General features: G+C 48.0%; 5 protein-coding genes, 2 long non-coding RNA genes and 4 pseudogenes across 8 annotated transcripts; all 11 read right to left on the bottom strand.

Moving 5' to 3' along the window:
* Positions 1 to 8,796: 8,796 nt before the first annotated feature.
* LOC114510707 (leukocyte immunoglobulin-like receptor subfamily A member 6) lies at positions 8,797 to 11,206 on the bottom strand. The gene is made up of 6 exons (XM_036012681.1): positions 11,079 to 11,206; positions 10,879 to 10,914; positions 10,444 to 10,719; positions 9,997 to 10,299; positions 9,487 to 9,783; positions 8,797 to 9,230 (listed from the first exon to the last, which is right to left on the bottom strand). Exons 1-6 carry the CDS (start codon positions 11,107 to 11,109, stop codon positions 8,899 to 8,901), a joined length of 1,275 nt encoding a protein of 424 aa, XP_035868574.1. The 5' UTR covers positions 11,110 to 11,206; the 3' UTR covers positions 8,797 to 8,898.
* A 15,646-nt stretch (positions 11,207 to 26,852) lies between these two features.
* On the bottom strand, positions 26,853 to 27,998 carry LOC118496640. Its single transcript, XR_004900164.1, has 3 exons — positions 27,777 to 27,998; positions 27,350 to 27,624; positions 26,853 to 27,204 (listed from the first exon to the last, which is right to left on the bottom strand). It is a non-coding gene; the product is annotated as an uncharacterized LOC118496640 (long non-coding RNA).
* An 8,712-nt stretch (positions 27,999 to 36,710) lies between these two features.
* On the bottom strand, positions 36,711 to 49,021 carry LOC118496650 (annotated as a pseudogene).
* A 5,829-nt stretch (positions 49,022 to 54,850) lies between these two features.
* Positions 54,851 to 59,256, bottom strand: LOC118497628. The gene is made up of 5 exons (XR_004900165.1): positions 59,100 to 59,256; positions 58,427 to 58,477; positions 55,991 to 56,113; positions 55,493 to 55,545; positions 54,851 to 55,380 (listed from the first exon to the last, which is right to left on the bottom strand). It is a non-coding gene; the product is annotated as an uncharacterized LOC118497628 (long non-coding RNA).
* A 706-nt stretch (positions 59,257 to 59,962) lies between these two features.
* On the bottom strand, positions 59,963 to 65,712 carry LOC118497822 (putative killer cell immunoglobulin-like receptor-like protein KIR3DX1). The gene is made up of 5 exons (XM_036013525.1): positions 65,402 to 65,712; positions 65,224 to 65,259; positions 64,154 to 64,432; positions 63,029 to 63,274; positions 59,963 to 59,976 (listed from the first exon to the last, which is right to left on the bottom strand). Exons 1-5 carry the CDS (start codon positions 65,433 to 65,435, stop codon positions 59,963 to 59,965), a joined length of 609 nt encoding a protein of 202 aa, XP_035869418.1. The 5' UTR covers positions 65,436 to 65,712.
* A 5,106-nt stretch (positions 65,713 to 70,818) lies between these two features.
* Positions 70,819 to 88,885, bottom strand: LOC114510706 (leukocyte immunoglobulin-like receptor subfamily A member 3). Its single transcript, XM_036012682.1, is given in 9 exon segments — positions 70,819 to 71,037; positions 71,881 to 72,180; positions 72,435 to 72,731; positions 86,534 to 86,833; positions 87,119 to 87,400; positions 87,626 to 87,931; positions 88,088 to 88,372; positions 88,537 to 88,572; positions 88,765 to 88,885. Coding segments are annotated over 9 exon segments (2,034 nt in total). The 5' UTR covers positions 88,799 to 88,885; the 3' UTR covers positions 70,819 to 70,843.
* Positions 82,313 to 106,551, bottom strand: LOC114510705 (leukocyte immunoglobulin-like receptor subfamily A member 5). 2 transcript variants are annotated; one of them, XM_036012675.1, is made up of 8 exons: positions 106,314 to 106,551; positions 106,155 to 106,190; positions 93,932 to 94,216; positions 93,486 to 93,788; positions 84,827 to 84,949; positions 84,215 to 84,267; positions 83,256 to 83,417; positions 82,313 to 83,176 (listed from the first exon to the last, which is right to left on the bottom strand). In XM_036012675.1, exons 1-8 carry the CDS (start codon positions 106,414 to 106,416, stop codon positions 83,030 to 83,032), a joined length of 1,212 nt encoding a protein of 403 aa, XP_035868568.1. In that variant the 5' UTR covers positions 106,417 to 106,551; the 3' UTR covers positions 82,313 to 83,029. The 2 variants fall into 2 exon arrangements, with proteins under 2 accessions (XP_035868568.1, XP_035868567.1); XM_036012674.1 differs by having other exon boundaries at positions 83,256 to 83,420; positions 106,314 to 106,547.
* A 6,728-nt stretch (positions 106,552 to 113,279) lies between these two features.
* LOC114510703 lies at positions 113,280 to 115,692 on the bottom strand (annotated as a pseudogene).
* A 6,391-nt stretch (positions 115,693 to 122,083) lies between these two features.
* LOC118497821 lies at positions 122,084 to 126,090 on the bottom strand (annotated as a pseudogene).
* Positions 126,091 to 126,578: 488 nt separating this feature from the next.
* On the bottom strand, positions 126,579 to 128,875 carry LOC118497820 (leukocyte immunoglobulin-like receptor subfamily A member 5). The gene is made up of 3 exons (XM_036013524.1): positions 128,546 to 128,875; positions 126,857 to 126,907; positions 126,579 to 126,715 (listed from the first exon to the last, which is right to left on the bottom strand). Exons 1-3 carry the CDS (start codon positions 128,637 to 128,639, stop codon positions 126,579 to 126,581), a joined length of 282 nt encoding a protein of 93 aa, XP_035869417.1. The 5' UTR covers positions 128,640 to 128,875.
* Positions 128,876 to 140,354: 11,479 nt separating this feature from the next.
* The window catches only part of LOC114510702, a 3,876-nt pseudogene continuing 2,825 nt past the window's right edge, over positions 140,355 to 141,405 (bottom strand).

Here is a 141,405-nt window from a genome sequence, read left to right as displayed (position 1 = left end):
TTATTCAACATAGGGCTGGCTACAGCAATCAGACAAGAAGAAAAAGTAAAAGTTATCCAAACTGGAAATGAGGAAGTGAAACTTTCATTATTCCCAGATGGTTGACATTGTACATAGAAAACCCTAGAGACTCCACCAAAAAAACTACTAGATTTAATAAATGAATCCAGCAAAGTCACAGAATAAAGAATTAATATTCAGAATTCAGTGGCACTTTTATACACCAACAATAAACTATAAAAAAAGAAACTAATACAACAATCCTATTTATTATTGCAACAAAGAAATAACAAAGTACCTAAGAATAACCTTAACCAAGGAGGTGTAAGACCTGTAATTGGAAAACTATAAAACACTGAAGAAACAAATGAGGAAGATACAAACAAATGGAAGCATATACCATGTTCATTGATTAGAAGAATTAAGTCATTAAAATGTCCACATTTAAGTGATCTATAGATTCAACACAATTCTCAAAATACCAATGGCCTATTTTATAGATCTAGAACACATATTCCAAAAACACATGGAACCTAAAAAGATCCTGAATAGCCTCAGCAGTCTTGAGAAAGAAGAGCAAAGTTGTAAGTATCACAACACCAGAAACCAAACTATATTACAAAGCCATTGTAGTGAAAACAGCCTGTCATGGCATAAGAACAGGCATATAGATCAATGGAACAGAATGGAGAGCCTAGAAATGAACCCATACCTATATTGTGTAAGGGAGGGAAGAATGTGCACTTGAAGGAAAAACAGTTTCTTTAAAAAATGGTGTTGGGAAAATTGGACAGGTACATGCAAAAAGTAAAACTAGATCACTAGCCTACACCATACACAACAATAGACTAAAACTGAATAAAAGAGGTCAGTGTAAGTTGTGAAACCATAAAATTCCTAGAAAAGTACATAGGCCGTAAAGCCACAGACATCTTGCACAGCAACATGTTTTTGCCGATTCATCTCTCAGGGCAAGGGAGACAAAGAAAAGAAAAGAACAAATGGAACTCCATCAAACTAAAAAGCTTCAGCAGAGCAAAAGTAAACATGGGTAAATGAAAGGGAACTCACTGTATGGGAGAAAATACTCACTAATGATACATCTGGTAAGGGATTATTTTCTAAAATCTATAAAGAAATTGACATTAGAAAGACAAACAATCCAATTAAAAACAGGCAAACAGCACAGCTAGACAGTTTTCCAGAGAGGACATACAGATTGCTCATACACAGATACAAAGTGCTCAACATCACCCCTCATCAGAAAGATGCAAATTAAAAGTACAATGTAGTATCACCTCATACCTGCTAGAAAGGCTGTCTTCAATAAATCAACAAATATTTCTGTTGAGGATGTGACAGAAGGGAACTCTTAACTAAAGTTGGTGGGAATGAAGACTGGCGCAGCCACTGTGGAGATCTATGTGGGGTTTCCTCCAAAAATTAAATATGGAGCTGCCTTTTGACCAAGTGAGCCCACTTCTGGGAATATAGCCCAAGAATCCCAAAACACCCATTGGAAAGAATATTTGCAAGTCTGTGTCCATTGCAGCATTATTTACAATAGCCAAGACCTGGAAACAGCCCAAGTGCCCATCAGTAGACGAGTGGATAAAAAGCTGTGGTGCATTGGCACAATGGAACACCGAATGGCTGGATACAAGAAGGAACCCTTACCCTATGGGACGGCATGGATAAACCTGCAGGTTTTTCTGCTCAGCAAAACAAGCCAGCCAGAGAAGCACAAATACCACACAATTTCACTCTTGTGGAAATTAATGAGCAACAACAACAAACACAAAACAAAACTGACGAATGAAGTAGAACCAGGTTTTCTCAAGATGGCTCTGGAGTAGGGGGATCTTGTGTTCCCCTCCCCCTCACAGAACCAAACTGGAGTTTTTAACAAAATTGGGTAAAAATCACCCTGAACGAGCACCTGAAGAGTGGCTGAAGAGGGGATTTCTAACCAAGGGGCTGTGAAAGAAGCCTGATGGAGAATGACAGGACAGGCGGAGATGGGACAGGGCCCAGCCTGCTTCCAAGGGCAGCAGCTGCGGACTGGACTGTATTTCAGCTCCGGGGTATTCCCCTTGTGAGGTGCAGGGCCTGCGCCCCAGGCCTGGCATTCAGACCACAGCAGTAGAGCCAGGAAGAGACACCCACGTGGCATCAGGTGGTGACAGGGGGTTTTCTGTCTGTCAAGGGGAGGTGTGGTTGCTGGAGGCATTGTTGTTATCCCAGGAGGGGAGGGCGGCGTGCACTGCAGTCGCCTGGGGAGTGTCTGGAACTTGTGGCTCTGGGGAGAGACGTTGGGGCACAGCTGTCAGGGCCCGGGTGCTGAGCCTGTCTCCAGCAGCAGAGAGCTTTTCTGGGCAGAGCAAGCGGGTCCCCTCAGCATCAGCAAGACAGAGGCTACGACCCCACACTTAGGAATTTTCTGGCCCCTGCAGAGGAGTCAGTGATGCAGGCCTCTGCACAGCCTTCTGAAAAGACTCACTCAAGGGTTTACAGGAACACGTATAAAGGACACATGGATAAAAACTAGGGGCGGGTGGAAATGGGAGGGAGGAAGGGAGGGCTGGGTGGGTGGGTTGGGATGAGAGTAAAAGATAGAAAATTGTACTGCAACAACAATTAAAATAAAATAAAATAAAATAAAATAAAATAAAATAAAATAAAAAGACTCACTCACGGCGGCAGGGTGGAGGGTGGGGGTTAGTGACCTGCTGTGGAGAGAGGCCATCCCCCCACTTTCCCGTGGACCTGAGGGCTCTTAGTGAAGTCCCCTAGAGAGACCCTCCTGACTTCTGGCAGACCCAACCTTTGGGCCCTGAAGGCCTCACCTGCCTGAATACTAGGGGCTCTGCGCTGCAGAAGTCAGGGCAGAATCCCGCACAGATACAGTAGCTCTGGGGCGCGGCCACACCCTCCAGCTTCCCTGAACCTTGAAAGGCTCCGTCCTCTCCCCTGTAGCTCCATCCTCTGGATTCCGCCAGGGGCTCTCTCAGTGACGGAGCCCAGCAGGCAGCTGGTGGCCTGAGGGAGGCAGATGGGGGCAGATACCAGAGACACTTGGGAGGGTGCTGGTCTGCACTGGAAATGGCCGGCTTTGGAGAGCAGCGTGGACATTTCCTGCCCCAGCGGGGTCCCGCAAGGGCAGCCAGGAACGGAGATCACTTGTGTCTTCAAGCAGGTTGTGGAGGGCAAAGCAGAGATAGCACGTCTGACACTGTCCCAGCATAGTGTCTGCTAGAGACCGAGAGCCATCAGGCCGAGGGGTCAGTGCGTCAGACTGCGAGGGAGCAAGAGCCCGCAACTTCATCCCAGCACATCCAGTGGGAGACTGCACTAGAGAATTTCCTCTCTTTCTTTAAATTTTTTTTTAATTTTTAGTTTCTTTTTAATGTTTTGCTTCTTTAATTTCAATTTTTAACACCTTCATCTTTTCTGTTTTATCTCTCTTTTTTCTTTGGTTATTCTTTTTAGTTTTTTCCTTGTTTTTCTTTCTGGGTTTTTATTTTTTCTTTTTAATTTTTTAAAGAGGTTTTTTTTTTAAAGATTTTATTTATTTATTTTTAGGGAGGGAAGGGAGGGAGAGAGAGAGAGAGAGAGAGAGAGAGAGAGAGAGAGAGAGAGAGAGAGAGACATCAATGTGCGGTTGCTGGGGTTATGGCCTGCAACCCAGGAATGTACCCTGGGCTGGGAATCGAACCTGGGACACTTTGGTTCCCAGCCCACGCTCAATCCACTGAGCTACGCCAGCCAGGGCTATTTTTCCTTTTTAATTTTTTTAAAAAAATTTACTATTTAAATTTTTAAAGTTTTAATTGTTGTTCAAGTACAGTTTTCTACCTTTTACTCCCATCCCAGCCCACCCCTTTTTAATTCTTTATTTTATTTTTATATACAGGTCTATATATGGTAACAATACATTTGTTACCATATGTAGTTTTTCTTTTCTCTGTTTCCCTTTTTTAAAATTGTGTACATTGTGATCAGAACCCACACAACAGCCAGCATGCAGTAATCGCACCGCCAGCCAGAGGGCTCCCCAAACCCAAACAAGACAGGTTCATAGAGCACCCAGCTCTGAAGGTCAGGGAGACTGAATTACTGAGTCCCACACAGTCACCTCTGACTCATAGAAATCCACTCCAAAAAGACTGGGAGTCCTAGCAGATCTATGTCATGCAAAAAACAAAACAAAACAAAACAAAACAAAACACAAAACACAGAGACAGCCAAAACAGGGAGAAAAAGAAATGCCAGCTCTTGTTGTTTGTTGATATACTGATGGTAGCCATTCCCGCAGGTGTGAGGTGATACTTCATTACAGTTTTAATTTGCATCTCTCTGATTCCTAATATATTGGCATCAAATAATTCTCAGGGTTCTGCTCTGATCTCTTTCAAGCATGTACGAGGTGTCTTGCTGTCTGCCACTCACCTTCAATATAGAACTCTGTGTGTTCTTTCATATGGTCTTGGTCTTTGAAGCTGAGATTTTTTATTGGGATCCTATTACAGCTGTCCCAATTTTTCCCCTTTTGCCCTCTTCTCCCCATCCCAACCCCTGTTCCCACAGTGTGGTTCGTGTTTTCAAAACCGAAGTTTTGACTTTGTCTCTTTCTCTCTGAGTTTGTTTGTCCTCAAGAGTAACTTCTGTCTTCATTATTTCCCTCCTTACACTTTCACTTACGTAAATTTTCTGTTCTTTTACCATTATTTTGAGGAATTAAAACTATCATTTTTAAAAGATTTTTAAATTGTTATTCTATTTCATAAAACTCTCATTTTTATATTATTACTTTTTTTTTTTCTCCAGGGTTTATTTTTTTTTAAGTCGACTTTATTGGGGTGACATTGGTTAATAATGTTACATAGGTTTCAGGGGTTACAATTGTAATTGCATCTTCTGTACATTGAATTGTGTGTTCCCCACCCCAAGTGAAGTCTCCTTCCATCACCATTTATCCCTCCTTTACTCTCTTCTACATACGCCTCAACCCCCTCTCCCTCTTGTAATCACCATGCTGTGATCTCTATCTCTGAGTTGTTTTTCTTTGCTTAATCCCTTTACCTTTTTCACCAGCCCCCATCCCCTCCCCTCTGACAGCTGTCAGTCTGTTTTCTATTTTGCATCCATGAGTCTGTTTCTATTTTGTTAGTTTAATTTGTTCATTAGATTCCACATATAAGCCAAATCATATGGTATTTATCTTTCTGTGACAGATGTGTTTCACCATGGAATACTACTCAGCCATAAAAATGCAGACATGTTTCCCTTGGTTACAGCATGGAAGGACCTGGAGGACACAAATTACTTTTCATTGAATACTGTTATTAAAATGTAATGGACACACAGTATTATATTAGTTGCTGGTGCACTGCGCCGACTTTCTATTTGTGAGTTTCACGATGTGCTTCCCACACTAAGTCCAGCAGCCACGTGTCTTGTGCAAAGTCACCACCCATGATTGACTATGTTCCCCTGTCCATCCACCCCTCCACCGCTCCCCTCCGGCAACCATCATTTCTTCTTCATGTCTACAGTTCTGCTTTTGTTTTGTTTGTTTTGATGATGTTAAACAGTCCACATAGAAATGAAATCTTTCTCTGTCTGAACTGTGTCACTCAGCACAATACCCTCTAGGTCCATCCAGGTTGTCACAAACAGAAGGACTGTATCAATCACTTTTGATGGCAGATTTACACCCCATTCTGCATATGTGCCACATCGTTCAATCCAGTCATCTGTGGTTCTAACGATTCTATGCAATCTCTTTCTAAATTCTTGATATAATAGCTTAGGCCAGTAACTTTTAAAAGCTTTTATTTTCTAACATATTCATGGTTTTTACTTTTCTCATTTCACAGGATTGATGTGTAATATTGACACATGATCATTTAATCTAATGCATTCACTTCTTTTTTGATTCACATATTGAGGTATTCAGAAGTCCATTTGCTTTATTTCCAAAATGTGGGGACACTGGTTATCACTGAGTATAGAATCAGGGTACCCCTACAGGGCCTCAGGAGCTACTGGGGGTCCATATCAGGTCTCCAGTCTGACTGGGTCCACTAGCTGAGAATCCTTGGGGACAGCTCCTGTACCTTCTGGGTTCCCTGCAGACCCCCTCCCTGGAGTATGGGGTCCAGATCCTTCCTGGGCTAGTGGACAGCCAGAGCAGCATACACACTGGGCTCATCAGGGGGCTCCTCTGATGGGGAGGAAGGGGGTATGCTTGTCTCCTGTCTGAGGGCCAAGTGGTTCAGCTGGGTGTAGGTAACATCCTGGGGGGCAGCAGAGGCAGCAGCCTGGAGCAGGGGGACAGTGAGAGGGGTGAAAAGTGGTTGGCACTGGGGAAGCCTGTTCTCCCCGTCTCCACCCATGCCACCCCCCTGCTCTTGCTTTTTCTCCTTCAAAGCACTTGGTTCTCTAGGACACCATCTGCTTGTTTGCAGGTGTCTCCCTCATCCACAGGCAAGCTGGAGGAGGGTGGGGACAGGCTGCTCAGGGCTGCACTGGGGTACCAACATGGAGCTGGTAACCAGTAAGCTCCTGTCACTGCTGCTGCATGAGTGAGTGACGGGACCCTGGGACCTGTGGGTGGTTCACTTATTCATGCTTCCTCCTGAGACCTGGGGTTGCACAATGCAGATAGAGGGCAAGGGGCCAGCATAGGGGACCACCCAAGAGGGAGGAGACATGAGGTCACAAGAAAGTGGGAGGATTGAGGCACAGTAGGCTGACCTGGTGCCCAGAAGGAGAGGTCAGTGTGGACATTGCTGAGAACCAGGGGAGGTAAGGACAGAGAAGTGACCACTGGAGTGAACTGGGGAACAGGAAGGTCCTTGGTGTCCTGGACAGGAGCAGGGGTCTCACCTGAGGGTCCAGCTCCATCTTCTCCCTGGGTTGTGGGTCCTTCATGGCAGCATCTGCTGGAGCAGAACAGGGAGCATCTCCTGTCATGGTCCTTGAAATCTCAGGGCTGCAGACCTGCCTGCTCCCAGATGGGCCACAAACCCAGGGGTGAAGTGAGGGGCCTCATCACCCAGTGTGGATTTCAGTCTCTCTTACCCCTGACTCTACACCCTGTAGGCTATGCTCTCCCCCATCACCTTCTGAAATCCCTGAATCCCCTTCCCTTGGACAGCTGTCCCTTCCTCTCACAGAGGGGCTCTTCCTGAGTGTCCAAAGCTGGATTGGAGGACAGAGAAGTATCAATCCTGGAATCTTAGAATCCCCCTCTCTGTGTGATTCCAGAGGAAAGGAGGAAACATTACCACGTGCTTGTGAATATTTTCATATGTTAGGAGATTGAAAATGATCAAAAATTAACTTACATTTATTTGTAAATCTGTGCTGACATTGAGTGTTTCCTTTCTAGAGTTTCTGATTGGAAATTTTTGAGAAGTCTGTTTCTCAACTGACCTTCCCAACCTTCTCCATCTATTTGTTTTTTTCTGCAACAAGTGCTCTGAGCCCCTCTGTCCTGTGGCCCAGCTCACCTGATGTCCTGCCTTTGTTCTCATGCTGGTGTCGGAGGAGGCAGAGGAGGAGGGAGAGCAGCAGGATGAGGGCCACCCAAACCCCGATCAGTATGTTCCAGTACTATTGGAGACCTAGGGCAGGAGTGATGTTATGAAGGAGCAAACATGCGCTTTTATGAGCACCTACTGTGTGTGAGACATGTGCTGGGGTCTGTCGTTCATTTCCTCAAACTTCACAGCCCTTGTGCACCAGGGATGGCTGACCCACCACCCAGTCCACTGCAGCTCAGAGAGGTTAACCACCTGGTCCAGGTGACCCAGTCTGGCCAGGGCAGGGCTGGGCCTGGACCCTGGGACCTGGCTTCCCTGTGCTGTCCCCTTGCTGCCCCCAGGTGGTCACCATCTCCAAGCCATGGGCTCCTCACCAGTAGGGGGCCTGTCCTGTCTCACCTGGAGCTGAGGGTCCTTCATTAGTACCTGTGCCATAGCACAGCAGGGATGTTGTAGGGGCAGGGAGATGGTGTGAACCCTGATGCCCACTTGGGAAGGTTGGGGTCTTGGGGGACTCTGCCTTCTAAGCTCTGAGAGAGCTTTGTATTACCTAATGTCACCTCAGGCCTGTGAGCAGGAGGGCACCAGGGGACATACATGAACCCAACACTCAGAGAAGAGAAGGGATCACCCAGCCCCACAGTAGGAACAGCAGAGCTGGGACCTGGACTAGGACCCACTGCCTCCCCACACAGACCCTCACTTACCACTCTGTTGGCCTTTCTCTGAATTGTGCAGGGGCCAATCCTCAGAGTCTTCTGGAAATTCAGGGTGGGAGTGAGGGGTAGGGGCTGCCTTCTCCCCACTTGGTTCGGCTGTTCCTCCCACAGCCTGGACCCATCATGTCCCTCTGCCATGCCCGCCCCTCCTGTCACCTGCCAGCCTCAGAGCCCTGGGGACCCTGTGGTTCCAGCATCTCTGCCTGACTCCTAGCCCCTGGGGCACAAGCCCATCCCTGAATGGATGGATGGATGCTCAGAACTTCCCTGGGTTGCTCTGTGCTCCCTCTGAGTAGAGTTCTCAGGGACTCACCAGCTTTGGGGATGGGCCCTGTGGGTGAGGGGCGGAGTCCTCCAGAGTGTCCTGAGAATGAGGACAGAAGTGGGTGAGGGTCGGGACTGACCCTGGGGTCAGCATATAACCCAGACTCTTCTGCTACATCTCCTCTGTGGACTCTAAGACACTCCCTCTGCCTGTCTATCACCTCGTGAATTGAGGTGATAGAGAAGGGTCAGCAGTGGTAGCAGGGTCTCTGAGGGGCAGATCTCTGCTGGGCCACCATCCTTAGAGCCCTCTCCCTCCCCTTTCAGCCCATATTCCTCTGGGGACCAGGACCTGAGCTAACAGCTCAGAAAGTCAGGGTCAGGAGTCCCTTACCTGAGACCAGAAGCTCCAGGGGGGCACTGGGCTGTGACAACAGGTAGGGGCTGCTGTGGTTTGCACTGTAGCACCTGTAGGTACCCCCATGGGCTGAGGTCACAGGACCCATGGAGAACTCTGCCTGGTGCTGCTGAGCTCGGGACTGTGATCTGAGATGCAGGGGTGGATGGGCTGCCCCCTCCTTGGTCAGAAAGAAAGTGTCCCTCGGGCTCTGTGACTGACACAGCAGGGTCACGTTCTCTCCTGAGGTCACTCTGGGGCCTGGCTGCACAGTGAGGAAGGGTCTGTCAGGGAGCCATCCTAGAGAGACGGGGGTGGGTGAGGGGCTGCTGCCAACTAGTTGTGACCTGAGAGTCACCAGATCCCTTTCTAGGACCCTCATTGCTGCCTGTCTCTGTTTTCTCCGAGTCTCCCCTTCCCTTTCCCCTCATCCATTCTCTGTGTCTCTTTCCCTCCCTGTGGATCCCACACCCCTTGTCCTGGCCTGCACCACCCGTGACCCCCAGCAGGGCCTGAGCAGACTCCAGGTCCCTGACTGAACCTGCTGGCTCCTCACCTGCCACCAGGATGTCCAGGGGGTCACTGGGGCCTGACCACTCAGAGGAGAGCCTGTGTCCACCATAGCACCTGTACTGGCCTCCGTGGGAGCTGCTCACAGTACCCAGGGGGAAGTTGGCCTGAGAGAGCCCAGCCTGGGGCTGCAGGACAGTGCTCTGGGGGAGGTCCTGTGCCCCCTCCTTGGACAGAACAAATCTGTCATAGGCGAAGTCAGAGCGACACTGGAGGGTCAGGTTCTGTCCAGAGGCCACAATGCGGCCCTGCTGGGTCAGGAGGGAGGGCTTTCCTGAGCCACCTGCAGGGACCAGACAGGAGTGACAGGGCTGCTCCTCCCATGAACCCTCCTCCTGGTCTAGCCCCCAGGTCCCCCTTTCTCTCTGTGTGTCTCTGACCCAGGAGCCCCTGTGCTCCCCTCATCCCACCTCGCACATGGGGCCCCCCTCCCTGCAAAGACCCCAGTAACCTCTCTGGTGCCTCAATACTTGGATGGGACCAGGATGGGACCTACCTGAGACCAGGAGCTCCAGGGGGTCACTGGGGTGAGACCATTCCTGGGGGTACTTCCTAAAATATCCATAGCATCTGAATGTCCACCTGTGGGTGGGGATCACAGGGCCCACAGGGAACAGGGCCTGGACCTGCCCACTGGGATGTTGCTGTGAGTCCAAAGTCTGGGAGAGCCTGTTTTCTCCTTCCTTAGTCAGAATGAACCTGTCAAACTTCTTCCACGAGCCACACTGGAGGGTCACAGTCCCTCCTGAGGTCACAACAGGGCTGGGCAGGGCTGAGAGGCTGGGTTTGTAGTAGATTCCTAGGAGAGAAGGAGGCAGCATGTTAAATGGGGCTTCCACCTCCCTCATCTCCCCCAAGGCTGAGCGGTGAGGGGGGAACCCCCTGAGAATATCCCCCTTCCTGAGGGCAGAGCCTGAGGCTGGGACCCCTAGTGTCCTCTCACCTGTTGCCACCAGCTCCAGGGTGTCACTGGGCTCTGACCAGCCAGTGGGGCTGAGGTATTTACAATGATATCTTCCTGCAATGATTTGTTCTCTGAAGAACTTGGCTTTGTCCCTGGGTTCCAATGCTTTCTGTGTGTCAAAAGGTGTATTCATATCTTCATTATACAGATGATACTCCTGGGCCTCCCTGGTCCCCTGACACCAGATTGTCACAGATTTCCTTGAAGAGACTATAGAGCCTGGCTCAGCCCATATGGTGGGCTTGAGGACGTTCCCTGGAAGAATCAGACTGTGTTTGAATGGCTTTCCCCACCACTCCTTCCTAACTCAGCCCACGTCTCTCCTGTTATATCCCCTCATCCAAGGACCTCATGCTCCCTCCTGAGCCTCAGGGTGAATTACAAGGTGGGACAGGGACCCAGGGGAGAACTCACCTGCCTGCAGGTGGGTTTTCTGGCCAAGACTCAGCCCTGGAAAAAAGTCCTTGTCAGGGTTGCACTCGGACATCTGAGCTGAGTCCCTTACCTCAGGGCCTCATCTGTTCTAGCTGCCTGAGGCTGGTGTTACCCATAGACAAACCTTTGCACCTTCCCTGTTCCCTCCTGCTGCCCCGTCCCCATGTCCCACAACTGACCAAGGCAGAGAAGAGCAGGGAGGATGGACATGGTGCCGTCTGCTCTGAGTGCTCCCGCTCTGCTGGTGGGCAAGACCCTGGGCCTGGAGGACAGAGATGCACAGGATGTGGTGAGTCAGGGGCTGCAGCCACCCTTCTGGAGTTCCCACCCCTGTGGACTCACAGCAAGGGATGGCCCCGCCCTGGGCCTTGCTCTGGGTCTTTCCACGACGAGGGCCCAGGAAAACATGAGGCACTCAGGGGACTCTCAGCCCAGGTCTGAGGTCTTGTCTCAGTCCCAGGACCCTCTGGCTGGTCTGTGGTCCTGTCAGAGAGGGTGGGACCCAGGCTCTGGTCCTCTGTCCACCCTCCATAGGCTGATGCTAAATAGAACTCGCTACTCATTGTCTCAGCCTCCCACAAACAGCACTTACTTGTTTACTGATCACCTAGTAAAGCCGAGTATTTGTGTCAGAACTAGAAATGCATCCATGATCCAGGAGACTGATTTTCTGTATCTTGAGAACTCTTCTTAGCAGAAAATGAGCTAAGTCTAAAGTGGAAATGCCTTTACTTACAAAGGAGAAATGAGAGAAAATATGAGAACACCTGGGACCATGACTAGACTGTGGTTGAGGGAACAACTGTTTTTGTTTTATCCTCATTGAAGAATATGTTTTGATTTTATAGAGTGAGGAAGGGAGAGACAGACAGAAAGACATTGACGAGAGAAAGAAACATTGATTGCTTGCCTCTGCTACACACCTCGTCTGGGGATTGAACTCACAGCCTTTTGGTGGATGGGATGACACTGCAAGCCAGTAAGTCACCAGGGCCAGGGTTGAGGGAAGAGCTGTTAGATGAGGTGGAACCCTAGGAGGTGGGAGTGAGAATGCTCTTGAGAGGAAAGAATATCATAGGGAAATCTAGAGACAGAGACTGTCTGATAGCAGTAAGGGATGGAGAGGTGGTGGCTGGTCATGGGCTGGCTCTCCATCATAGAAAGACATTGGATTAAGTGTGTGAGGCAGAGGAGTATACAGGAATGAGCTGTTATAGTCACACTGATTTATGAATCTCATATGTGCTGTGTGTTACAAAGTGACTAGGGCAGTGCAATGTGTGTAAATAACACATAATGTGAACAGTAATCCTGTGTGTCCAACAATATTAGATGAAAGGCTTCCATGGATTTTCCACACAATTCAGGCACATATTTTAGCTGTCACAACACAGGTAGAGAAGAGACGTGAGGAGAAGGAATCTCTGTTACCTGTAATCCTGTGTTTTGAGCTGGAAACTTGGGAAGGAATTTGCTAGTTCTATAGAACTCTAAGCTAGCAGATATGGAGGAGAACATAGGAGATGTTCCATAGGGTCCATAGGAGATGGTGTAGTATGTGTCTGTGTGTGCAAGTGTGTATGTCTGTGAGTGTATATATGTGAATGTGTGCATTGAGGATGGGGTGAGTATGTGTGTTTGTGTATGAGTGTGTGTGACAGTGTGTATGTAGTGACTGAGTGTATGTGTGTGAGTGAGTGTTGTAAGAGTGTGTGGGAGTGTGTTTGTGCATTGTGAGTGCACGTGACTGTGTATAGATGTGTGTCAGTGAATGTGATTGTGTGTGTTCATGACTGTGTGTTCACAGGGAACTATACCAGCCTGGTTGAGGGAGGCAGAAGGGAGAGCTGTGGTTGGAAGGTCACATAGAGATGACCATGAGTAACCGTGACTTCAGAAGAAAAGTCTCAATGTACCCTAAACTCAGAGAGGAGAATGGAAGGCTTTTAGGCAGAAATGGACAGATTCCAAAAGAGAATTGTGAAGACTGGTGTGGAGGGTGAACAGAGGAAGAGAGTGAGGACTTAGATCTCAGAACCTAGGCAGGTGTTGGTGTGACTGCTGCCTTGGGGACAAGAAGGGTGACGTGCCTTCTCTGCCTCATTGATTGGAGATCCCAAAGAGCCTTCATTAAGGTGACCTAAGGGGAGGGGCAGTGATGATCCTGGGGTCTGTGCAAGCACTCTGCTCCCACAGGAGAGCTCAGGGCTTCCTCCTGGCCCTGGAACACAGGGGCTGTATCGCACACTGTTTCCACCTGACTCTGTGCCTCTGTGAGACATGGGCTCTTTCTCTCTCCCTCTCCTTGGGGTGAATCATTTGGGTCATTTCTGCCTCCTCTGAGCATCTTTCAAGCTGGGAGTCACTCTCCTTTTCAACTGTGGAGACTCTTGAGGATTCAGAAAAAATCGACATTAAAGGAATACTGTTAGAGGCAGAAAAACACCCACACACTTTAAATATGGGGTGCTGCAATACCACATCCTGAATGCCTGAGGGGTCCTTGAGTAGCCTGCTTCCTCTGTTGCTCTCACTTCCCTCATTCAGAGCCCAGTGAAACCAACCCCACCCCTATAAATGTGGAAGAATTCACCCTACTTGAGATATGGAGGAAAGGAAACCAGATATTCAGATTCAAGTGGAGGCTTTGGAGGTTTGAGAAAATGAAAAGCAGACATGCCTCGTCCAATGGAGCAGAGGGAGGGATCAGACTCAGACCACAGTGCAGAGTCACTCGATCATGACAGAGACCCTCCCAGTGCAGTGGGCAGATCCTGGTCTTTCTGTCATGAGTGCTGGGCCAGCTGGGGGACTCTGTGGAACAGGTGAACTTCACACTTGCTTCACCCCATACACAAAATCACGACAGACTGGAGAGTAAATCAATTACTTTTTCCTTAGCAAAAATATAGAAAATATCATTTTTTCTTTGTGTGATACTTTTTAAAAAGATATTATTTATTTATTTTTAGAGAGGGAAGGGAGGGAGGGGGGGAGAGAGAGAGAGAGACAGACAGACAGACATCAATGTGCGGTTGCTGGGGGTTATGGCCTGCAACCCAGGAATGTACCCTGGCTGGGAATCGAACCTGGGACACTTTGGTTCCCAGCCCGCGTTCGATCCACTGAGCTACACCAGCCAGGGCCGATACTTTTAAAAAATCATTTTTTATTGTTATTCTATTACAGTTGTCCCAATTTTCCTCCTTTGCCTTCTTCTGGCCATCCCACTCCCTGGTCCCATACTCAATCTCCACACTGTTGTCCATGTCCACGGGCCATTCTTACGTGTTCTCTGACTAGTCCTTTCCCTTTTTTACTGCTATTATCCCTCTCCCCTCCCCCTCTGGTCACTGTCAGTCTGTTCCATGTTTCCACGACTGTGGTTCTGTTTTCTTCATTAGTTTATTTTGTTCAATAGGTTCCTCTTATGTTTGAGATCACATGTATTTGTCTTTCGCTGACTGGCTTATTGCTCTTAGCATAATATTCTCCAGTTCCAAGTATGCTGTTACAAACAGTAGGGTTTCCTTCTTTCTTTCTGTTGCACAATGCTCCATTGTGTAAGTGTACCACAGTTTCTGATACAATAATTGACTGGTGGGCATTTATGCTGTTTGCAGCACGTGGCTATTGTAAATAGTCCTGCTATGAAATTAGGGGTGCATAATTTCTTTTGAATTAGTGATTTAGGATTCTTAGAGTATATGCCCATGGGAGAGTGGTGTGGGATGTGGGGGAGGAGGACAAAGGAGGAAAACTGGGTCAAGTGTAAGGGAATAACAATAAAAAATAAAGTTAAAAGCACACACACACATATACAAAGAAAGGTCAGACAAGAGACACATCTCCATGTGCTCCAGATGGGCGGAGCTGTCCATGACCCAGTACTGAATTCTCCACCGCCTTTTGGGGTTCACATACAAAATAGGACAGAATCAGGGGAGATGCAGGTGGCTCATGGTTTTGAGGAAAGCCTTCTAGAACACGTGCACATTCCTGGCCAAGGCTGAACTCTGTCTTGGTCAGCAGGACCTCTGGACAGTGGATGAGCTGTCCTGTCTTGCAGATTCTGTAATGGCTATTGTGAATTTACTTTGCTGTACCAGGTTTGTTCTGTTCTTACATTGGAATAAGGGGTAAAGTCCCAGTGGATATTTTTACAGCAGAGCTTTTGATGGTTTGCTTTTCAGTTGTTAAAGTGAAGCTCAAGAGACAACATTACAGGATGTGGGGGGCAGGGTCCCCACACCACAGCATTGACTGGGCACAAGGTGCCTGTCACACAGGAAGAGGACCAGCTCTTCTCACCCTAAAAATAGCAGGTGCTGAGGGACTGGCCTGAGTCACATTACTCAACACCCTTCATGTCTAAAGTGTCACATTTAATTTTGCTGAACTCTACAATCATAGGAAGATTTTAACTCCTCTTTCTGTTATTGGAAAAGTATAACAATTCTTCAGTTTATAACAATCAATAATACTTGGCAAAGCTAGCATATAAAATAGTTAATAATATAAAACTATTTTAGGAGAAATATGAAATCTCTCTCACTTAACATCTATTAGGCTTTACACCAGATACATATTTTTTTTTACTCCTTGCCAAACATAAAGCAAAGTAAAGAGCTTGGTTCTGAATTTCCAGAAGAGAAGAAAACCTATAAAGTCTGTTTTTTATTGTTTTATTGAAATCATTTTTGCATATGAGTCAAAAGTCAGTTTCTTTCGAAAGAGAGAGAGAGAGAGAGAGAGAGTATTTATTAGTTTGACAAGTTTACCACAAGAAAATACAACTAACTGGGTGATATAAGAGAGCAGAAATTAATTTTATTAGTACCCAGATACTAGACAGATTGATTGACAAATGAAGATTTTATATATGTGTAATATATATAATACCTATATGTATATAGACAGATACATAGACATACTGATGGTAGATAAATGGATACACAGGTAGTTAGATTCACAAACATTTCAACATTTGCTCTGCCTAGCTCCATTATTTGTCCTGCTTTTTAGATAGTTTTTTTAATATATTTTCCAGCTTTACTGACATATACTTGACAAGTAACATTATGTAATTGGTGACAATGTGTTGATTGAATACATTTAAATATTGTAAAATGATACCTTTTTAGCTTTAGTGGGAGTGTGGGGTGGGATGGGAGGAGGAAAGTAAAGGGGGGAAATTAGGACAACTGTAACAGAAGGACAATAAGTAAATAAAAAAGTAAAAATGAGGTATGGGGAAAAAGCCACATAATTGTCACTTTTTTTGTGATGAGAATATGTGAGATACATTCTCTTAGCAACTTCTGGGTATATGATAGTCTTCTTAACTGTACCCACCAGAATGTACATGAGACCCCAGGAAGAGGTAAACTCATAACTGAAAGTCAATGCTGTTTGACTAATTTCTCTCCTTCCCCCCAGTCACCATGGTCACTGCCATTCCACTCTCTGTTTCTACATGTTTGGACACTTTAGATTCTACATATGCATGAGATGACTCAGTCTCATCTGTGTGATTGATCTCACCTAGCATAGTGCCCTCAGGTTCCATCAGTGTTCCTGTGAAGGGCAGGATTTTCTTCCCTCTTGTGGCTGAATCACATTTCATTCTACGGACACCCAGACATTCCCAAATGCCACCCATGAGAGTATTCTGAAAGTGTTTTCTTCTGAGGCAACAATCCTCCAAACTGTCCCTTCAAGCTCTGTTGTGTTGATTCCAAGTGATGGGACTTCTGTGATGATGAGGCTGGTGGCACCTAGGGGGAGAGAGAAAGAATTGGGTCCAGAGATGGTGGAAGGCATCATTTTAGGTTTATTTCCTCCACATGTGTGTCTTATTTTCTGCATTTATTCAGTGATTGAATTTATGTAAAGTCTTCTGAACTGAGCTGTTGAGGGTTCAGTAACATTCATCTGGTAATGTGATGATTAGAAATTAAAAAAATTGTATTAGGTGAAGTTGGAAGAGGGTATGAGATTTTAGATGTGTGGATCCAAAGCATCACGAGGGATGGAACCTCATGTCACAGTGCTGAGAGTGAAGGGAGCCATGACAGGGAGAGAAAATACACAGTCAGTGGTGGAAGAATCTTCAGGCCCAGGGGCTGAAGTAGGCATGGGACATGGAGCTTGGGCACAGATTCTCCTGCCTGCATGTAGGTTTGATGACCAAGACTCAGCCCTGAAGGAGAGTCCTTGTGAGAGATTTGCACCCAGACATCTGAGCCCATTCTGTCCCCTCAGGGCCCCAACCCAGGAACTGTCTGAAGCTGAAGTTCTCCACAAGCAAGGTGGTGTACCCTCCCTATTTCTTCCTGCTGTCCCATACTTCTGTCCCCACAATTGACCAAGGCAGAAAAGAACAGGAAAGATGGCCATCATGCTGTGCACTCTGAGTGCTCTCACTCTACAAGTAGGTGACAACCTAGGCCTGAAGGACAAAGACACACAGGATGTGGTGAGTCAGGGGCTGCTTCCACCCTTCCAAGTTCTCACCCCTGTGGATCCAAAGCAAGGGGAAGCCCCGCCCTGGCCCTGGCCCTGGGTTTTTCCATGATGAGGGCTCAGGTGTACTGATCACCTTCTGGACACACTCAGACCAGATCTGGCATCTCTTCTCATTCTCAGGACCCTCTGCCTGGTCTGTGCTCCTGTCAGAGGGAACAGAACCCAGGTCCTTGTCCTAATTCAACACTCAGCAGTCTGACTCTCAAAAGCACTGACTCCTCATTTTCTCAACCTCCCACCAACAGAATTAACTTTCAGTGTTTGACTCATCCATAAACAAATATTAACTGATCACCTATGACCTGGCAGGTATTTGTTGCAGAAATACAACCATGATCTAGGAGACTGATTCTCTGTATCTTGAGAACTCTTCTTAGCAGAAAATGAGCATTCTAAGGTTAAAATGGAAATGACTTTACTTACAAAGGAGGAATGAGAAAATGTATCAGAAGACCTGGGGCCATGACAAGACTGTACTTGAGGGAACAGCTTTTTTTACCTTCCTTGAATAATGTATTTATTGATTTTATAGACAGAGGATGGGAGAGACAGAGAGACAGACATTAATGAGAGAGATACATTGACTGGCTGCCTCTCATATATCCCTGGACTGGGGATTGAACTCAGAACCTTTTGGTGTTTGGAATAACATTTCAAGTAAGTAAGTAAGTAAGTAAGTAAGTAAGTAAGTAAGTAAGTAAGCAAGCTACAGGGTCAGGGCTGAGGGAAGGGCTGTTTGATGAAGTAAAATGTTAAAAAGTGGAAATCAGAATATTCTTGTGAAGAAAGAATATTGTAGGGAACTCTAGAGACAGACTGATAGCTGTAAAGGAGGGTGAGGTGGTGGCTGGTCATGGGCCGGCTCTCCACCACACAAGGACATTAGATTAAGTGTGTGAGGGAAAGGAATATACAGAAATGAGCTGTTACAGTCACACTGAGTTATGAATGTCATATGTGCCATGCGTTACAGAGGAACTACAGAAGTGCAATATGTGTAAATAATGTGTAATGTGAACAGTAACTGAACTCCAATCCTGTGTGTCCAACAATATTAGATGAAGGAATTACATGGATTCACCACACAATCCATGAATATTTTTAACTGTTGCAACACATGCAGAGAAGAGAAAGGAGGAGAGGAAATCTCAGTGTTACCTCTAATCCTGTGCTTTTAGCTGGGGGCTTGTGAAGAAATTTCCTAGTTCTTAAAACTCTAAGAAAGCAGATATGGAAGAAAACAGTTATGGTCAACAGGAGAGTGTGTGCATGTGTCTGCCTCTGTGTATAAGTGTATATATGTGTGAGTGTATATGAGTCAGTGGATGTTATTGTATGTGTGAGTGTGTGTGTGAGTTTATGGTGTGTATGTGTATTTGTGTATGAATATGGGTGACTGTGTGTATGTGTATGAGTGCATACATGAGTGTGTATGTGTGTTTGTGTATCTGTGTGACTGTGCATGTGTGGGACTGAGTGTATGTGTGTGAGAGTGAATTTTGAAGAGTGTATGTGTGTGTTTGAATGTGTGTATGTGTGTGAATGAGTCTGTAGGTGTGTGTCAGTAAGTGTGATTGTGTGTGTGTATGATTGTGTGTTCACAGGTAACTACACCCATCTGACTGAGAGAAGCAGAAGTGAGAGCTGAGGCTGGAGGGTCACATGCAGATGATAATGAACAATCATCACCACTGTAGAAATTCTAAATTCGCCCTAAAATCACTGAGAAGCATGGGAGGATTTTGAGGAGAAATGGACAGATTCTGGAGAAGAGTTGGAAAGACTGATGTGGAAGGTGAGCAGGAGAGGAGACTGAGGGTGTGGGACTCAGAACCCAGGAAGGTGGTGGATGTGACCACTGCAGGAGGGACATGAAGGGTAACCTTCCCTCTCTGCCTTGTTGAGTGGAGACCCCAAGTAGTCCTCACAACAGTGAGCCATGGGGAGGGACAGAGACCAGTCTGGGGTCTGTGCAAACACTCTGCTCCCACAGGAGAGCTAAGTGTTTCCTCAGGCATGAACTTCATCTCACACAGTTTCCACCTGACTTTGTGTCTCTGTGAGAAGTGAACTCTTTGTCTCTCCCTCTCCTTGGGGTGAATTATTTGAGTCATCTCTCCCTCCTCAGAGCACTTTGATGCTGGGTGTCACCTCCTCTTCAAACTTTGGAGACTATTCAGGATTCAGAAAAGATTATCATTCCTGGGAGCTCTGTTAGAGGCAGAACAACAGCCCCCATACTTTAATGTCAGTTGTGGCAATGCCACATCCTAATGGCTGAAGGATCCTTGAGCAGCCTGCTTCCTCTGCTTTTCTCACTTCCATCATTTGCAGCTCAGTGATACCTGCACCACCCCCACAAGTGTGATCAGAATTCACCCTGCCTTAGATATGAGCACAAGGAAACCAGACATTCAGACTTAGATGTAGACATGAGAAGTTTGAGAAAGTGAAAAGCAGAGATACCTCATCCAATGGAGCTGAAGGAAAGATCAGACTCAGACCACAGTGCAGGGTCAGGTGATCATGACAGAGACCCTCCCAGTGCAGTCAGCAGCTCCTGGTCTTTCCATCACGGGTGCTGGGCCAGCTGGGGAGTCTGTGGAACAAGGTGAGTTTCACACCTGCCTCACTCCATACACAAAATTGCTGCTTAGATGGACAACAGATTGAAGAGTAAATCAATTATTTTTTCTTTAGCAAGAATACCTTTTTTCTTTGTGGGAAGCTGTTTCAAAAATCATTTTTTTATTGTTATTTCAGTACAGTTTTCCCAACTTTCCCCTTTCCCTCCTTTGCCCATCCCATCCCCCACTACCAGAGTTAATGTGTACAGTCTTGTCCATGTGTGTGGGTCATTCATACATGTTCTTTGATGAGTTTCTTCCCCTTTTTCCATTATTATCCCTCTCCCTCCCCCTTCTGTTCACTGTCAGTCTGTTCATTGTTTCTATGCTTGTGGTTCTATTTTCTTTGTTAGCTTATTTTGTTCATTAGGTTCCTCTTATAGGTGAGATCACATGTATTTGTGTCTCACTGACTACCTGATTTCACTTAGCGTCATATTCTCCAGGTCCATCCATGTGTTCTGAAAAGCGGGAGTCCTTTCTCTCTTACTATTGCATAGTGTTCCATTGCACAAATATTCCACAATTATTTTATCCCCTCATGTACTTGTGGGCACATGAGCTATTTCCAGCACTTGGCTATTGTAAACAGTGCTGTTATGAAGATAGGGGTGCATAATTTCTTTTGAACTGGTGAATCAGTATTCTTAGGTGTATTCCCATAGCAGAGGGGGTGGGATGCGTGGAAGAGGGTAAAAGAGGATAATTGAAAAAACTGTAAGGGAATAAAAATAAAAAATAAAGTTAAACACACACACACACACACACACACACACACACACACACACACACACACACAGAAATGTCAGACAAGAGACACATCTCCATGGGCTCCAGATGGGTGGAGCTGTCCATGACCCAGTGCTGAATTCTCCACCACCTCTTGAGATTCACATACAAGTAGGACAGAATCAGGGAAGATGCAGGTAACCCATGGTTTTGAGGAAAGCCTCCTAGATATACGTGCACATTCCTGGTCAAGGCTGGTCTCTGTCTGGGTCAGCAGGACCTCTGGACAGTAGAGGAGCTCTCCTGACTTGTGGATTCTGTGATGGCTAGAGCGAATTTACTTTGCTGTGTCAGGTTTGTTCTGTTCTTACATTGGAATAAGGGGTAAAGTCTCAGTGGACATTTTTATAGAAGAGATTTTGATGGTTTGCTTTTCAGTTGTTAAAGTGAAGCTCAAGAGACAACGTGACAGGGTGTGGTGGACAAGGTCCTCACACCACAGTCTGTACAGGGCACAAGATGCCTGTCACACAGGAAGAGGACTGACTGCTCTTCACCCTAAAAATAGCAGGTTCTGAGGATTTCACTTGAGCCACACCACTCAATACCCCTCATGTCCAAGGTGACACATTTAGTTTTCCTAAACTCTACAATCACATATTGATTTAATATGGCTTGCTACCATTTCAAATCCTCACTAATTTTATAGACTATGACATTCAATATTCTTTAGTCAAGTTAATAAACTAGTTAATAATATAAAACTATTTTCAGAAGAAAGATGAAATTTGTCTCCTAATATTTATTAGTTCTAGTACCACTTGTATATTTTGCACTCTCCTGACAAATTGAAATCAGTTCACTGAACAGTTTGTGCGTTTTTAGAAGATGAGAAAATTTGCAGAACTTGTTTTTGCTGAAATCATTTGTTGTGTATGAGTGAAAACCCAGTTCCTTCTTTCTCTCTGGAGAGAAGTGAGGGAGAGAGGGAGAAAGAGAGAAGGAAAGGGAAGGGAAGGAAAGGGAACTCAGTAAAGTTGTTATAACAACTTACAACTAAATGCATGGCTTCAGAAAACACAAATTTTAAATTGACTCAGTTCTGGAGTCCAGATACGTAATTGACAGATGGAGGTATATAAAGAAATAGGTAGGTAGATAAACAGCTAGAGAGATAAAGGCTGACCTGAAGATACATAGACAGAAAACACAAATTTTAAATTGATTCAGTTCTGGAGGCCAGAGACGTAATTGACAGACGGAGATATATAAAGAAATAGGTAGGTAGATAAACAGCTAGAGAGAGGTAGAGGCTGACCTGAAGATACATAGACACAAAGATAATAGGTAAATGGATACATATGCAGGTGGACGAAAAAACTCTCTAACATTTGCTGTTGCCACATCATGTTACATTTTTCTTTTTGCTTTAGGTAAGCGTTTTTGGAATCAAGAATGCAGACAGTTTTCCAGATTTATCGAGATATCATTGACATATAATATTGTGTAAGTGTAAGGTGTGCAGTAGGTGGATTGGACTCATTTATATGTTGCAGAATGCTACCAACTCAGCTTAGGTAACAATAGTATCAAGAAGTCACATCACTACCACTTACTTTTTGTGGCAAGAACATTTCAGATACACTCTGGTAGCCCCTTTCTAGTATGTGACACAGTCTGGTTAACTGTACTCACCAGGCTGTACGTGAGGCCCCAGGACATGCCAATCTCATAACCGAAAGTCGAGGCTCTTTGAGCAACTTCTCTCCTTTCCCCCTCTTCCCCGTGGTCACCACCATTCCACACTCTGTTTGTACATGATTGGCTCTTGTAGATTCGTCATATATGTGAGATATTTCCATATTGATAATTCCACTGTGTGATCTGGCTGAGTTAACAAAATGGCCTCAAGGTTCATTTATGTTGTCTGAAATGGCAGGATGTTTTCTTCATTTTTAGTTTTGGCATTATTACAGATACCTGTGTTTTCCCCAACCTATGCCTGGTCTTGCCAGCCTCTGTCCCCCCATCCCTCTGGCCCTCAGCACCCTGTTGTCTGTGTCTGTGGTATTGCATGTATGCCTTTGGCTACGACCCTCACCTGACTTCATCCATCCTCCCTCCCCTCTAACAATGTCAGGATGCTCCATGCCTCTGTTTTCATTTTGTTCTTTTTCTCTTGGTTGAATAATATTTCACTTTATATATATTCAGACTTTGGGAAATTCCACACATCATATCATTATTTTAAAAGATTACTTTTTAAGGTGGCACCCCACTATGCTCTTCCTTCAAACACCAAGTGAGGGAAGTTCTGGGGAAATGGGACACGTGGCATCTGATGCAGATGAGAAGGATGGTGGGGTGGGAGAGGGGGGTGGCATCAGTCTGTATTCATCTTCACAGGGTCACATCTAATTTAGCCCATTTTTTTATTGATTGGTTCCAGGTTAACTGCTGTGAACTGAGGAGATTAGGACTCAATAATGTTCATCAGGTCATGTAGTGATTCAAATGAAGAACACTTTATTACAAGAAACTGGAAGACAGCATGGGGTTTTAGATGTGTGGACCCCCACAGGCATGTGGGAGGGACCCTCATTGCACAGGGGTGAGAGAAGTAGGGGGTTTTTACAGAGTCAGCAAAGATAATGGGAGAGAAAACAGACATTTTTTTTTTTTTATTTCAATCATTGTTCAAGTACAGTTTTCTGCCCCCTACTCCCGTTTCAGCCCCTCCACCCAACCCTCCCCCCTTCCCCCCATTACCCCCCACCCTTAGTTTTTGTCCATGTGTCCTCCAAATTTGTTCCTGTAATCCCTACCCATTCCCCCCTGAAATTCCCTCTTCTCTCCCCTCTGGCCACTGTCAGACTATCCCCTATTTCAGTGTCTTTGGTTATATTTTGCTAGTTTTTGTTTTGTTTTGTTTTGTTGTTTAGATTCCTGTTAAAGGTGATATCATGTGGTATTTGTCTTTCACTGCCTGGCTTGTTTCACTTAGCATAATGCTTTCCAGCTCCATCCATGCTGTTGCAAAGGGTATGAGCTCCTTCTTTCTTTCTGCTGTATAGAATTCCATTGTGTAAATGTACCATAGTTTTTTGATCCATTCATTTACTGATGGGCATCTAGGTTGCTTCCAGCACCTAGCTATTGTAAATTGTGCTGCTATGAACATCGGGGTGCAAAGGTTCTTTTGTATTGGTGTTTTAGTGTTCTTAGGATAGAGTCCCAGCAATGGAATTGCTGGGTCAAAAGGCAGATCCATTTTTAGTTTTCTGAGGAAGTTCCAGACTGCTTTCCATAATGGTTGTACCAGTCTGCAGTCCCACCAACAGTGCACTAGGGACCCCGTTTCTTCACATCCTCTCCAACACTTGTTATTTGTTGCTTTGTTTATGATGGCCATTCTGACTGGTGTGAAGTGGTATCTCATTGTGGTTTTAATCTGCATCTCTCTGATGGCTAGCGATATTGAACATCGCTTCATGTGTCTTTGGATAGAAAACAGACATTTAATGGAGGAAGAGTCCTGCACAGAGAGCACTCAGACACTCCCTGCACCCAAACCTTGTTCTCTCCCCTGGACACATCAGCAGACAGTTTCCCCACCTGTGGTCCAGACTTTCCCTTACTACCTCCTGGGTCATCAGAGGGGCTTCACGGCTTCCCCCACTCTCAATGGTGCCCTATCCCTTCTGTGCTCACATCTCAGTTCCATCGTGGGCCCTTCACTCACTGTTCAAAGCCTGAAACAGCAGCACCTTGAACCCGATGAGGGTCAGTCCAGCCACGCCCAACTGGATGAGATTCTCCATTGTGTAGTCTTGGGGGTCTGAGGCTAGGAAATGTGGTTAAAGAGGTGACCAGAAACCAGGGCAGACCAAAGTTACCCCAAATCCTGGATTCCCACCCAGCATGCCTGCCTCCCTCTGTCAGGACCTGACCCTCTGCACCCAGCCCCATAACTGAGGGTTCTCCCACTCCCCACTCCTGGGGTCTGACTTGTTCTGTGATGGGCTGATGGTGTCAGCTGCCCCAGAGGATCATGAAATGAGGGTGTGAATGAGGACTTGGGGAGACACCAGCCTCCCTCCTGGGGTCTGTGCTCCCCAATGCCCCACTTCTCAGATTGTAACTTTTACACAGTCATGTCATGAGCCCAGCCTCTACTCTTCCAGGTTCCTGTCTCCTCCTTGGATCATCTCAGCATCTTGTTGTCTTTGAACCAGCAGAGGTTCACTATGGACCAGGGGTTACTGTGCCCCAGAGCTCAGGATTAGTAATAAATGCTCACAATAAGGAAATGGTTGAGTGGTGTGTTCTGGGTTCTGTCTGAGAGACAGAGCCCAGAAGCTCATTCCCCTACAGCTGAGAGATCCACTAACTCAACAGCTGATGAACCAGGGTCCATGTATTAGGGGTTGGTGTCAGCGGCTCCTCAGTATCCTCCTCCATGGAGCCCCTTAAATTCCTCCATTTATTAATGTTTCAGACTGAAGAGACAGACCCTTGAGCTGAGTGAGCTCAGAGAGGACAGAGTTTGTGTCCCCTCCCCTGAGGCCAGGACTCCAGGTTTTTCCACAGCTATGGGGAGGTATGGTGTGAGCTGTAGCACCTGTAGGTCCTCCCAAGAGCTGAGGTCACAGGGCACATAAGTAATCAGTGGAGGAGAGAATGGGCTGACCCCTTCATGGACAAAGGAAAGTGTCCCTTGGGCTCTGTGACGGACACATCAGGTTCACCTGCTCTCTTAAGGCTACTGTGGGGTTCAGTTGGACCAAGAGAGAGGGTTTGTCATGGAGCCTTCCTAGAGGGAGGGGGGTTGGGCTGAGCTGGGGTTCTGCCTTCCTCAGCTCTGTGAGACCCCTTCTGTCATCTAATGTCACCACAGGCCTGAGAGCAAGCGGTGACCAGGGATGAACCCTGACACCCAGAGAAGGGAAGAGAAGAGAAGAGAAGAGAAGAGAAGAGAAGAGAAGAGAAGAGAAGAGAAAGGAAAGGGACCAGTCCTTTAGCACGAGCAGCTGAGCTGGGACCTGAACCAGGTCTGACTCTAGCCCTTGTTCTCTCCTCTGAGTGAGCATCTGAGCTGAGGGAAAGATCCTGAAACCCCAGGAACTGTCTGCTTATCCCTCCCTGTGCACCGTGCACTGTGCACTGTCATGGCTAAATACGGGACAGTCCCCCTAGTAACACATCCTGGAAGAATTCCCTGAGGTGCCCCTCCTAGGAGGTTGGAGCTAGAGCTGAAAAGAAATCTAAGCTCTGGGCCATGATTCTCCCCTTTTACACTTGGAGACACTGAGGCACAGAGGGGGGAAGGATGCGTCCAAGTCAGAGCCTCCAGAGGAGCCTGAACTAGCACAGGACTCAGCCCCTGTCCCCGTGGACACACCCACCACCTCCCCACTGAGACCCTCATTTATTCCTCTGAGGGTCTGAGTCCGTGGGGGTGAGGGGCAGATCCTCAGAGACTTCTGGAAATTCAGGATGGGGTTGGATTGTGGGGGATACCTTCTTCCCACTTGATTCAGCTGATCCTGCCCCAGCCTTGGACCCACCTTGTCCCTCTGCCATGTCCACCCCACTGTCACCTGCCAGCCTCAGAGTCCTGGGGACCCTGTGGTTCCGGTTTCTCTGCTTGACTCCTAGCCCCTGGGACACAAGCCCATCCCTGAGTGTCTGGGGGACATGAGACCTCCTGTTGGATCCTCAGAACTTCCCTTTGCTGCTCTGTTCCCTCTGAGCAGAGTTCTCAGCAACTCACCAGCTATGGAGATGGGCCCTGTGGGTGGGGATAGAGAGCCTCCAAAGGGTCCTGGGAATGAGGACATAAGGAGGTGAGGGTCTCAGACTGAACTTGGAGTCAGCTTATCATCCAGACTCTTCTCCTATGTCTGCTCTGTGGCCCTCAAGAAACCCCCAGGCCCACCAACCACCGTTCTGACTCAAGTGAGGGGGATGGGTTGGCAGGACTAGGAGAATCTCTGTGGGCAGATCTCTGCTGGGTGATCATCACTCAGAGCCCCTGATTCTCATCCAACTTCAGACATCTCCTGGGGACAGGACCCTGAGCTGACTGCTCAGAGAGGATGGGGTCAGGGGCCCTCACCTGAGACCAGGAGCTCCAGGGGGTCACTGGGGTCAGACCATTCCTGGGGATGATTTCTAAAATATCCATAGCATCTGAATGTCCACTTGTGGCTGAGGGTCACAGGGCCCACAGTGAACAGGGCCTGAACCTGCCCACTGGGGTGTTGCTGTGAGTCCAGGGTCCAGGAGAGCCTGTCTTCTCCTTCCTTAGTCAGAATGAGCCTGTCAAATACCTTCTGTGAGCCACACTGGAGGGTCACGTTCCCTCCTGAGGTCACAACAGGGCTGGGCAGGGCTGAGAGGCTGGGTTTGTTGTATTATCCTAGGAGAGAAGGAGGCAGTGTATTAAATGGGGCTCACACCTCCCTCATCCCTCCCAGGGCTGGGCTGTGAAGGGGAGACCCCATGAGAGCATCCCCCTTCCTGAGGGCAGATCCTGGGACTGGGACCCCTGAGTGTCCTCCCACCTGTCACCACCAGATCCAGGGGTCATTGTGCTCTGAGCTGCCTACAGGGCTGAGATATTTACAATAATATCTCCTTGCAGAGATGTCTTTCATGAAAAACTTGGCCTTGCCCCTGGGCTCCAGTGGTTACTGTGTGTCCAAACATGTATGCATTTCTTCATCATACAGAGAGTACTCCTGGGCCTCCAGGGTCCCCTGACATCAGATGGTCACAGGGGTCCCAGAAGGGATCACAGGTCCTGGCTCAGCCCAGATGGTGGGTCTGGGGAGAATCTCTGGAGAGAAGCAGAGGCTACATTAGAAAGACCTTCCCTGCTCCTTACTCCCCAACTCAGCCCATGTCCCTCCTCTTTCATCCCCTAATTCCAGGACCTCCGAGCCCCAGACATGAAGTAGGAGGAGGGACAGGGAGACTGGGAGGCCTCACCTTTCTGCTCACAGGTTTTCTGGCCCAGACTCAGCCCTGGAAGTGAGTCCCTGTCAGATTTTCACCTGGACATCTGAGCTGATTCCCTTACCTCAGGGCCTCATCTGCTTCAACTGTCTGAGCCTGAGGGTCCCCATGAACAGGCACATGCAGCTGCCCAAGCCCCTGTTGCTGCCCCATCCCCATGCCCACAACTGACCGAGGCAGAGAAAAGCAGGGAGGATGGACATGGTGCCGTCTGCTCTGAGTGCTCCTGCCCTATGGGCAGATAAAACCCTGGGCCTGGAGGACAGAGACACACAGGATGTGGTGAGTCTGGGGCTGCTGCTGCCCTTTCCAGGTTCCCACCCCTGTGGACCCACAGCAAGGGGATGGTCCCGCCCTGGGCCTGGCTCTGGGTTTTTCCATGATGAGGACTCAGGAGGACTCCTCGCCCTTTGGAGGTGCTCAGCTCAGATCTGGGGTCTCTTCTCACTGTTAGGACCCTCTGCCTGGTCTGTGCTCTTGTCAGAGAGGTCAAGACCCAGACTCTGGTCCTCTGTCCACCCTCCATAAGTTGACTGTAAATAGAACTTGCTACTCATTGTCTCAGCCTCCCCAAAACAGCATTTACTTTTCATTTCTGACTTGTCCATAGAGGAATATTTACTAATCAGCTAGTGCAGTCAAATACTTGTGTCAGAGCCAGAAATACATCCATAATCCAGGAGACTGACTTTCTGTATCTTGAGAACTCTTCTTAGCAGAAAAGAGCATTCTAAGTCAAAAGTGGAAATGATTTTACTTAAAAGGAGAAATGAGAGAAAATATGAGAATACCTGGTACCATGACTAGACTGTGGTTCAGGGAATAGCTGTTTTTCTTTTATCTTCATCAAGGAATATGTTTGTTGATTTTATAGAGTGAGGAAGAGAGAGACAGACAGACACAAAGACATTGATGAGAGACAGAGACAGTGATCAGCTGCCTCCCCTACACACCTGGGGTAGGGATGGAACTCACAGCCTTTTGGTGAATGGGATGACACTCCAAGCAAATAAGTCACCAGGGCCAGGGGTGAGGGAAGGGCTATTGAATGAAGTGGAACCCTAGGAGGTGGGAGTGAGAATACTCTTGAGAGGAAAGAATATCATAGGGAAATCTAGAGACAGAGACTGTCTGATAGCAGTAAGGGAGGGCAAGGTGGTGGCTGGTCATGGGAATGCTCTATGCCACACAAGGATGTTGGATTAAGTGTGTGAGGCAGAGGAATATACAGGGATGAGCTGTTACAGTCACACTGATTTATGAATCTCACATGTGCTGTGTGTCACAGAGGAACTAGAACAGTGCAATGTCTGTAAGTAATGTGTAATGTGAACAGTAATTGCAGTCCAATCCAATGTGTCCAACAATATTAGATAAAAGGCTTACATGGATTCACCACACAATTCGTGTATATATTTTAGCTGTCACAACACATGTAGAAAAGGGAAATGAGGAGAAGAAATCTCAGTGTTGCTTCTAATCCTGTGCTTTTAGCTAGGGGCTGGAGAAGGAATTTGCTACTTCTGTAGAACTCTAAGAAAGCAGATACAAAGCAGTACAGATATAGTCAATAGGAGATAGTGTGAGTGTGTCTATGTGTGTATGTCTGTGAGTGTGTTTGTGTGAGTGCATGTCAGTGTGAGTATGTGTGAATATGTTCATTCAGGTTGTGGTGTGTATGTATATGAGTATGTGTATGTGTGACAGTGTATATGTAGTGAATAGGTGTATGTGTGTGAGAGTGAGTGTTGTAAGAGTGTGTGGAGGAGTGTTTGTGTGTTGTGGGTGTGACTGAGTGTGTGTAGGTATGTGTCAGTGAGCATGATTTTGTGTGAGCATGACTGTGTTTACAGGGAACTAAGCAGTCTGGTTGAGGGAGGCAGAAGGGAGAGCTGTGGTTGGAAGGTCACATAGAGATGACCATGAGTAACCGTGACTTCAGAAGAAAGTCTCAATATACCCTAAACTCAGAGAGGAGAATGGAAGGCTTTTAGGCAGAAATGGACAGATTCTGAAAGAGAGTTGGAGAGACTGGTGTGGAGGGTGAGCAGAGGAAGAGAGTGAGGACTTAGAGCTCAGAACCTAGGCAGGTGTTGTGACTGCTGCCTTGGGGATGAGAAAGGTGACTTGCCCTCTCTGCCACATTGACTGCAGACTCCAAAGAGCCCTCATGACAGGGAGCCTGGGGGAGTGGCAGGGATGAGCCTGGGGTCTGTGCAAACACTCTGCTCCCACAGGAGAGCTCAGTGCTTCCTCCTGGCCCTGTAATGCAGGGTCTACTTCTCACTTTTTCCACCTGAGTCTGTGTTCCTGAGAAATGGGTTCTTTCTCTGTCTTTTGCCTTGGGGTGAGTCATTTGAGTAATTTCTTCCTCCTCTGAGCAAATTTGATCTTGGAGATCACTCTCCTCTTCAACTGTGGAGACTCTTGAGGATTCAGAAATGACTGTCATTCATGGAGGTTCTGACAGAAGCCGAAGAACACCCCCACACTTTAAATGTGAAGTGTTGCAATGCCACATCCTGAATGGCTGACAGACCCTTGAGCAGGCTGCTTTCTCTCTTGCTCTCACTTCCCTCATTCAGAACCCAGTGATACTAACCCACCCCCACACATGTGGTCAGAATTCATCATATTTGAGATAGAAAGGGAAGGGAAACAGACATTTAGATTTGGGTGGAGATGTTGGAGGTTTGTGACACTGAAAAGCAGAGGTACCTTGTCCAGTGGAGCAGAGGGAGGTATCAGACTCAGACCACAGTGCAGAGTCAGTCAATCATGACAGAGACTCTTCCAGTGCAGTAGGTGGATCCCGGTCTTTCTGTCACGGGTGCTGGGCCAGCTGGGGGAGTCTGTGGAACAGGGTGAACTTCACACTTGCTTCACTCCATACACAAAATCAATGCTAGATGCATGACAGACTGAAGATTGAGTAAATTACTTCTTCCTTAGCAAAAATATAGAAAATATCTTTTCTTCTTTGTGGAATGCTTTTAAAAATCACATTTTATTGTAATTCTAGTACAGTTTTCCCAATGTGCTCCTTTCCCTCTTTTGCCTATCACATCCCCCACTACCAGAGTGAATGTGTACACTGTTGTCCAAGACTGTGGGTCATTCATACATGTTCTTTATTTAGTCTCTTCCCCTTTTTCCACTATTATCCTTCTCCCTCCCCACTCTGTTCACTGTCTGTTCATTGTTTCCATGCTTGTGGTTCTATTTTCTTCATTAGTTTGTTTTGTTCATTAGATTCCCCTTATAGGTGAGATCACATGTATTTGTCTCTCACTGACGACCCTCTTTCACTTAGCATCATATTCTCTGGTTCCATCCATGCTGTTGTGAAAGGCAGTTCTTTCTCTCTTACTGTTGCATAGTGTTCCATTGCATAAATATTCCACAGTTATTTATCCACTCATGTACTGGTGGGTACGTGGGCCATTTCCAGTTCCTGGCTTTTGTAAATAGTGCTGCAATGAAGAGAGGGGTGCATAATTTCTTTTGAATTGGTGAATCAGGATTCTTAGGTGTATTCCCATGGGAGGGGGAGTAGGATGTGAGGAGGAGGGAAAAGGGGGATAACTGAAAAAACCATGAGGAAATACAAATAAAAAATAAAGTTACACACACACACACACACACACACACACACATGCACGCACGCACGCAAGCACAGACAGAGCCAGGCATGCTGTTGATGGGTGGAGCTGTCCACCACCCAGTGCTGGATGCTGCACCACATCTGGAGATTCATATACAAAATAGGACAGAATCAGGGGAGATGCAGGTGGCCCATGGCTTTGAGGGAAACCTCCTAGATACACGTGCACACTCCTGTTAAGGCTGGATTTTGTCTGGGTCAGCAGGACCTCTGGACAGTATAGGAGCTCTCCTGACTTGGGGGTTCTGTGATGACTTTTGTGAATTTACTTTGCAGTATCAGGTTTGTGCTGTTCTTACATTAGTAAAATGGTAAAGTCTCAGTGGATGTTTTTTATAGTAGAACCTTGGATGATTTTGTTTTTCAGTTGTTAAAGCTGAAGAGACAAAATCACAGGATGTGGTGGTCAGTGTCCCCACACCACAGTGTGTACTGTGCATGGTGCCTGTCACACAGGAAGAGGACTGGCTCTGCTCACCCTAAAAATAGCAGGTGCTGAGGGGCTGACCTGAGCCACATCACTTAACACCCCTCATGTCTAAGTTGTCACATTTAGTTTTCCTAAGCTCTATAATCGTAGAAGGATTTTGACTGAGTGAGCTGTTATTGGAAAGTCATAACTATCATTCAATTTATAACATTCAATGTTCCCTGACAAAGCTAATGCAAAAAATGGTTAATAATATAAAATAATTTTCAGGAGAAATATAAATTTTTCTCATCTAATATTTATTAGGCCTAGTACCACTTGCATATTTTGTAGTGTGCTACAAAAAGAAAGCAGTTATCTGGGCAGTTTACCTCTGCATTTTTAGAAGAGAAGAAAACTTGCAAAGTCTTGTTTTAGCTGAACTCATTTGCTGTGTATGAGTAAAAACCCAGTTCCTTCTTTTTCTATGGAGGGAGGGAGGGAGGGAGGGAGAGAGAGAGAGAGGAGGAGGAGGAAGAAGAAGAAGAAAAAGAAAAAGGAGGAAGTGGAGGAGGAGGAGAAGGGGAGAAGGGGAAGGGGGAGGGGAGGGGGAGGGGGCAGGAGAAGGAGAAAAGGGAAGGGAAGGGGAAGGAAGGAAAGAAAAGGGAACTTGGTAAAGTGTTACAACAAATTACAACTAACTGCATGGATTCAGACAATAGAATTTTTTATTGTTTCAGAACTATAAGCCAGACAGATAATTGAGAGAGGGAGATAGGTAGATGAAAAATCAGTTGGATAGATAAATGAATAAATAGATAAATAGAGAGGTAGTGAGACTGGTGCACAGATGCATAATCACTCAGATAGTCGGTAAATGGATACATAGGTAGACAGATTTTCAAACCTTCCAATGTGTGCTATCATCAGGTCACATTATTTTTTATTTTACTCTAGGTAAGTTTTTATTAAATCAAGAACACAGTGAACTTTCCAGCTTTATTGGGATATCATGGACATACAGCATTCTGCAAGTGTAAGGCATACAGTGGATTGAATGGATGCATTCATATATTGCAGTATACTACCACCTCAGCTTCAGCTAACAATACTGTTCAGAAGTCATGTAACTGCCACTTACTTTTTGTGGTGAGAACATTTCAGATACACTCTGTGTCCAGTATATGACATAGTCTTGTTAACTGTAATCACCAGGGTTGAGACCTCCAGGAAGAGGTAATCTCATAACTGAAAGTCAATGCTCTATGACCAGCTTCTCTCCTTTGCCCCAGTCCTCGTGATCACCACCATTCATTCCGCCCTCTGTTTGTACACGTTTGGATTTTATAGATTCCACATATGTGGAATCCACACAGAATGTGTGGTCATTCTGTATTGGTCTTCCTCTGTGTGATCTGGCTGAGTTAACAAAATGTCCTCAAGATCCATTCATGTTGTCTGAAATGGCAGTTTTTTTTCTTCATTTTTCTTGTTGACACTATTACAGATATCTCTTCATCCCACCCCACCTTTGCCCACCTCCACCAAACCCTCAACCCCCTGTCCCTGTGGCCACCACTGCACCCCTGTCTGTCTGTGGCTCATGCATATGTGTGCTTTGGCTGATCCCTGCACCTACCTTCATCCAGCCTCCTCTTCCCTCCCCTCTGCCTGCTCTCAGTCTGTGCCTTGTGTTCCCAGTTTGTTCTTCATTCCTGTGGTTGAGTAATATTCTGATATATATATATTTAGACTTTGGAAAATTGCACAAATCACATCATTATTAAAAAGGTATAGTTTTAGTTTTTCAGGTGGCACCACACTCGGCTGTCCCTTCAAATACCAAGTGAGGGCAGTTCTGGGGAAATGGCACACGTGGCATCTGATGAAGACACGAAGGATGGTGGGGATGGAGACGGTGGTAGGTATCAGCTGTATTCTTTCAGGTTCATATCTAATGCCCATTTATTGATTGATTGGTTCCAGGTTAAGTCCTGTGAACCAAGGTGAGGAAGACTCAATAATGTCAATCTGGTCACGTAATGATTAGACATGAAGAATAATTTATGAGCCCTGGCTGGTGTAGCTCAGTGGATTGAGTGTGGGCTGTGAACCAAAGGGTCACTGGTTTGATTCCCAGTCAAGACACATGCCTGGTGTTGTGGGTCAGGTCCCCAGTGGGGGTCATGTGAGAGTCAACCACACATTGATGTTTGTCTCCCTCTCTTTCACCATCCCTTCCCTTTTCTATAAATATAAATAAATAAAATATTAAAAATAATATCTTATTTCATAAAAGTGGAAGACAGCATGAAATTTTAGATGTGTGGGCTCAAACAGTCATGTGTGAAGGACCCTCATGGCACAGGGGTGAGAAAACAAGGGGGTCATTACAGAAAGTCAACAAGAATGCAAAGGAAACAGACATTTAATGGAGGAGGAGCCCTGCACAGGGAGCACTCAGACACTCCCTGCACCCAAACCTTGTTCTCTCCCCTGGACACATCAGCAGACAGTTTCCCCACCTGTGGTCCAGACTGTCCTTCCCCACCTCCTGAGTCATCAGATGGCCTCTATGGTTCCCCATACTCTCAACGGTGCCCTATCCCTTCTGTGCTCACATCTCAGTTTCATCGTGGGTCCCTCACTCACTGTTCAAAGCCTGAAACAGCAGCACCTCGAACCCAATGAGGATCAGTCCAGCCATGCCCAACTGGATCAGATTCTCCATTGTGTAGTCTTGGGGGTCCGAGGCTAGGAAATGTGGGTAAAGAGGTGACAGAAGCCAGGGCAGACCAAAGTTACCCTAGGATCCCGTATGTCCACCCAGCATGCCTGCCTCCCTCTGTCAGGACCTGACCCTCTGCACCCAGCCCCATAACTGAGGGGTCTCCCACTCTCCACTCCTGGGGTCTGACTTGTTCTGTGATGGGCTGATGGTGTCGGCTGCCCCTGCAGATCATGAAATGAGGGTGTGAGTGAGGACTTGGGGAGACACCAGCCTCCCTCCTGGGGTCTGTGCTCCCTGATGCCCCACTTCTCAGAGTGTAACTTTCACATGGTGGTGTCATGAGCCCAGACTCCACTCTTTCAGGTCCCTGTCTTCTTATTGGATCATCTCAGCCTCTTGATGTCTTTGAACCTGCACAGATTCACTATGGACCGGAGGTTACTGTGCCCCAGAGCTCAGGATTAGTAATGAATGCTCACAATAAGGAAATGGCTGAGTGGTGTATTCTGGGTTCTGTTGAGAGGCAGACCCCAGAAGGTCTTTCTCCTATAGCTGAGAGATCCACTAAGTCAACAGTTGATGAACCAGAATGCATGGATTAGAGCTTGGTGTGAGGGGCTCCTCAGTATCCTTCTCTATGGAGCCCCTTAAATTCTCCCACTTATTAGTGTTTCAGACTGAAGAGACAGACCCTTGGGCTGAGTGAGCTCAGAGAGGACAGGGTTTGTGTCCCCTCCCCTGAGACCAGGAGCTCCAGGGTTTTCCACAGCTATGGGGAGGTGTGGTGTGAGCTGTAGCACCTGTAGGTCCTCCCAAGAGCTGAGGTCACAGGGCACATAAGTAATCAGTGGAGGAGAGAATGGGCTGACCCCTTCATGGACAAAGGAAAGTGTCCCTTGGTCTCTGTGACTGACACATCAGGGTCACCTTTTCTCTTAAGGCTACTGTGGGGTTCAGTTGGACCAAGAGAGAGGGTTTGTCATGGAGCCTTCTTAGAGGGAGGGGGGTTGGGCTGAGCTGGGGTTCTGCTTTCCTCAGCTCTGTGACCCCTTCTGTCACCTAATGTCACCACAGGCCTGAGAGCAAGAGGTGACCAGGGATGGACCCTGACACTCAGAAAAGAGAAGGGACCACCAGTCCTTCAGCAGGAGCAGCTGAGCTGGGACCTGAACCAGGTCTGACTCTAGCCCTTGTTCCCTCCTCTGAGTGAGCACCTGAAATGAGGGAAAGAGCCTGAAACCCCAGGAACTATCTGCTTATTCCTCCCTGTGCACTGTCACTGTTACTGCTAAAGAGGGGAGAGTCCCCATCATAACACATACTGGCAGGCTTCCCAGTGAGGCCCCACTCCCAAGAGGACAGAGCCAGAATTGAAACAAAGTCTAAGTTCTGAGCCACGATTCTGCCCTTTAACATGCAGAGACATTGAGGCACAGAGAGGGGAAGGGCATGTCCAAGTCAGAGCCTCCACAGGTGCTTGAACTTGCACAGAACTCAGTCCCTGTCTCCCATGGACACACCCACCACCTCCCTGCACAGACTCTCACTTACAGTTTTGAAGTTGTGACTCCATGGGGTTGTGGAACTGATCCTCAGAGACTTCTGGAAATTCACAATGGAGGTGAGGTGTGGGTACTGCCTTCTCCTCACTTGATTCAGCTGATCCTGCCCCAGCCTGGGACCCACCTTGTCCCTTTGCCATGCCCACCCCTCCTATCACCTGCCAGTCTCAGAGCCCTGGGGGCCCTGTAGTTCCAGAATCTCTGCCTGACTCCCAGCCCCTGGGATACAAGCCCAACCCTGAGTGTCTGGGGGCACAGGACCCCTGATGGATGCTCAGAACTTCCCTTTGCTGCTCTGTGTTCCCTCTGAGCAGAGTTCTCAGGGACTCACCAGCTGTGGGGATGGGTCCTGTGGGTAAGGGGAGAGGGACTCAAGAGGGTCCTGGGAATGCGGACAGAAGGGAGGATGGTCTGGGACCAAACCTGGAGGCGGCTTATCACCCAGACTCTCCTCCTTTGTCTGATCTGTGGCCCCCAAGACACGGTCTCTGCCCACCTACCACCTTCCTGTCCCAGCTGAGGGGGAGGGGCAGAAAGGACTGGGAGGGTCTCTGGGGGAAGATCTATGCTGGGTGACTATCACTCAGAGCCCCTCACTCTCATCCAACTTCAGACGTCTTCTGGGGACAGGACCCAGAGCTGACTGTGCTCAGAGAGAATGGGGTCAGGGGCCCTCACCTGAGACCAGGAGCTCCAGGGGGTCACTGGGGTCAGACCATTCCTGGGGATGATTTCTAAAATATCTGTAGCATCTGAATGTCCACTTGTGGCTGAGGGTCACAGGGCCCACAGTGAACAGGGCCTGAACCTGCCCACTGGGGTGTTGCTGTGAGTCCAGGGTCCAGGAGAGCCTGTCTTCTCCTTCCTTAGTCAGAATGAACCTGTCAAATACCTTCTGTGAGCCACACTGGAGGGTCACGTTCCCTCCTGAGGTCACAACAGGGCTAGACAGGGCTGAGAGGCTGGGTTTGCTGTAGTATCCTAAGAGAGAAGGAGGCAGCATGTTAAATGGGGCTCACACCTCTCTCACATCCCTTAGGGCTGGGCTTTGAGGGGGAGACCCCCCTGACAGCATCCCCCTTGCTGAAGGTGGAGCCTGATGCTGGGACCCCTGTGTGTCCTCTCATCTGTTATCACCAGCTCCAGGGGGTCACTGCGTTCTGACCAGCCACTGTGGCTGAGGTATTTACAATAATATCTCCCTGCAGAGATGTCTTTCATGAAAAACGTGGCCTTGTCCCTGGGCTCCAGTGGTTTCTGTGTGTCCAAACGTGTATGCATTTCTTCATCATACAGAGAGTACTCCTGGGCCTCCAGGGTCCCCTGACACCCAATGGTCACAGGGGTCCCAGAGGGGATCACAGGTCCTGGCTCAGCCCAGATGGTGGGTCTGGGGAGGGGCCCTGGAAGGAATCAGAGGCTGTCTTAGAAGGACCTTCCACACTCCTCATTCCCCAGCTCACCCCCTGCCCCCCTTCTTTTATCCCCTCATATCAGGACCTCTGTGCCCCCTCCTCAGCCCAAGACATGAAGGACAAGAGACAGAAGCCAAGGAGGACTCACCTGCCTGCATGTGGGTTTTCTGGCCCAGACTCAGCCCTGGAAGAGAGTCCCTGTCAGAATTGTACCCAGACATCTGAGCTGATTCCTTATACTAGGGTCTCAACCACTTGAGCTCCCTGAGAATGGAGTTTCCCTTGAACAAGCCTGTGCAGCTTCCCTGTCCCATCTTGCCATCCCGTCCCCATGTCCACAACTGACCGAGGCAGAGAAGAGCAGGGAGGATGGACATCATGCCGTCTGCTCTGAGTGTTCCCACTCTGCAGGTGGATGAGCCCTTGGGCCCGGAGTACAGAGACACACAGGATGTGGTGAGTCAGGAGCTGCTGCCCTCCTTCCTCAACCTCACAGTTGTGTGGACCCACAGCAAGGGGTGGCTTGCTCTAAATAAGACAATCACTTATTTTTCTCAGCTTTCCACAAGTAAAATACAGTTTTCATCTTCAACTAGTCAATAAAAAATATTTTCTGATTACCCACTACCAGCCAGGTATTTGTTCCAGAACCAGAAAGACCGCTGTGATCCAGGGGACCCACTTCCTGTATTTTTAAAAATCGGGTTAGCAGAATATGGGCCACTTAAAGCTAGTATTTCAGTTAAATTGTTTGCAAAGGAGAAATAGGTGAAAATATAAGAACAATGGGGGACCATGAGGAGACTGTAGTTGGGGGAATGGGTGTTTGAAGAGGCAGAAACTAAACAGGTGAATTAGAGAACATTCTAGAAAGGAAGAAACATTCCAGAGAACACTAGAGACATAGAGACTGTCCGGAAGGGAGGCAGAGAGGTTGAGGTGGTAGCTGGTCATGTGGGTGCTGTCCATCGTGCATGGATGTTGGGTCACCTCTGTAGGACCAGGGGAGTATGTGAGGAATAGACTCTGATGGACAGATTGTGTTGTCAAAGTCCTATGTGCCCTGTGTCACAAAAGGACTGGAGACATGCAGTATTTGTTAAGAAAAAGAAAATATCAGTATTTGCTGAACTCCAACATTGTGTCTTCAACTATGTTCCATAAATATCTTTCCTGAATATATTACATGATTCTCACATACCCCTTAGCAGTCATGAACACATTTAGAGAAGGAAAATAAAAAGATGGTGGCCCAGTGGTTATTTCTCATTCTGTGACTGTCTCTGAGAGCTTGGGGGTGGTGCCAAGGTCAACATGGCTCTATAAATCCTATATGAAAACAACAGAGACAGGTTGAATGGACCAGTGTGTGTAACTGTGTATCTGTGTGAGTATATATGTGCAAACATGTATGAGTGTATGTGTGTTTATGTTGGTGTGATTGCATATGTGTGAATAGATGCACACACACATTTATGTACATGTGTGTGTATGAGTATATATGTATCTGAGTGTGTGATGGCACATGTGTGAATGTGTATATACACATGAGCATATGCATATATGTGTGCATGCATGTGAGTGTGCACATTAGTGTGTGCATGTGTGCATTTGTGTGAGAGTATACTTGTGAATATGTGTGTGAATATGTCTGTGTATATATGTTTTTGTATGTGTCATTATATGTGTGTATGTGAGAGTGTGAATGTGTGTTCACAGGTAACCACACCTATCTGGGTGAGGGAAGCAGAAGTGAGAGCTGAGGATGGAGAGTCACATGCAGATGATCATGAATAGTTTTCAGATTAGCAAAAAAAGTCAGGATTTACCCTAAAGATAATGAGGACAAGGGAAGAATTTTCAGGAAAAACAGCTTCTGAAATGTGATTTGCAAACACTGATGTAGAAGGTGAACAGAAGAAGAGAGTGAGGATTCAGAGCTCAGAGTCCAGGCAGGTGGTGGATGTGACAACTGCTGTGGGGACATGAAGGGTGACCTTCCCTCTCTGCCTCATTGACTGCAGACCCCAAAGAACCCTCATGACAGAGAGCCAGGGGGAGGTGCAGGGATGAGCCTATGCAAACACTCTGCTCCCACAGGAGAGCTCAGTGCTCCCTCCTGGCCCTGGAATGCAGGGGCTGCATCTCACACTGTTTCCACCTGACTCTGTGTCTCTGTGAGACGTGGGCTCTTTCTCTCTCCCTCTCCTTGGGGTGAATTGTTTGGGTCATTTCTTCCTCCTCAGAGCACCCTTGATCCTGCGGGTCACTCTCCTCTTCAAACTGTGGAGTCTTTTGAAGATTCAGAAAAAACTGACCATCAGGAGAGCTCTGTTTGAGGCAGAAAAAACCCCCCACACTTTAAATGTCAGTTGTTGCAATATCACATCTTGAATGGTTGAAGGACACTGGAGCAGCCTGCTTCCTCTGCTGCTCTCGCTTCTCTCAGTTGTAGCCCAGTGATACCAACCCCACCCCTATGAATGTAGTAGAATTCACTCTAGTTGAGATGTAGGGGAAAGGGAACCGTGCATTCAGATTTGGGTGGAGACATTGGAGGTTTGTGAAACTGAAAATGAGAGACACCTCGTCCAATGGAGCAGAGGGAAAGATCAGACTCAGACCACAGTGTAGGGTCACATGATCATGATAGAAACCCTCACAGTGCAGTGGGAAGATCCTGGTTTTTCTGTCACGGGTGCTGGGCCAGCTGGGGGAGTCTGTGGAACAAGGTGAGTTTCACACCTGCCTCACTCCATACCCAAAATTGATGCTAGCTGCTTGACAGACCGAAGAGTACATCAATTACTTTTTCTTTAGCAAAAATATCTTTTTTTAATTTGTGGGAAGCTTTTTTCTAAAATTGTTTTTTATTGTTATTCTATTACAGTTGTCCCAATTTTCCCCTTTTGCCCTTCTCTGCCCATCCCATGCCTCAGCTTCCACAGTCAGTTCCTATACTGGCCAGGTCTGTGGGTCATTCATGTAGGTTCTTTGTGTAGTTCCTTCCCCTATTTTTGACTATAGACCGTCTTTCTGCTGCCCTCTGGTTGCTGTCAGTCTGTTCCATATTTCCATGACTGTGATTCTATTTTGTTTATTAGTTCATTTTTCGTCGTTAGATTCCTCTTATAGGTGACATCCTATGGTATTTTTCTTTCACCAACAGGACTTACTTCACTTAATATAATATATTCTAGTTCCATACATGGATTTTGCTGTTGCAAAATGTAGGAGTTCCTTTTTTCTTTCTGTTACATAGCATTCCATTGTGTAAGTGTACCATCATTTTTTGATCCACTCATTTACTGATGGGCACTTGGGCTGTTTCCCATACTTGGCTATTGTAAATAACACTGCTATGAACATAGGGGTGCATAATTTCTTTTCAATGGATGATTCTGGATTCTTCTTTAAGTATTTTTATTGATTATGCTATTATAGCTTTCCCAATGTTCCCCCTTTATCTCCCTTCCACTCTGCCACCCCAACCCTGCAGCATTTCTCCCACTTAGTGTATGTCCATGGGTTGTACATATAAGTTCTTTGAACCCTCTGTTTCTGTATCTAAAAAAGATACCATTTTTATCTTTCCCTGTCTATTGTATGCCTACTAATTATGCTTCTTCTTCCCTGTACCTTTCCCCCACATTCCTCCCTTCTCCCTCCCCACTGAACACCCTCTGTGTGATGTCCATTTCTCTGGTTCTGTTCCTGTTCTAGCTGTTTGCTTAGTTTTTGTTTTCTTTGTTTTTCTTTTCTTTTAGGTTCATTTCTTAATAGTTATGAGTTTGTTGTCATTTTATTGTTCATATTTTCAATCTTTTTTTTCTTAGATAAGTCCCTTTAATGTTTCATATAGTAAGGGCTTGGTGATGATGAACTCCTTTAACTTGACCTTATCTGGGAAGCACTTTATCTGCCCTTTCATTCTAAAGTACAGCTTTGCTGGATAGAGCAATCTTGGATTTAGGTCCCTGCCTTTCATGACTTGGAATACTTCTTTCTAGCCCCTTCTTGCCTGCAAGATTTTTTCCAAGAAATCAGCTGATAGTGTTATGGGAGCTCCTTTGTAGGTAACTGTCTCCTTTTCTCTTGCTGCTGTTAGGATTTTCTCTTTGTTTTTAATCTTGGGTAACTTAATGATGATGTACCTTGGTGTGTTCCTCTTTGGGTTCGAATTCTTTGGGGCTCTCTGGGCTTCCTGGAAGTCTATTTGCTCCATCAGATTGGGGAAGTTTCCCTTCATTATTTGTTCAAATAAGTTTTCAATTTCCTGCTGTTGCTTTTCTTCTTCTGACACCCCTATAATTCAGATATTGGAATGTTTCAGGTTGTCCCAGAGAATCCTCAGCCTCTCTTCATTTTTTTTGATTCTTGTTTCTTCATTCTGATCCAGTTGGATGTTTATTTCTTCCTTTTGTTCCAAATTGTTGCTTTGAATCCTGATTCCTTCTTGTCACTGTTGGTTCCCTGAATATTTTGCTTTATTTCATTTTGGGTATCTTTCATTTGTTCTTTCACTTTTTGACCAAGCTCAATCAGTTCTGTGAACATTTTGATTACCAAGGCTTTAAATTCTCCATCAGATAGGTTGGCAATCCCCTCATCACTTAGTTCTAAGGTTTTGCTGTGTTCTTTCATTTGGGCCCTATTTCTTTGTCTTGGCGCACAGGTCTGGTTGTCCTGGTTGATTTTTTCTTTAATTCCTTGGTTGTAGGAAATCCATGTCATTTGATTTTCTGGAGCTTCTGGTTGTTTATTGATTTTAGATTGGTTGTTATCCTCCTTTCGGTTGTACGAGGAAGCAAAGGGTTTCTACCTATGCCTCCATCTTTGCCAGAACTCTGGTTCGGGATTCTTAGGTCTATTCCCAAGGGAGTGGCAGTGGGATGAAGGGAAGAGTGCAAAGGGGGAAATTAGGTCAACTTTAATAGAAGAACAATAAAATATTGAAACACACACATACACACACACAGAAATGTTATAAAAGAGACACAACTGGGCATGCTCTTGTTGGGGGGTGGAGCTGTCCACGACCCAGTGCTGAATTCTCTACCACTTCTAGGGATTCACATACGCATAGGACAGAATCAGGGAAGATGCAGGCGGCTCATGGTTTTGAGGAAAGCCTCCTAGATACACGTCCACATTCCTGTTCAAGGCTGGACTCAGTCTTGGTCAGCATGACCTGTGGACAGTAGATGAGCTCTCCTGACTTGGACATTCTATGATGGCTGGAGTGAATTTACTTTGCAGTAGCAGGTTTGTGCTGTTTTTACATTAGGAAAAGGGGTAAAGTCTTGGGGGACATTTTTATAGTAGAGCTTTTGATGGTTTGTTTTTCAGTTTTTAACGTGAAGCTCAAGAGGCAAAGTGACAGGATGTGGTGGGCAAGGTCCCCACACCACAGTCTGTGCTGTGCAAGGTGCCTGTCACAAAGGAAGAAGACCAGCTTCTTCTCACCCTAAAAATAGCAGGTGCTGAAGGACTGACCTGAGTCACATCTGAAGTGTCAGACATAGCTTTCCTAAACTTTACAATCATAGGAGGATTTTGACTGAGCTTACTGTTACTGGAAAGTCATAACAACTATTCAGTTTCCAACAATCAATATTCCCTGACAAAGCTAATATATAAAACAGTTAATAGTATAAAACTATTTTCAGGAGAAATATGAAATTTGTCTTCCACCTAATACTTATTGGGTCTAGTACCACTTACATATTTGGCACTTTCCTGACAAAGAGAAAGCAGTTTGCTCAATAGTTTGATTCTGCATTTTTAGAAGAAAGAAAACATGCAACGTCTTATTTTTGCTGAAATTGTTTGTTGTGTATGAGTGAAAACCCAGTTCCTCCTTTCTCTATGAAGATGGGGGAAAGAGGGAGAAAGGGAGAAAATAAGAGAAGGGGAAGAAAGGTAAAGGAAGGGAGGGGAGTATGATAAATTTGTTATCACAAATTACAACTAACTGCATGGTTTCAGATAACAGAACAATTTTTATTATTTCAGAACTGGAGTCCAGAGAGGCAATAGACAGATGGAGATATATAAATGAATAGATAGCTGGGTAGATAAATAGAGAGATAAAGAGGTAGAGAGACTGACACACAGATACATAGACACACCGATTGTAAATAAAGGGATTAATAGGTAGATAGATTCACAAACTCTCCAATATTTGCTTTCATGAGAGTTCACTACCTTTTCCTGCTCTAGGTAAGTGTTTCGTACATCAGACTGTGGGAGTGGGGGGAGGGATGGAAGGAGGGGAGCAATGGGGAATGTGGTGGGATAGCTGTAATAGAGTAACAATAATAAAAAATAAAGCAACCCCCCCTCCCTCTAAAATGGTGACAAAATTTTTCAGGTTTATTGGCATGTGACTGACATATATAACATTGTGCAAGTGTAAGGTGTACAGTGGGTTGATTTGATACATTTATATCTAGCAATGTGATACCACATCAGCTTAGGTGACAATAGTATCAGAAAGTCACATCACTGCCATTTATTTTTTGAAGTGAGAATCTTTCAGATACACTCTCATAGCCCCTTTCCAGTATATGACTGTCTTGTTAACTGTTATCACCAGGTGTACATGAGACCCTCAGGAAATGATAATCTCATAACTGAAAGTTGATGCTCTTTGAGTAACATGTGTCCTTCCCCTGCACTCCCTGTGGTCACCACCATTTCACTCTCTGTATGTATGAGTTTGGTTTTTATAGATGCCTCACATACATGAGATCGTTATTGATCTTTCTCTGTGTGATCTGGTGAAGTTAAGAAAATGCCCTCGATTCCATACATGGCCCAACTGGCAGGATTTTTTTCTTCATTTTTTAAAAGTTTGTTTGTTTATTAATAGAGAGAGGGGAAGGGAAGGAGAAAGAGAGGGATAGAAATATCAATGTGTGATTGTCTCTCATGCATCTCTTATTGGAGACCTGACCTGCAACTCAGGCCTGTGCCCTGACTGGGAATCAAATGAGTAACGCTTTGGTTTGCAGCCTGTGCTCAGTCCACTCAACCACACCAGCCAGGGCTTTTATCTTCATTTTTATTTCTAAGACTATTACAGATGTCCATTCCCCCTCCCCTCCTTTGCCCACCTCCTCCCAATCTCCACTTTCCTTCCCTCTGGCTCTCACCACACTGTTGTCTGTGTCTATGAGTCAGGAATATTTGTTCTTTGGCTAATCCCTTCACCTACCTTCATCTGGCCCCCTCTTCCTTCCCCTCTGCCTACTGTCTGTCTGGTCCATAGGTCCACACCTCTGTTTCTATTTTGTTCTTGTTTCTTATGGTAGAATAATATTCCTTTATATGTATATATGCACATGGAAAATTTCACAGATTATATCTTTACAAAATGGTAACTGTTGAAGGTGACGTTCCACTATGCTCTTCCTTCAAACACCAAGTGAGGGCAGTTCTGGGGAAATGGGACACATAGCATCTGATGCAGATGGGAAGGATGGTGGGGTTGGGGGGTGGTATCAGTTTGTATTCATCTTTCCAGGGTGATATCTAATTTTTCCCACTTATGTATTGACTGATTCCAGGTTAACTGAGGAGAGGAAGACTCAATAATGTCCATCTGATCATGTAGTGATTACAAATAAAGAACATTTTATTACATAAAACTGGAAGGGAGCACAAGGTTTTAGGTGTGTGGACACAAACAGCCATGTGGGAAGGACCCTCATGGCACAGGGGTGAGAAAACAAGGGGGGTCATTACAGACAGTCGGCACAGATAAAGAGAGAGAGAACAGACATATAACGGAGGAGGAGTCCTGCACAGGCAGCACTTACACACTTCCTGACCCAAAGCTTCTTCACTGGACACATCAGCAGACAGTTTCCCCACCTGTGGTCCAGACTGTCCTTCACCACCTCCTGGGTCATAAGATGGGCTCCATGCCCCTCCCCCCCCCACCAAATGGTGCCCTGTCTCCTCTGTGTTTTATGTCCTGGCTGCACTGTGGGTATTCCTCTCACTGTCTCAAACCTCCAGGAGCAGCACCCCGAGGACCACCAGGACCAATGCAGCCACACCCATGTGGGTGAGATTCCCCACTGTGTAGTCTTGGGGAAGTGAGGCTGAGAAATGTAGAGAAAGGGATCACAGAGGTCAGAGCAGACCAAAGTCACCCCAGGATCCTGGATGCCCACCCAAGACACCTGCCTCCCTCCCTGTGGCAGGACCTGACCCTCTGCACCCAGCCCCACAACTGAGGATTCTCCTACTCCCCACTCTTGAGGTCTGATTTGTTTTCTGAGGGACTTCCAGCATTGGCTGCCTATGGGAATCGTGAGAGTGTGAATGAGGACTTGGGATACACAGGCCTTTTTCCTGGGTTCTGTGATTTCAGATGCTTCCACCCCTCATATCACAACATTTGCACAGTCCCTTCATGTGCCCTGTCTCTACTCTGCAAGTCCCCTGTCTTTTCCTTGGATTATCTCAGCCTCTTGTGGTCTCTGAACCTACAGAGATTCACTTTGGACCAGAGTTTACTGTGCCCCATAGCTCAGGATTAGTAATAAATGCTCACAATAAGGAGATGGTTCAGTGATGTATTCTTGGTTCTGTCTGAGAGGCACACCCCAGAAGCTCATTCCCCTACAGCTGAGAGATCCACTAAGTCAACAGCTGATGAACCAGGGTCCATGGATAATGGTTTGGTGTCAGGGCCTCCTGAAAATCCTCCTCGGTGGGGCCCCTTAAATTATCCCATGTATTACTGTTTCAGACTCTGAAGAAACATAGCTCTCTGCTGAGTGAGCTCAGAGGACAGGATTCAGGCCACTTCATGTGAGACCAGGGCTCCAGGGTTCCCCACAGCTATGGGAAGGTGTGCTGTGAGTTGTAGCACCTGTAGGTCCCTCCATGGGCTGAGGTCACAGGACTCATGAAGAATTGGGGGAAGAGAGAATGGGCTGACCCCTTCATGGACAAAGGAAAGTGTCCCTTGGGCTCTGTGATTGACACATCAGGGTCATCTTGTCTTCTAAGGCCACTGTGGGGCCTGGCTGGACTGAGAGGCAGGGTCTGTTATGGTGCCTTCCTAGAGGGAGGGGGGTTGGGCTGAGCTGGGGTTCTGCCTTCCTCAGCTCTGTGAGACCCCTTCTGTCATCTAATGTCACACAAGCATGTGAGCAGGAGGAGACCAGGGATGACAGACATGAACCCAACACTCAGAGTAGAAAAGAAACCACCCAACCCAACATTGGGAAAAGCAGAGCCAGAACAAGAACCAGGTCTGACTCCAGCCCTTGTTCCTTCCTCTGAGCTGAGCACCTGAGCTGAGGGATAGACCTGGAGGCCCCAAACCCATGTCTTCCTTATCCCTCCCTGTAGTGCCACTGTCAGTGCTACAGAGGGACAGTCCCCTTAACATCATGTCCTAGGGGGCTTCCCTGTGAGGCCCCCTCCCAGGATGTCAGAACCAGAACTGAAAGGAAGTCTAAGCTCTGGGCCACGAGTCTCTCCTTTTACACTTGGAGACACTGAGGCACAGAGAGGGGAATGGTGTGTCCAAGTCAGAGCCTCCAGAGGTGCCTGAACTTGCACAGGACTCAGTCCCTGTCTCCCTGGATAGATCTACCAACTCCCAACAGTGACCCTAGTTTAATGCTATGAGGGCCTGACTCCATGGTGTGGGGTGAGGGCCCTATCCTCAGAGACTTTTGGAAATTCAGGATAGGGGTGAAGCGTGAAGGCTGTCTTCTTCCAACTTGAGCCTGGTTTCTCCCCCAGTCTGGGTTCCATCATGCCCACTCCTCCTGTCACCTGCCAACCTCACAGCTCTGGGTGCCCTGTGGTTCCAGAATCTCTGCTTGACTCCCAGCCCCTGAGACACAAGCTCATCCATGAGTGTCTGGGGGGCACAAGACACCCTGATGGGTCCTCAGAACTTTCCTGGGCTGCTCTGTGCTCCATCTCAGCAGAGTTTTCAGGGACTCACCAGCTGTGGGGATGGGCCCTGTGGGTGGGGGACTGGAGCCTACAGAGGGTCCTGGGAATGAGGACACAAGGAGTTGAGGGTCTGGGACTAAATCTGGAGTAAGTACATCACCCAGATGCTTGTGCTACACCTGCTCTGTGGCCCCAAAACACTCCCTCTGCCCACATACCACCTTCCTGACCAAGGTCAGGGGAAGGGATGGGCAGGACTGGGAGGGTCTCTGGGGGCATATCTCTGTTGGGCGATCAACACTCAGATCCCCTCACTCTCATCCAACTACAGACATTTCCTGGGGACAGGACCCTGAGCCGACTGTGCTCAGAGAGGATGGGGTCAGGGGCTCTTACTTGAGACCAGGAACTCCAGGGGGTCACTGGGGTGAGACCACATATAAGGATAATTCCAAAAATGTCCATAGCATCTGAATGTCCCTCTGTGGCTGGGGGTCATGAGGCTTACAGGGAACTGGGCCTGGAACTGCCCACTGGGGTCTCATTGTGAGTCCAGGGTCCAGGAGAGCCTGTCTTCTCCTTCCTTAGTCAGAATGAACCTGTCATATCCCAGCCATGAATCACACTGGAGGGTCACATTCCCTTCTGAGGTCATGACGAGGCTGGGCAGGGCTGAGAGGTTGGGTTTGCTGTAGGATCCTAGGAGAGAAGGAGGCAGCATGTTAAATGGGGCTCAGACCTCCCTCACATCCCCTGGGCTGGGCTGTGAGGCAGGGACCCCCTGAGAGCATCCTTCTTCCTGAGGGCAGAGCCTGAGGCTGGGACCCCCGAGTGTCCTCTCACCTGTCACCACCAGCTCCAGGGGGTCACTGCATTCTGACCAGGCAGTGGGGCTGAGGCATTTACAATAATATCTCCCTGGATAGATATGTTTGATAAAGAACATGGCCTTGTTGTCAGGCTTGATTGATTTCTGTCTGTCCAAGGGTATATCCATTTCATCTCTATATAGACAGTACTCCTGGGCCTGCTGGGTCCCCTGATACCAGATGGTCACAGAGCTCCCTGAAGGGACCACAGAACCTGGCTCAGCCCAGACAGTGGGTTTGGGGAGGGCCCCTGGAAAGAATCAGAGACTACATTAGAAAGACATTTCCCCACCCCTCATTCCTCTGCTCAGCCCATGTCACTCCTTGTTTACCCCCTCATCCCAGGACCTCTTGCTCCCTCCTGAGCCCCATGAATGAAGTAGGAGGTGGGGCAGGGATCCTGGAGAGGACTCACCTGCCTGCACGTGGGTTTTCTGGCTTAGACTCAGCCCTGGAAGAGAGTACCTGTCAGATTTGCACCCAAATGTCTGAGCTGATCCCTTTACCTCAGGGCCCTCAACCACTCAAGCTAAGGGTCCCCATGAACAAGCCTATACAGTTGCCCCATCCCCTCCTACTGCCCTGTCACCTTCTTCCCACAACTGACCGAGGCAGAGGAGAGCAGGGAGGATGGACATTGGGCTGTCTGCTCTGAGTGCTCCTGCTCTGCAGGTGGAGGAGACCCTGGGACTGCAGGACAGAGACACACAGGTAGTGGTGAGTCAGGGGTGGCTTCCACCCTTTGGGTTCCCACCCCTGTGGACCCACAGCAAGGGGACAGCCCCATCCTGGGCCTGGTACTGGGTTTTTCCATGATGAGGGCTCAGGAAGACTCCTTGCCCTCTGGAGATGCTCAGTCCAGATCTGGGGTCTCTTCTCACTCCCAGGACCCTCTGCCTGGTCTGTGTTTGAGCTGAGAGGGCAGGACCCAGGCTCTGGCTCTCCATCCATCCTTAACAGGCTGACTGTGAAAGGAACTCACTACTAATTTTTTTCAGCGCATTACAAATGGCATTTACTTTTGGTCTCTGATTGGTCCTCAGACAAGTATTCACCCCATCACCTACGACCTACTGAGTATTTGTGCCAGAAATACATCCATGATCCAGGAGACTAATTATCTGTATCCTGAGAAATCTTATCAGAAAATAGCATTCTTCTGTGAATGTTACAATGAACTTGCTTACAAAAGAGAAATGAGAAGAAATATGAAATCTGAGACCATGACTAAACTGTGGTTGAGGGAACCGCTGTTTTTTCTTATAGATTTTATAGAGCAGAAGGGAGAGACAGACAGACAGACATTAATGATGAGAGAGAAACATTGATCAGCTGTCTCTTGTACATGCCCTGACCAGGGATCTAATTCACAATCTTTTGGTGTATGGGATGCCACCCCAAGCAAGTAAGCTGCCAGGGCCAGGGCTGAGGGAAGGGCTGTTGAATGAGGTGGAACCTTAGGAGGTGGGAGTGAGAATATTCTTGAGAGGAAAGAATATCATAAGGAAATCTAGAGACAAAGGCTGTCTAAGAGCAGTAAGGGAGAATGAGTTGGTGGCTGTTTCTGGGCTGGCTCCCCACCACCTAAGGATGATGGATTAAGTATGCGAGGCAAAGGAATATACAGGGATGAGCTGTTAGAGTCACACTGAGTTATGAATCTCATAGGTGCTGTGTGTCACAGAGGAGCTATAGCAGTGCAATGCGTGTAAGTAATGTGTAATGTGAACAGTAATTGAACTCCAGTCCTGTGTGTCCAACAATATTAGATGAAAGGCTTCCATGGATTCACCACACAATCCATGCATATTTTTAGCTGTCACAAAATATGTAGAGAAGAGAAATGAAGAGAAGAAATCTCAGTGTTGCTTCTAAACCTGTGCTTTTAGCTGGGGGCTGGGGAAGGAATTTGCTAGTTCTACAGAACTCTAAGCAAGCAAAGATGGAGAACAGATGATCCATAGGAGGTGTTGTGAGTGTGTCTCTGTGTGTAAGTGTATATGTGTGTGAGTATACTTGTGTGAATGTGTGTATGTGTGTGTGTGGCTGTGTGTTCACAGAGTAACTGCACCTGTGTGCTTGAGGGAAGCAGCAGTGAGAACTGAGGGTGGAGGGTCACACATGGATGATGATGAACAGCTGTGAGTTCAGAAGAAAGAGTCTAAATTTACCATAAAACGGTGAGGACTGTGGATGGATTTTGAGCAGAAATGGACAGATTCTGAAAAGGAGGTGGAGAGGCTGATAAGGAGGGTGAACTGCAGAAGAGAGTGAGGACTTAGAGCTCAGAATCCAGGCAGGTGGTGGATGTGACCACTTCCATGGGGATGTGAAGGATGACATTCCCTCTCCACCTAATTGACTGCAGACCCCAAGGAGCCCTCATGACAGAGAGCCAGGGGGAGGGACAGGGATGAGCCTGGGGTCTGTGCAAACACTGCTCCTGCAGGAGAGCTCAGTGCTCCCTCCTGGACCTGGAATGCAGGGGCCGCATCTCACACTGTTTCCACCTGACTCTGTGTCTCTGTGAGATGTGGGCTCTTTCTCTCTCCCTCTCCTTGGGGTGAGTCATTTGGGTTATTTCTGCTTGTTCAGAGCACCTTTGGTGCTGGGGTTCACTCTCCTCTTCAACCTCTGGAGAGTCTTAAGTATTCAGACAAGATGATATTCATGAGAGTTTTTATTAGAAGGCAGTAAACACACACACACACACACACACACACACACACACACTTTAAATATCAGGTGCTGCAATACCACATTCTGAATGGCTGAAGGACCCTGGAGCAGCCTGCTTCCTCCTTTGCTCTCACTTCCCTCACCAGTAGGCCAGTGATACCAACCCCACCCCCACAAGTGAGGTCAGAATTCACTGTATTTGAGATATGGGGGGAAGGAAACCAGACATTCAAATTTACATGGAGACACTGGAGGCCTGAGAAACAAAAAGCAGACATACCTCTTCCAGTGAAGGAAGGATTGGACTCAGACTATAGTGCAGGGTCACATGGTCATGACAGAGACCCTAGCAGTAGAGTGGGCAGATTGTAGATGTCTGACCACACGATGCTGGGACAGCTGGGGGAGTCTGGGGAACACGACTGACTTCATACCTGCCTCACTCCATTAACCTTTCTTCTTTACCTCATATTCTTCCATGTTGAGCTGCACTTATATCTAAAAGGTATATATTGCTCATTAACTACTCTGGAAAACTTACTGAAGCTAATGCCTTCCAGTCTGTTTGCAGCCTGCCAGACACCTGCCCAGGGGCCAGATATCCAGGAAGTAAGAGGAATGAAGACACAGTTTTGTGAGGGGCATCCCACCTGTCCAGGCCCAGCCTGTTCTCTAAAGGAATAAAGCTGCAGGGGGGTTCCTGCACTGGAGCCAGGTGGAGGTGGAACCAGGGCACCCCAGTAATATTTTTACCACAGTGTCACTGTGTTTTCAAGGCATTGTATGGGGTCTATTTATGGTCTCCCACCCACTGCAGCCCAGGATGCCAGGATCTGGGTCAGAGAAGGGGGTGACAGTGTCTCACAGCAATGTCCATTTTCCAGGCTTGGTGTCCTAAAGCATCAGCTCAGGGCTTCCCTACCCACATGGCCCCCTGGTCAGAGAGCCATGCTCTCCCATGAGTGTCTGCCTGGTTGTGCTTGGACTCACACCCTGATTCCCCACACACCCATGTTTACAAACACAGACAGAAACCCAGATGGACTCACCTCCACCCCCAAGCCTGTACCCATGTCCAGGAAACAGCAAGTTTGCCTTTTTCCGTGGTATGAACGTTAGAATAACAACAGCGGGGTTTGCGGATAGTTGTGTCTGTGGGCCTTCCTGTGTGAGCGTGCAGAGAGCAAACCATGGTGACCTTATAAGGGACACTGCCATTTTTGAAAATGTCACTCATCATTGACAAGGTGCTGGAGTGCACACTGTCAGAGACAGTAAGTTTCCATAATGGCCTGTGATGATGAAATTACTCAAGTCCCAGAATCGTGTGCACTTTCCTCAAGTTTCATACAATACACGGCCAGGCAGGGCCTGCCACCCAAGCTGGAATGTGTTTCCAGGTCACGGGGTGCTTGGTCCTAAGATCAGGGCTCTGGTCAGCCCCCAAACACAAGCCGTGTTGTTCCTGGACAGGATGCACTTGGTGGGTTTGTTCAAATGCTCTTTTACAACACAGGAAGGGGAAAGAAAAGATGTTAAGTTTACCCACACCTTCCAAAAACAGTTACAGGTCTCAAATGCCTTTTCTAGAAAATAGGCAAATAAACCAACAAAAAAGGGAAATGGGGTCAAAGGAAAGTAGTGTCATGGCTTAGAAGAGATGGGTGGAAGGGTTAGCAAGACTCTGTTTCTGGGCAGCTGGTAATAAATTTGCCCCGGTCAGCGTGTCCAGTCCCCATGGACCATTTTAAAGGGTTTTTGTTCTACAGACTTTTGGGACATCTGGTAACCATGCTTTGGACTGTAACACTCTGGAGGCACCATGGCCATGATGACCTTTGTTCTACTCAGGGTTCCACAGGCCCCCCAGTGGACCCACCACAAGGGTTCACAGCCAGAGCTGTGCCAGGATCACAGCACCCGGGAGAGTTGTCCTGCTCCTGCTTCATGCCTCTTGTGGTCCAGCATGATGGAGCATGGAGAGCCAGCAATTAGAAGTCAGCTTGCTGGGCATGTGAGTGTGGTGGCACAGAGCCTCTGGGGACAAGAGTGACTGAGACCATGAGATAGTGACCCTGGAGTGAAAGTGACATCTACACAGAAATGCTCAAGAAATCTAGGAATGTGTCTTTTGGAGGAATAGCATGTTCTAACTGCAAGAACTGAGTAGTACCTTTATTGTATGTGGTAGTTTGTGGGTTATTTCTGTAAATGCTGATTCAATTAAGAAGTAAAGGAATGAAGGGTAAGAAGGGGAGGTCTACAGAAGCCAATGTTCTCAGGTGCATTGTGTGCTAAGAACAGATGTTTGGTTTTTCTCCATCAGACAGTGGTTACCAAAAAAATGTGAAAGCAGCAGGTGGTAGTCTCAAATTTTGGATAAAACTGTATATGACAGAAATTTTCATGAATTTAAGATGTGATAAGATATTCCAAGAGCCCTAGCTGGTGTGCATTGAGTGCTGGCTGTGAACCAAAGGGTTGCTAGCTCGATTCCCAGTCAGGGCACATGCCTGGGTTGTGGGCCAGGTCCTCAGTAGGGGGCACTCGAGAGGCAACCACACATTGATGTTTCTCGCCTTCTCTTTCTCCCTCCCTTCCCCTCTGTCTAAAAATAAATGAATAAAATCTTTAAAAAAGGCATTCAGGATATTCACATTGGATATTCACCTTGTTGCTCACATTTCACTAGAGATGGTCATCTCATAACAGATGTTAAGTATGACCATTTCCTGGAGGTCTGTTGAATTAGACTGAGACCCTCAAGAATGTGGACTCTTTCTGGGCATCATCCATCTACAACAGCTATCACCCACTGCAAAGATGACAACTCGTGTAGTTGCACTGTGGGACGTGGCATTCCACAGCAATGTGGATGTGCAGCTGCTGAGAACTTGGGTTCAGGCTAGTGTCACTGGGTAACTAAGGTTAGAAATTTATTTAATCTAGGTATTTATCCAAAGAAAACAAAAACACTAACTTGAAAGGACATGTGCAGCATTATTTACTAGAGATGATATATGGAAGCAACCTATGTGCTCATCAATAGATGAATGGGTAAAGAAGAGGTGGTACATATACACGGTGGACTATTACTCAGCCATGAAAAAGAATAAATTCCAGCCATTTGGGATGACACGAATGGATCTATAGGGTAATGTGCTGAGTGAAATAAGTCAGCAAAAGGAAAACCAAACCAAACAAATAAAATGACAAAAAACATATCCATAGAAATAGAAACCAAAGGGATGGATATCAAAAGAGAGTGTTAAGGTAGATGTTAATGGGAAGGGGAATAGAGTCAATAATGTTGACACAAGTCTTCACAGTGAAAGGATTACGAGAATTGGTGACATTATCACATGGCAGTACACAAAAACGTCAAATCACTATATTGTACACCTGAAACTAGATCACCAATATAAATTGTATATCACATGTACTTAAATAAAAATAAATTTAAAAATACAAAAAAATAAAATAAGCCCTGGGTGGTGTGGCTCAGTAAATTGAGTGCTGGCCTGTGAATCAAAGGGTCATTGGTTTCATTCTCAGTCAGAACACATGCCTGGGCTGCAGACCAGGTCCCCAGTGGGGGCATGTGTGAGGGGCAACCACACACTGATGTTTCTCTCCTTCTTCTTCCTCCTTTCCCCCTCTCTAAAAATAAATAAATAAAATCTTAAAAAAATAAAACATGTTAAAATAATTTAATCAACTCTAATTTCAATTGAAGCAGCCATAGATTTCTTGTGTCTACCATCCTGGACACCACAGATGGAATCTACTTCATCTCTGTAGAATTTTATTGAAGAATTAAACAAAGTAACTGGCAAAGTACATACATCAGACTCTGTAGAGTTTGGTTTAGTAGAATTTCAGAAAAAGGTAGGGTGGTAGTGATCAGGTTTACAGTATGTACAGGTGAGTACATAACATTTCTGGGAGTGGGTAGTTTCCACAGTCCTCAACCACTGAGCTATTGTGAAGAGGTTGTGGGATTCAGAAGATGCTCCTTCAAGCCTGAGGCTCCTCTGCTGTCACCCAGAAGTGTCAGGCTGGGTTTGAGAAAGAGGAAGAGTGTTCCTGGGAGGTCTCCTCCCATAAAGAGACCCCGGTCTTTGCTTGGCAACACTGTGTGTGCTCAGAGCTCAGGGCCAGGCCTAGCCTCAGCATGGGCCTGGTTTACTTTGAATTCCATGTAGACACTGGGTTCAGTGGAAACATCCTCAGTACTCAGGGAAGAGGGTGTGAATCCTCTCTGTTGGAGAGTCAGCTGGGCATATATTACACTGTGTGTGTCTTCTGCTGCAGGGTCCTGAGAGGAGACAGGTAAGAACAATGGGCCGAGGCTTGACGGTTGCAGGCAGGATCATGGGATGCGTGGAGGAGCTGAAGATGTGGTCAGAGTTTGGGCAGGGAGAACTCACCTCGCCATTCATCATCTGGTCTTCCTTGGGCTCTGGTTCTCTCAAGGCAGCACCTGTGAGTGGAAGAGTGCATCAGAACTCTTAGGAGGATGATACCTGATGCTAATACCACAGATTAGGACACAAAAGCTGGAAAGAAGGAGAGGTGTGCTTAGCATGTCTACCCCACTATTCCAGAATTGTCCCATCAACACAACCAGATACAGCTTGACTGTCCCCAGGTCCTGTCCTAACCCATCACCCCTACCTTATACACTGTCTTACAGACCATCCTCAAGAGAGTGAAATCCCCATTGCTGTGGTAGAGTTGGGGAGGGGGGAGGGTGATTGTTGATTTAAAGAAAAGAATGGGGATCCCTGGGTCCTTCTGGAAGACATCAAGGATCTCAACAACAAAACCCACAGTTCAACCCACAGGAAGTGAACATACATCTCTGTGCTCCAGTCACACCCCCGACCAGTCTCAGGTGACACTCTACTCTCCTCCTTCAGACTTACGATGTTTGATGGAACACCAGTAACACAGGAAAGCAGTGAGGGAAATGCCAATGAGGAGGAAGGCTAATGAGAGTCCAATGAGAATGTTCAGCTTGCTGGAGTTTTCTTGAGGAGGTGGTGCCTCTGTCAATAAGCATAGGATAGCCCTAACCAATGTGGTTCAGTGGATTGGGCATCATAATGCAAAGTAAAAGGCTACTGGTTCAATTCCTGATCAGGGCACATGCCTGGGTTTTGGTTTTTGTCCCTAGTCAGAATGCTTATGAGAGTCAACTAATCAATGTTTCTCTTTACACTGACATTTGTCTCCTTCTTTTATTCTCCTTCCCCCTTGTCTCTAAAAATACATAAATAAACTCTAAAAAATTACCAAATGGATAATGAGGTGGGGAGGAAGGGTTTTCAGAAATGTGTATAAAGGACATACGGTAATAACCAAAGAAGGGTAGGATCAAGGGTGGGAAGTGGGGATGGCTGAGGTGGGTTTGGGGAGGAGTGATGGGGGGAAAATGGAGACAACTGTAGTTGAACAACTATAAAACAACTACAAACATTTTTTAAATAAAAAATAAGATAAAAAACCAAATGATAGGAACTCCATTTACTCGTTTCTTGTTTGTGCCAACACACACCGGATTCACACTCTCCCTAACCATGACCAATCACTTTCTTTGTGTTCCAACACATAAAAAATCCAAGAGAAGTGATAACAATGCTCCAAAGCAAAGAGGCAGGGTAGATAAGCAGAGATCTGAACACAGGTCTACCAGGCCCTAACATGCTTTTGATTACTGACCCTCGATTGGACACTATTCTTATGCATGAAAGGGATCCCCCTTCACTAGCCATAGCTGACCCTGCTTCCCTTGGGCTCCTCCTCGCCCCACCCCAGCTGCACATTCTGAGACCTGAGGAGGTGGGGCCTGAGGTGGAAGAGAGTCCTGCCTTTATTCCAGGGTTCTCATGTGGAACTTGCTCTGAAGAATCTTGATCACCCTCTCCAAAATAATTAACAGTGGAGTCGGTGGAGGTAATCATGATATGGAGAAGTGAGCCCAAAGGGATCCATCATGTATGGAGCAGCTTCTCTGTGCCTGGGACCTTCTAGGGTCAGGGGACTGTCACATTTATCAGCTCATCTTGTCCTCACTGGCACCATGGAGGGGGGTATTATAAGCCTAACGTTGCAGCTGAGAAAATTTACTCACTACAACTACAACAGCTATCAGTGGTGCCCCCGAATCTGACTCCTCCCTTTTGTCTCTGAAGGATGCTAGGATCCCTGCCCAGCTGTTCCTTTCTCTGACAGCCCAGGTGTGAGCTTCCACCCAGTGCTGCAGAGGGAAATAAATATGACCAACTTGCCCCAGCTGAGAAATACGAGACCTATGTTCTGGAAGGTCTTTCCTGGTGAGTCTACCTCTGAGTCCGTCTGGAATTCTCCTCCTCAAGTCCTTCCCCAGCACCTGCATGCCTAAGCTGATGAGAGTTTGCTCCACCAGAACTGGTCAAGCCTCTCACCACCCTCATGGATTCAACTCACATTTCCCTGAATCAATTCCATTCGTGCTTGCAATTTGTCCCTTCTGAAAAGTATCATGCATGCCATGACACTTTTCTGATATATGCATTTGAATGTCTTCCAGTTTCAGAGAGAAAAGCATCCAAGCTCCTTTATTGCTTATCAACATTTCCCAAACCTGCTCCTAGTTACCCATCTCTACTCCACTTCACTGACTGCACGTCAGGTGCACTGGCCCATTTCTACTCCACCTCTGCACTGGTGGTCTGAACACCACAACCTCATTACCATGTTGGTTTTATGACATTTACTGTTCCATGGGTTGGGGATATCCTTTTGCCAACCTTTCACTGTCATCAGATGGCCTCTGAAGTGTCGCCCTCAGAAGGGTCTTCCCTGCCACTCGCTCTAAATTGTCCACTTCTGCTTTCTCTATCGCATGGCTTAGCTCAATGTATGTAAATGACTGAATTATATGATTGTCATTAATTCACTCATCACAATATTTCTCCTCCCCCACACACCCAAAATATGATCTGTATGAACACACTTTAGCTGTGGAGTACTGAGTTAACAGATTACTAACAGATGGACAGTAAGAATTGAAGGCATTCCCTTAAGTCCTTTTTACCCCTGATCATGCCTATCCCCACTCAACTTTATGGAGAGAGTATGGACATCTCCCCTGAGCATGGGGTCACAGTCATTGTTGCCTCTTGGTCCCAGCTGAGAAGCATGACTGGCTAAGTTCCTTTTCTGATTCCCGTGCTGACCACCATCGCCAATGTTGGTGAACAAATTGGACATTTCACTAGGCCAAGGTCACAGAGCAGGGAGGTAGCAGAGCCAACACTTACACAGGAGCCTTTGCCTTCTGGGGACCATGGACCAAATTTAGTGGCCCCCTTACTCACCTTTTCTTGTACTTGACTCTGTGGGTGAGAGGCACGTACTTGTAGAAGATACTAGGAAAAGGGTCAGAGAAGTGTCACCAGGTGTACTCCTTAGCCCACTAAAGTAGCACCATTTTTTCCTGGAAGGGTGGCTACCTGCCCACTCCTTACTCTGTCCTACCCTGAAAGAAAGATGTGGCCTTCTGGTCCTTCCACCTGAGTACCTTGAGCAAGGACCACCTGAGATGTGACAGTGGGAAGGGGCAAAGTAAGATAAGCCTGGTGACCAGACAGGTGTGGTCAGGAGACATGTCACCTTGGGTGATATATATGTGTGCCCCTCAATGGGGAAATCGCTTGTATGTCAGAAGGTGCTTCTGGGAAACAAATCAGGGTGAGAGGCTGATGCAACCTCTGTGCTCCCCAAATTGCATCCAGCCCCTCCCCCTCCCAGGTCTTCCCTGACCCCTTTCTTCATCTGCCTGGATACATAGGGCCCCACTGTGGGCGTCTGTACGGGAGGTGAAGGAAGGTCTGAAGGGCCCTGCCCTGCACCTGCTCTTTTCCTCCCTGTATTTCTCAGTGATTCTTTTTTTCAGAGTCCCTAAGATGCCTGTCACCAGCAGGGTAACCTTCAGATGTAGCTCTGTGATTGAGTGTCTAGTAAGACAGGAACAGGTACAAGGTTCCTCACCTGTAACAGCAAGGTGCAGTGGGTCACTCGGGTGTGACTATACATGAGAGTGATTGAAAGAGCTGTAGCATCTGTAGGTCCCTCTGTGAGCTGAGGTCACAGGGCCCAGGGGGAAGTCAGCCTGCAACATACCATGAAGACGCTGCCCCCCAGCAAGCCGGCACCCGTGAGCCTCGCCCTCCTTGCATAGGTGGTACAGGTCATTTGGCCTTTCAGTGACAGAACAAGGTCACATTATCCCCTAACATCACTGTGGTGCCCAGCCAGGCTGAGAGAGTTGGCTTGTTCTGCATTCTTAGGAGAAACAGAGACCTTGATCTTAGCCCACAACTTACACTGTCTTTGGGAGAGAAGGAAGAATTCTCTCTTTATGCCCTGCAGTGTCCACTCTGTGTATCTTCTAGCATCTGTCAGCCTCATTTTGACCCCTGCAGTGCTGACTCCTGTGTGTGTGTGTGTCGGACTCTGCTTTTTCCTGAACCTCTGCTGTTTTTTTTTTTTTTTTTTTTTTTTTTGCGTGTACCTCTCTGCTTAATGTCCCTCAAAGCCATGAGACCTGGGATTGTCTTGAACAGCAGAACTGAAAGCACACTTCAGGGACTCTCCAGAACCCAGATTGAACTTAGGTTTTTTCATCTGGAGTGAAGAGATTATTAAGTGAAAAGTGACAGAATCTCCCCAGGATCTGTGATCACATCATTCTGCAGGGACAGGCCAGTGTGGTCCTGCACCCAGGTGTTGGAAGTGACCACGCCTCCCTCTTTGTGCCAAAGGACCTGTTAAGCCACGTGATTGGGCAACTCCTCTGGGACCTAACCTCTAATCGGATCTTTCACAGAGCTGGCTGAAGGGTGTCTGGTGTGTTACTGTGTTGTTGCTGTGAGGAAGGGTGTTGAGGTGTCAGAATAGGAACTCTGTTTCTGAGCTGGGGAAACAGCCCTCATCTCCATGTTCACGGGTCTTCTGGTCCACCTTTTCATTCTCTGTCTGTCTGTTTTTCATTGTTGTCAATGTAAGAAACATCCACACCTGTAGAGAAACTTGTGACTCTATTGGAGACAAACTGATGACAATTGGCAGGAAAGAAAACCTCAACATGTTGAGAAAATTCTCCAAAGAATGTCAGTTTGCACCTTATTTTATACATTACAGTGAAAAGAGGAAGCATAAATGGGTTACATGAAATCCACTGGTGACAGCTTAGAGAGGTGGGAGGAAGTAAAGTGGGAAGCTCTGGGATTACATAAAAAGTAAAATGATAGACACATCTATCACATAGGTGGGTACAGGTAGTTAACAGTCAACAATGAACATAATAACAGTAACAATGAGAGGTTTTGAGGTCCCCCTCTGATGTGGTTCCAGTACTTAGAGGGGTCTGGAAAAAAGAAATTTGATATTCTAGACTTCCAGCCAGAATGGAGGCATAGGTAGACACACTGTGTCTCCTCACACAACCAAAATAAGGACCACAAAAATTTAGAAACAAAAAAAGCCCAGCCAGTATTGACAGAAAATTGAACTGTACAGAAGTCTGACAACTGAGGAGTTAAAATAGACACATTCATCCAGACTGGTAGGAGGGGCGGAGTCAGAGTCAGGTGGCTGGGCAGAGAGGGGTTGCAGCAAGAAAAAGCTGTGGCTGGGGAACACCAGGTGCCCAAGGCAGCAACCAGCAGACCCCGGGTGTCCAAACAGTGGCTGGCAGACGCCAGGCATGAGGTGGCAGCAGGCAGACCCAGTGAGGCAGCAGATTGTGGAGGGTCATGGCTTGCAAGGTGGCTGGCTGGAGGACTCGTGGTCTCACATTCACATGCAAATAAACCAGGTGAATCTGGGGAGTGAGACAGACCGCACAACCCAGGGCTCCAGCATGGGGAAATACAGCCCCAAATCACTGATTGAAAACACCTGTGGGGGTTGAGGTGCTGGGAGAGACTCCGAGCCTCACAGGAGAGTTCGTTGGAGAGACCCACAGGATCTTAGAATGTACACAAAGCCACCCACACAGGAATCAGCACCAGAAGGGCCCAATTGCTTGGGGAAAGTGGCAGAAGGGACTGAAATCTGACAGAGTGGAGCAAGATCCATTGCTCCCTCTCTGACCCTTACCCCACATACAGCATCACAACCCAGCGACGTGGGTTACTCCTCCTGGGTGAACACCTTAGGCTCCACCCCTCACTACATAACAGGCATGTCAAGACAAAAAAAAAAAGTCTCAAACGAAAGAACAGATCAAAGTTTCAGAAAAAATACAGCTAAGCGATGAAGAGATAGCCAACCTATGAGATGCACAGTTCAAAACACTGGTAATCAGAATGCTCACAGATTGGTTGAATTTGGTCGCAAATTAGATGGAAAAAATGTAGGCTATGCTAACTAAAATAAAGGAAAATGTATAGGGAATCAATAGTAATGGGAAGGAAACTGGAACTCAAATCAGCAGTGTGGACCAGAAGGAAGAAAGAAATATCCAATCAGAAAAGAATGAAGAAACAAGAATTCAAAAAAATAAGGAGAGACTTAGGAACCTCTAGGACATCTTTAAACATTCCAACGTCCGAATTATAGGGGTATCAGAAGGAGAAGAGGAAGAGCAACAAGTGGAAAAGTGATTTGAGCAAATAATAAAGGAGAATTTCCCCTTTTTGGCAAAGGAAATAGACTTTCAGGAAGTTCAGGGAGCTCAGGGAGTCCCAAAGAAGTTGGACCCAATGAGGAACACACCAAGGCACATCATAATTACATTAGCCAAGATTAAATGAAGGAGAGAATCCTAGAAGCAGCAAGAGATAAGGAGGCAGTTACCTACAAAGATGTTCCCATCAAGACTACTAGCTGACTTCTCAAAAGAGACCTTGCAGGCCAGAAGGGGCTGGAAAGAAGTATTGCAAGTCATGAAAGGCAAGGACTTACATCCAAGATTGCTCTATCCAGCAAAGCTTTCATTTAGAATGGAAGGGCAGATAAAGTGCTTCTCAGAATAAGGTAAACTTAAAGGAGCTCATCATCACCAAGCCCTTATTTTATAAAATGTTAAAGGGATTTATCTAAGAAAAAGAAGATCAAAAACATGTACAGTAAAATGACAGCAAACTCACAATTATTAACAGCCACACCTGAAACAAAAACAAAAACAAACTAAGCAAACAACTAGAACAGGAACAGAACCACAGAAATGGAGATCACATGGAGGGTTAGCAACAGGGGAGTAGGAGGAGGAGGAGGAGGGAGGGAAAGGTACAGTGAATAAGTAGTATAGATGGTAGGTAGAAAATAGGGGGAGGGCAAGAATAGTATGGGAAATGTAGAAGCTAAAGAACTTGTGACACATGGACATGAACTAAAGGGGGGGATGTGGGTGGGAGAGGGTGTGCAGGGTGGAGGGAAATGAAGGGGGAAAATGGGACAACTGTAACAGCATAATCAATAAAATGTTTAAAAAATAAAAAATAAAAGCAGGAAAAAAATAAATTTGACATTCCAAAGGTATGTTATCAGATGCAAAAAGAAAACAGACAGGCTCAGTTGAAGATTGACCTTTTTTAGGGAAAAACACCAGCCTAGAACATGACTACCACCATGATCTGTTTCTAGTTAGGTTGTTTTTAATTTCAGACCATCCTATGTGGGTTAATGAGGTCCCTGAGTTTGTAAGGTGCCATGCAAATCTTCCCTGAGCTTGTCAAGTTTAATATGTGGTCCCTTTTCTACCTCAGAGTGTCAATTGTGTTCTCTTTGGATTACAACAAGTTCTCCATTTTTCTTCTTTTCCCTTGACACCCTGCCACACAAGCTCCCTTTCCTGAGTTTTTCACTCTGTGTGTGTGTGTCTTTTTACTGTATTAACATTGTACTCAACACCACATCACCCCTTGAGGCTTCCAGAACACAAAGAGAATTAGGGCCAGTGTGGCCACACTCACCTGTGATCACAACCTTCAGGGGGTCACTGGGGACTGACCACTCATAGGGTGAGTGATGGACAGAGCCGTAGCACTTGTAGGTCCCTGAATGTGCAGGTGTCATGGGGCCCATGGAGAAGTGAGCTTGTCCATTCCTGGCATGGAGTTTCTCCACAACCTGCCAGGAATGCCGTGCATCCCCCTTCTTGCACAGGATAAACTGGTCAAATATGAGTTCTGAATGACAGTGCAGGGTCACAGCCTCTTCTGCATGCACAAAAGAGCCTGGCTGGGCTGAGAGGGAGGGTTTTTTGAACACATCTAGGAAGAAAGAGAGTAGGTTCCATGTGTTGCACCCCTCACCCCTTCTCCTGATATTCCAGGAGTGGATTTCTTCCTCCCTCAGCCCAGTGATGTCTCCTTTCCTTCTTAAGTCTTTGTGCTGCATTCCCCCTGAGCATCCTGGTCCATCCTCTGGCTCATGACATTCACAGCCTGGATCTCATGGCCTCCCCTCGATCTGCTTTTCTGTCTCTCTTGACTAAAAGCCCCAACCCCTCAGGGCTGGCTCAAAGCTGCATGGCTGTGTGATCCACTCCCACTCTATTGTGTCCCTGCTCTGTATGTGTGGGGTGGGGGTGACCCTGCAGGATGCATTTCCCGACTCCCTGCACATGTCTCCTAGAGCAAAGGAGATGACAGTCAGGAGACTAGGGAAAAACGTGGAGATGAAGGGGGTATTTCCCAATCCATGCCCTAATCTGTGCCTCTGGAGACTGCTCCCAATGTGACAGGTGATGTTGGCTAATCTGAGGCTCTGGCTGCTCCAAGACAGGGTTTCAACCCCCCGGGAGGGTTTCTGGAGCTAGGATCAGGTGACCTGGCCCCTGCTGGGTCCTCCCTGCCTGCTGCAGGGAGCAGCATTCTGTTCTTGCTAATTCCTGAGTTGACTGTCCTGCTTGTTGGCCCCTCCTCCTTTCCCTGGGCTCCCCATTCCTTATGTTACACACTCTGTCTCTGTGTTCTCAGAGCAGCCTCTCCTTCTAAGGTTCATCCTGACTGGGAATGCAGTGATAACTCTCGGTTCCAAGGGCTTTTGACTCTGACTGCACAGGGTGGTCATGGCCTGGGCTGGACGCCACCTACCTGTGACCACGATCTCCAGGGCATCACTGGGTGCTGACCAACCAGATGTGTGGCTGTGATGTCCAAAACATCTGTAGGATCCTACATGCTCTGTGGTCATAGGGCTCATGGTGAAGGTGTTGATGTGGTCTCTCTGGAGCTCAGGACTGGGGGTCCCATTTCTTTTGATTAGTTTGAATGAGGTAAATGGAGGGTAGAAATGACACTGAAGAGTCACACTCCCTCCAAGGGGAACCACAGGGCTCGGCCAGGCTGACAGGGAGGGCTTGTTGTGCCCACCTGGGAGAGAGGGGTCACTGCCTTAGAGCTCAGAATGGGGAGCTGCCCCTCTTCTTATCCCTCGTGGGGTTTTTCCTCCTTTTCATTCTCCCAAGGCTTCCTCCCAAACTGAGTCTCCTAATGTCCAGGGTGACCTGGTGGGGGACCAGGGACACAGTCCAGCCCCACATGGACCTGCAGTTCTCCCCCTACAAGAATTATTCTTAGTGTTTATAACTGGTTTGAGCAAGGTTAACTCAAAACACAGTTAGAATAAAAGAAATAGACATGGGAGAAAGGAGCAAGTTGTACTTTATGAAAATAAGGTGAAATAGAACCCTGATCTTTTGTGAAGTTCTCCTCCATCAGAGTTGCCCCAAGGGCCAGGACTGTCCCATTCCCTGAGGCAGGTGCAGTGGGAGTCCCTGCAGTTCCTATGGTGAAGGGCAGGTTAGAGAAGGTGTGGGACACCTGGTCCTAGGAGGCCTGTGTGGGGTCAGGCATCTTGTTTCCCTACTTATGGAGATGACAGCCACCTGCCCCAGACCACAGCTTTGGAAATCCACAGACTCCTTCATATGAACACAAACCTGGGCTTCGTAGCCTCAGGGAGAGACTAGGAAGGTTCCCCCAGCAGAAATAAGACCCTAGAATCACACAGGGCTTGTAACTCTCCTTGTGTTCCCAGAAGTCTCACCACTGGCTCTCCAGTGTCATCCATAGCAGCCCCAACTCCTCTCTCCCCATAAAATCCCTGGCTGATGCTCAGAGAGTTTGCTGCACACTGTACTGAGGGGATGGAGAGGACTCACCTGCAAATGTCCAGATCCTCTGGCCCAGACAGAACCCTGGAAGGAAACCACAGAAGAGATGACAGATTCCCAATGGATCCCATGCTTGCATGCACCCCATCCATGGAATTGGTTCTGTGCCACGTGGAAGCCCAGAATTCCTCCATAACCCACCCTTCCCTTCCTTTCCAGGACTCACCAAGACCCAGGAGGCTGAGGAATTTGGGGAACATGCTGCTGCTGCTCTTGAGCAGGAGACAGGAGTTGAGCAAAGCTGACAAAGTCACAGGATGTGGTGGGCAGGGTCCCCACGCCCCAGTTTGTACTGTCCACAAGGTGCCCGTTACTCAGGAAGCTGACCAGTGTCTTCTCACCATGAGGACAGCAGGTGCTGAGGGTCTGACTTGAGCCACATCACAAAACACCCTCAATGTCTAAAGTATCATGTTTCTTTGCCTAGAATCCACAATCATGTGAGGGTGTTACATTCTCTCACTACCCTTTTTACATAGTAGTTACTATTCAACACGGGACATGCCTTATTCCTTTCTCAAGCTAGTAAGTAAATATTAATGTTAAAAAACTCTTTGCAGAAGGAATATCTAATGTGCATCCTGGTTAATATTCTTTGGGGCTCAGACTTGCTACAGATGCTTTACTTCTGTTCCAAAAAGGGACTTAACCAGCCCTGGTTGGTGTGGCTCAGTGGGTTGCATGCTGGGTCTGTGAACCAAATGGTTCCTGGATTGATTCCCAGTCAGGGCACATGCCTGGTTTTGGGCCAGGTCCCTAGCAGGGGGCACATGAAAGGCAACCACACATTGATGTTTCTCTCCCTTTTTCTCCCTCCCTTCCCCTCTGTAAAAAATAAATAAAAAAATATTTTTTAGAAATAGGCATATGACCAGAAACATTCTTTTCCCCAGCTTTTTGAGCAAGAATGACACATGGGAATTGTGTACATCTTGGTGTTTTGATATATATGTACACTTTGAAAAGATCACCACAGTCAAATGACTGACATATCCATCACCTCATACCATTTCCATATTTTTCTGTGTATGTGTTGGGAACCACCCTGCCTGGTTTCATAAGCTGAAAGCCCCCGCCATGGCTAACACTGAGTGAGCAACCTTCCGACCAGAAGCCACTAAGGAGACAAAGCTTATCTCCCTGGCAGGGGCACCGCCGCTACCCCTTTTACTTCACCCTGCCTGGCACCCAATGCATGATTCGTTAGCCAATGATGGGTAAGATTCCTCAAGGGAGGGATGACCTAAGACAGGCACAATCATGGGGAACACCCAGGGAAGAACTTGGGGGGCTACAGCAAAAGCGGCTGATGGACCCTTGCCCCTCAGCCTTGACATAGCCTGAGTCCTCATTCTGTCTGCGAGAAGTCTCTTAATCTCTTGGCTGCCTTATTTCCCCTGCCTGACTTAAGCCTGAAACAATGATAGAGGGGGATGCAGCTCTGTGCTGGAAAGGGTGGGTTCCCTGGGTGATCAGGCCTAAGAAAGAATATATAAAATCCTGTGAAACCTGCTTTGCTAAGAATGCTCTCAATTAAATGATAAAGGTCTGAGTAGGAAATGAGCTTGTTTACCAAAGTTTTGTAGCCCTTTAGCTATCAGACCCTGATTCAGAATAAACCCTTATAGTTCTCTGTGTGTTACCTACTGTTTGATCCTTACTACCTAACAATGATTAATGAGCTTTACCTGTATTCCTGTGCAAAATGAACCTAATAAAAGCCCACTGAGGAAAAGGCACTTGGCCCTTCTCCTTTGAGAGATCAGCCACCTTTTCTCCCCAAGCAGATAATGTCTTGCTAGACCTATTCTCATCCATGGCAGATGGGGAGCTCTGTGGGCAAAGCTCCCCCACATGTGTGGGTTGAGAACACAGCAAATTTCCAGTGTATAGTTCATTATTTTTAACTATGATCAACACTCTGTACATTAGCCTTCTCTAGAACTTACTTATCATACAACAGAAAGTTTACAGGTATCGATCAATATTTTCTTCTTTTCCCAATCCCCAGCCTCTGTTTATCACCACTCTCCCCTAATTCACTTGAGTTCAGATCTCTAAAAAATTCATTCTGCAGATAAGAGAAATCATTCAGGATTTACCTCACTGTGTCTGGCTCATGTCTCTCAGCATAATGTCCTCCTGGTGCATCCGTGTTGTCTCAAATGGCAGCACTTCCTGCTTTTTATGGCTGAAGAGTATTCCATTGTGTATCTATACACCACAGCTGCCTTATCCATCATCCGCTGGTGGACACTTATGTGCTTTGCAAGTGTTCGCTGTTGTGAATAACCCTGCAGCGAACCTGGGAGTGCAGATATCTCTTAGAGATCCTGATTCCATTTCCTTTGAACAGACACTCAGAGTGAAAGTGCTGGTGCCTATGAAAGTTCTATTTTCATTTTTGTGAGGAACTCATTGCCAGCTGCAGGGTCTGTGGGTGGGTTAGTTGTTGAGATACATACATCAATTACTGGGAACCCTCCTTATTTCCTCATTCTGAGCTGTCCGCAGAGGATCCAGCCAGCAGACCCCTCAGCCAGACAGAGGCTGGTCCTTTGGGCAGTAATGGAAAGGCTGTGGGGGTGGAGGCTCCTGCTCTCCCTGCCCCCACAGGAGAAATTGCAAGTGGAGGGCATTTCCCTGTGCAGAGATGGGCCAGCAGGTGGGAGGGCTAATGTGGTAAAATAAAGCTGTTCTTCTCACCCTTTTCAACACAATTGTTCTTGGGTGTTTTTGCTCCACAGGATGCTGGTGCTGGGACTTCACACCTTCACCCCAGAGTGTGAATGTAGTTTTGTCCATGGATGGTGGTTAAATCATGGCTTCTGTGGGTGAGCAGAGCTGGGACTTCTTATCTCACCACCATCTTGCTGACGTTGGTTGTGGTCATTTTCAAGGTCATTCTCCTAATGACTGACCATGGTGAGCATGTTTTCCTGAGCTCATCTTTCTATTTATAGAACTTGTCATCTTTGCAGAATATCTTTTTGGTAGAAATGCCTACTTAAGTACTTCGACCATTTTTATGAATAGGAGTTTTTGGGTTTTGATTGTTGAGTCATACATCTACTTTACATAATATGGACCAGATCATTATTAGATATAATTGGCAAATATTTCCTCCAGTTTTGTATGCTGTTTTTTTCACTTTCTTGATAGTGTTCTTTGATTCACATACATTATTTTTTGAAATAAAATCTAGTTGTTTTTGGCTTATTGTGCTTTTGGTGTCATTTCTAAGAAAACATAAGTAAGCCCACACTCATGAAGGTTTACCCATTTAATCCTAAGTTTTATATTAGCTGTTATACAGGACCATTTGAAGGTCATTTTGGTGTGGAGTGTGTGGTCCATATCCACCTTCATTCTTTTTCATTTTTGTACATTCATTTATCCAACACCATCTGTCAATGACAAAAAGTCTTATTGATGCTGTGTTTGATTTTCAAGGTCAGGAACCCAGTGAGTTTCCATCTGGGAGTGGAATCAAGACAAGCACTCTGTGCACCCAGCAGCCTTCCCCTGAGTCTTCTTCAGTAGGGTCCAGGAAGAGATGAGGAATCCTGAATACTGTTCAGTCTGCAACCAAAACCTGTGTGATCCCAAATGAGTACCTAATAGAGTTGAACCCCATTCTGTGAAGTAACCCATACATCCATATTGGTGACTACAAGCATCCAGACAGTTGGAGCAATATAGGATCAGAAGCTGCTGTGGACATTTAACATGGCCAGTTGCATGTCAGGTGGTGATGCACAGGGTGTCTTCTGAGATTCAGCATCTGCCTCAGGCAGGGACTCCTCATTTGGATGGACTTAGTGCAGCTGGTCAGGCAGGTGCTGATCACGTTTTGAGGCAACCAAATCGCCAAGGTGACACTTCCTCCAACACATCGACAGCCACCTTGTAGGAAGTGCATCACTTAGGTTAGCCCATGGATTTTATCATGTAACTTCAGGACAGCTCACTAAATTATATGAAGATGTAGATACATCACCAAATAGAAAGCAGCATATTTCTATAATGACAACTGGACTTAGGAGTCACCAAATGAAAGTCACAAAGTACATTTGAATGATGTTTCACCACTGAACTACGTTTAACTCCTAACAGATCGCAAGGGATCTATTCCTACTTTTGTTCATTGGATTTCTCTTAGGTGTGCCTACATGAGTGACAAATGGCATCTCTTTCTGAAGGCTGCATAATGGAACAGATCTACCTGACTTCTTTTGAGAATCTTCTTTCATCGACTCACCAGCACGTTTGAAGATTGACACGCACTGTTTGCTGATTGAATTTGTGCTTTTGCACTGCCATGTGGTAGGTCATGGTGAACAAATGCAACCTGTCTTTCTTTCTTACTCATGGGATTTTGTGACGTGTGCTTGCCTTATAATATGAGAGTCACACTGGTCCATGTTGTTGTGAGTGTAACTCATCCATGCATACACAGTTTCTCCAGTATGTGTATGTTATGGTCATAACTCAGTGGCTCCTCCTTTTACCTAGATAATTCCACTGTACTCCCCAAACAGTTAAAGTGATTTTTACCTCCACCACAAGTGTATTTGAATTCTGAGCCTATTTGTTTTCAGATTGCTTTTTTTTTTTACTCTTGTGTGAATATCTGGGATTATGTTGTCACAATTTCACTGACACTGTGCCCCCACAATACAGTAGGGATTATCATCATGTCTACAAGATGATGAAATTTAGGTCAACAGAGAATGTGTTGGGAGATGTGGGGCAGATGACTCTTACTAAGTGGTGATGATGATTCTGCCATCTCCCAACTCTGCACTCAGTGAAGGCACATTGGCATTTTAGCTTGGTCATGAAGGGAGAATTTACACCACAGATATTGGCAAGTGTCACAAGTCAGGACTCTCTAACACATGGTGTTTTCTGAGTAGCACCACTTGCTGTCCCTTCAAGTGATGGCATTTCAGGAAATGGCACAGCTGGCATCTGATGGGGATGAGAAGGACTGTGGGAACAGAGAGGGTGGTGGCATGGGTTTGGATCTCTATTTCCCAGGCTTATATCTGACTTAGTGCATTCAATCAGTTATTGAAACCAGGTTAACCCTGAAGATATATAGATTCAATAATGCTCATCTGGTAATATGATTATAAACAAAGAACATTTTATTACATAACAGTGGAGAAGGGCATGAGGTTTTAGATGTGTGGACTCAAAGAAGCCATGTGGGATGGACCCTCATGTAAGAAAACAAGGGATGTCATTACAGAGAGTCAGCAAAGAAAGAGAGAGAAACAGACATTTAGTGGAGGAAGAGTCCTGCACAGGGAGTACTCAGACACTCCCTGCACCCAAACCTTGTTCTCTCCCCTGGACACATCAGCAGACAGTTTCCCTACCTGTGGTCAGACTGTCCTTCACCACCTCCTGGGTCATCAGATGGGCTCCATGGCTCCCCCTCTCTGAATGGTGTCCTGTTCCCTCTGTGTTCACGTCCTGGCTGCAGACTGGGCACTCCTCTTGCTGTCTCAAGCCTGAAGCAGCAGCTCGACCATCAGGACCAATCCAGCCACACACATGCAGGTGAGGTTCTCCATGGTGTAGTCTTGGAGGTGGGAGTCTACAAAATGGGGAGACAGAAGTCACCATGGTCAGGCAGACCAACGTCTCCCCAGGATCCAGAATGTCCACCCAGGACACCTGCCTCCCTCTGGCAGGACCTGACCCTCTGCACCCAGTGCCAAAACTGAGGATTCTCCTGCCCACTCCTGGGGTCTGACTTGTTCTGTGATGGGCTGATGGTGTGGGCTGCCCCTGGGGATCATGACATGAGGGAGTGAGGGAGGACCTGGGGAGACTCGAGCTTCCCTTCTGGGGTCTGTGCTCCCCAATGCCCCACTCCTCAGACTGTAACTCTTACACAGTCATGTCATGAGCCTGGACTCGACTCTGCCAGGTACCTGTCTTCTCCTTGGATCATGTCAGCCTGCTGGCATCTCTGGATTCAGAACTTGTTCTGAGTCACTTCTGTAGGAGCTGTACCTGAGGGTTAAGGATGAGGGATGAAAATCGTCTCCAACCAGAAATAAGTAAGAGCTGTGTGTTCTGCATTTAGTGGGAGGAACAGAACTCATGGACTTCTTCTTCTAAAGCTGGGAGACCCCACGACCTGAACAACTGGGGACCCAGGGTGCATGGGGGAGGGGCTGGTGTCAGGGGCTCCTGAGTGTCCTGTCTGGAAAAGCCACCTGGATCAATTTATTTATTAAATACTTTATTTATTTATTTACTTATTTATAAGTTATGTTTTTGTTTTTTAAAATTTGAGCCATGCTTGTCAACAGGAGCTAATTTAAAAAAATAATAAAGGTTTTATTTACTTATTTTTTAGAGAGAGGGGAAGGGGTGGAGAAAGAAAGGGAGAGAAACATCAATGTGTGGTTGCCTATTGCACACCCTCTACTGGGGACCTGGCCCACAAGCCAGGCATGTGCCCTGACTGGGAATCAATCTGGCCACCCTTTGGTTTGTAGGCTGGCACTCATTCCACTGAGCCACATCAGCCAGGGACCCTCATTTATTACTGTCTCAGACTCTCCAGAGGCAGTGCCTAGGGCTGAGTGAGCACAGAAATGATGGGGTCAGGGGCCATCTCACCTGAGACCAGAAGCTCCAGGGGGGCACTGGGCTGTGACAACAGGTATGGGCTGCTGTGGTTTGCACTGTAGTACCTGTAGGTGTCCCCATGAGCTGAGGTCACAGGACCCATGGAGAACTCTGCCTGGCGCTGCTGAGCTCAGAACTATGATCTGAGATGCAGGCAGGGATCAGCTGCCCCCTCCTTGGTCAGAAGGAAAGTGTCCCTTAGGCTCTGTGACTGACACAGCGGGGTCATATTCTCTGAGGTCACTGTGGGGCCCCGCTGCACTGAGAGGGAGTGTCTGTCAGGGAGCCATCCTAGAGAGAGGGGGATGGGTGAGGGGCTGCCACCCACCTTGTTCTGACCTGAGAGTCAACAGGCCTCTTTCTGAGAACCCTCCTCTCTGCCTGTCTCTGTTTTCTCTGACTCTCCGCCTCCCCATCCCATCCCCTGGTCCGTCTCTCTCCCTCCCTGGGTACTCCACACTCTTTGTCTTGGTCATCACCACCTGAGACCCCCAGCAGGGCCTGAGCAGGCTCTGGGTCCCTGACTGAACCCACTCACTTCTCACCTGCCGCCAGGATGTCCAGAGGGTCAGTGGGGGCCGACCACTCAGAGGAGAGGCTATGTCCACCATAGCACCTGTACTGGCCCCCATGGGAACCACTCACAGTGCCCAGGAGGAAGTCAGCCTGAGAGAGCCCAGCCTGGGGCTGCAGGACAGAGCTCTGGGGAAGGCGCTGTCCCCCATCCTTGGAGAGAACGAATTTGTCATAGCCGATGTCAGAGCAACACTGGAGTGTCAGGCTCTGTCCAGAGGCCACAATGGGGCCCTGCTGGGTCAGGAGGGAGGGCTTCCCTGAGCCACCTGCAGGGACCAGACAGGAATGACAGGACTGTTCCTCCCATGAACCCTCCTCCTGGCCTGGTCCCCAGGTCCCACTGTCTCTCTCTCTGTGTCTCTGACCCAGGATCCCCTGTGCTCCCCTCACCCTGCTTCTCACATGGGGCTTCCCTCCCTGCAAAGGCCCCAGGAACCTGTCTGGAGTCTCAGTCCTTGTATGGGATAACAATGGAACATACCTGAGACCAGGAGCTCCAGGGAGTCACTGGACCATGACCACTGATGGGGTCTGTTCCTGTAACAGCCATAGCACCTGAATGTCTACCTGTGGCTGGGGGTCACTGGACCCACGGTGAATAGGGCCTGGAACTGCCCACTGGGGTGTTGCTGTGAGTCCAGGGTCCAGGAGAGCCTGTCTTCTCCTTCCTTAGTCAGAATGAACCTCTCAAATCCCTACCATGAGCCACACTGGAGGATCACATTCCCTCCTGAGGTCACAACAGGGCTGGGCAGGGCTCAGAGGCTGGGTTTGTTGTAGATTCCTAGGAGAGAAGGAGGCAGCATGTGAAATAGGGCTCACACCTCCCTCATCTCTCCCAGGGCTGGGCTGTGAGGGGGAGATCCTCTGAGAGCATCCCCCTTCCTAAGGGCAGAGCCTGGGGTTGTGATCCTGAGTGTCCTCTCATCTGTAGCCACCATCTACAGGGGGTCACTGGGCTCTGACCAGCCAGTGGGAGTGTGGTATTTATAGTAATACCTCCCTGAATAGAAACTGTCAATGATGAACTTGGCCTTGTCTCCAGGCTCCAGCGGTTTCTCTCTGTCCCAGGACGTATACATTTCTTGTTTATGTAGACAGTACTTCTGGGCCTCCAGGACTCCCTGACACCAGATGGTCACAGAGAATAGCCAGGGTGTGGGAGGGCCTGGCTCAGCTCAGATGCTGGGTCTCGGGAGGGTCCCTGGAAAGAATCAGAGGCTGCATTAGAAAGACATTTCCCCACTCCCTCATTCTCCAGCTCAGCCCATGTCCCCTCCTCTTTTTCCCAGGTCCTCTCTGCTCCTTCCTAAGCCCCAGATATGAAGTAGGAGGTGGGACAGGGATCCTGAGGAGGACTCACCATTCTGCTCACAGGTTTTCTGGCCCAGACTTAGTCCTGGAAGAAAGTTCCTGTCAGATTTGCACCTGGATGTCAGAGCTAATTCCCTTACCTCAGGGCCTCACCTGCTCCAGCTCCCTGATCCCTGAGGGTCCCCATGTACACATATGTGCAGCTTCCCCAGTCCCTCCTGCTGCCCCATCCCCATGCCCCACAAGTGACCAAGGCAGAGAAGAGCAGGGAAGATGGACATGGTGCCATCTGCTCTGAGTGCTCCTGCCCTGCAGGTGGAGGAGACCCTGGGTCTGGAGGACAGAGATGCACAGAATATGGTGAGTCTGGGGCTGCTGCTGTCCTTCTGGGTTCCCACATCTGTGGACTCACAGCAAGGGGATGGCCCCACCCTGGGCCTTGTCCTGGAATTTTCCATGATGAGGGCTCAGGAGGACTCCTCACCATCTGGAGGTACTCAGCCAGATCTGGGCTCTCTTATTACATCCAGGACCCTCTGCCTGGTCTGTGCTCCTGTCAGAGAGTGCAGGACCCAGGCTCTGGTCTTCTTTCCACCCTCCACAGGCTAATGCTAAATAGAACTCCTTACTCATTGTCTCAGCCTCCCACAAACAGCATTTGCTTATTTACTGATCACCTAGTAAAGCCGAGTGTGTCAGAGCTAGAAATGCATCCATGATCCAGGAGACTGATTTTCTGTATCCTGAGAACTCTTAGCAGAAAATGAGCATTCTGAGTTGAAAGTGGAAATGACTGTACTTTCAAAGGAGAAATGAGAAAAAAATGTGAGAATACCTCAGACCATGACAAGAGTTTGGTTGAGGAACACCTGTTTTTTTTTTTTTTTTTTTTTTAATTCTCATTGAAGCAGTATTTTTTTGATTTTATAGACCAAAGATGGGAGAGCCAGCCAGACAGACATTGGGAAAGAAATCTTAATCAGTCATGTTTCATACACGCTCTGACTGGGGATCAAACTCACAACCTTTTGGAGTATGGGACAACACCCTAAGCAAGCAAGGTGCCAAGACCAAGGCTGAGGGAAGAGCTGTTAGATGAGGTGGAACCCTAGGATGTGGGAGTGAGAATATTCTTGAGAGGAAAGAGTATCATAGGGAAATCTGGAGACAGAGACTGTTTGATAGCAGTAAGGGAGGGTGAGGTGTTGGTTGGTCATGGGCTGCCTCCCCACCACCTGAGAATGTTGAATTAAGTGTGTGAGGCAAAGGCATATACAGGGATGAACTGTTACAGTCACACTGAGTTATGAATCTCATATGTGCCATGTGTTACAAAGTGGCTAGGGCAGTGTAACTGTGCAAATAACACATAATATGAACAATAATTGAACTTGAATCCTGTGTGTCCAAAAATATTAGATGAAATCTTGCATGGATTTACCATACAATTCATGCGTATTTTGTAGATGTCACAACACATGCAGAAAAGAGAAATGAGGAGAAATAATCTCAGTGTTGCTTTTAAAACTGTGCTTTTGGCTGGGGGCTGGGGAAGGAGTTTGCTAGTTCTATAGAACTGTAAGAAAGCAGAGATGGAGGAGAATAAATGGTCCATAGGAGGTGGTGTGAATGTGTCTGTGTAAGTGTATATGTGCATGAGTGTATATATGCGAGTGTGTGTATGTGTGTGTATGACTGTGTGTTCACAGAGTAACTGCACCTGTCTGGCTGAAGGAAGCAGAAATGAGAGCTGAGGATGGAGGGTCACAGGTGGATGATCATGAGCAGCTGTTAGTTCAGAAGAAAGAGTCTACATTTACCCTAAAATAGTGAGAACCATGGAAGAATTTTGAGCAGAAATGGACAGATTCTGAAAGGGTTTGAAAGACTGAGGTAGCAGGTGAACTGCAGAAGAGAGTGAGGGCTTAGAGCTCAGAACCCAGGCAGGAGGTAAATGTGACCGTTGCCGTGGGGACATGAAAGGTGATTTTCCCTCTCTGCCTCATTGACTGCAGACCCCAAGGAGTCCTCATGACAGTGAGCCAGGGGGAGGGGCAGGGATGACTCTGGGGTCTGTGCAAACATTCTGTTCCTACAGGAGAGCTCAGTGCTCCCTCCTTGCCCTGGAACACAAGGGCTGTGTCTGTTTCCACCTGACTCAGTGTTTCTTCTGTAATTGGGCTCTCTCTCTCTCCATCTCCTTGGGGTAAGTTGTTTGGGTCCTTTCTTCCTCCCCAGAGCAACTTTGATGATGGGTGACACTCTCCTATTCAAACTTTGGGCATTGTTGAGGATTCAGGAAAAAATTGTCATTCGTGGGAACTCTGGTAGAGGCAGAACAACACCTCCCCACACCTTAAATGTCAGTTGCTGCAATACCACATCCTGAATGGCTGAAGGACCCTGGAGCAGCCTGCTTCCTCTGCTGCTCTCACTTCTCTCACTCAGAGCCCTGTGATACTAACCCAACCACCACAAATGTGATCAGAATTCACCCTGCCTGTGAGATATGGGGGAGAGGAAACCAGACACACAGATTTGGGTGGAGACGTTGGAGGTTTGAGAAACTGAAAAGCAGAGATACCTCCAATGGAGCAGAAGGAAGGATCAGACTCAGACCACAGTGCAGGGTCACGTGATCATGACAGAGGCCCTCACAGTGCAGTGGGCAGACCCTGGTCTTTCCATCACGGGTGCTGGGCCAGCTAAGGGAGCTGATGAAACAAGGCGAACTTCACACTGACTAAATCACACACAAAATTAGTCCTAGATTCACAACAGACTGAAGAGTAAATCAATCACATTTCTTTTAGTAAAAGATGTAGAAAATCTCTTTTTTTTTCTTCATGGGAAGCTTTTTTAAAATCATTTTTATTGTTATTCTATTACTGTTGTCCCAAGTTTACCCCGTTTCCCCACTCTCCTCATCCCACCACCCTGCGCCCAGTCAGTTGGTACACTGTTGTCCAAGTCTGTGGGTCATTCATACACTCTCTTTGACTAGTTCTTTCCTCTTTTCCCACTATTATTTTTCTTCCCTCTCCCCTCTGGTTACTGTCAGTCTGTTCTATGTTCCCATGCCAGAGATTCTATTTTCTTCATTAGTTGATTTTGCTCATTAGATTCCTCTTATAGGTGAGATCATATGGTTTTGTCTTTCACCAGCTGGCTTATTTTACTCAGCATAATATTCTGCAGGTCCATCCATGCTGTTGTGAAAAGTAGGAGTTCCTTCCTTCCTTCCTCCCTCCCTCCCTCCCTTCCTTCCTTCCTTCCTTCCTTCCTTCCTTCCTTCCTTCCTTCCTTTCTTTCTCTTTCTTTCTTCTGTGTACTATTCTATTGTGTAAACGTTTCACTTACTTAGTCCACCCATTTACTGGTGGGCACTTGGGCTGTTTTCAGCACTTGGCTATTATAAATAGTGCTCCTAGGAACATAGGGGTGCATAATTTCCTCTGAAATGGAGGTTCGGGATTCTTAGGTATATTCTCTTGGGAGCGGGAAGGGCATAGGGGTGGGATGGGTATTGGAGTAGGGGGTGGGATGGGTGGAGGAGGGCCAAGGGGCATAACTTGCTACTACTGTAATAAAACCACGATAAAATATTGACATAAAGAAACAGCAGAAAGGAGGGAGCAAGGTGTGTTTGATGGGTGTGGAGCTGTCCACAAGGCAGTGCTGAATTCTACACCACCTCTTGGGATTCACATTCAAAATAGGACAGAATCAGGGGAGACACAGGTGGCCCATGGTTTTGAGCAAAATTTCCTAGATACATGTGCACATTCCTGGTCAATGCTGGACTCCGTCTTGGTCAGCACAACCTCTGGACAGTAGATGAGCCGTCCTCACTTGGGGATTCTGTGATGACTATTGTGAATTTACTTTATAATATCAGGCTCGTGTTCTTCTTCCATTAGGAAGAGGGGTAAGGTCTCTGTGGACATATAGCAGAACCCTTGATGATTTCTTATTTTGCTGTTAAAGTGAAGCTCAAGGGACAAAATGACAGGATGTGGAGGGCAGCGTGCCCACACCACAGTCTGTACAGGGCACAAGGTGCCTGTCACACAGGAAGAGGACCAGCTCTTCTCACCCTAAAAATAGCAATTGCAGAGGGGCTGACCTGAGTCACATTGCTCCACATTCCACGTTTAAAGTGTTACACTTAGTTTTCCTAAACTCTACAATCACATATTGATTTACATAGCTTGCTACCATTTGAAAGTCATAGCCACTATTCTGTTTATAATATTCAATATTTCTGGGCCAAGCTAACATATGAAATGGTTAATGATATGAAACTATTTTCAGAAGAAATATGACATTTGTCTCTCACTTCATATTTATTAGATCTAGTACCATGTGCATATTTTGTAGTCTGCTACAAAAAACAAAAACAGTTAACCAGACCATTTGATTCTGCATTTTTAGAAGAGAAGAAAACTTGCAAGGTTTTGTTTTAGATGAAGTCATTTGTTGTGTATGAGTGAAAACTGAGTCCCTCCTTTCCCTATGAAGAGAGGGGGGAGGGTGGGAGGAAGGGAGGGGGAGAGACAGAGGGAGGAGAGAGAGAGAGAGAGAGAGAGAGAGAGAGAGAGAGAGAGAGAGAGAGAGAGAGAGAGAGAGAGAGAGAGAGAGACGGAGCTGAAAAGAGAAGAAAAAGGAAAGGAAGGGAAAGAGAAGGAAAGAGAGCTTGGTAAAATTGTTATAATAAATTACAGTTAACTGCATGGCTTCACACGACAGAACTTTTACATTCTTTCAGAACTGGAGGCCAGAGAGATAACTGACAGAAGGAGAAAGATGGATGGATAGATAGGGAGGTAGATGATAGATAAACCGGCAAAGAGATAAAGAGGGAGAGAGACTGACACACAGATACACAGACACACAGACAGTAGATAAAGGAATACACAGGTACAGAGACTCACAAACTCTCCAACACTTGCTGTTGTGAGTGTTCATTGCATTTGGCCTGCTGTAGGTGTTTCCTACATCAGACTGTTGGGAGAGGGGGGAGTCCTGAGAGGAGGAGGGCAAGGGGGAATGTGGTGGGATAGCTGTAAGAGAGTAACAATAAAAAAAAGCAAAAAAGAAGTCTAAAAAATGGAGTCAATTTTATCCAGGTCGATTGGCATATAACTGACTTACAACATTGTGTAGGTGTAAGGTGTGCAGTTGGTTGATTGGATACATTTATATGTTGCATGATGATACCACCTCAGCTTTAGGTAACAATAGAATCAAGAAGTCACGTCACTGCCACTTACTTTTTGTGGTGAAAACATTTCAGATACACTCTTTCCAGTGTATGACACAGTCTGGTTAACTACTCACCAGGCTGTATGTGAGGTCCCAGGACATGCTAATTGCATAATGGAAAGTTGGTGCTCTTTGACCAACTCCTCTCCTTTCCCCCGGCTCCCCGTGGTCACCACCATTCCACCCTCTGTTTCAACACGTTCGGCTGCTATAGATTCCACATACACATGAAATACTGCAGTACTGATCTGTCTCTCAGTGATCTGGCTGGGTTAACACAATGCCCTCAAGATCCATTCATGTCATCTCAAGTGGCAGGATTTTTCTCTTTATTTTTATTGGTGACACTGTTGTAGATGTTTCCATTCCAGTGCTCCACATTTACCCAGCTCCATGGAGTCCCACGCCCCTCTCCTCTGGCCCTCACCACACTGCTGTCTGTGTCTGTGGCTCATGCATGTATGTGCTTTGTCTAATCCCTTCACCTACCTCCGTCGGGCTCCTCCTCCCTCCCCTCTGCCTGCTGTCTGTCTTCTCCAGGTGTTCATGCCTCTTCTCCTATTTTGTTCTTTCTCGTGATCGAATAATATTCCATTATGTATAAGTATATATATGTATATGTATATAATCATTGTGAAAAATGGTTATTTTCAGAGGCAGCCCTCCATGAGGCTGTCCCTTCAAACACCAGGTGAGGGCAGTTCTGGGGAAATGGTGCATGTGGCATCTGATGCAGATGGGAAGGATGGTGGGGTTGGAGAGGGGGTGACATCAGTCTGTACTCATGTTTCCAGGGTCATATCTAATTTAGCCCATTTTTCAATTGATTGATTCCCGGATAACTCCTGTGAACTGAGGAGATGAAGACTCAATAATGTCCATAGGGTCATATAGTGATGACAAATAAAGAACACTTTATTACATAAAAGTGGAAGAGGGCACGTGTGGACCCCAACAAGCGTGTGGGAAAGACCCTCATGCCACAGGGGTGAGAGAAGTAGGGGGTCATTACAGACAGTTGGCAAAGATAAAGAGAGAAACAGACATTTAATGGAGGAGGAGCCTTGCACAGGGAGCACTGAGACACTCCCTGCACCCAAACCTTGTTCACTGCCCTGGACACATCAGCAGACAGTTTCCCCACCTGTGGTCCAGACTGTCCTTCACCACCTCCTGGGTCGTCAGATAGGCTCCATGGCTCCCCCCTCTCTGAATGGTGCCCTGTCCCCTCTGTGTTCCCATCCTGGCTGCAGTGTGGGTCCTCCTTTTGCTGTCTTAAGCCTGAAAGATCAGCACCCCGAGGACCACCAGGACCAATCCAGGCACGCCCATGTGGATGAGATTTTCCATGGTGTAGCATTGGGGGTGTGAGGCTGAGAAATGTGGGCAAAGGTGTCACCATGGTTAGGCAGACCAAAGTCACCCCAGGAGCCAGGATGACCACCCAGGACACCAGCTTCCCTCTCCAGGACATGACCCTCTGCACCTAGCCCTACAACTGAGAGTTTCTCCCACTCTCCACTCCTGGGGTCTGACTTGTTCTGTGATGGGCTGATGGTGTCGGCTGCCCCTGAGGATCATGACATGAGGGTGTGAGTGAGGACTTGGGGAGACATGAGCTTTCCTCCTGGGGTCTGTGCTCCCCGATGCCCCTCTTTTCAGAATGTAACTCACACAGTCATGTCATGAGCCCAGACTCCACTCTGCCAGGTCCCTGTCTCCTCCTTGGATCATCTCAGCCTGCTGGTATCTCTGGATTCAGAACTTGTTCTGAGTCGCTTCTGTAGGAGCTGTACCTAAGAGTTCAGGACGAGGGATGAAAACAGTCTCCACCCAGAAATAAGTAAGAGCTGTGTGTTCTGCGTTTAGTGGGAGGTACAGAACTCATGAGCTTGTTCTCCTACAGCTGAGGGATCCCAGGAACTCAACAGCTGGGGACCCAGGGTGCATGGGCGAGGGGCTGGTGTCAGGGGCTCCTGAGTGTCCTGTCCGTGGAAATGCCCTGGTCCCTTCATTTATTACTGCCTCAGACTCTAGAGGGACCAGGCCCTGGGCTTAGGAGCCCCAGAACTAGCTGCTGGAGGGGGAGCAAGCACAGCCTGACTTTCTCCATCTCTGGAGTTCCCTTAAAAGATACAGCTTGAGTCAGTGGGAGAAAACTGTACTTGAACAATGATTAAAATAAAATAAAAAAAAAGATACAGCTTGAGTGTCTGGGTCTTTGACCCTGGCTCCCCAGGCTGGCATCGTTTGCCCTGATTCATAGTCCATCAACATGACCTCAGTGACCATATTCTCAGAGGACTGACCTGTCACAAGCGCACTTGTCACGTCTTCAAAAAGGTTTGATGGGGAAGAATGTCTGGATGTCCGATCGTTGATGGCAGTTCCCACTGGCTCTTCTGCTGGGTTCTCCTGCTTGGTTGCACCAGCAGGTGCAGGATCAGAAGATGCTGTGGTGGATGCTGGAGGTACAGGTGCGGGGGCAGGTGTGGGAGTGGGACCTGCCCCACAGCTGGGGCTGTGCAGGAGCAAACTGCTCTGGGTGATGGCCACTGAGCAGGGCCTGTGGCTGGGCGGGGCCCCGGGATGGCTGGGCTCCTCTGACCCGAAGAGGAAGGTAGTGGGGGTGGGAGTGTCACTTCTCCCTAGCAGAGTGGCTTCTTCTCCACCCACAAAACCTGGGCAAAGGGCCGGGCTGGCAAAATGCGCAGGCGTTTGGTGTGGCGAGGCTGTGGGAAGGCTCAGTTCCACAGTGACAGTGTTTGTCCCAGGCTCAATTACAGGCAAAACGTTTTCAAGTTTTTACCTTTAAGCATTATTTCCTTTATAAAGCTTTTGAAAGGTGCTTTGATAAATGATACAAAATCCTTTTTATTTCTGAAGAGTTTTTCACTATAAATTCGTGCTGTATTTCAACAAAATTTTTACCTCTGTTGATATTTCTTTTTACATTTTTTTGCTATTAGTTTTAATGTTTGAATTCTACTGATTGATTTTTTAAAAATGTGAAACCAACCTGCATTCCTGAAATCACATACCTGTCTGGTCAGGATGGATGACACAGTTTATGCTTTGGTGCATCTTGGTGATACTCTGTTTAGGACTCTGCACCTGAGTTCACGTGAGAGAGCTTCCTGTGAGTTCCCCTCTTTGTACCTCCCTTGTTTGGTTTCATCATCGATTTATTTCTGGGCTGATAAACTCTGTTGTGGGATGTGTCTTTCTTCTCTGTTGTCAGGAGAAACACGTGTAAGGCTGTTGTGTGTATGTTTGTGTCTGTGTCCATGTGTGTGTATTTCATACATGCATATGTGTTCAGAAGCATTTACCAATGAAGCTTTTCAGACTCCGAGTTCACATTGCAGGAAATTTTTTAATTACAAGTTCCGTATAGTTAATACATATGACAGTGAAGAGTTTCACATTTCACCCATGTACGAGTGAAGTTGTACGGTCCTTGTGCGGTGGGGTCTGACTTACCCCACGTAGCCTGACATACTCATGATGCCTCCGTGTCACTGAACTGACAGGATTTCATCTCTGTGGCCGAGTGACACTCCATCACACAGGTTGCCACACCTTCATCTCAGTATGTGTGGGAGGACACTTAGGTGGTTTCTATGTTAGCCTTTTTCTTCTCTAAGATGTTCATTCATGGTTGTTAATGTTCCATTTTGTAGGTTTAATGTGTAGTATTTACACTATCATTCACTGAAAGCATTCTCTTACTTCCATTTTGGTTCTAAATTCATATGTTGATTCTTGAGAAGTCTGTTGCTTGGATTCCAAAGTGTAGGGATATTAGTTATTTCTAATTGCAGAATCAGGGGACTCCCAGATGGTCCCAGAAAGTGCTGGGGGTCCATGTGAGGTCCCCAGGCTGGCTGGGGCCACTAGCGAGTGTCCTTGGAGACAGCTCCTGTTCCTTCCAGGGTCCCTGAAAGCTCCCTCTCTGGAATGTGGGGTCTGGGTCCTCCATGGGCTAGTGGACAGCCAGAGCAGCATACACACTGGGCTCATCTGGGGGCTCCTCTGACGGGCAGGAAGTGGGTGCCCTTGTCTGCCGTCTGAGGGTCAAGTGAGTCAGCTGGGCATAGGTCACATCCTCGGGGGCAGTAGAGGCAGCAGCCTGGAGCAGGGGGACAGTGAGAGGGGTGAATGATGGTTGGGGCTGGAGAAGCCTGGGGTCTGGGGAGGACAGGCCCCACCTGACTGTCCATCTGTCTGTCCTCTTCTGCTTGCCTATCCTTCATGTCCAGCAATTCCTCTGACAGGAGGGAAGGTGAGGAGGCCATTCCCTGCCTGAGCTTTGATGGTGAGAGGGTCACCTGGGCATAGGTCTCTCCCTGGGGGTCATCATGGGTCCTGTTCTGCTGCAGAGAAACAGTGAGACAGAACCAGCATGTCCTTGACCCCACAGTTGAAACCCTCCAGTCACGAGTCCACACGGTGTCAGAGTGACGACTTAAACTTCAGATCAGATGAGGTCACTCTCCTGGTGGAGTTTGCAGGGACTCTCCGAGCCTTGGAACTCCTGGTGCTTATGGATCTGCTCTTAACCTAACGCTCTGTCTCTCGCTGATTTAGCTCCAGCCACAGGGCCCATCTGGCTGAAGCAACAGGTCCTGCCTCAGGACCTTTGCACCTGCTGTTTTCTCTGTTCTCCCCTCACCACACACTCCCCCCACTGCTCTTGCTTCATTCTCCTTCACAACACTTGGCTTTCCAGGATATCATCTGCCTGTTTGCTGGTATCTCCCTCACCCACAGGGGAGGTGGAGGAGGGTGGGGACAAGCTGCTCAGAGGCCTGCACTATGGCACAGACAAGGAGTCTGTAACCAGTGAACTGTCACTGCTGCTGCATGACTGAGTGATGGGACCCTGGGACCTGCGGGTGATTCAGTCATTCATGCCTCCTCCTGAGATCTGGGGCTGTACAAGGTCAGACAGAGGATGAGGGGCCAGCACAGGGGATCACCCAGGAGGGGTCATGAGGACACAGGAAAGCAAGAGGAATGAGTAACAGCAGAACAACCTGGTGCCCAGAAGGACAGGTCAGTGTGGGTGCTGCTGAGATACAGGGGAGGTGAAGGCAGGGAATGACCATTGGAGTGAACTGGGCAACAGGAAGGTCCTTAGTGTCCTGGACAGGAGCAGGGGTCTCACCTGAGGGTCCAGCTCCATGCCCTCCCCAGGATGAGGGTCCTTCATGGCAGCATCTGGAGAGGAAGAACAGGGTGTCTCCTGGCAGAATCCCTGAGATCTCAGGGCTGCAGACCTGCCTGCTCCCAGATGGGCCACTAAGCCAGGGTGAGGTGAGGGGCCAGGTCACTCTATGGATTTCAGTACTTCTCACCCCTGACTGTACACTTCTCCAGTCTCCCCTTCTCCACCACCTCCTGAACTCCCTGTGACCACCCCTGAGGGCAGCTGTCCCTTCCTCTCACACAGGACTCTTCCTGGGTGTCTGCAGCTGAGCTGGAGGACAGACAGTCTCAGTTCTGGGAGAGTAAGGACCCCTCCTGTTTTATTCAGGAGGAAAGAAGGAAACTTTAACACACACGTGTGAATGTTTCATATCTGAGGAGATTGGAGGCGATGAAAGATTACTTTAAATTAGTACCCAAGTTCTGACATTGAGTGTTTACTTTCTACAATTTCTGATGTGAGATTCTGGAGAAATCTGTTGCTCAGCTGACCTTCCCCATCTGTTTTTCCTGCAGCAGGTGCTCTGAGCCCCTCTTTCCTGTGACCCAGGTCACCCCCTTTCCTGCTTACCCAATGTCCTGCCTTTGCTCTGATGCCGGTGTCGGAGGAAGAGGAAGAGGAGGAGGAAGAGCAGCAGGGCAAGGGCCACTGAGACTCCAGTCAGCACATTCCAGTACCATTGGAGACCTTGGGCTGGAGTGACATCATGAATGAGCCAAAGGTGCCATTTAATGAGCACCTACTGTGTGCTAGACATGTCCTGGGATCTGTTGATTATGTCCTCTAACCTCATGGCCCCCATCCACCAGGGATGGCTGACCCACCACCCAGACCACTGCAGCTCAGAGAGGTTAACACCTGCCCCAGGTCACCCAGCCTGGCCAGGGCAGGGCTGGGATTGTACCCTGGGACCTGGGTTTCCTGTGCTTCCTCATGCTGCCCCCAGGTGGTCACCAGCTCTGAGCTCTGGGTTCCTCACCTGCAGAGGGCCTGTACTGTCTTACCCAAAGATGAGGGTCCTTGTTTTTTGCCTGCCCCCAGGCATAGCAGGACACCATAGGGACAGAAGCATGGGGTGAACCCTGATGCCCCCTTGGGAAGGTTGGCCTGGACTCAGGCCCTGCCTTCTTGAGTTCTGTGAGATTCCTTATGTCACTAATGTCACCACAGGCCTGTGAGCAGGAGGGGACCAGGGATAAACAAACATGAACCCAACACTTGGAGAAGAGAAGGGACCACCCAGCCCCAGAGCAAGAGCAGCAGAGCTGGGACCTGGACCAGGTTTGACTCTAGCCCTTGTTCCCTCTTCTGAGCTGAACACCTGAGCTGAGGGAAAGGATTTCTATGCTCCTGACTCTTGTCCTGGCTGTCCCTCCCTGTACAGTGTCACCATCCCTGCTACAGAGTGGACAGTTCCCATAATATCATGTCCTCAGTGGCTTCCCTGTGAGGCCCCCTCCCAGGAGGTCAGAGCCAGAACTGAAAGGCAATCTAAGCTCTGGGCCACGAGTCTCTTCTTTTACACTTGGAGACACTGAGGCACACAGAGGGGAAGGGTGTTTCCAAGTCAGAGCCTCCAGAGGAGCCTGAACTTGCACAGGACTCAGCCCCTGTCCCCCTGGACACAGCCACTGCCTCCCCACAGAGACCCTCACTTATCCCTCTGAGGGCCTGAGTCCATGGGGGCGAGGGGCAGATCCTCAGAGGCTTCTGGAAATTCAGGATGGAAGTGAAGGTTTGAGGTGGCCTTCTCCTCATTTGAGCTCACCTATCCCTCCCCTGATTGGGACAACTGCATCTCTCTCTTCCATGACCAAACTACATGTCACCTGCCTGCCTCATAGCCCTGGGGCACCCACGATCACCCAGAATCACTGCCTGACCCCCACACCCCACCAGAGGACAGGCATTCCAGAGTGGGTGACCTGGTTCTCTCTGGGAGCAAAGCCTCTGCCTGTCACCATGCTTGTCTTGGCTTCTTGGTCTGTGGGAGAAGGAGGGGGATTGGGATGGGTGCCCCTGGCCTTTCCTCCCTTTGCTGAGCCCAGGGCCTCTCTAGCCTCCCTGGGCCCCTGGGACCTTCCTGGGCCTCAGGGATGAGGGTGATGATGAAGCAGGGGTGGGGTGGCTCTGGCTTTTCTGTCCCTCTGGGAGGTAAGAATCCCCTTGGACTGGCCTTCCTTCGTTAACCCCCTTGCTCCCTATCCTAAATGTTCCCTGGGGGACAGGGTCCTGAACTGACTATGAGGATACAGGGGTGGGGCTGTGGCTCCTCACCTGAGACCAGAAGTTCCAGGGGGTCACTGGGCTGTGACAGCTGGAAGGGGGAGGAGCTGTGTGAGCTGTAGCACCTGTAGGTCTCATAGTGGCCTGAGGTCACAGGGCTGATGGTGAAGTTGGCCTGAGAGGGGGCAGCTGTGTCCTGCAGATGAAGCTGCTGGGGAGGATCCAGAGACCCCTCCCTGTGCAGGTGGAAGGTATCAGCCCTGACCTCAGAGCAACACTGCAGGGTCATGTTCACTCCCCAGGGCACTGAGCGCCCTGGCTGGGCAGAGAGGGAGGGTTTCTTGTATATTCCTGGGGAGAGGAGGGCTGTGATGTGCAGAGTCACTGCTACCCCCATGCACTTGACCCTGAGCTAAGGAACCCTGTCCTTCCCCAGGGACACTGTGACTCCTGTCAGCTTCTCTCTGTCCCTCTGGTGGGCATTTTTTCTTCATGCCCATCCCTCCCTCCCCTAGACATCAGCCCCCCTCAGCCTCTGCTCCATGACCCTCACCTGGACACCATCACCACCATGGTGACCCTGGGTTGAGCCCTGAGCAGACCAGTCAGGACAGGGGGCAGGGCAGGGCTCCTCACCTGCAATCAGGATGTCCAGGGGGGTGCTGGGGGATGACCACACATAGGAGAGGTTGTGTCCACTGTAGCACCTGTACTGGCCCCCATGGGTGAGGTTTACAGGGCCCTGGGGAAAGTCGGGGCTGTGCTGCCCATAGAGACACTGGTGGGGTGTGGTCCCCTGGTCCTTGGTCAGAGCAAATCTGTCAAAGCCAGGCTCTGAGCGACACTGGAGGGTCAGGTTGTCTCCGGGCAGCACCAGGAGCCCTGGCCAGGCTGAGAGGGAGGGCTTCCTGTACATACCTGGGGAGAAGGTCATTGTCACCCAGGGGCCACACACACTGACTGCCCACTAGAGTTGCATTGAGAGTTTTGACTTGTCCCTCCCTAAGTCTCCTGCCTGTGGTTCTGTCCCCAGTAAACCTAGGTCACTGACCCTCACAATCCCAAGGACATTACCAGATAAGGAGTTTAGATCAGTTATTTGGGGCACAGGAAAGAATTGAAGCCAAGTTTGGGCCACCTCACCTGTGACCTCGAGGTGCAGAGGGGCACTGGGCTGTGACCACACATTGGGGTTGTAGCTGAAGGAAACATAACATCTGTAGGTCCCTCTGTGGGAGGTGTTCACAGGACCCACAGGGAAGACAGCCTGCTGCCTTTTAGCATAGTAATTCCATTCCAATTTCCTGTGTTGGGGTGGCTCAGCCCCTCCCTCCTTCAGCAGGTGGAAAGTGTCCCATGTGGACGGTGAGCTGCACAAGAGGGACACGTTCCCTCCTGAGGCCACCACCGGGCCTGGGTCGGCTGAGAGGGAGGGTGTGTTGTACACTCCTGAGGGAGAAGGAGGATCTGAGTTAAAGGGGACCATCATCCCACTTTCCCCAGGTGTGTGCTGTGAGGGGTGCGGCCCCCCTAAAGCCACACTCTGTCCCCTTCATCCTCTGAGGAGGAGCCTGCAGTGGGGAGGGGACCTGGGTTCCCCCTTACCTGTCACAACCAGGAGCAGGGGCTTGCTCCTCTCAGACAGCGTGTCCCCAGTGCTGTATGCACACTGGTATAGCCCTGTGTACTGTGAGCTCATGGACTGAATGAGGAACCTGGTCTTGTTGCTGGAGGCCTCTGGGATGCTTGTGTCCAAGGGCTTAGACCTCTTGTCTTTATACAGACTGTAGCTGTCTGCCTGCAGAGACCCCTGACACCAGATGGTCACAGGGCTCCCCTCTCTGACCCTGGGGCCTGGGTCAGCCCAGATGGAGGGTTTGGGGGGAAGTCCTGGAAAGGAATCAGACCTGCAGTGTCAGGAGGGTCCTTGTCCCCTCTGTTCCCCAGTTGTCACTGTAAGACCCCTCCTACACTGGTCACCATCTGCTCAAGCCCACTGTGTGTCCCCCAGCTGTCCCATCATTGTGCTGAAGCAGGTCTGGGGGAGGACTCACCTTCCTGGACCTGGTCCCATGGGCACCAACACAGCCCTGGAAGAGAGTCCTTGTGAGATTATCCTTCACCTACACACAGAAGCTCCAGGCCTGGTCTGGGCCCCTGCTGAACTGATATCTTCTCTCCTTAGAATTTCTGCCCCCTCTGAGTCTCCTGGGTCCTGGGGCCCTTTGAGGAGGGAACCTGGAAGTGAAGGGGCCTCACCCTTCTCTTTCTCCAGAACTCACCAAGGCCCAGAAGGACAAAGAGGGTCAGGGTCATGATGCGTCTCCCAGTGATGCAGATGAAGTATGAAGACCACAGAGCCCACAGGACAGATGGACACACAGGATGTGACAAGATCCTGACTCCGTGTCACAAGTCACAGTTTCCTCTGCAGCAGCAACCTGCCCTCCTGAGAGGTGGTGGAGGAGACACCAGGATCTGGGAACTTTCAGACCAGATCTGAGTCTCAGCAGACCCCACACATGCTGCCTGCACCTCATGTGATGCCCAAGTCCAGAGGGTGACCCCTGTCCTGGAACATGAGGGCAGAAGTCTCTGGGCAGGACTCAGGAGCTGCTCAGCTCCTGTCGCACTTCTGACTCTGCCTGTTTTACAGCCCACGTAACTGTGGGCAATTCACTTCCTTTTCCTGAGACAATGTAAATGCAAACTTTCTTCCAGGCTTTCTCCATCCCGGAAACCGGCCAATATTTCCCAGCAGGTGCCCAGTCCAGGCACGAAGTTCATTGGGGAAGGTGACCGATCCCTCCCCTGGACACATGCAGTGCTGGTTAGTGACATCAGACAGTACAAATGTGTAGGCAATGGATGATGTGGGGGTCATTTTGGTAAGTTTCAGGGAAGGAGAAGAATGGAGCACAGAGACTGCATACAGGTGGACACCATGGAATGTGGGGACCTGCAGGTGAGGGAGGGTCCAGGACACACTAGGGGTAAGCACCGGGGGGATCAGAGGACCTTTGACCAGGAAGAGGGTGATTATTCTGAGAGCTGTGAGTCACAGAGTGTACTGGGCCCTGGGCACATGGGGCCTCTACTCCCTGCAGGGACTCCTGGGTTTGATCTTTCAGGTAATGGAACACTTTTCAGTAAAGGAATGTGCAAGCAGGTTGCTGTTTTGAGAAGATACTGCTCCATGACAAAAGACTGTAGTAGTGAGGAATGGATGATGAACTGTGATAAAACTCCTGCCCTAATCTAATACAGAGGTGATGAGCTGCTCAGTACTATCTGTGGCTTATGAGAATTTCTCATGAAATCCAAACAGAAATCCCATAACACAAGTATGATTGAAGCTGAGTGAGAAGAGGTGGAATGTTTCTTTGTCATTATCTTGGTGTAGGAGTTGGGCAGAGTGTGCTCTGAGCAGATTGGCTCAGGGGGTGCCCATGACAAGCCTAGTGTGGCTATGACCCAGGTGTGTGAGTCTGGGGAGGGGAGGTGGGCACTGGGAAGGGTCTGCTTTGTAGGGACCAGTTGTTTCTGCTTGGGATGGAGAGGTTAGCTCAGCCTCATGTCCAACAACATGGACCAGCAGGTGGAGCTGCTTGGATGTGCTGGAGTGAGGTGGAGACCTGGAGAAAGGCTTTGTGCAGGGAGGGTCCATGACAGGTAAGTTCAGGTCCATGGGAGTAAAACCCTCAGCTGGGAGTGAGGGTCCACAGTGAGGCCAGAGAGGGGGCTGATGGGGTCACACCCCCATGATGTCCTGGGTCTTCACCTGAGTGTGACTGGAGGGGAACTGGGTGGCAGAAAGGTCTCAGGGTCATAGCTGTGGGCGTGTTCATCGTGTGGGGGGAAGAGAGGGAAGAGCTGATGGCACGTCTGTGCTCTACCTGTGTGGCCTGGGGAGCCAATGGGGCTGTCTCCAGACTGACCATCCCAGTGAGGGGCACCTCGGTGGGGAGAGGATTACAACATGGTCACCTGACCCACTGCAAGAGCCACCCACTCTCCTGGCTGGGGGTGTGGTTTGGTCTCTCCCTCACACTTCCTCTCTGACTTCCTCATCTCTGTGAGTAGGAGACCTTCTCTCCATCCCCCTCATCCAGGCCCCTGAGCATGTCTGCCTCCTCACTGCCCTGCTCTGACATTTCATTTCATTTGACACTGGTCACTCCATCTCCATGTGCTGGGCAGAAACAGTAGTTGCACATAATTCACAGGTTTTAATGTGAGACAAGGGGAAACATTATTGAAAGTCTGTTCTGAGCCAGTCCCTTCCCCTCTCCCTTTTCCCTCACTGCAGACAAGGGTGGAAGATCAGCTCTCATTGGTGTTGTGAGGATCAGTGGAGCCTGAGACATAAAGAGGCTCCATCTGTGTCATTTCTGGGCCTGATTAAGACATGAGCTTAAGAGACTTGAGGGAGGAAGGGCTACTTGGCAGCCACATATATATCCCCCAAGCCCTCAGGGGGCATCAGAAGCTACAGGGCATCCTTGGTTGATGGCAGGTGAGCCCAGACTGAGGGGAGACAGGAAGGACTCTGCTTGTCCTGGATCCTGGACTCACCACACTGAGGAGTGAGGGTGGGAATCCCACCAGGGGTTGAGCCTGAGCACTGGGCACTGAGGGCATTTTGGACCTGCTGGGAGTCCCGTCTCCCATGAAATTGCCCTGGGGATATGGGGCCACTTCTATGGTAATAAGTATCCACAGGGAACCATGGCAATTTAGTTACATTTCTTTTAATGACATGAGTTCCTGTGACATAGAAGTTAGCATTTTAAAATATAGAATTCACTGGAATGTAGTACATACACAATGTCTAAACCACAATTTTATCTGGTTTTAATAACAACATTGCATGAACCCACCCCCAAATACCTATAGAGTCTCTCATCTCCCCCTCTTTGTCAGCCCCCGACAAGCCCACCTGACTTCTGTCTCTGTGGGTTTCCTCCTCCTGGATGCTTCGTACAAACACAGTCACAGAAAACGTGATCTTTTCTCTCTGGCTTCTGTCACTTAGCTGCAGAATGTTGACATTCATTCACTCTGTTGCTGGTGTTGGTACTTTGTTTTTATGGCTTAAAAACCCCTCCCATGTAATGAAGACACCACATTTGTTTATATGAGTGGGATCCAGCATGAAGGGGTGTGTAGATGTGAACCCAAACCAGCCATGTGGGGTGGCCCCTCAGGTCACAGTGGTGAAAATAGAGGGACAGTCAAGGGGAGCCAGTGAGGATGAGGAGGGACAGCCCCACAGTGGGAAGGAGGTTGTGTCTCCACAGCAACACGGCTCACGTTTCCTGTCCCCAAACCTCATCTGCCATGTCTGCTCCCCTGGACACATCAGCAGACAGTTTCCCGCCTGTGGTCAGACTGTCCTTCTCCACCTCCTGGGTCATCAGATGGGCTCCATGCTCCCCCCACTCTGAATGGTGCCCTGTCCCCTCTGTGTTCAGGTCCTGGCAGCAGCCTGGACCATTCTCTCACTGTCTCGAGCCTGAAACAACAGCACCCCGAGGATCACCAGGACCAAGCCAGCCACGCTCATGCAGATGAGATTCTCCACTGTGTAGTCTTGGGGGTGGGAATCTAGGAAATGTGGAGAAAGAGGTCACAGAGGTCACAGCAGACAAAGTCACCCCTGCATCCTGGATGCTCACACAGCCCACCTGTCTCCCTGAGAGATGGAACCCTTTGCACCCAGCCCCACAACTGAGGACTCTCCTATTCACTGCTCTTGTTATCTGAGCTGTTGTGTGATGGGATGATGGTGTTGGCTGCTCCTTGAAAACCATAAAGAAGTGGGCACATGAGGAGTTGATGCCACTCAAGCCAAACAGTTTTTAAAACTCTCCCATTCCTCATGATGTGACCATTTCCAGCCCCTTCTCAAACTCTTTCTCTGGAATGGGGGTCCTGTCTGCTGTCATGGACCCTGTCAGTTTCCTGGGGACTTCTGAGTGCAGACTTTGCTCCTGAGGCCCTTTGGGACATAGGTTGTCTTTGCCCCAAGAATTCAGGTTTGGTGAGAAATGTGGTCTCTCATTACAGAACATAGGACATCCTTGTAGTCTCTTTGCTCTCTGTGGGAGACTGAACCATCCAAGCTCACTCTTCTGGAGCTGAAAGCTTTTATTTATTCAGCAGCTGAGGACTCAGGGTCCATGGGTGGGTCTCATCTATATACACAGATGTATATGGGGTACTCAAACAATTCTTGAGCTCTGAGTATAGGTAATTTTATGACTAAAACTTCAAAATGCATCTGAAGTAGAAAACACACCTTTTAACTCATGTTTTAAAAACATCTTAATAATAAATGGATGTTTTTATAATAAATGGGCAAATTTAATACAATCATAGTTAAATAGGTATAGAATTTCCTTTTTGAAGGCAGAAATGTTTATAATTTAAATTTATACATGCAAGTATTGCATAAAAGTCTTCAGAAAGGAGCAGGAACAGACAAGGGCCCCCAGAACCACGGAGCAGACAGGAGACCCTCAGTGTGGGCGGGAGTCCCCAGCTCCTGCTGAGCCTGGCACAGCCCCTCCTCACTGTTAGGTGAGCACTGAGTGCTGAAGACTCCCAGTGAGCCCAGGGGCCTGTAGAGCTGGACACTCAGGGGAGATGAAGCTGCTCTCTCTGGGAGAGGGTCCAGTGGAGGCTGGGACCCCAGGGGCTCAGACTCTGAGATGAAGATGCAGGGGCTGAGTAGGGGAAGGGATCTGTCCTCTCTGCTTAGTCTAACCACCTTTCACTTCACTTCTCACAAATCTCACTCTACCCTCCTGCTCTTTCTCTCTGCTGAGATTCAGAACAGAGGACACACAGGCGAGAGACCCTGTCTTTTTCCACCTCTCAGGGGCTCTACCCCCCTCTGTGGAGCCTCCTGCACTCCTCATTTATTTCTGTCCCTGACTTTCCAAGGGACAGTGCCCTGAGGTGAGGGAGCACAGAGAGGACAGGGCCAGGAGTCCCTCACCTGAGGCCAGGAGCTCCAGGGAGTCACTGGGCTGTGACCACACTTGGGGTGTGTTCCTGCTATATCCATAGCATCTGAACATCCACTTGTGGCTGGGGGTCACAGGACCCACAAAGAACAGGGCCTGGAACTGCCCACTGGGGTGAGGCTGTGAGTCCAGGGTCCAGGAGAGCCTGTCTTCTCCTTCCTTAGTCAGAACGAACCTCTCAAATCCCTGCCGTGAGCCACACTGGAGGATGACGGTATCTCCTGAGGTCACAACAGCACTGGGCAGGGCTGAGAGCCTGGGTTTGCTGTAGGCTCCTAGGGGAGAAAGAGGCAGCATGTTAAATGGGGCTCACATCTCCCTCACGTCCCCAAGGGTTGGGCTGTGAGGGGGAGATGCCTAGAGAGCGTCCCCCTTCCTGAAGGCAGAACCTGAAGCTGGGACCTTGGTGTGCCCTCACCTGTCACCACCAGCTCCAGGAGGACACTGTGCTCTGACCAGACACCTTGTCTGAGATAGTAACACTGATATCTCCCTGCAGTACGCGCTGTCATCTGTGTGATGGAGAACTTGGTCTTGTTCCTGGGATCCAGTGTCTTCTGTTTGAACCAGGGCTCTGAAGTATCATCTTTATACAAATGGTACTCCTCAGCTTGTGGAGCCCCCTGACACAAGATGGTCACTGAGCTCCCCCAGGGGATCACAGTGCCTGCCTCAGCCCAGAGGGTGGGTTTGGGGAGGGTCCCTGGAAGGAATCAGAACCTGGGTAGCAAGACACTTACACCCCCAGTGTTCCGATCTCAGTCCCAGGACCTTCCTTGATGTCTTCCATCTGTCAGCCCAGATCTATTTTTCTGCTTTTTAAACTTTGAAGGGACATTTTTTCACTGCTTTTAGAGAGAGAGGAAGGGAAGGGGAGAGAGAGAGAGAGCAAGAGAGTGCACACGCAAAACATTAATACGAGAGAGAAGCACTGGGTGGCTCATGTATGGGTTGTGACTGGCAATTGAGTCTACAACTTTTTACTTTGATAAAGAATGATGCCCAACCACTGAGCCACACAGCCAAGACTGATTTTCTCCTTTTTTAGATGATGGGACAGAGCCCCCTTGTTCTCAATGACAAGGTGAAACCTGGTACTCCCAGAGACAGACTCACCTGCCTCCACTGGGGTCCTTAGGCCCACGCTCAGCCCTGCAAGAGAGTCCCTGTGAGAGATTTGCCCTGAGTTCTGAGCAGAACCCTCCTCCCCAGAAGCCTCCTGAATCCTGGGGTCCTGACAGAACAGAGCTTCCCCTCCCCCTCACATCTCACCGAGGCAGAGCAGGGCCGTGAGGGTGGAGGGCATGGTGTCTCCTCTCTGAACCCAGCCGTGCAGAAGGAAGAGACCATGGAGTCCTCAGGTTGGACAGACACTCAGCGTGTTGTCATTGGGAGGCTGGCTGTTCCTGTCGCAGTGCAGTGCACCAGCAGCCCCTCAGAAAGGGGAACATTGTCTTCCCAGGAGCTTGACTCTCATTCACATGATGTAACAGGAAATAGATCCTGAGCCTCCTGAGACTCCCCTAGCAGGTGAGGGGACCCAAGGCCATCCTTCTAGGTCAGGGCCTCCCCCACCGGGTTCCTTCATCCTCTGCCCAGTCACCTGCCCGGGTCCTCCCTATGGACTGTGGTCACCCAGGCCCTGGAGACGCTTCAGGAAGACGGGGGTCCCTGTGCCTGCAGAGCTCAGATCAGCAGAGACACCATCTCCTCCTCACTGTGCAGTTCAGGCGAGTGTCATTGTGATAATGAGCTCAAAGGAGAAACGCAGGGAAATAAGGAAGCAAACACATCCCTTGCTCTGGCTCTGGAGTGCAGTTTTCGTTCTAGAACAGCCACCTCATGAACTTCTCCTTCTTTTTTTAGAGTGTCCACCCACACCTTCCAGGGAAAAGTCTGAGTCATTCCTGCCTCCTCAGAGCCCTTTTCTCTGGGCATGAGCTGTCCCCTCATCCTGTGGTCCTACCCTCAGGTCTTCTGCTTTTGGGGACAATGAGTGGGTTAGTGCTCTAATGTTGGTGACAAAGCTCGTTTTTGTTTAAATGCTCCGTCATCACCCACTTCCTATGTGTTATCAAGTGATAATATTCAATCTCTGAGCCTCAGTTTTCCCAAGGGAAACATGTTGTTATGAACCTCACTCCTCAGAATGGCTGTGGTGTGACTGTCCCTGGGTCCTGGGATGGATCAGTCCTCATTGGTTTCTAGATCCGATGGAGATGTGTGGGTTGAAATGTGAGCACATCAAAGTGTGTGACTCCACAGTCAAGGTGGACAGTGGAGAAAGAGAGGAAGAGAAACATCAATGTGTCATTGTCTCTTGTGTGCCCCTCACTGGGGACCTGGCCCGCAACCCAGGCAATGTGCCCTGACTGGGAATTGAACCGACAACCCTTTGTTTCCCAGGCCAGCACTCAATCCATGGAGCCAAACCAGCCAGGGCGACCTGTTAAATTTAGAAAACATGATGGAATGTGGTGGGTATGTAGGGCAGGGGAGAGTCTTGGGGCGGGGGTGAGGGGATGAGGACAACTGTAATTGAACAACAATAAAAAAATTAAAAAGAAAAAAGAAAATGCAAAAAAATAAAAATAAAAGAGGTGATGGAATACCTACAATGCACCATGCAATCTTTCTAAGAGCAAGTGTTACCCCACTAACTGTAAGTTACAATTATTCATTCAGTTGGTAGTCTTGATAGGAGTATGGACAAGAAACTGCAAAATAAATGAATATCCTGATGTTAAAGGGGTAACCACTATCCCACATGCACCCAGGTGTGGACTTTGAGGGGCCAGGTCCCCCTGGGGCCACACTCTGTTCCCTTTTGCTGTGAGGAGGAATCCACAGTGGGAAGGGGGTCCTGGCTCCTTTCTCTGTGACCTGTCACCACCAGAGGTAGCGGCTCACTTTTCTCTGAGTAGCCCTTGGAGCAGTGGCACACACTCTCCTGCCACCCTGCAGTGTGTGACTTTGTGGATTCCGTGGGGGAAATGGGTCTCATTGCTGCAGTTCTGTGGGGGCTTCGCAGCACTGTGTCCAAAGCCCCTGTCTTGGCACAAACTGTAGAGACATTAGCCTGCAGAGGCCCCCAGACTCCAGGAGCTCACAGGGCTCCTCTCAGTCACACGGCTCCTCTGAGTGTCAGTCCAGATGGAGGGTTTGGGGGAGGACCCTTGGAAAGGAATCGGACTTGAAGTGTCCAGGGTGCCCTTCTCCTCTTCAGCTTCCTCAGCTGCCACCCCAAGGCCCCTCCCTGACCCATCTCCACCAGCCCAGACCTGTTGCCCCCTCCCCAGCTGCCAAGCAGGGTTACTGGGCTGAAGCAAAAGGTCTGGGGGAGGATCACCTGCCTGTAGAAGGCCCCTGAGCCCTGGAAGTGTTTGTAGATATAACGCATACAACAATGACAATGTAAGTAGGTGAGCTACATGTTTATATGGTTCCTACATGTCCCTGCAAGTGGAAACTTCCTAAACCTCACTAGACTGTGTTGAGTTGGTGATGTGTGAGAATATGTAGAACAGCCACTTAAGGAGCATTCAAAGATGTATAGATAACACACCTATAGAGAAATTAAAATGGAATAGTGAAAACATTCTCTAAAGCCAAGGAAAGGGAAGAGAAAGAAAAAGATAAACAAACAATAAAGGGACAAATAGAAAACTAAAACAAATAAAATAAAAACCTAAATAGTAATCTTATAAGTGATTACATTATCTCTAAAGGGTCTAAACACAATAATTAAAAGACACAGATTATCAGACTGGTTGATTTGAAATATCAAAGAAGACCTGGCTATATGTAGTCTATAAGAAATTCCCTTGAAATACAATGATGCAAAAAGGTTAAAAGTAAAAGAACAGACCTGGCTGGTGTAGCTCAGTGGACTGAGTGCCAGCCTGGGAACCCAAGGGTCACCAGTTCTATTCCCAGTCAGGGCACCTTCCTGGGTTGTGAGCCAGGTCCCCAGTAGGAGGCGCTCAAGAGGCAACCACACATTGATGTTTCCCTCCCTCTCTTCCTCCCTTCCTTCCCCTCTCTCTAAAAATAAAGAAAGAAAACCTTTAAATATATATTGTAAAAAAAAAAGTAAAAGAATGAGCAACTTGGCTAAACCTTGAAAACATTGTGCTAAAGGAAATAATCCAGACATGAAAGGCCACCTGTTGTAAGATTCCACTTATACGAACTGCACAGAATCAGCAGACTCCTAGAGGCAGCACGCAGCATAGACACTACCTACAGCTGGTTATGAGGGGGCACGAGAGTTAGTGTTGATTGGGTACCAGTTTCTGTTTGAGACGATACAAAGTTTCTGAAAATAAACAGTGCGGACCGTTGCCTAACATGGAGTATTACTTAACACCACTGAGCTGTATTGTACACTTGAATAGTGGCCAAAAGGTACATTTTGTATTACGTGTATCTTCCTACATTGACAGAAGAGAAAAATGCTAAAGAAAGATGTTTGTACCATGCAAACACAAATCAAAAGGAAATTTAAGTGGCTGAATTTATTTGCTGTCACAAATCACCACAAACTTCGTGGCTTGAAACAATACAAATTTATTATCTTACAATTCTGGGGGTGAAAAGTCAAAAGCCAGAGTCTCTGGTGTAAAGTCAGAGAATAAGGAGATATTTACCTAATTTATCTTGGTCCAGAACCAGAAATCAGAAATGCAATTGATTGCTATGGACTGGCCATGTATCCAGTGATACTGGAAAACTCCTGTTTAATTTGAGTAATACATCTTCATATTACTTTGAATGTTATATGCAAACCACTGTTTAATCTCTGAGTGATGCATTATCAGACCTATCTACTCCATGTTTATGATTTAATTTTATTTAGTTGGTTGGTACCTCCAGGGTTCTGTTAAATAGAAGAGGTCATCAGGACAGTACTGGGATCATTCCCAGGTATAGAGAGCAGGAGTTCAAGGCTTTAACTTTAAGAAAGATGTCTAGTGTTGATTGTTAAACATGCCTTGATAAAATAAGAAATCCCCTTTTATTGCTGATGAAGTTGTGTTTTCACTGTGAATTGTTGGTTCGTTTTATCAAAGGCTTTCTCCGCCTCTGTTGAAGTGAGAATTTTTTACTTGTTCCCATAATGGGTTGGATTATATTGATTTTTAAATTAAATTTATTGGGGTGACATTGGTTGATAAGATTATATGGATTTCAGGTGTACAATTTTATGATCCATCATCTGTATATTACATTGTGATTATTTTCAAATTATTTCAAGCTCCTCTACCCTCCCCCAAAAACCCAAAAAACAGAAAACCCAAGTTAGTCATGATATATTGTTTTTTATTAAAATATATATCTATTGCTGAATCTTATTTGTGATACTTTTAGTGGTCTTCATCTAAATCCACGAGAACATTCTCCCTGTGATTTTCCATTTTGTAATCTCCTTGTCAGGTTTTGGAATCAATATTTTCCAGGCTGACAGAATGTGTTGGGGTGTGCTTCTTCTTTTTCTGCTCTCAGAAAATGTTTGTGTAACTTTGCAGTGTGTGAATGTGTTTGTGTGTTATAAATACAGAAGCACTGGGAAGAAATCCCCAACGAAGCCTCCTGAATTGAAACATTTATATGTTGCAAAACGATGACCACAGCAGCATTAGCTAACACCTCCTTCCTGTTTCAGAGTTGCCATTTCTTTTTGTGGTGAGAAGCGTTTATGATCTACTCTTGTAGCAACACTAAAAAATATGATACAGTGTTAGTAGCTACAGTCACCATGCTGTACATTACAGCCCTGGAATTTGTCAGTCTTTTAGCTGGAAGTTTGTGCTTTTGAACCAATACCTCCCCATTTCTCCTTCCCTCCACTACTGGTAACTCACACTCTACTCTTTGTTTCTATCATTTTGAGTTTTTTCTATTCCACAGTGTTCAGTTGTAAGGAAGTTTCTCATTACAGAGCCAATGTATTTAATGTACACATAAGGTGATACAAAATTTCTATTAATCCTTATGTCTAAATAAATTGTCCACTGGAAGGGGTCTATTTTAATAGCATGTTTTAATATATTGGTATCAAATTGTTTATAGTGTTCTGTTTGTTATCTACTTAAAGTGTGTAAGACCTATAATGCTGTCCTGATAGAGGTGATGAGTGTCTTCTCTCTTTGTCCCATGGCCATTGTAGTAGACTTTGTAAATGTGATGGATGTTTTCAGAACGAAGTCTTTTGGTTTTGTTGCCTTTTCTCTATTTTTGTTTGTCTCCATTAGTATCAGCTTATTATTATATCTGTCCTTCTACTGCCACTTATAATAATTTGCTATTCTTTCTCTAAATTCTTTATTGAATTTATTGGCATGACATTTGTTAATAAAAATTATGCAGGTTTCAGGTGTACAATTCTATACTACTTGATAAAATAAATTAGGTCATTTATTTTAGGCTTTTATTTTCTAACATATTTGCTCATGCTTCTTAATTTTCTTCTTTTATATGCTTGGTGTATAATATTTATGTTATCATTATTTTAAACATTCTCTCACTTCCTCTCAATAATCAGTTAACACACTGATTATTGATAAGGCTATTGCTTTGACTACAAAATGTTTGGGTGCCATTTATCTTCAACTGCAAAATCAGTTGAAACTGCTGGGGGTCCATGTCAGGTCTCCAGGCTGACTGGGGTCACTAGCTGAGTGTCCTTAGGGGGCAGCTCCTATGCCTTCTGGGGTTCCTGCAGGCCCCGTCCCTGGAGTGTGGAGTTTGGGTCCTTCCTTGGCTAGTGGCGCGCCAAAGCAGCGTATACACTGGGCACATTCAGGGGCTCCTCTGATGGGCAGGAAGGGGGTATGCTTGTTTCCTGTCTGAAGCCCAAGTGAGTCAGCTGGGCGTATGTCACATCCTGGGGGGCAGCAGAGGCAGCAGCCTGGAGCAGGGGGACAGTGAGAGGGGTGAAAGGTGGTTGGGGTTGGGGAAGCCTGGGGTCTGGAAAGGATGGGACCCACCTGACTGTCCATGTGTGTGTCCTCTTCTGCTTGTCTGTCCTTCATGTCCAGCAATTCCTCTGACAGGGGGGAAGGTGAGGAGGCCATTCCCTGCCTGAGCTTTGATGGTGAGCGGGTCACCTGGGCGTATGTCTCTCCCTGGGAGTCATCATGGGTCCTGTTCTGCTGCAGAGAGACAGTGAGACAGAATCAGTGTGTCCTTGACCCCACAGTTGAAACCCTCGTCACGTGTCCACACAGTGTCAGAGTGACAACTTAAACTTCAGATCAGATGAGGTCACTCTCCTGATGGAGTCTACAGGGACTCCTTCACCCTTGGGACTCCTGATGCTTCTATGGATCTGACTCTTAACCTAACGCTCTGTCTCTTGCTCATTCAGCTCCAGCCACAGGGCCCAACTGGCTGAAGCAGCAGGTCCTGCCTCAACCTTTGCACCTGCTGTTTTCTCTGTTCTCCCCTCACCACACACTCCCCCCACTGCTCTTTCTTTATTCTCCTTCACAGCACTTGGCTCTCCAGGACGTCATCTGCCTGTTTGCAGGTGTCTCCCTCTCCCACAGGTGAGCTGGAGGAGGGTGGGGACAGGCTGCTCAGGGCTGCACTGTAGCACTGACATGGATCTGGTAACCAGTGATCTCCTGTCACAGCTGCTGCATGAATGAGTGGCAGGACCCTGGGACCTGCAGGTGGTGCCTCCTCCTGAGACCTGGGGCTGCACAAGATCAGACAGAGGGTGAGGAACCAGCACAGGGGACCACCCAGGAGGGGTCACGAGGTCATAGGAAAGCAGGAGGAGTGAGTCACAGCAGGATGACCTGGTTCCCAGAAGGACAGGTCAGTGTGGGTGCTGCTGCAATACAGGGGAGGTAGAGAGGGAAGTGACTATTGGAGTGAACTGGGCAATAGGAAGGTCCTTGGTGTCCTGGACAGGAGCAGGGGACTCACCTGAGGGTCCAGCTCCATCCCCTCCCCAGGATGAGGGTCCTTCATGATAGCATCTGCTGGTGAAGAATGGGGTATGTCTCCTGGCAGGGTCCCTGAGATCTCAGGGCTGCAGACCCGCCTGCTCCCAGATGGGCCACTAAGCCAGGGGTGAGATGAGGGGCCGGTCCAGGCTGGGTAGATTTCAGTCCCTCTCACCCCTGATCCTACACCCTTCCAGGGTACCCCCTCCCCCATTGCCTCCTGAAATCCCTGTCCCCCCTCCCCAGGGCAGCTGTTTCTTCTCACAGAGGGGCTCTTCCTGGGTATCTGCAGCTGGGCTAGAGCTGGGGGAGGAGACAGGGGAATTAGAGGCAGTGCAGGGCCTCGGGCAGGGGTCAGGGGTCTTCAAGGCAGGAATTACCTGGTCTGCAGGCCTCTGTCCTTGGGCTCTTGGTCTGTAGCCTCTGCAAGAGATTGGATGTCAGCCTCTCTCTGGGCTGGTCAAGAGGGACACTCTCAGCCCTGGTTGGGTACAGACCCCTCCCTGTGTGATTCCAGAGGAAAGAAGGAAAGCTTAACACACTTGTGCATACAATTCATGTTTAAGGAGACTGAAAACGATGAAAGATCACCTCACATTTGTACATCTGTGCTGATGTTCAGTGTTTCCTTTCTAGAATTTTTTATTCATTTATTTTTAGAGGGGAAGGAAGGGAGAGAGGGAGAGAAACACCAGTGAGTGGCTGCCTCCAACCCAATCCCCTGATGGGGACCCAACTCACAACTCAGGCATGTGCCCTGACCAGGAATCGAACCAGTGACTGGTTAACAGGCCAGTGCTCAATCCACTGAGACACATCAGCCACGGCCCTTTCTACAATTTCTGATGTGAGATCCTGGAAAAATGTGTTTCTCAGCTGACCTTCCCCATCTATTTGTTTTTCTGTGGAAGGTGCTCTGTGCCCCTCTCTCCTGTGACCCAGGTCACCCCATTCCCTACTCACCCAACATTCTACCTTTGCTTTGATTCTGGTGTCGGAAGAAGAGGAAGAGGAGGAGGGAGAGCAGCAGGACAAGGGCCACTGAGACCCCGATCAGCATGTTCCAGTACCATTGGAGACCTTGAGCTGGAGTGACATCATGAATGAGCCAAAGGTGACATTTAATGAGCACCTATTGTGTGGAAGGCATGTGCTGTGGTCTGTTCTTCAGCTCTTCTAACCTCACAGACCTCACCCACAAGGGATGGCTGACCCACTACCTAGTCTACTGCAGCTCAGAGAGGTTAGCCACGTGCCCCAGGTCACCCAGCCTGGCTGGGGCAGGGCTGGGACTGCACCCCAAGACATGGGTTCCCTGTGCTGTTCTCCTGCTGCCTCCAGGTGGACACCAGCTCCAAGCTCTGGGCTCCTCCCTTACAGGGGGCCTGTCCTATCTCACCTGGATCTGAGGGTACTTTCTTAGTACCTGCCCTTAGCACAGCAGGGACACAAGAAGGGCATTTGGTGTGTGGTGAACCTGATGCCCCCTTAGAAGTTCTGCCTTCCTGAGCTCTGTGAGGTCCCTTATGTCACCTAATGTCACCACAGGCCTGTGAGAAGGACAGGACCAGGGGTGAACAGACATGAACCTGACACTCAGAGAAGACAAGGGAATACCTGGCCCCAGAGCAGGAGCAGCAGAGCTGGGACCTGAACCAGCTCTCACTCTAGCCCTTGTTCCCTGCTCTGAGCTGAGCCTGAGCTGAGAGAAAGGACCTGTGTTCCCAGACCTTGTCCTGCCCGTCTCTCCCTGTACAGTGTCATCATCCCTGCTACAGAGGGACAGTTCCCATAACATCACGTCCTAGGGGGCATCTCTGTGAGGCCCGCTCCCAGGAGGTCAGAGCCAAAACTGAAAGAAAATCTAAGTTCTGGACCACAGTTCTTTCCTTTTACACTTGTAGACACTGAGGCACAGAGAGGGGAAGGGTGTGTCAAAGTCAGAGCCTCCAGAGGAGCCTGCACTTGCACAGGACTCAGCCCCTGTCCCCCTGGACACACCTACCACCTCCCCACACAGACCCTCACTTACTGCTCTGTGGGCCTCACTCTGAATTGGGGAGGGGCTGACCCTCAGAGACTTCTAGAAATTCAGGATGGGGGTGTGTGGTGGTGGCCACCTTCACACTTGAACCTGGCTGCTCCCCCAGCCTGGGCCCAACCTGTTTGTCCATCATGCCCACCCCTCCTGTCACCTGCCAGCCTCAGAGCCCTGGCATTCCTATGGTTCTGGCATCTCTGCCTGACTCCCAGGCCCTGACAAAGTCTCCACCCTAAGTGTTTGGGGGTCACAAGACCCCCTGATGGACCCTTAGAACTTCCCTGGGTGGCTCTGTGCTCCCTCTGAGCAGAGTTCTCAGGGACTCACCAGCTTTGGGGATGGGCCCTGTGGCTGGGGACCTGGGGTCTTCAGAGAGTCCTGGGAATGAGGACAGACTGGTGTGAGGGTGTGGGACTAACTTTGGGTTCAGCAGAGCACCTGGAGTCTTCCTGTGAACCTGCTCTATGGCCTCCCAAGACATGCCTTTGGCCCATCTACCACCTTTGATCCCAGGTGAGAGGGTGGGGTGGACAGGTATAGCAGGGTCCCTAAGGACCAGAGGTCCTCTTGGTAAGCATCCCCAGAGCCATCTCCCTCCATTTTCAGCCCATATCTCTTCTGGAGACAGGACCGAGACAATAGCTCAGAAGGCAGGGCTTGGGGTTCCTCACCTGACGCCAAGAGCTCCAGGGGATCACTGGGCTGTGACAGCAGGTAGGGGGAGGTGCTGTGTAAGCTCTAGCACCTGTAGGTCCCCCCATGGGCTGAGGTCACAGGACCCATGGAGAACTCTGCCTGGTGCTGCTGAGCTTGGGACTCTGATCTGTGACGCAGGGGGGGACTGGCTGCCCCCTCCTTGATCAGAAGGAAAGTGTCCCTCGACCTCTGTGACTGACACAGCAAGGTCACCTTCTCTCCTGAGGCCCCTGTAGGGCCCGGGTGCACCGAGAGAGAGGGTCTGTCAGGGAGCCATCCTAGAGAGAGGGGGGTGGGTGAGGGGCTGCTGCATCTTGTTCTGACGTGAGAGTCACCAGGCCCCTTTCTGAGGATGGACCCTCCTCTCTGTCTCTGTTTTCTCTGAGTCTCCCCTTTTCCTCTGATCCCCTGTCTCTCTGTCTCCTTCCTTCCCTGGGGACTCCACACCCCTTATCCTGGCCATCACCAGCTGAGACCCCCAGCAGGGCCTGAGCAGACTCTGGGTCCCTGAACCACTGGCTCCTCAACTGCCACCAGGATGTCCAGGGGGTCACTGGGGGCCGACCACTCAGAGGAGACACTGTAGCACCTGTACTGGCCCCTGGGGAAGCTGCTCACAGTGTCCAGGGGGAAGTTGGCTTGAGAGAGCCCAGCATGGGGCTATAAGACAGTGCTCTGGGGGAGGTCCTGTCTCCCCTTCTTGGACAGAACAAATCTGTTATAGCTGATGTCAGAGTGACACTGGAGGGTCAGATTCTGTCCAGAGGCCACAATGGGGCCCTGCTGACTCAGGAAGGAGGGCTTCCCTGAGCCACCTGCAGGGACCAGACAGGAGTGAAAGGGCTGCTCCTCCCATGAACCCTCCTCCTGGCCTGGCCCCAGGCCCCACCGTCTCTCTCTGTGTCTCTGGCCCAGGAGCCCCTGTGCTCTCACTCCACCTCTCAAATGGGACTCCCCTCCTTGCAAAGTATCCAGTAACCTATCTAAAGACTCAATCCATGCAAGAGGCAAAATAAAGACTTTTCTTTACCTGGAACCAGGAGCTCCAGGGGGTCACTGGGCAATGACCACACCTGGGGTCTGTTCCTGTAATAACCATAGCATCTGAAAGTCCACCTGTCACTGGGGGTCACAGGGCCCACAGGAAACAGGGCCTGGAACTGCCTACGGGGTCTCGCTGTGAGTCCATGGTCCATGAGAGTCTGTATTGTCTTCCTTGGTCAGAACAAACCTGTCAAACCCTGCCGTGAGCCACACTGGAGGGTCACGTTTCCTCCTGAGGTCACCACAGGGCTGGGCAGGGCTGAGAGGCTGGGTTTGCTGTAGTAGAATCCTGGGAGAGAAGGAGGCAGCATGTTAAGTGGGGCTCACACCTCCCTCATGTCCCCCAAGGCTGGGCTGTGAGGCGGAGACCCACTGAGAGCATCCTCCTACCTGGGGGCAGAGCCTGAGGTTGAGTACCCTGAGTGCCCTCACTTGTTAGCACCAGCTCCAGGGGGTCACTGCTCTCTGACCAGACACCTTGGCTGAGATGGTAACACCAATATGTCCCAGCATGTAGCTCTGTCATCTGTGTGATGGAGAACTTGGCCTTGTTCCCTGGATCCAGTGGCACCTGTGTGTCCCAGGCTGTTGAGCTTCCCTCTTTAGCCAGATGGAACTCCTGGGCCTGCAGGGATCCCTGACACCAAATGGTCACAGGGTTCAAACAGGGGTTCACAGAGCCTGGCTGAGCCCAGAGGGTGGGCTTGGGGAGGGTCCCTGGAAGGAATCAGAACTCCAGTCACAAGTCATTTTCACCCCCAGTGTTCTGATCGTAGCCCCAGAACCTTCCCTGGTATCTACCATCCATTAACTGAGAACTTCTGTTTTCCATCCCCTGATGCCTGATAGAGAAATACCTTGTCCTTTATGGGGAGAGGGTCTTGGGAACCCAGGGACACACTCATCTGCCTGCACTGGGGTCCTCAGGCCCACGCTCAGCCCTGCAAGAGAGCCCCTGTGAGACATTTGCCCTGAATCCTGAGCAGAACCCTCCTCCCCAGAAACCTCCTGAGTCCTGGGGTCCTGACAGAGCAGGACTTCACCCAACCCTTGTCATATCTCACCTAGGCAGAGCAGGGCCGTGAGGCTGGGGGACATGGTGTCTCCTCTCTGAACCCAGTCCTGTAGAAGGAAGAGACCAGGGTGTCCTGAGGGTGATAGACACATAGGGTGTGGTCACTAGAATGTTGGCCGTCCATGTCACAGGGTTGTCAAGTCAGCAGCCCCTCAGGAAGGGGGACAGTGTCTCCCCAGGATCCCACCTTTCATTCTCAAGATGGAGGAAAAAATAGACCCAGAGTCTTCTGAGATACCCCTTGCAGGTGAGGTGACCCAGATCACATCCTTGCAGTTCAGAGCCTCCCCCTAAGGGGCCCATTCACCCTCTGCCAGCTTTCAGTACCTCCTTGTGGGTCCTCCCCATGGACAGTGGGCACCTAGGCCCTGGAGATGCTTCAGGAAGATGGGGGTCCCTGTGCCTGCAGAGCTCAGATCAGCAGAGACATGGTCTCCTCCTCACTGTGCAGTTCAGGAGAGTGTCACTGTGACAATGAGCACAAAGGACAGACACAGAGGAACAGGGGAAGGAAACATGTCCTTTCCTCTGGACCCAGAGTGTGGTTTTCTATCACAGCCACCCTCACTGAGTTCTCATTTTTTCTTAGGAAGAGTGTCCACCCCACCTTCCTGGGGAAAAACCTCTGAGTCATCCCTGCCCCCTCAGTGCCCCTTGTTTCCTGGTTCAAGCCTCCTCATCATGCTGTGGTCCTGCCTTCAAGCTTCAGGAGACATTGATTTGTGTTACAGCCCTGATTTTTCCTTAAAGCAGATATTTGCTTAAATACTCATCATCCAATGTCCATATGTCCTTGAGTGGTAGTGTCCAGTGTCTGCCTCAGTCTCCTCATCTGGATGATATCACCACAAAGCCTAGTCTCCACAGTGACTGTGGGTCAGTGGTGCTGGTTCATGGGAAGGAGACTTCTATGTAATGATTTATTCCAGATAAGGTGAAGATGTGAGTGGGCTGGGAGATGAGAGGTTCAAGGTGTCCAGGGCCAAGGGCAGGATTGTAGCACCCACCCAAGACCTTATCTGTTCTGAATACCCAGCACAACTACTCACAATAGCTCTACATTATGTAGGCACAGACATGTCTAGGAAAGAGAGATGAAAGTTCCACAAATGGACAGGGAACCACAGTGGAGAACAGAGACTGAAATTGAGTGGACTCCCGTGACTGGTCTACCCATGAGTCATAAGGAGGAAACTGCCCTCCTGAGTGGAAAGAAAGGGACCCCAGGTCCTCACAGGAAGGGGGTCAGGGAGCAGGTGAAGGCTAGAAGTGTGGTCCCTGCCCCGTGTTTGTGTGGGCTTTGGGGTGTCTCTGCCCACTCCCCTGAGTTCATGGTGAGCAGTGAGCAGTCTGTCCTGTGTGTTCTGAAACACATTGAGTCCAGTATGTCAGCCATGGGTGTCTTTCCCATGTGAGTGCGTGTGTGGGATGGGGGAGGGGCTCCCATTGGACGAGCTCTGGTGGGCAGGATGCTGAGCAGGGGCTGAGCCTGAGAGAGTGAACAGCATGGGACAAGGGCAGCAGCCACAACCCCTGGTCAGCCTGACTTCCAGGACAGCCCAGGAGAATCTGTGGGAGAGCAGGTGTGGGAGGGGAGAGACTCTGACAAGAGTAGACAGTGGAGAAATCCCAATGATGACAGACAGTGCTATGGACGCCGTCTACTGACAGTGGTGACTGTCCCATGCAATGAAAGAGAGTCAGTGGAAAATATGACAGCAATGGAAGATGATCACATGTAAATATCTGAAAAAAAATGGAGGATTAAATGGTTTGAATGAGGAATGTGAATTGTTTCACAGAAGAATATAATGAGTTAGAAATCTGACAGATGGATAACCCAATAGATGGACACATTAAAACAATGATTCCCATCATGGATGAGAGAGCTGAAGGCCCAATTATGAAAGTGGAGTACAATATTAAAGAAATTTCTAGAATGCAGCACAGGGACACCAGAAGTGTGGACTGAAGGTTCCAGGGACTAGAGTGAGGAGGGCCAGTGTCACACTGATTGTGTCAAATGGAAAGAAGTGAGCATGACATTTGGTAACAGCTCCAGAGAGAAATATATAAATATTCAAATAATTTACTGAGACATGGAAATACCAGCTGGTAAGAGGGGACGTGCATACAAAAATAAAAGCTGTGTCTTTCTTCCTTTGTGGTAAATGAAGAAATTAGAGGTTAAATAAAAACACAAAGACATATTCTACACTGACTGTACACTTTAAAGTAGCAAATATTAGTCTCTATGTGGTAGTTAAGTTGGTTAGAGCATCATCCCAGTATGCCAACGTTGTGGGCTCAATTCCTAATCAGGGCACACACAAGATGCAACTGATGAATGCTCAATGAGTAGAACAACAAGTCTCTCTCTCTCTCTCTCTCTCTCTCTCTGTCCTCTCAAATCTGTAACAGGACTGGGAAGGGATGGAGAAAACTGTACTTGAACAACAATTTTAAAAGTTAAAACAATAAAATCAAAGAAAAATGAAAAAGTTAATTGGTTAATTTTCTTTTATGTGCATTTCAACTCAAATGGCCTGGAGTCCTAAAATTACTTCCCAGAGGAAGTGCATATTACCATAGTGACAAGTTCCCTTGGACCAGATTTCCTCATAGCAAAAAGTGACACCAGAAGACAGTGGGGACACACCTTCCAGGAGCAGATTGTTAGTGAAGATTGTGCACTGAGCCCCATTAGCTTTAAGGAACAAGGTGAATGTGTCAGCTGGGCCAGTCCCTAAGTGGGAACCTGTATCTCCTCCCAATCCCAGCCTGTGAGGCTGCATCTCCAGGAGAGAGAACAGATTTCTGGGGAGAGAACCACAGGGGACGTTTTTCTCTCTGAGGAGTTGAATCACACACTTTAATTGAAATAGTAAAGTGTTTCTTAGTTACTTGATAAAGAAAATTAGACTGAAATAAGGCCTTCCTAGAGCAGCAAGTTTTTAGACATTTTGACATATTCACATGTGTTGAAAGGAATACAAAGTGATATCATTCAGTTTGAAGAAAAAAGACACCAAACTGGAGAAAGTGAGATGCAATAGCAAGGGAAAATGGCAGAAGGAAAGTTGAAAGAAAAACGCTTAATCTCTATCATGTGATCCACAAACTTTCATACATTTGATGTGAACTGTATTGAGAAATAAAGCTTATTTATAAAAGAAGGAAAGGAGGTCATGTGCTGTATGGATGTATCTGGAGGACAAGTGAAATAAACAAGCCATGAAACAACAAAGCAAAACAAAAACCACACACACTTTTTTCAACCACATCAGAATTACACCTAAACTATAGAAAAAGCATCATCCAGAACTTCCTGCATTCTAGCTGAACAGAAGTCCCCCAACTAAGGTGTAAAGAAGAAGCCACACTGAGACTTGGAGACAAGAAATGGGCTGGTCCCACACCCACGTGTGGCAAACAGACATCAGGAGGGTGAGCTTGGCTGCAGAGGTCCCTCCTGAGGCGCCAGGGATCCTGCCCCATACCAGGCTCTGCAGCACACAGTTCCAGAGCCCAGGAAAAAAGTCCATAATTTTTGGTGGTGAAAACCAGCAGGGACTCTGGCTGAGTAAATCAGAGGTCTTTCAGAGTCCCAGGCAGTTCCAGCCCCACCCAACTTGCAAGCCTACCCAAGCTGGTTCCAGTGGCTTTTGCATTTGAATGGTCTCTCTTGCCTCTTGCTTCAGACTTGCCTGAAATCTCTCAAACCAGTAGCAACTGAATCCTAATCAGTACCCTTGTGAATGGCACACAGGTACACATTTTGTCTAAGGCAGGTACTTAAAGGTAGAACTGTGTGTCTCTAACTGGGTAAGTCTAATGTATTTGCTCAATTGGTGACTATAACCGGCACTCCTACAAGTGATGTATTAGAATTCCATCTGCTCACTGTTCTCTCCCCCAAGGGATAGAATTTTCCCCTTGGCATCTCATCTAGATGCATTGGGACTGTGGTCCTGTACTTTAGGGAAAAATCAGTTACAAAATTTCTAGCTGAACAGATGTCCTACAATTGTTTGTATGCTGAGGTAAAAATGATCCTTACACATAGAAGGGCAGGCAGCTTAGGTGCACTCTGGGGCTGTTAGACTGGTGTGACTGGTGTCCCACACTGGCTTGTACTGTCTGTGAAAGTCAGTTTGTGCGTCACTTCCCGACTCTGCATCAGGACCTCACAGGGGCACATGCAATTTTGCCACAAAGGGACCATAGATACCAGAACATGGGAAAATGCCAAGAACCGTTGTTTTATTAAGAGGAATTCATTGGGATGACATCAGTAATAGAATTATATAGGTTTCAAGTGTGCAATTCTCTAGTACATCATCTGTACACTGCACTGTGTTTTTAACACTGGGTTTTCCCAGGCAGTGCAACCCAAGTGATCTCTTCAAAGAAACGCATCTTGATTTCCCCCTGGCTGGTGTGGCTCTGTTGGTTGGAGCATCATCCCATAACCAAAACTCTGTGGTTTTGATTCCCAGTCAGGGTATATACCTAGATGGCAAGTTCAATTCCCTGTCTAGGCACATATAGGAGGCAACCAATCAATGTTTCTCCCTTCCTCTCTCTCTAAATAAGCAATGAAGAAGTGTCCTCAGGTGAGGGTAAAGAAATCGCCTTGATTCTGAGTGAGGAGGTTCCTGCAGAAAGTCCACAGGTGCCATCTGAGGAAAAGTGAAGGCACCTGGGGTCCAGAGCAGGCACTTGGGCATCACTTGTGATTTATCTCTTGTGGGCTGAATGTATGTGATGCCAGCTCATGGATTCATTAAAATAGATTGCATGCTGTGCACTGAGTGGATGGGCACTCCATATGAACATCAAAGCAGGTGTAATTAGAAATAAAGAACAAGTTTTCTGAAACTGCAGGGAGGTGTGGATGTGACCTTGCCATGTGGGATCAAAGCTAATTTAACTGAAATGGGAAAAGGTAGGAACTGGTCACATGAGTCAACAGTTGTCGGGAAAGGATGGGCAGAATTTAATGGCAGAAGGGTCCAGACCTCTCCCCCCTACGTATCACCAATGAGTCCTCCACCTGCAGTACACTGCAGACAGGTTACATGGCATGTCCCAGATTATCTTCCAGAACCTTCTCAGCACATGCCTTAATTTCCAAGGCTCTTCCACTCTGAATGGTGCTCCTTTGCCTCTGTGTTCAGGTCCTGGCGCCAGCCTGGGCCATTCTCTCACTGTCTTGAGCCTGAAACAGCAGCACTCCAAGGACCACCAGGACCAAGCCAGACAGGCCCATGCGGATGAGATTCCCCACTGTGTAGTCCTGGGGGTGGGAGTCTAGGAAATGTGGACAAGAGGTCACAGAGGTCACAGCAGACAAAGTCAGCCCCGGATTCTGGATGCCCACACAGCACACCTGTCTTCTCCTGACAGACAGGACCCTCTGCACCCAGCCCCACAACTGAGGATTCTCCTGCTCACCACTTGTGTTATCTGAGCTGTTGTGTGATGTGCTGATGGTGTCAGCTGCTCCTTGAAAACCATAAAGAAGTGGATGCATGAGGAATTGATCCTGCTCAAGACAATTGCCCTCAAAACACTCCTGTCCCTTATTATGTGACTGCTCCCAGCCCCTTTGTGAACCCTCTCTCTGCTATGAGGGTCCTGTCTGCTGTCATGGGCCCTGTCAGTCTCCCGGGGACTTCTGAGTGCAGACTTTGCTCCTGAGGCCCTTTGGGACATAGGTTGTCTTTCCCCTGAGAATTCAGGTTTGGTGAGAAATGTGGTCTCTCATTACAGAAAAGAGGATGTTCTTCTAATCCCCCCCGTTCTCTGAGGGGGACTGAACCATCCAAACTCACTCTTCTGGAGCTGAGAGCTTTTATTTATTCAGCAGCTGAGGACTCAGGGTCCATGGGTGGGTCTCATCTATATACTCAGACATATATGGGGTACTCGAACAATTCTTGAGCTCTGAGTATAGATAATTTTATGACTAAAACTTCAAAATGCATCTGAAGTCAAAAGTAAACCTTTTAGAGCATGTTTTTAAAAACCCCTTAATGAGGGGAGGTGGGAGAGGATAATGGGGGATGGAGGAAGTGTTTCCAGAACAACTGTAAAGGGCACCTGGAGAACTCCAAGGAGGGGTGGAGGCAGGGCGTGGAAGTCGGGATGGCTGGGGGTGGGGGGGTGAGTGGAGGGGAGTAAATGCAAACGACTGTAATTGAACAACAATAAAAGAGTTTCTAAAAGAACCTCTTAATAATAAATGGTTATTTTCCAAATAAATGGGCAAATTTAACATAATCACAGTTAAATAAAAGCAGAATTTCCTTTCTGAAGGCTGAAGTGTTTATAACTCAAATTTATACATGCAAGTATTATCTGAAAGTCCTCAGAAAGGAACAGGAACAGACAAGAGCCCCCAGAACCACGGAGCAGACAGGGGAGCCCTCAGTGTGGTTGGGACCCCCCAGCTCCTCCTGAGCCTGGCACAGCCCCTCCTCACTGTCAGGTGAGCACTGAGTGCTGGAGGTTCAGGTGAGCCGAGGGGCCTGCAGAGCTGGGCTCCAGCACTGTGGGGAAGCTGCTCTGTATGGAAGAGGGTCCAGTGGGGCTGGGACCCCAGGGGCTCAGACTCTGAGATAAAGATTCAGGGGCTGAGTGGGGGAGGGGATCTGTCCTCTCTGCTCAGTCTGATCACCTTTCTCCTCCTTCTCCCACATCTCACTCTACCCTTCTGCTCTTTCTCTGCTGAGATTCAGAACAGGGGGCTCAGGGGTAGGAGGCCCTGTGTCTTTCCACCTCAGGGGCTAGAGCTCCTCTGTGGAGCCTCCTGCACTCCTCATTTATTTCTGTCCCCGAATCTCCTAGGGACAGGACCCTGAGCTGAGTGAGCACAGAGAGGACAGGGTCAGAGGCTCCTCACCTTTCACCAGGAGCTCCAGGGGGTCACTATGACAACCAGTGGGGGTTGTCACTGTGACAACCAGTAGGGGAAGATGGTGACTGAGTGGTAGCACCTGTAGGTCCCCCCATGGGCTGAGGTGGCAGGACCCATGGAGAACTCTGCCTGGTGCTGCTGAGCTCGGGACTCTGATCTGAGACGCAGGGGGGGACTGGCTGCCCCCTCCTTGGTCAGAAGGAAAGTGTCCCTCAGGCTCTGTGACTGACACAGCAGGGTCACCTTCTCTCCTGAGGCCACTGTGGGGCCCGGCTGCACCGAGAGGGAGGGTCTGTCAGGGAGCCATCCTAGAGAGAGGGGGTGGGTGATGAGCTGTTACCACCTAGTTCTGACCTCAGAGTCACTAGGCCCCTTTCTGAGGACCCTCCTCTCTGTCTGCTTTCTCTGTGTCTCCCCCTTTGCTCTTTTCCCCTGCCTCTGTGTCTCTTACCTTCCCTGGAGACCCTACACCCCTTGTCCTGGCCATCAGCACATGAGACCCCCAGCAGGGCCTGAGCAGACTCTGGATCCCTGACTAAACCCACTGGCTCCTCACCTGCCACCAGGGTGTCCAGGGGGTCGCTTGGGGCTGACCACTCAGGGGAGAGGCTGTGTCCACCATAGCACCTGTACTGGCCCCCGTGGAAGCCACCCACAGTGCCCGGGGGGAAGTTGGCCTGAGAGATCCCAGTCTGGAACTGCAGGACTGTGCTCTCAATAAGGTTGTCTCCCTCCTCCTTGGACAGAGCAAATCTGTCATAGCCAAGGTCAGAGAGACACTGGAGGGTCAGCCTCTGTCCTGAGGTCATGATGGGGCCCTGCTGGATCAGGAGGGAAGGCTTCCCTGAGCCACCTGCAGGGACCAGACAGGAGTGAGAGGGCTGCTCCTCCCAGGAACCCTCCTCCTGGCCTGGTCCCCATGCCCCACTATCTCTCTCTGTGTCTCTGACCCAGGAACCCCTGTGCTCCCCTAACCCCACTTCCCACATGGGGTTCCCCTCCCAGCAAGGACCCCAATAACCTGTCTACAGACTCAATCCACACAAGAGGCAAAATAGAGAATTTTTTTTTACCTGAAACTAGGATCTCCAGAGGGTCACTGGGCTGTGACCACACCTGGGGTCTGTTCCTGTTATATCCATAGCACCTGAATGTCCACCTATGGCTGGGGATCACGGGGCCCACAGAAAATAGGGCCTGGAACTGCCCGCCGAGGTCTTGCTGAGAGTCCATGGTCCAGGAGCTCCTGTCTTCTCCTCCCTTTGTCAGAATGTACCTGTCAAATCTTTGCCATAAGCCGTGACACTTGAGGGTCACGGTCCCTCCTGGGGTCACAATAGGGCTGGGCAGGGCTGAGAGGCTGGGTTCTCTGTAGACTCCTAGGAGAGATGGAGGCAGTATGTTAAGTGGGGCTCACACCTCCCTCACCTTCTCCAGGGCTGGACTGTGAGGGGGAGATGCCTAGAGAGCGTCCCCCTTCCTGAGGGCAGAGCCTGAGGCTGGGACTCTGGTGTGCCCTCACCTGTCACCACCAGCTCCAGGGGGTCACTGTGCTCTGACCAGACACCTTGGCTGAGATAGTAACACTGATATCTCCCTGCAGTGCGCTCTGTCATCTCTGTGATGGGAAACTTGGTCTTGTTCCTGGGATCCAGTGGTGTCTGTCTGTCTGTCCCAGGGTGCTGGGCTTCCCTCTTTGTCCAGATGGAACTCCTGGGCCTGCATGGCCCCCTGACACCAGATGGTCAAGGGGCTGAACTGAGGGATCACAGGGCCTGGCTCAGCCCAGATGGTGGGTTTGGGGAGAGTCCCTGGAAGAAAATCAGAACCTGAGTCACAAATCATTTCCACCCCCAGTGTCCAGATCGCAGCCCCAGGAACTTCCCTGACATCCTGCATCCATTAACCCTGAACTTCTGTTTTCAATCCTCAGCTGCCTGATGGGGAAACACCTTGTCCTTTATGTGGAGAGGGTCCTGGGACCCCAGAGACACACTCACCTGCCTGCACTGAGGTCCTCAGGCCCACGCTCAGCCCTGCAAGAGAGTCCCTGTGAGACATTTGCCCTGAATCCTGAGCAGAACCCTTCTCCCCAGGAGCCCCTGAGTCCTGGGGTCCTGACAGAGCAGGCTTTCCCCTCCTCCCTCACATCTCACCGAGGCAGAGCAGGGCTATGAGGGTGGAGGGCATGGTGTCTCCTCTCTGAATGAAGTCCTGTAGAAGGGAGAGACCAGGGTGTCCTGAGGGTGATAGACAAACAGGGTGTGGTCACTGGGAGGTTGTCCGTCCCTGTCTTAGGGTTGTCATGTCAGCAGCCCCTCAGGAAGGGGGACAGTGTCTCCCCAGGAGTCTATCTCTCATTATCATGATGGAGGTAAAAATAGACTCTAAGCCTCCTGAGACACCTCTTGCAGGTGAGGTGATCCAGGCCACGTCCTTCCATGTCAGAGCCTCCCCCAAGGGTTCCCTTCACCCTCTGCTGGTTTTCAGAACCTCCTTGTGGGTCCTCCTCATGGACAGTGGGCACCCAGGCCCTAGAGATGCTTCAAGAAGATGAGGGTTCCTGTGCCTTTAGAGCTCAGATCAGCAGAGACACGGTCTCCTCTTCACCGTGCAGTTCAGGAGAGTGTCACTGTGACAATGAGCACAAAGGACAGACACAGAGGAACAGGGGAAGGAAACATGTCCTTTCCTCTGGACCCAGAGTGTGGTTTTCTCTCTATCACAGCCACCCTCACTGAGTTCTCATTTTTTCTTAGGAAGAGTGTCCACCCCACCTTCCTGGGGAGAAACCTCTGAGTGATCCCTGCCCCCTTGTTACAGAACACACAAGGGGGGCCTGGGACGATATACTATCATTAAAAGAAGGCCCCAGTCCGTTATGTCTGCCGCCCTAGGAAAGACGTCTCTCAATGCCAGAGATTTGTGAAAAGGAAAGAAAATGTTTATTTAATGCCATACTAACTTAAAGTAGTGACCTAATGTCTTTATCAAAAAAATCCTAAAGTCCCTAAAAACACCCACAAACACACAGTCCTTCCTTCCTTCCCCCTTTGCCCAGTCCAGAGTACCGTATCTCAGGAAAGGAAATAGAAGTCCATGGCTTAGGTAGTCTTCTGGTTCTTCCCAGTTAGAACTCTATCTTGACTGGGAGACCTCCCTGGATTCCCGGCACCCTCGGCTGAGTCACCAGGATCTTTGCTAAAACCAGGTGGTGGTTCCCCCTTCTAAAGCTGTGGGGGTCCCCACTCTGCCAGGCACGTGGCCCTCTCTCTCAGGGCTGCAGGAAGGGAGAGTCCCCACTCTGCCAAAACTGCATGGTTCTCTCCTCCAGGGCTGCCGCGTGGTTCTCCCTCTCTCAGGGCTGCAGGAGTCTCCACTCTGTCAAGGCCACGTGGTTTCTCTCTCAATGGCTGCCGTCTCTGGGTTTAAATCCCCCGCGCCAATCTTCTTCTGCAGCCCCATTTCCGACTCCTCCTACACTTGGGCACACTTGCCCTCAATCTGTTGTCTTCTCCAGCTTTTCTGGTCGCCATTGTGGGTCTGGGCAGGTGTCACCCATGTCATGGAGCCAATCTTCTCCCAGCTCCCATGCAGGCGCTGTAACTCAGGGGACCTGCCTCCTAGGTCCCATCTTGGGGGGAAGGTCCCTTTCCATCCCCCTGGCCTTGAGCATGGCCATAGCTATTTAGCATATCTAAGTGACCAGCCAAAGGCTATAGGTATGCTAAATGACCATGCCATGGATTAGCTGCAAAGCTGCCCTGCATGTTCTTGCTCTGTGTGTCCCTTCCCCCAACTCATACCTGTGGGGGAAGGGGTGAAGACACCTTAAAATCTCCTGGACACCTTGAGTTCTGGACCCCATTTCAAATGCCTATTTGGGGTCCCCCCTCTTGGCTACACCCTGTAACACCCTCAGTGCACCTTGTTTCCTGGTTCAAGCCTCCTCCTTGTGCTGTGGACCTGCCTTCAAACATCACAGGATATTGATTTGCGTTACAGTCCTGATTTTTCCTTAAAGCAGATATTTGCTTAAATACTCATCATCCAATGTCCATGTGTCCTTGAATGGTAGTGTCCAGTGTCTGCCTCAGTCTCCTCCTCCAGATCATGTTGTAACAAACCCCAGTCCCCACAGTGTCTGTGGGTCAGTGGTGCTGGTTCATGGGAGGGAGACTTCCATTTCCAGACCAGATGAGGACATGAGTGGGCTGGGACATGGGAGGATCAAGGTGTCCAGGGTCAAGGGCAGGGTTGTTGCACCCACCCAAGACCTTATCTACTCTGAATACCCAGCACAACTACTCACAATAGCTCTATATTATGTAGGCACAGACATGTCTAGGAAAGAGAGATGAAAGTTCCACAAATGGACAGGGAACCACAGTGGAGAACAGAGACTGAAATTGAGTGGACTCCCGTGACTGGTCTACCCATGAGTCATAAGGAGGAAACTGCCCTCCTGAGTGGAAAGAAAGGGACCCCAGGTCCTCACAGGAAGGGGGTCAGGGAGCGGGTGAAAGCTGGAAGTGTGGTTTCTTTCCCGAGGTTCTGAGTGGGCTCTGGGGTGTCTCTGCCCACTCCTCCAAGTTCACGGTCAGCAGTGAGCAGTCTTCCCTGTGTGTCCTGAAACAGACTGAGTCCAGTATGTCAGCCATGGGTGTCTGTCCTGTGTGTGTGTGTGAAGCTCCCATTGGACAAGCCCTGGTAGGCAGAATGGTGAGCAGGTATTGAGTCTGAGAGAGTAAATGGCATGGGGCAGGGGCAGCTGCCAGAGCCACTGGTCAGACTGACTCCCAAGACAACCCTGGAGAATCTGTGGGAGACCAGGTGTGGGAGGGGAGAGACTCCTACAAGAGTAGACAGTGGAGAAATCCTAATGATGACAGAGTGCTATGGACCCTGTCTACTGACAGTGGTGACTGTGATACCCAACAAAAGAGAGTCAGTGGGAAATATGAGAGCAATGGAAGATGATTACGTGCAAGTATCTGAATAAGAAAGGGGGCATTCAATGATTTGAACCAGGAATGTGCATTGTTTTACAGAAGAATATAAGTAGTTAGAAATCTGACAGATGAACAACCCGATAGATGGACACATTAAAACAATCATTCCCATCATGGATGAGACAGAGCTGAAGGTCCAGTTATGAGAGTGGAGTATAATATTGAGGAATTTTCTAGAATGCAGCACAAACACACCAAAAGTGTGGACTGAAGCTACCAGGGGCTAGAATGAACAGGGCCAGTGTCACACTGATTGTGTTAAATGGAAAGAAGTGAGCATGACATTTAGTAACAGGTCCAGAGAGAAATATATAAATATTCAAATAATTTACTGAGACATGGAAAGACCAGCTGGGGAGAGGGGGCATGTATGCAAAAATAAAATCTGTGTCTTGACCTTTTGGGTAAGTGAAGAAATTGGAGGTTAAATAAAAACACAAAGACATATTCTACACTGAACTTTACACTTTTAAAAAAATATGTGTGTATGTATGTATGTATGTATGTATTTATTTCCAGAGAGGGAATGGAGGGAGAAAGAGAGAGGGAGAGAACCATCAATGTGCAGTTGCTGGGGGCCATGGCCTTGCAACCCCGGCATGTTGCCCTGACTGGGAATTGAACCTGCGATGCTTTGGTTCGCAGCCCGCACTCAATCCACTGAGCTACGCCAGCCAGGGTGAACTTTACACTTTAAAATGGCAAATTTTAGTTCCTTGCTGGTGGCTTAGTTGGTTAGAGTATCGTCACAGTATGCCAAGGTTGTGGGCTCTATTCCTGGTCAGAGCACACACCAGAAACAACTAATGAATGCTCAGTAAGTAGAACAAGAAGTCTAGGTCTCTCTCCTCTCTCTCTCTCTCTCTCTCTCTCTCTCTCTCTCTCTCTCTCCCTCTCTCTCTCTCTCTCAAATCTATAACAGTTGTAGGGGTGGGAATGGAGGAAACTGTACTTGAACAACAATTTAAAAAGTTTAAATGATAAAACCCAGTAAATAGGAGTAAAAAAATTTTTAATTGGTTAGTTTTTTTATGTCAGTTTCAACACAAATAGCCTGGGGTCCTGAATTACTTCCTAGAGGAAGTGCACATCACCATAGTGACAAACTCGCTGGTGCTGGACATCCTCATAGCAAAGAATGACACCAGAAGAGAGTGAGAACACACCTTCCAGGAGCAGATTGTCAGTGAAGATTGGGCACTGAGCCCCATTAGCTTTAAGGAACAAGGTGAATGTGTCAGCCAGGCCAGTCCCTAAGTGATAGCCTGTGTCTCCTCCCAACTCCACCCTGTGAGGCTGTGTGTCCAGGAGAGAGAACAGATTTCTGGGGAGAGAGACTTAATCACAGGGGACGTTTTTCTCTCTGAGGAGTTGAATCACACACTTTAATTGAAATTGTAAAGTATTTCCTAGTTACTTTATAAAGAAAGTGAAACTGAAATAAGGCCTTTCCAGAGCAGTAAGTTTTTATTTATTGTCCTATGTTCACACCTGTTGAAAGGAATAGAAAGTGGTGTAATTCAGCTAGAAGAACAAAGGCAACAGACTAGAGAGTGAGATGCAAGGGCGAGGGAAAATGGCAGAAGGAAAATTGAAAGAAAAATGCTTAATCTCTATCATGTGATCCACAAACTTCCATAACATTTGATGTCAACTGTATTGAGAAATAAAGCTTATTTATAAAAGAAGGAAAAGAGGTCATGTGCTACATGGCCCTGGCTGGCATAGCTCAGTGGATTGAGCGTGGGCTGCGAACCAAAGTGTTGCAGTTCGATTCCCAGTCAGGATATATGCCTGGCTTGCAGGCCATGACCCCCAGCAACCGCACATTGATGTTTCTCTCTCTCTCTCTTTTTCCCTCCCTTCCCTCTCTAAAAATAAATAAATAAAATCTTAAAAAAAGGTCATGTGCTACATGGATGTATTTGGAGGACAAGTGAAATAAACCAGTCATGAAACAACAAAGCAAAGCAAAAACACACACACTTTTATCAACCACATTAGAATTACAGCTAAACTACAGAAAAAGCATCATCCAGAACTTCCTGCATTCTAGCTGAACAGAAGTCCCACAACTAAGGGTGTAAAGAAGAAGCCACATGGAAACTAGGAGACACAAAATGGGCTGGTCCCACACCCACGTGTGGCAGACAGAAGTCAAGAGGGAGAGCTCTGCTACAGAGTTCCCTCCTGAGGCGCCAGGGATCCTGCCCCACACCAGGCTCCACAGCCCAGAGTTCCAGAACCAAGGAAAGAAGTCTATAATTTTTGGCTGTAAAAGCCAGTGGGGACTCTGGCTGAGTGAGTCAGAGGACTTCTAGAGTCCCAAACAGTTCCCACCCCACCCAACTTGTAAGCCCACCCAAGCTGCTTCCAGTGGCTTTCCATTTGAATGGCCTCTCTTGCCTTATGCTTTGGACTTTCTTGAAATCTCTCAAACCAGTATCAACTGAATCCTATTCACTGTCCTAGTGAATGGCACACATGTACACATTTTGTCTCAGGTACTTAAAGGTAGAGCTGTGTGTCTCTAACTGGGTAAGTGTAATGTATTTGCTCAATTGGTGACTATAATTTGCCCTCCTACAAGTGATGCATTAGAATGCTATCAGCTCACTGTCCTCTCTCCCAAGGGATAGTAGGATTTTCCCCTTGGCATCTCATCTAGATGCCTTGAGACTGTGGTCCTGTACTTTCATGGAAAATCAGTTACAACATTTCTTGCTGAGCAAAGTCCCACAACTGTTTGTACATGGAAGTAGAAATGATCCTTGCACATAAAAGGGCAGGCAGCATAGTTGCACCCTGGGGCTGTCAGAATGGTGTGACTGGTGTCCCACACTGGCTTGTACTGTCTGTGAAAGTCAGTTTGTATGTCAGTTCCCGATCTCACAGGGGCACCTCCAGGTTAGGCACAAAGGGACCATAGATACCAGAACATGGGAAAATGCCAAGAACCATTGTTTTATTAAGAAGAATTCATTGGGATGACATCAGTAATAGATTCATATGGGTTTCAAGTGTGCAGTTCTCTAATACATCATCTGTACAGTGCACTGTGTTTTTAACACTGGGTTTTCCTGGGCAGTGTAACCCAGGTGACCGCTTCAAACAAGCACGTCTTGATTTCCCCCTGGCTGGTGTGGCTCTGTTGGTTGCAACATCTTCCCATAACCAAAACTTTATGGTTTTGATCCCTGATCAGCCCACATACCTAGATTCCAAGTTCAATCCCTTGTCCAGGCACATATGGGAGGCAACCAATCAATGTACCTTTCTCCCATTGACGTTTCTGTCTCTCCCTTCCTCTCCTCAAATAAAGCAATGTAAATATCTCTGCTTCTGAGGATAGAAAAATAGTCTTGATTCTGAATGAGGAGGTTCCTGAAGAAAGTCCACAGGTGCCATCTGAGGAAAAGTGAAGTTATGTGGGGTTCAGAGAAGGCACTTGGGCATCTCTTGGGATTTATCTCTTGTGGGCTGAATCACTGTGATGCCAGTTCATTGGTTTATTAGAACAGATTGCAGGCTGTGCACTGAGTCGATGGGCACTCCATATGAACATCAATGTGTGTGTAATTAGAAAAAAGGGAAAATGTACTCCCTGGAAGTGCAGGGAGGTGTGGACGTGATCATGCCATGTGGGATCAACCCTAATTTAACTGAAATGGGAAAGGATAAGGAGGGGTCACACGATTCAGCAATGGTTGGGAGGAGATGGACTGAATTTAATGGCAGAAGGGTCCAGACCTTGTCCCTCTGCATATGATCAATGAGTCCTCCACCTGCAGTGAGCTGCAGGCACGTCACACAGCAAGCCCCAGATTTTCTTCCAGAACAACTGGGCACATGACTTCATTTCCAAGGCTCTTCCACTCTGAAAGATGCTCCTTTACCTCTGTGTTCAGGTCCTGGCGCCAGCCTGGGCCATTCTCTCACTGTCTCGAGCCTGAGACAGCAGCACCCCAAGGACCACCAGCACCAATCCAGCCACACCCATGCGGATGAGATTTCCCACTGTGTAGTCCTGGGGGTGGGAGTCTAGGAAATGTGGACAAAGATGTCAGAGGTCTCAGCAGACAGGTCCCCCTGGACCAGCATTGCCCACCCAGTTCGCCAGTCTCCCCCTGACAGACAGGACCCTCTGCACCCAGTTCCAGAACTGAGGATTCTCCTGTTCACCACTCTTGTTATCTGAGCTGTCGTGTGATGTGCTGATGGTGTCAGCTGCTCCTTGAAAACCATAAAGAAGTGGATGCATGAGGAATTGATCCTGCTCAAGCCAATTGCCCTCAAAACACTCCTGTTCCTCATTATGTGACTGTTTCCAGCCCCTTTGTGAACCCTCTCTCTGCTATGAGGATCCTGTCTATTGTCATGGGCCCTGTCAGTCTCCTGGGGACTTCTGAGTGCAGACTTTGCTCCTGAGGCCCTTTGGGACATTTGTTGGCTTTGTCCCGCAAATTCAAGTTCAGTGAGAAATGTGGTCTCTCATTACAGAACATAACATGTTCTTCTAATCCCACCCCCACCCCCCTCTGTGGGAGGCTGAACTATCCAAACTCCCTCTTCTGAAGCTGAGAGCTTATATTTATTCAGCAGCTGAGGACTCAGGGCCCATAGGCGTGTCTCATCTATACACTCAGGCATATATGTGGTACTCGAACAATTCTTGAGCTCTGAGTATAGATAGTTTTATGACTAAAACTTCAAAATGCATCTGAAGTCAAAAGTAAACCTTTTAGAGTATGCTTTTAAAAACCCCTTAATAAGGGGAGGTGGGAGAGGATAATGGGGGGATGGAGGAAGTGTTTCTAGAACAACTATGAAGGGCACATGGAGAACTCAAGGAGGGGTGGACACTGGGTATGTAAGTGGGGCTGGTGGGGTGGGGGAGTGAGTGGAGGGGAGTAAATGCAAACGACTGTAATTGAACAACAATAAAAGAATTTCTAAAAGAACCTCTTAATAATAAATGGTTATTTTCCAAATAAATGGGCAAATTTAACACAATCACAGTTAAATAGGAGCAGAATTTCCTTTCTGAAGGCAGAAATGTTTCTAACTCAAAATTATGCATGCAACTATTGCCTGAAAGTCCTCAGAAAGGAGCAGGAACAGACAAGGGCCCCCAGAACCAGGGAACAGACAGGGGAGCCCTCAGTGTGGCTGGGAGCCTCCAGCTCCTCCTGAGCCTGGCACAGCCCCTTCTCACTGTCAGGTGAGCACTGAGTGCTGGAGGTTCAGGTGAGCCCTGGGGCCTGCAGAGCTGGACACCCAGGGAGGAAGTTACTCTCTCAGGAATAGGCCCCAGTGGGGCAAGGGGGAGGGGCAGGGGCTCAGACTCTGAGATGGATTCAGGAGGTGAGTGGGGGAGGGATCTGTCCTCTCTGCTCAGTCTGATCACCTTTCTCCTCACTTCTCACATCTCTCACTTCACCCTCCTGCTCTTTCTCTGCTGAGGAACAGAGGGCTCAGGGGTGGGAGGCCCTGTCTCTTTCCACCTCTCAGGGGCTGGAGCCCCTCTGTGGAACCTCCTGCACTCCTCATGTATTTCTATCCCTGACTTTCCTAGGGACAGGGCCCTGAGCTGGGTGAGCAGAGAAATGACAGGGTCAAGGGCCTTACCTGAGACCAGGAGCTCCAGGGAATCACTGGGCTGTGACAATAGGTAGGGGCTGCTGTGGTTTGAGCTGTAGCACCTGTAGGTCCCTCCATGGGCAGAGGTCACAGGACCCAGGGAGAACTCTGCCTGGTGCTGCTGAGCTCGGGACTGTGATCTGAGACGCAGGGGTGGATGGGCTGTGCCCTCCTTGGACAAAAGGAAAGTGTCCCTCGGGCTCTGTGACTAACACAGCAGGGTCACGTTCTCTCCTGAGACCACTGTGGGGCCTGGCTGTACAGTGAGGAAGGGTCGGTCATGGAGCCATCCTAGAGAGAGTGGAGGCGGTAAAGGGGCTGCTACCACCTAGTTCTGACCTGAGAGTCACTAGGCCTCTTTCTGAGGACCCTCCTCTCTGTCTGTTTCTGTTTTCTTTGCATCTCCCCCTCCCCCTCTGATCCCCAGTCTCTGTTTCCTTCCCTCCCTGGGGACAGACCCCACACCCCTTCTTCTGGTCATCACCACCTGAGACCCCCAGCAGGGCCTGAGAAGACTCTGGGTCCCTGACTGAGCCCACTGGCTCCTCACCTGCCACCAGGATGTCCAGGGGGTCACTGGGGGCTGACCACTCAGAGGAGAGGCTGTGTCCACTGTAGCACCTATACTGGCCCCCATGGGTACTGTTCACAGTGCCCAGGGGGAAGCTGGCCTGCGAGAGCCCAGCCTGGGGCTGCAGGACAGAACTCTGGGGGAGGTCCTGTCTCCCCTCCTTGGAGAGAGCGAATTTGTCATAGACAAGGTCAGAGAGACACTGGATGGTCAGGCTTTGTCCAGAGGCCACAATGGGGCCCTGCTGGGTCAGGAGGGAAGGCTTCCCTGAGCCACCTGCAGGGACCAGACAGGAGTGACAGGACTGCTCCTCCCATGAACCCTCCTCCTGGCCTGGCCCCAGGTCCCCCTGTCTCTCTCTCTGCATCTCTTACCCCCGAGCCCTTGTTGCCCTCACCCCACCTCTCACACGGAGCTCCCCTCCCTGCAAAGACCCGAGTAAGATGTCTACAGACTCAATCCATGCAAAAGGCAAAATAATTTTGTTTTTTACCTGTGACAAGGAGCTCCAGGGGGTCACTGGGCTGTGACCACACCTGGGGTCTGTTCCTGTAATATCCATAGCATCTGAAAGTCCACCTATCACTGAGGGTCACAGGACCCACAGGGAACAGGGCCTGGACCTGCCCACCTGGGTCTTGCTGTGATTCTAGGGTCCAGGAGAGCCTGTCTTCTTCCATAGTCAGAGTGAACCTGTGAAATCCCTCCAGTGAGCCACACTGGAGGGTCACATTCCCTCCTGAGGTCACAACAGGGCTGGGCAGGGCTGAGACCCTGGGTTTGCTATAGTAGAATCCTAGGAGAGATGGAGGCAGCATGTGAAATGTGGCTCATACCTCCTTCATGTACCCCAGGGCCAGGTGTGGGGGGGAGACTCCCTGAGAGTATCCCTCTTCCCAAGGGCATAGCCTGAGTTTGAGACCCCTGAGTGTCCTGTCACCTGTCACCACCAGCTCCAGGGGGTCACTGCGCTCTGACCAGACACCTTGGCTGAGATAGTAACACTGGTATGTCCCTGCAGTGTGCTATGTCATGCGTGCGATGGGGAACTTGGTCTTGTTCCCAGGATGCAGTGGGATCTGCCTGTTCCAGGGTGCCGGCCTGCCCTCTTTATCCAGACGGAACTCCTGTGCCTGCAGGGTCCCCTGACACCAGATAGTCACGGGACTCAACTGAGGGTTCACAGGGCCTGGTTCAGCCCAGAGGGAGGGTTTGGGGAGGGTCCCTGGAAGAAAATCAGAACCTGAGTCACAAATCATTTCCACCCCCAGTGTCTAGATCACAGACCCAGGACCATATCTGATATGTCCCATCCATGACCCAGAACTTATGTCCTCCACCTGAAGCTACCTGATGGGGAAATACCTTGTCCTTTATGTGGAGAGGGTCCTGGGACCCCAGGGGACAGACTCACCTGCCTGCACTGGGGTCCTCAGGCCCATGCTCAGCCCTGCAAGAGAGCCCCTGTGAGACATTTGCCCTGAATCCTGAGCAGGACCCTCCTCCCCAGGAGCCTCCTGAGCCCTTGGGTCCTGACAGAGCAGGATTTTCCCTCCCTCCTCACATCTCACCGAGGCAGAGCAGGGCTCTGAGGGCAGAGGGCATGGTGTCTCCTCTCTGAAACCAGTCCTGTAGAAGGAAGGGACCAGGGTGTCCTGAGGATGATAGACACATAGGGCATGGTCACTGGGATGTTGGCTGTCCCTGTCCTGGAGTTGTCATGTCAGCAGCTCCTCAAGAGGGGGTCAGTGTCTCCCCAGGAGTCCACCTCTCATTCTCATGATGGAGGAAAAAATAGAACTGGAGCTTCCTGAGACACTCAGGAAGACCTGGAGCTTCCTGAGACACTTCCTGAGATGCCAATTTAATTGAAATGGAAAAAGGTAGGAACCAGACACATGACTCAACAATGGTCAGGAAAGGATGGTCTGAATTTAATGGCTGATGTGTCCAGACCTTGTCCCCCTGCATATGACCAATCAGTAACCCATGTGCAATGAGCTGCAGACAGGTCACTTGGGATGCCCCAGATTATATTCCAGAAACTTCTGGGCTGATGAGTTTATTTCCAAGGCTCTTACTCTGAATGGTGCTCCTTTACTTCTGTGTTCAGGTCCTGGTGCCAGCCTCGGCCATTCTCTTGCTGTCTCGAGCCTGAGACAGCAGTACCCCAAGGACCACCAGCACCAATCCAGCCACACCCATGTGGATGAGATTCCCCACTGTGTAGTCCTGGGGGTGGGAGTCTAGGAAATGTGGACAAAGATGTCAGAGGTCTCAGCAGACAGGTCCCCCTGGACCAGCATTGCCCACCCAGTTCGCCAGTCTCCCCCTGACAGACAGGACCCTCTGCACCCAGTCCCAGAACTGAGGATTCTCCTACTCACCACTCGTGTTGTCTGAGCTGTTGTGTGATGGGCTGATGGTGTTGGCTGCTCCTTGAAGACCATAAATTGGGCGCATGAGGAGTTGATGCCACTCAAGCCAGTTGTCCTCAAAACTCTCCTGTTCCTTATTATGTGACTGCTCCCAGCACCTTTGTGAATGCTTTCTCTGCTGCGAGGGTCCTGTCTGCTGTCATGGGCCCTGTCAGTCTCCCAGGGACTTCTGAGTGCAGACTTTGCTCCTGAGGCCCTTTGGGATATAGGTTGTCTTTGCCCCAAGAATTCAGGTTTGGTGAGAAATGTGGTCTCTCATGACAGAACAGGGTATGTTCTTCTAATCCCCCTACTCAGTGTGGGAGACTGAACCATCCAAGCTCACTCTTCTGGAGATGAGAGTGTATATTTGTTCAGCTGCTGAGGACTCAGGGTCCACGGGTTAGTCTCATCTATACACAGACAAAAGCGGGGTTCTCGAACAATTCTTGAGCTCTGAGTATAGGTAATTTTATGAATAAAACGTCAAAATGCATCTGAAGTAGAAAACACACCTTTTAACTCGTGTTTTAAAAACATCTTAATAATAAATGGTCATTTTCATAATAAATGGGAAAATTTAACACAATTGTAGTTAAATAGGAGCAGAATCACCTTTCATAAGGCAGAAATGTTTATCACTCAAATTTATACATGCAAGTATTGCCTAAGAGTTCTCAGAAAGGAGCAGGAATAGACAAGAGCACCCAGAACCACGAAGCAGACAGGGGAATCCTCAGTGTGAGTGGGAGCCCCCAGCTCCTCCTGAGCCTGGCACAGCCCCTCCTCACTGTCAGGTGAGCACTGAGTGCTGGAGGCTCAGGTGAGCCATGGGATCTGCAGAGGTGGGCTCCCAAGGGGGAAGCTGGTCTGTATGGAAGAGGGTCCAGTGGGGGCTGGGACCTCATGGGCTCAGACTCTGAGATGAAGATGCAGGGAGTAAGTGGGGGAGGGGATCTGTCCTCTGCTCAGTCTAATCACCTTTTTGCTCACCTCACACATCTCACTCCACCCTCCTGCCCTTTCTCTCTGCTGAGATTCAGAAAAGAGGGCTCAGGTGTGGGAGACCCTGTTTCTTTCTACATGTCAAGGGTGGATACCCCCCTGTGGAGCCTCCTGCACTCATCATTTATTTCTGTCCCCAATTTTCCTAGGGTCAGGACCCTGAGCTAAGTGAACACAGAAAGTATAGGGTCCGGGGCACCTCACCTGAGGCCAGGAGCTTCAAGGGTTCACTGGGCTGTGACCACACCTGTGGGATTTGCCTGTAGCAGCCATAACATCTGAATGTCCACCTGTGGCTGGGGGTCAGGGGGCCCACAGGAAACTGGACCTGAAAGTTCAAATTCAGGTGTTGTCGTGAGTCCAGGGTCCAGGAGAGCCTGTCCTCTCCTTCCTTAGTCAGAATGAACCTATCAAATCCCTCCCATGAGCCACACTGGAGGGTCACATTCCCTCCTGAGGGCACGGCAGGGATGGGCAAGGTGGAGAGGCTGGGTTTTTAGTAGGAGAATCCTAGGAGAGAAGGAGGTAGTGTGTTAAATGGGGCTCACATCTCCCTACAACCCCCAGGGCTGGGCTGTTAGGGAGAGACCCCCTGAGAACATCCCCCTTCCTGAGGGCAGAGCCTGAGGCTGGGACCCCTGAGTGTCCTCTCACCTGTCACCAGCAGCTCCAGGGGGTCACTGTGCACTGACCAGACACCTTGGCTGAGATAATGACACTGGTATCTCCCTGCATGTGGCTCTGCCATGTGTGTGATGGAGAACTTGGCCTTTTTCCCGGGATCCAGTATCTTCTGTGTGTCCCAGGGTGCTGGCCTTCCTTCTTTATCCAAGTGGAACTCCTGGGCCTGAAGGGTCCCCTGACACTTGGGCCCAGAGGGTCACAGGGCTATCCCTGGGAATCACAGAACCTGGCTCAGCCCAGAGAGTGGGTTTGGGGAGGGTCTCTAGAAGGAATCAGAGGCTGGGTCACAAGATATTCATCCCAAGTCCCCAGATCACAGCCTCAGGACCCTCCCAGATGTCCCCCATCTGTCATCCCAGATCTGATTTTCTGTTTTTTTTGTTTTGTTTTGTTTTATAAACACCTTTTTCTTTGCTTTTAGAGAGAGAGGAACAAAGGGAGAGAGCAAGCTCAAGAGAGGGAAACTTTGATATGAGAAACGTCAGGTTGCTCTCCTGCAGTAGTTCCTGACCAGGAATTGAGCCCACAATCCTTCACTTTGCTGAACGACATTCAACCACTGAGCCACCCAGCAAAGTCTGATCTTCTCCTTTTTTAGATGGTCAGGCTGCGCCCACTTGTCAATGAGAAAGTAAAACCTCGTAGTTCTGGGGACAGACTCACCTGCCTGCACTGGAATCCTCAGGCCCATGCTCAGCCCTGCAAGAGAGTCCCTGTGAAACATTTGCCCTTAATCCTGAGCAGAACCTTCCTCTCCAGGAGCCCCCTGAGTCCTGGGGTCCTGACAGAGTAGTGCTTCCCCTCCTCCATTCACATCTTACCAAGGCAGAGTAGGGCCATCAGGGTAGGGGGCATTGTGTCTCCTCTCTGGTTCTGGCTGTACAGAAGGAAGAGACCACAGAGTCTGCAGAACAGAGAGACAGACTGGGTGTGGCCATTGGGAGGCTGTCCCTACTTGTCTTGGTGATGTCACCTCAGCAGTACCTCGAGAAGAGGAACAGTGCCACACGAGAAGCCTGGTTGCTGTTTCCCGGATCAAGTAGCAAACTGATTCAGAGTGTCCTGAGATGCCCTTTGCATCTGAGGTGACCTAGGGCATGTCCTTACAGGTTAGAAGCCTCCCTGAAGGGGTCCCCTTCACCCTCTGCCCAGCCATCAGCACCTCCCTGTGGGGACCTTGATCACCCAGGCCCTGGAGATGCTTCAGGAAGACTGGGGTCCCTGTGCCTGCAGAGATCAGATCAGCAGAGACATGGTCTCTGTCTCACTGCAGTTCAGGCGAGAGTCACTGTGACAATGAGCGCAAAGGACCAATACAGGGAAATAGGGGAGGACACACGCCCCTTCTCCGGCCCTGGGGTGTGGGTTTTCTATCACAGCCACCTCATGAATTTCTCATTTTTCTTAGCCAGAGTGTCCACCTACACCTTCCAGGGAACAAGGCTGACTCATTCCTGCCTCCCCAGAGCCCTTCTCTCTTGACCAGAGCTGCTCCCTCATCTTGTGGTCCTACCCTCTGTTCTGCTTTTGGGGACAATGAGTGAGTTAGTGTTCTAATTTTGGAGACAAAGCTCATTCTTGTTTATATGCTCCTCCATCATCCACTGCCCTTTTGATATCCCACAATAACATTGAATCTCGGAGCCTCAGTTTCCTCACAGGCAACATGTTGTCATGAACTCCACTCCTCAGAGTGGATGCATGGTGGTTGTGCCTGGGACCTGGGAAGGATCAGTCCTCGTTGGATTCCAGATCTGATGGAGATGTGTGGGCTGAGACGTGAGGACATCAATGTTTGTGACTCCACAGTCAAAGTGGACAATGGATATGTCCCCTTGGGAGTCCCCATCTGCTCCTAATTTCTGAAATACACACCACACACACTGCAGAAAAAGAGAAGCAAAAGTTCCCAATATCAGAGGCATCAACAACAAATAAAACAGACCAGAGCTGAGTAGTTTCCACTGCCTGGGACAAGCAAGGGGTCATGGGAGTCCTCACATGCAGGGAGGGGATTTGGAATGAGAAGAGTGTTGGAAGCACTGTTTCTCCCTTTCTACAATTAGGACCCTGGAATATCTCTGGCCACTGACAGGCCATGGTCAACACTGAGCCACGTGCCCTGTGTGTGTGTGAAGCCGACTCCATCCAGTCTAGTCTGACATGGGTGTCTGTCCAGGTGTGATTGTGAGGCTCACCTTGGAGCCATCCCTGCCAGGCACCTCACAAGTAGATGCTAAGTTTCGTGAGTGCACACAATGGGGCAGGCGCTTTAGCCCTTTCACATGTGAATATCAGGAGAGCCTTGGGAAAAACTCTCCATGGGCAACTGGGTGTGAAGGAGGTGAGTGTTCCATGGGAATGGGCACCAAAGAGATACCCACAGAATGCCACATATTGGTGTGAAAGACTGTCTACAAAGTCACTGAAGGGACTAAGGTTTCTGAGAAAACACTAAGAATATACAAAACTCAATTTTAAAGACTTCATTTATTTATTTTTAGAGGGGAAGGAAGGGAGAAAGAGAGGGAGAGAAACATCAGGATGTGGTTGCCTCTTACCCGCCCCCTACTGGGGACCTGACTTGCAACCCAGGCATGTGCCCTGACTGGCAATCAAACTGGTGACCCTTTGGTTTGCAGGTCAGCACTCAGTCCATTGAGCCACCAGCTAGAGCTATACTAGTTTTTTAAAAACTTGTGTTTTGATTTTTCTTATTGTTCTGCCATGCACAGATATATTTTCTTTTACTTCAATTAAGTCCAATTTCTAATCTTTTTTTTTTTTGCTGCTGCTGCATCTGGATTTTTAATTACATACTATTTTTAATGTAAACTTTTGTTTTCAGCTTTATTGAAATATAATGGAAACATAACTGAATTATGTTTTAAAACTCATGTTTCTTTTACAGGCTTCTGTTGCTCATTTATTTACCTATCTTACATTTAGAAGTATGGTTGTAATTTCATCCTCTTTCCCCCAAGTGCATCTTTGTCCAGTGATTTAATATTGATTTCATCCAATAACACATGAAATTTCCATACTTGAACATACATCTGAACTTTATATTACATTGTACTTACCTATTATGTCCACATCAAATTGTTTTAATTACAGAGGAATTATAGTGTGATAGGGACTACCAAAAAACAGGAATTGTCTTCTGGAGAGTGGGCCTCTTGTAGTATAGGCTTCCCCTGCTAGGTGAGTGTTCTAGGAACCCATCTGTATCAGTGTACCAGCTGATTTTGTTATGAGAGGCTATGCTCAGCTTCACCGAATTTGTTTTGAAGACTCAACACACTTGCCCATTTTACTATGGGTGATTTACGAGCTCTGAGCGTCCAGTAGTTGTTGAGCAAAACAGCATGACCCCAGTGCCCCACCCTTTCTATTCACCTCATCTCACCCTGAGTGAGTTTTTTTTTTCCTGGATGAAAAACGATTTCAAAGGGAATTGTTTTGCCAATATGGAAAGGCTAAAACAAAAAAGGGCAGAAGTACTAAAAGCATCAAAATCAACAAGTTCAAAAACTGTTTTGAGCAGTTAGAAAAATGTCTCGATAGGTGTTGCATCAAATGGAGAGTACTTTGAAGGTGGCTGAAGTTTAAACATATAAGAATAAATACACAATATTTTATAAATAAATTCTGGATTTTTTAGCTCCCCTCCTATACTTTAGTTTCTGGTTGAGCTAGTCCTCCCCTACCTTCACAGCTATACTTTTTTATGGCGTTTTCCTACATTTTCTTAGATTTTTGTTTTCCACGTGGACTGTAGTATCAACTTCTTTAGTTATTGGTATACTTTGTGGACTGAGGTACATTTATAAATTAAAATATGGGGAGATGATGTCTTTATATGCTCAGTCACCATTTCCAGTGATAAAGCATCTGTCCATCAGTATAAGTCTTTTCTTCTGCTGTTCAGAAGTGTTTTTGAAAGGTATACACATGTTTTTGTAAGTTTTATGCATTTTGTATTACATTTCTTTCTTAGGATTTTTAAGGTGAGGTTGTGATTTCTTTGTGCATAGAAAAGCTGTTGGTTCAAATAAGTTAATATTATATAAATTACTTATTTTATTTTATTTTTTACTGTTGAGAGACTTTTATCATTGCGTCTCTAGGGTTTTCCAGTATACTTCCCTTGATATCCCTCCACATATCCCTCCCTGGTATTCAAGGTCTTCAGAATACTACCTCATCCTGCCTTTCCATCCCTATTTTCCACTCAATACCCCCACCAGTATAGAACAACTACCAGTCGTATAAGGGCAGGTTCTTGCATTGCCAAAAATTCAGTTAAAAAAAAAAGGCTGTAATCCATTCTAAGTCTTATAATACACCCTATGTTTTTTCTTGGCAGCAAGGCTGGTTGCTGAATTCATAGAGAACCACAGAATTTTGTGAAAATAGAGTAATTTTAAAGGTGTGTTTAATTTGGAGAGCTTGTACTACTGCAAAATAATATTTCAAAAGTACAAAACAATAAGAATAAGCTCTAATTCCAGGGCAGGGTTTCAAGAATTTTCTGTAAGAGTGGATGGAACCGAATGACATGTTAGGGCAGCTGGCCTTCTGGTTTTGACCTTTTCTTTCCCTTGGACTTCCAGAACATTCTCACATGCTTCTTTCCACATCATAGCTAACTGTGTACTCTGTAGGCCCCTCTTCTCTGAAGTCCCTGCGGCCCCTTAATATATGCAGGAAGGTCCAGGCAAAAGCCAATGTTCAATTCTTGTTCTGTCTCATTCAGACAGCTCTCTGCAGATTGTTCAGAAGTGATTTCTACCATTAGAGAGCTACTGTGTTAAGAATTGCGATTGTCTAACTTTCTAAAACAATGTTTTTATTGAATTCATTGGATGCTGCCTGGAATGATCTGAAACTATGGTCTGTTCTGGGCAGGGATTACTCATGGTTCAGCTGTGTTCTTGCAAGGGTGAGTGAACCTTCTAATTTCAGACTGAAACAAAAGATGGGAGAGAAAAGAGGGAGCAGACATTGAACCAAATGGAGAAATATTTTGTATTAGGGTCCAGAAGACAAAGAAGTAGAGATGTGCCCGAGGGCTGGGAGTCAATTTAACAGAAGCTGAATTAAATCCATTGAATTTAGGGTTCTAGGCACATCTTTTTAGCATCCCGTTTCGTATCTCTCTGGGTGAGTGCCACTTTCATACTAAATCTGGTTGACAGTCTGTAGGCCTCAGGATCATGTGGACAGTGTCCCACCTCAGGGATGTCTATGTGTCTCTCTCCACATTAGTGCAAGGACCTAACCTGAAGCAATTTCATCCCCAAACTGTGAACAAGCTAACAATCCCTGGGGAAAACTCAAAAAATGGAGGGCTCACAGCCCATGAATACCTTCCCAAGCATTTCTCCCATTGACCTCAATTGTCAGGAAACAAAAATCAAGCAAAGGAAAAGAAAAGTGTTTCTTTGGGACTAAAAGAAATGGCAAATCTAGGCACACTGATTCATGTAGAAACCAAAATAGTGTCCTACTGGAGAACAAATTCACCATATACATAATATTTTCATCAATTTTCTTTGAACACTCAGATGAGTAGGTCTGAGAAGAGATTTGTCTCAGGATAGAGTGAATCCCTTGGCTTATCCCCAACCATTGCTTAACTGCACAGGACTTGATGGGAAAGGGTAACCCAAAGTCCAGATTGATCATCTCATTTCCAGTCAGCAGGCATGGGAATAAACTCAGTCCTGGATTATCTCTAACTCAGCCTTCATTTCAAATTCATTCAGCTGAAGGCTATTGGTCTTTTTTTTTAAAAATATATTTTATTGATTATGCTATTACAGTTGTCCCATTTCCCCCCTTCTCTCCCCTCCCCCCTGTACCCCCCTCCCACCCACATTTCCCCCTTTAGTTCATGTCCATGTGTCATACTTATGAGTTCTTTAGTTTCTACATTTCCAGTACTATTCTTGCCCTCCCCCTATCTATTTTCAACCTACATTCTATGCTACTTATTCTCTATACCTTTTCTCCCTCTCTCCTCCTCCCACCCCCCTGCTGCTAACCCTCCATGTGCCCTCCATTTCTGTGGTTCTGTTCCTGTTCTAATTGTTTACTTAGTTTCTTTTGGTTTTGCTTTAGGTGTGGTTGTTGATATTTGTGAGTTTGCTGTCCTTTTACTATACATGTCTTTTCTTTATCTTCTTTTCTTAGATAAGTCCCTTTAGCATTTCGTAAAATAAGGGCTTGGTGATGATGAACTCCTTGAACTTGACCTTACCTGAGAAGCACTTTATCTGCCCTTCCATTCTAAATGAGAGCTTTGCTGGATACAGCAATCTGGGATGTAGGTCCTTGTCTTTCATGACTTGGAATATTTCTTTCCAGCCCCTTCTTGCCTGTAAGGTCTCTTTGGAGAAATCAGCTGACAGTCTGATGGGAACTCCTTTGTAGGTTACTGTCCCCTTACCTCTTGCTGCTTCTAGGATTCTCTCCTTCGTTTTTACCTTGGCTAATGTAATGATGATGTGCCTTGGTGTGTTTCTTCTTGGGTCCAACTTCTTTGGGGCTCTCTGAGCTTCTTGGATTTCTTAGAAGACTGTTCCCTTTGCCAGATTGGAGAAGTTCTCCTTTATTATTTGTTCAAATACATGCTCAAACTGTTGCTTTTCCCCTTCCGATTCTGGTACCCCTATAATTCGGATATTGGAACGTTTAAAGGTGTCTTGGATGCTCTTAATCTTTTCCTCAATTTTTTGAATTCTTATTTCATCATGCTTTCCTGCTTGGTTGATTCTATCTTCCTTCTGGTCCACTGTATTGCTTTGAGACTCATATTCCTTCCTTTCACTATTGGCTCTCCTCCTCATGTCTTCCTGCATCTGTTTTATGGTAATCTGCATTCTTTCATCTAGATTTCGTCCAAAATTCACCAGTTCCGTGAGCTTTCTGATCACCAGTGTTTTGAACCACGCATCTGATAGACTGGCTAATTCTTGGTCGCTCAAAAGGATGAGTCCTGGGGGACTGATCTGCTCTGTTGAAAACATGGTTCCCACCCCCCCACCCCCGTCTCTCCCTTTTTTTTTTTTTTTCCCCTGGTCTGGTTGCTCTTGTTATGGTGGGGGGAGGAGCCTTAGGTGCTCACCGGGGCTGGGCACCCCCGGTCGCTAAATTGCGACGTTATATGTGAGGGTGGGGTGGGAGCGGGGCGGGAGAAAACAATGGTGGTAGTTCCGTTCCCCTGGACTCAGACCCTTGTCTGGGCTTCCGGGCCATGAGTTCTGTCCTGGTCCACAATCGCTGCCCCTCTGGGTCTGCCAGCCGCAGCTTGCATACTCAGGGATCACCGCTGCCTTCTTACGCGCCAAACCTTCCCCCGACCTCCATGCGCCGCCGACCCGAGCCAGCCCCGCGCCCGCCCGGCTCGTCTTCTCCTACCAGTCCGGATGAACGCATCTACTTCAACTTCTTGGCTGCCCGACTTCCATTCAGATAAATCCTCTGCCGGATCTGGGTGTTATTCTGATAGTAAATTATTGTTGTAAATTATTGGTTTTCTAATCTTGGTTGTACGAGGAAGTACGGTACGTCCACCTATTCCTCCATCTTGCTGGAAGTCCAGCTATTGGTCTTTAAACAGGGGAATTCTCTGCCTTGAAACTAGTTTTTCTTATTTGCAAGTTGTTCATTGCATGCCCAGTGACCGGTTATGTTGACCAGATGATCAAGTACATGTTATACTAGACTTATTTAAAGAAAAAATAAGTGGGAGCATTTTTTGGGAGGTTTCCCCTTGCCTTTTGGGTATGAGTGAGCTATGGGGTTTGGATTTCCATAAGAATATTGTTTAGCAATTGGTCTGTTCTCCAAAGCACTTAGTGCCTTCAGGCTTCTAGATGACAGAAAGGCTTCAATTTCCATTTTACTCTGTGCATATTTTAGGATGTGGCTATTTAATAAGTTTTATACAACCACACCTGCTCTGCATTCAGTTACTCTAGATATATAATTGCCAAATGACCAGGTAATGACAGTAGTATTAGGCAAGCCAGATATCAGATACGTGTATTTAAAGAGTCTAAATCCCTCCACTTCTAAACAAATGATGAGGAAGATATATTGTTGTTTGTCTCCCTAGAGGTAGGTTCCAGAATTTCTCCAGATGTGGCTCCTATTCTTAGAGAGGAGAGGGAGGATCAAGATCAATTATATAGATGATATGGAAGGTTGACTGGATGTTAGAAGCCAAGAGCATTTCTCTTCTCTTCTGTTCTGTTCTCTTCTCTTCTCTTCTTCTCTCTCTCTTCTCCTGCTCCCACTCCCCCTTCTCCCACTCCTCCCTTTCCTCTTTCCCCTCCTTTCTCTTCATATCCTCTCTCTTACTTCCACTCCTTCCAGACATACACATAGACAATTTATCTTTATTGTGGATATGCTTCTTTCTCTTCTTCTCAACAGTCATTGAGTCAGCAATGCCTCTACTTCCTCATTTTCTTTTTCATATCTTAATCTAATAACAGAATCCACTGAAAAGCCTCAAGGACTCCCTGGGATCTTTTTGTCAGGTGGAGAGTTCTCTTGAATTCAGACACTTTGTTTGCATTTTAAGGATTTAAGGTGCTGGTTTTCTCTTTTTAACTTTTATTTTATTGTTGTTCAAGTACAGTTATCTCCATTTTCCTCCCACACTCCCTCTGACCCCAACCATCCCCACCTCCCCCTCCTGATTCCACCCTCCTTGTTTTTGTCCATGTGTCCTTTAGAGTTGTTCCTGAAACCCCTTTTCTCCTTTCCCCCATTATCCCCTCCTACCTCCCCTCTGGTTACTGTGAGCTTGTTCTTTATTTCAATGCCTCTGGTTATATTTTGCTTGCTTGTTTGTTTTGTTGGGTAGGTTCCACTTATAGGTGAGATCATATGGTATTTCTCTTTCACCACCTGGCTTATTTCACTTCACATAATGAATGGATCAAAAAACTATGGTACATTTACATGATGGAATACTATGCAGAATAAAGAAAGAAGAAGCTCCTACCCTTTGTGACAACATGGAAGGTGCCGATTTTCTAATATCCAGCATGGATTCAGAGGACATGAGAGCAGCTATAACTGGCTTTGCTCCACACACACACACCAGTCTCTCCATCTTTTTCTATGATCACCTTTTTTTTTCATGCCTTTGGATTTTGGACAGGATTCTGGAACTTATCAGCGTATCAAGTCACAACTTGTTAACTGAGAAGAACCCATCATGTTAGATGCATCTAAGTATTCTTTTTGCTCAGTTCTGATTTTGAGGTATTGAACAGTGCTCTTGATTTTTGAATGTGCGAGTTTTCTTTTTTTGTTTGTTCATTTGTTGAGTATTTGTTTTATTATTTCATTTTATTGTTGTTCAAGTACAGTTTTCTGCATTTACCCCCACCCCACCCCTCCCACCCCAGCCATCTTCACTTCCCTCCCCTGATTCCACCCTCCCTTGGTTTTGTCCATGTGTACTTTATAGTTATTCCTGAAAACCCTCCTCCCTTGCCCCCCATTATCCCCTCCCACTTGAGCCTAGCCCATCACCTGTGTATGGGATCGAGCTTCTCACTGCACCAAGACATTTTTTGCCTCCCATTGCTAACTGCCATCTCAACTCTCAACACCTTCTTCTTTATCCCACACACTGCCATCAAACTTAAATGTTAAATTTCTGTAGCCTTAATATTATTCCATCAATTTGAATCTTTGCACATACTGCTTCCTACAAGGCCTCTATTCTCCATATATTAGAAAAGTCCTACTTATTTTCTTATATTTATTACAGGCTTTCCAAAATTTACAAAACCTTGGGATATCCTGTTTTACTTTACCTTTTTAAAGAGTTTCCAAGACAGGTCTGGTTGGTGTGGTTCAGTGGATTGGGTTCAGCTGTGAACTGCGGGGTTGCTGGTTTGATTTCCAGTCAGGGCACATGCCTGGGTTGCAGGTTGTGTCCCCAGTAGGGGGAGTATGAGAGGCAACCACACACTGATGTTTCTCTCCTTCTCTTTCTCTTCCCTTCCCCTCTCTCTAAAAATAAATAAATAAAATCTTTTTTAAAAAGAAAAAAAAATAGATCAGCTGGTTGTAGGTGTTATCTAGTCTGTTCCCAGCATCACCATCTGAGCTTCAACTTACTGTCCACGAGTAATGTTGATTGTGATGGTGTTGATGGTGGTGATGATGGTGATGATAGTGATGATGATGGTGATAATAGTAATAGTGATGATGATAATGGGTACAATTAATATATCTTGAGTAAAATTCATAGGCCAGGCTCTACTCTTTCTAAGCCAGGGGTTTCAAAACTAAGGCCAGTGGGCCAAGTCTACTCTTTCATTCTATTTTTATAAATAAAGTTTCATTGAAACACATTGTTCATTTACATATTTCCCATAACTGCTTTCACATTGCAATAGTAGAATTGAATCATTGAAACACAGATCTTAAGGCCCACAAAGCCAAAAATATTGCGTGTTTGACCCTTTGCCTATAAAGGTGCTGACCCTCGTTCTAAGTGGTTTAGATACATTACCCATTCAAAGCTCTTAGCAAGCTAATGGGATTGGCACTCCTACTCTCCCAATTTTATGCATGTTGAACTTGAGATACAGAATTTAAGGACCTTTCTCAGAGTTCCCCACAGCATTATCAGTGCACCTGGGCTTTAATACACAGCATCAGACTATAGAGTTGAAGTGCTTGGTCACTCTGTAGTGCCCTTCCTTATGTGACCTAAAAGGTGAGAAGCCCATCATATCCACACCCCTCTCAGCTGGTTTTAAAAGTTCAATCAGGTTCCTGGATTCCTCTCCAGATCTGAGCCTGAGTTGACATTTTATATAGTCTGATGTTTCCCCTGTGGTTTTGGGTATAAAGCCTATTGGGACACTTCCCTACTGTTGTGTCCTGATGTTGTGCTGGGACCCCTCTATGATATTTTCATGTTTTATTGAGAATGTTGTTTACAGTTTTGGGCTAAGGGGAACTATGCTGTTCTCCCATTTTCTATGACTGTATCTTTGGGCACATGTGCAAGGGATTCTCTAGGGCATATCTTCTCCAGGTGTGAGGCTGCTTATTGTAGCTGCCCATCACTTGCCCTGACCCAGAAAATACCCCAAGTTGGCTGAACCCATTTGTACACTTACCAAGTAGTGTGCGGCATGGTACTTGCTCCACCCTCTCTCCAACAATTAACATTGAAATGAAAACAAACAAACATGTGCTTATCATCTCAGAACTCACAATCTTGTTTAATTGGCACCACAGCCCTGAAGGAGTCATCATCACTACCAGTCACACAGGAGGCACGAGAGGCTCACAGGTGAGCTGCCACTTGCATGGGGCCATGCAGGAGAGTGTGGACTCCAAGTACAGATGTTGCAGGAGAAGCCACATAGGAAGCACCTGGTGAAGAGAAAGGAGCTTGCAGAATCCAGACACAGTGCTGGGATAACATTCTGAGCTTGCACCTTCCAAGCTGGATGTACATTTTAGTCCATTGGCTTAATTACTTAACCATGTTACCTGAGTCTCTGCACTTAGAAGGGAAGGCAAAGAGCAACTTACACCAGGGAATGTGGGTATTAAAAACAAGATATTCACAACACAGTGTAGGAATAGAGCATGAGACAGAGTGAAATAGTGGGCACAATCTCTTCATGTGGATGTAGCATTGCGTTATTGAGATGGTGGAATGAGAGAAGCCAAAAACTGAGGAGATAGCAAGGCACGGGCAATGTTCTTGATGGAGGAGCCTTCCCCAAGGAGAAACTGCAGCCTCTGTCATTACCTCCAGCAGTAATCACACCGTATCAATTGTTTAGGTCCTCAGCACCGAGTTCACACTGTTTGTGGCTCCAACTTTCTGAGCCTTCATTGTCATCATACCTTGCATGTGTGGTTTTGATCTAAGTCTCTGTTGCAAATCCTGAGGCATGTGTATGCTCCATCTTCAGTTCACCTGTGAGAACCCTCTTCGACTGTGCCACTCCTGATACACCAACACCCCTAGCACCACCAGGACCAATGCAGACAGACCTATGTGGATGAGATTCTCCACTGTGTAATATGGGTGTTGAGTGCCTGGGGACAGGGAGGAGAAGGTCATGGTGGGTAAGGCAGGTCACACTCAAAATGGCAGCCAGGACAGATGCTTAAACCCCTACCCCCTTGAACATCCCAGTCCACAAGCCAAACAGGTTCAGTTACTTACCACTTGTGGCATTTGGGGTCTGCACTGATGGGGTGACAGTAACAGGAGTCCCTGAGAATCAGGAAATCAGAGAGAGTGAGGATCCAGAAGCCTGCCAACCCAGTATTCACTCAAGGATATGGCTAATGTCTCCCTGCTCACACACATTTTCATCTACTTCCACCATGATGCCTTCCACCACTCTAGGCGAGGAGGCAACCCTTCTGTCTCTGATTTCCTCACATTTAGACTTAGCTTTCAGGTCTTAAAAACAAAAAGGGTTTACCCACACACACCTCATGCCACAAGCTAAGAGTGAACATGTTTAAAAAACCCTTGAAGTTTAGCATTTACGTGGTCTCTCATCATTCTGGTGCATTAGTCCAATCTAAACATAATCTCCTGAAAATTAGAGTCTTGAGGTAATTCTCAGAAGACAGTCCTGGATCCATGAATGAGAGGTTGGTGCCCAGGGGTTACTGAGTGTCAGGGAGAAAAGGTGTGAACACCTGGGGCGAAACTCTTTGCCCAAACTCAACCAGCTCTCTCCACTCCTGAGTCTGTAGTGAATACCTGCAGCTGATTTTCTTCTGTTATTTCATTTACACATTACTTACTG

The sequence above is a fragment of the Phyllostomus discolor genome, chromosome 12 (assembly GCF_004126475.2).
Source record: "Phyllostomus discolor isolate MPI-MPIP mPhyDis1 chromosome 12, mPhyDis1.pri.v3, whole genome shotgun sequence".
NCBI lineage: Eukaryota > Metazoa > Chordata > Mammalia > Chiroptera > Phyllostomidae > Phyllostomus > Phyllostomus discolor.
The sequence above is the reverse complement of the archived record's forward strand: the minus strand, read 5'-3'. Positions and strand labels throughout refer to the sequence as shown.

Coding starts and splice junctions, on each gene's coding strand:
- LOC118497822 (XM_036013525.1), bottom strand. CDS start 65,435: ATGTTCCCCAAATTCCTCAGCCTCCTGGGTCTTG. Junction 64,433..65,223: donor GAGGATCTGGACATTTGCAG/GTGAGTCCTCTC, acceptor CCTCTCTCCCAG/GTGGGCACAACAAGCCCTCC. Junction 63,275..64,153: donor CCTGGAGATCGTGGTCACAG/GTAGGTGGCGTC, acceptor TTGTGCATGCAG/AAGAGGCTGTGACCCTGCAC.
- LOC114510707 (XM_036012681.1), bottom strand. CDS start 11,109: ATGTCCATCCTCCCTGCTCTTCTCTGCCTTG. Junction 10,720..10,878: donor GAAAACCCACCTGCAGGCAG/GTGAGTTCTCCC, acceptor TGATTCTTCCAG/GGAACGTCCTCAAGCCCACC. Junction 9,784..9,996: donor CCTGGAGCTCCTGGTCTCAG/GTAGGTCCCATC, acceptor TGGTCCCTGCAG/GTGGCTCAGGAAAGCCCTCC.
- LOC118497820 (XM_036013524.1), bottom strand. CDS start 128,639: ATGGCAGAGCCACATGCAGGGAGATACCAGTGTCATTATCTCAGCCAA. Junction 126,908..128,545: donor CCTGGAGCTGCTGGTGACAG/GTGAGAGGACAC, acceptor ATGGTCTTCAAG/GAGCAGCCAACACCATCAGC. Junction 126,716..126,856: donor CAGCTCAGACAACACGAGTG/GTGAGTAGGAGA, acceptor CACATTTCCTAG/ACTCCCACCCCCAGGACTAC.
- LOC114510705 (XM_036012674.1), bottom strand. CDS start 106,416: ATGTGTCTATCACCCTCAGGACACCCTGGTCTCTTCCTTCTACAGGAC. Junction 84,950..93,485: donor CCTGGAGCTCCTGGCCTCAG/GTGAGGGACTCC, acceptor ATGTCACTCCAG/CCCAAGGTCTCCAATGGTAC. Junction 84,268..84,826: donor GAGCAAAGGCAGGACATTGG/GTAAGCAGGAAA, acceptor CTTCCTCTCCAG/ATGCTGCCATGAAGGACCCT.